Raw genomic sequence first — 144179 nt, 5'->3', positions numbered from 1 at the left:
TCAATATCTTTAAGTAACTACTTATTTTTGTTTTTTAGTCTTGGTTATATCTATATATCAGTTATTTTGCTAATTTGTTGCCCCAAGCTAATTGCTCTATATGGAATGTTGCACTCCAAAACATTCCAGCTGTGATACATTCTGTCCCAGTAAAGATGGGATAGTTAACTGGGGTGAATGCTAAGTATCTTCTCTTAAATGGCCTCTTTATTCCTGATTTTAAGCATGTGAAGTGAGTAACTCAGTCCTCCTGTTGTTGACCCCTAGAAACACGCTGCCCTGTTAACAGTAAACTGGGACGTCCTTTTCTTCCTGATGTGCTAATGTCCACAGTGTGGACAAGGTGGCATTTTTTATCCTTAACATCTGTGGTCAGAGTGACAAGAATTTCAAGATGTATTTGATGTTTAAATGCATTTCAAGAGCTTTATGATAGTTATGATGTATAAAGTGAAGCTGTGTGAACATAATCTTTACAAAAGTGTTTTTTGGGGCCCAGGTGGGAGTGGGTGGTGTGCATAAAGAACTTATTCATCATCTGTGGATCTGTTGAGTCATGTAAGAATGTGATAATTTAATAGTTTGCAGGGAGTGTGAAGGTGTAGGTGAAAAACTTACGTTTCTTTTTAAAATTACATGAACTAATATTGCGCTAAACACAAAAACAAACTGATATGCAAAGCACATCTGTAAATATATTTCTTGACTACAAGGAAATATTCAGTTTCACATTTGGATTTTATATCTTATATTTGTAATCTATGGTAAATGTTTTTAATTAGTCTTTAATTAGACTTTTCTCTTATATGCAGTTTATTAATTTGCTTTTCATATTGTGATGTTGTTCATTCAAACTTAGAAAAGAAAGATTGAAAAAAATGTTAATGTTATGGGGGAAATTTGACTATCAGCTTAAAAAACAAACATACATACAGTGATGTGTTAGTTTATGACATGAAGTTTTGCTTTTATGTGAAGGAACTTACAATTCTTTTATGCTTTGCAGATTTTTTGTCCTTTTAGGAGAATCTGCTGACACAGTAATGCTGTGGTCTGTGAAATGAATCAACTCATTGTTCCTTTTCTCCAAAACAGGTTTAGTGGAAACTACCATTATAAAATGTCATATTCAGTTAAATTATATTTGTTTACTTAGCAGAAATATTTTTAACCATTGACCCCTTCTCTGAAATAGACCAAGATTTTTTCTTGCTTGAGATGCATATGGCCCTCGGGAAAGAAATAAATGGTATTTGTTTTACTTTATGGTAATCAGCATCATGGTTAAAATCAGCATCTAGCAAGCCAAAGCCATTTACATAAATTAATAGTAATTGACTAGCCTGGTCATTGCCTTCCTTTGCATTCCACTGGAGTAAATTCTCACTTCCAGGACAGTCTGAACTTTCTCCTCTTGATTTGGATTTCCACCAGCAGAGTTTCTACCGGGCCAATCAGTGAATAGAAGGAGGAGTTGTGAATGATGACGTCAATTTTCTGTGCTGTTTTTGAATTGTAGCCTTCCTGTAGTTTTAGCAATGGCTGCGAAGGAAGTGAAATAAGTCATTCAGTCTGTGTTGGTCACACTTCCAAATATTAAATTAACATTAACAACAGCCTCGTTCAGATCAGCACTTCTCTTTGCAGTGGAGGACAGCTGTTTACAGCACAGACAATTTCCAATAAGCTTTTTGGCGCCAAATTGGCACTTTACATACATCTCTGGCAAAGGTTAGCGACTGGGTAAAATTTAAAACCTGAACACAGTCCACTCTTCCAGAAACCTATCATTTCTCAACAACCGAGACCCCAGAGCCTCTGGAGGAAGCAAAGTGTAGAACAAGGGATTGTTTTTTACCAGGCTAGTGATTGACATTATGTGCTAACTATAAATATTGTTATATATAAATTTATAAATATTTATATATTTATAAATTTACATTATATAAATATATATAATGTATATTTCTGTAATCAGGATAATTGTTGTCTGACTTGGTGACAGTGACACAGTTATGTGAGAAGGGGTTCAGTTTTCACTTCAGGTTTTCAGTTTTCTGAAGTGAAAACAAACCAAGACAAAAGCAGAAATGCAAATATGTGTGTGTATGTGGGGGGTGGGGATGTGTGTCTGTGAGTGTGTGTGTTTTTCATAATCTGTAGGATGCAGCTCATTTTTGTTTGGTTTGGTTTTTGTTTGGTTTTTGTTCTGGATAGAGCTAATCTGGTTTGAACAAGAAAACACTTATTGGATATGTTTTAATTTCTAACATAGGACACTGCCCTCAGGGAGACTGCATATAATTATGAATTATCATAGTGCAGCAGATTGCTCCTCTTAGCAATGCTAATTTTTTTCTACATATTCCTCTTAAGAGAGCAGCTTCATGAACTGCGTAATGTATTAAACTAGCAAGTTGACATAGAGTTCTTGCTGACATCAAAACAATTCCATTAACAGGCTTTATGCTATTAGCATGAAGGACATCAAAGTTCAGAGGAAGTGGCAGAGTCATACTGCACTTTCAATGGTATGTAAGAATAGCGAAACTGACACCTCAGTGATAAACCAAGAAATGCAGAGAAAATATCCATTAGTTTCACTGTGATTTAAGTTGTATACTGGAATAAGAACAGAATAAGGTTCTTTGAATGTCTGCAGAAGGTTTTGGTCAAAATATCTACATGATAGTACCCGCTGTGCATTAATCAGCTGCCATGCTCTCAGGAAGTTTGGATTTAGTAACTCAGATTGTTTATTTGAATGCAACCTGAATTTGACGTTGGATTAATGTTTCCTTTTGTACTTGACATTATTTGATATAGGCAGTATTGTGAAATTTATTTGACTCATATATAATTTAGGCTATGAACTTTACTATTAAATATTGTTTTAGTGATTGTGGATTTTTCAGTTGTCCTTTTGACTGAATAGCTGCTGTATTGTCCCTGCATGTATTATGCAAAATACATGCAGGCAAAACATCCAAGTTTTTATGTCTAAATTAGGTGAATTTATTACCAGATTAATTTTTTTATTTTGTCAGATCACAAAGTAACATTTATACCTAACGTAAAAAATGAACAAGCAATCCGGCAGTGATTGGACCTTATGGGTGATTGGAATCGGAATCGGCAGCAAAAAACCTGATCGGAGCATCCCTAATATGTATGTATGCATGTATGTGTGTGTGTGTGTGTGTGTGTATATATATATATATAAAATTCCCTTCTCACCCCGATGACCACAGGCACCACTGTGGTCTTCACCTTCCAGGCCTTCTCCAGTTCCTCTCTGAGGCCCTGGTATTTCTCCAGTTTCTCGTGCTCCTTTTTCCTGATGTTGTGGTCACTTGGTATTGCTACATCCACCACAACGGCTTTCCTCTGTTCTTTATCCACCACCACAATGTCTGGTTGGTTCGCCATTACCATCTTGTCTGTCTGGATCTGGAAGTCCCACAGGATCTTAGCTCGGTCATTCTCCACCACCTTTGGGGGTGTTCCCCACTTTGACCTCGGGGCTTCCAGTCCATATTCGGCACAGATGTTCCTGTACACTATGCCCGCCACTTGGTTATGTCGTTCCATGTACGCATTCCCTGCCAGCATCTTGCACCCTGCTGTTATGTGCTGGACTGTCTCAGAGGCCTCCTTGCACAACCTACACCTTGGGTCTTGTCTGGTGTGGTAGATCTGAGCCTCTATTGCTCTGGTGTTTAGGGCCTGTTCCTGGGCGGCCAGGATGAGGGCCTCTGTGCTGTCCTTGAGTCCAGCTTTCTCCAGCCATTGGTAGGATTTCCTGATATCAGCCACTTCAGTTATTTGTCGGTGGTACATCCCATGTAGGGGCTTGTCTTCCCATGATGGTTCCTCCAGCACCTCGTCCTCTGTTCCCCATTGCCTGAGACATTCGCTGAGTACATCGTCCGTTGAGGCTTTGTCCTTGATGTATTTATGTATCTTGGATGTTTCATCCTGGACAGTGGCTCTCACACTCACTAGTCCTCTGCCTCCTTCCTTACGGCTTGTGTACAGTCTCAGGGTGCTGGATTTGGGATGGAACCCTCCATGCATGGTTAGTAGCTTCCGAGTCTTAACATCCGTGGCCTTTATCTCTTCCATTGGCTCCTTTCCTTGTGACCTCATCGAGGTTGCCATTTGCTTGTGGTATTCCCAGGTACTTGTAACTGTCTTCTATGTCTGCTATTGTTCCTTCTGGGAGTGAGACCCCTTCTGTGCGGACGACCTTCCCTCTCTTTGTAACCATCCGGCCACACTTCTCTAGTGTGTCAGTGCTGTAGATCCTGGTGGTGTGGATCAGTGAGTCGATGTCTCGCTCGCTCTTGGCGTACAGCTTGATGTCATCCATGTATAGGAGGTGACTGATTGTGGCCCCATTCTTGAGTCGGTATCCGTAGCCAGTCTTGATGATTTGGCTGAGGGGGTTCAGGCCTATGCAGAACAGCAGTGGGGACAGAGCATCTCCTTGGTATATGCCACATTTGATGGACACTTGTGCAAGTGGTTTGCAGTTGGCTTCAAGGGTGGTTTTCCACAGCCCCATCGAGTTTGCAATGAAGGCTCTTAGAGTCCTATTGATGTTGTACATCTCCAAGCATTCAATGATCCAAGTGTGTGGCATTGAGTCATAGGCTTTCTTGTAATCAATCCAAGCGGTGCACAGGTTGGTGTGTCGGGTTTTGCAGTCTCGGGCGACTGTGTGGTCTACAAGGAGTTGGTGTTTGGCTTCTCTGCTATTTATATGGATCATGTCAGGCCCTGGTGCTGTCCAGTTTTTCATACCTGAGACTCTTTCTTGGACATCTGCCACAGTGATGGTTACCGGGGCTTGTTCAGGGAGGTTGCTGTGGTCCTCTTGTAGAGAGGTTAGCCACTGTGCATTGCTGTTGTGGGACGCCTCCTTTTCCCATATGCCTTTCCAGTATTGTTCAGTCTCCAGCCTTGGTGGGTCTGCTCTGTTGTTATTACCCTGCCATTGAGAGTACACTTTAGCTGGTTGGGTGGAGAAGAGCCGGTTAATCCTTCTGGCTTCATTCTCTCTTGTGTATCTCTTTAGGCGGCTGGCCAAGGCTTGGAGCCTTTGTTTGGCTCCAAGCCTTGGCCAGCTCGAGTGCTGTACTTCTTAGGTACTGGTCTTTTCATTGCACCTCTTTGGAGCTCTGACAGTTGGCTCACTTCCCTCCTTGTTATCTTGATCTTAGCCTCTAACCGTCTTTTCCATGATGGATATTGGGTCTCATGCTCATAGCCGAGCATTTCAAGGATCACTGATGCTGAGTTGTATATCAGCTCATTGGTTTCTGTTATGGTGTTGGTAGGGATTGTTCTCAATGCTGCATTCACATCTTCAATGAGACTTTCTGATGGTACTTCACTCAGCCGTTGTAATTGGCGTCGGGGTTGCCTGGTGTTCATTCGGGCCACAATTCTTTCTCTCAGGTCAGTTGCTGTCTCGTTCAGCTTTGATAGTTCGTTCATTACTGGGGCTGCATACCCAGTCTCGTGGTGGAGAGTTGTAGTTAACTCCCCCCTGACCTTACATCCGGGCTCCTTCCTCTTGCCGTAGCATTTGTGTTGTATCTCGTCAATCTCAAGTTGTGATAGCAGTTGCCGTTTGCGGATGTTGGAACACTGAGCTACTAGTTGTTTGGCAGTCATTGTAGACTGTGGGTGTCGAAGTAACCATTCCACCCTCAGTCTTTGCATGTAGCCCCTCTGACTAGGGTTACTTGAGTAGTAGCATTCCAACAGATCCATGTTTTCGTCTCTCGCCCATTTCCGTCTTGTTCCAGTAGCCCATTTTTCATCAAGGTGCTCTGGTTCCCCAGCACCTGACGCAGACCTTGTTTGGCCGGGCGACGTCTGAGCCGGCATGTTATGCATATCAATGTCTCTCATGGTATGAGGTAGGCTATATAGCTCCAAGGGTCTTGCCTAGGGACCCACACTGCATAGCTCAATTGCACTGTTGTAACTTGCCCCAACCTGGATTCGAACCCCGATCTCCCGGGTGGTAGACTGGTGTCCACTCAACTACATTTCTACGAAATTCTAGAAAAATATTTACATAATTATGGTTAAACTTTAACAACTTCAAAACTAAAACTGAAACTATCTATATCCATAACAAATCCAGGGGCCTCATGCATAAAGCGTGCCTGCGCACAAAAAATGTGCGGTCCTATATTTTACGCAAAAGTCAGCATGTATTAAAAATTAAAAGTCCTTATGCGACCACTGCCATAAGGACTAAGGCCTCAATACATGGGTTATGGTATTAACATGGGTTAATACTGTAAAATACTGGGAGTTTTGGTTTACAGCAGTGGCGGAGCTATGGGCGGCATAGCTCCCCTATATGCTGCCTCCCAGATGGGAGGCAGCATATGACTTCAGGGATCCAACTCTTTATCATGACTGATGAGAGCTGGAGAAGGCAGGACTTTTCCTGTTGAGTATGATGCATGTAGGATTATAATAAAAAAAAAAAAAGAAAAAAATGCCCCAGTAGATTATGTAGCTAATAGTGAAAATTCAACCTGGAAGACTCCATCACCTCCGTTCGCCCATCGGCGTTATGCTCATCTCCGACCTCAGCTGGCGTGTTAAATCATCAATCAAGCTCTGCATAAAAGGATCCACACCGAAGCCGTCAGCCGCATTCAACCCACCACCGCCCCTTCTCCACCCACATCCTTCGGCTCTCCAGGATGGCACCCTTTCCAGACCTCCACCACCAGTGTCGGGCCCTGGGGGAGAGCATCCCTAATCGGTTATCGGGATGTTCATCGAGTTCACATCAAATCTCAGATCAGCTGCCGGGGCCCGAGCGCCAAGGAACTGTTATTCATTGCAGTCATTAAATCTTTTAATTGTTCCTTTTTCTTCGTCTGAGTCTTTCCAGATTGAACTATAGTGGGCTGGCTCCAATCATTGTTGACTCATGGTTGCTAAAAACTTTACAAGACAAATTGATTTTAGTGACATAGTGGGTGTAAAATATTGAATAAAAATGTTGTCCTACATGACTGGCTTGATTTTCACTCTTACATTTAACTTTATGACACATTAAATTACAAGTGGATCGTCCTTATTGTCTCCAAGTGCATTCTGGGTAAAGCTTGTCACCAGCCAACTAAGTTAACGTGAGTTGAGCTCCATGAAGCAGCAAAGTGAAAAGGATGGAAAAAAGAGAGCAAAGAAAAGCCAAAAACTGGAAGCTTATTTTGTTCCTCGTCTTGGAGATGAACCGGACCGAATCAGCAAAGGAGCCGGACTAGTTACAGGTACACTGATTGTATTAATCGAGCCGCCTAGCTCACAACCCTTTTTCTCTCTGTCGGTGGACAGCGCAGTGGTGGAGAAAGTACTCAAAAAATGTACTTAAGTAAAAGTACAAATACACAGACAAAAATGTACTCAAGTAAAAGTAAAACTACCACATTAACATTTGTACTTAAGTAGAAGTAAAAAAGTACTGGTTTTTAAAAATACTTAAGTATTAAAAGTAAAAGTACTTGCTGAATGCATTACCTAATCGCTAATATCATTAAGTGAACCAATCGTATTTAATTCTAATACATTAGAAATGTGTCATTTTAATGAACAATGCCATAGAAAAAGCATGTTTTTATTATGTTTACTCTCTGTAACATAGTTTAGACTTAGACATGTGATTCTATGCATCATAATTTCAGGAATGGAAACATCTTGTCTCCTGTCCTAACATAACATGAACTTCACATTTTTTTGCCACTAGTGGCATTTATTTTTAAAGAAATCCAACAGAAAGGGGATGGAAAGAAGGTGGGTGGGGGAGGACATGCAACCAAGGAGCCAGTAGCAGAGTTGTAGTCAAGACCACCGACCCAAGACCAAGTCAAGACCAGCACCCCGCGCTACGTGACACAAAAAAATTAAGTTTTACCTATCAAAATTGCTTCTCAAATTTATCTGAAAGATCCACATTCCCATAAAACACCTAGATATTAAATACTTAGAGCTGAAATAAATTTAATCAGTAAAGATCCATCCAGAAGAATCGGATCGTTCCTGAATGTCATATCAACGCAGACTTTGGTCACAGCATTGTCCCATATTTGCGACACCTCAGTCAACACCTCCACACAATAATTCAGTGCATGAGTGACAACTTTTTTTCATCGCAGATGCAACATATGTGTCTCTGTACAGCTAGCTTTGCTAGCATCACGTCCACAGATCTTACCTTTCTTTAAGCTTTCCTTCGAAGTGACGCTAAAAGTTGGACAAAGTCCCCACCGTCTGTGAAAGAGAAGCGCTGCTTATTTTACATGTCACCATATCTTATGATTTATGCAGCGCTATTATATTACTGACGATCAGACAGACATCTTCTCCCACTCAGAGGAAACCACTGCGCATGTCTGGAGCTCCGCGTGCGAGTAAAGGTGGAGGTGATGGGTGACAACAGACACTAAGTCACATTATTGCTTGGATTTTACGGCGCCACTTTAAGTCCTTGAACTTCACATTTTAACGGAAAAAAGCGCAATGCGACTTGGATGTAACGAGTAACGCAACGGTTTTGTAGAAATGTAGTGAAGTAGAATGTACAGATACTTACTGTAAAATGTAGTGGAGTAAAAGTAGAAAGTACCCATTATTAAATCTACTTAATAAAGTACAGATACACAAAAAATGTACTTAAGTACACTGGTACAGCGGTGATGTCAGGGACTGAAGGCTGAGTTATTGTTGCGCTTTTGACAGTTCGGGTTGAGCGCGTTTTTGAGCCAAGACAGCAGTATGGCGTTTATAGTTAAGGGTTCACATTGTAGCCGCTTGGAAGACCATCTTCCAGATGGTCCAGGTTGTGTGAACGGCGGCGCGCACGATCCTCGCCGAGTTACAAACATCCAGAGGTGCATGAGGTGCTGCGACAGGCTGCACATGTGGCGTGCGTAATTTTTTTTTATGGTGGAATTCTGGGAACCCCACAATGTAAAAAGATGTAGATTTTACTGTAAAACGCTGGGAGCTGGGGTTTGGTAAAATACCACCGTAAATTAGTGTTGTTGGAATGGTTCCTTTTTGCTGCTTTCCCCCTCTTTTACCACCATAGGGTGCCTAGAGGCGGTTCCCTCCCGAGGGCGTTGCCGTTGATTCCTGGATTCCTGCAGAGCTGCAAATAATCAGATCATCTGTCGGAGTATATGAGGATGGAGCTGCCGACACTTCAGATCCAGAGTGTTAGCCAGTATTTGGTACTCCAGTCCTCCATGCTTCTCACTGTGATCTCCTGTTGTGGACTTCAAGTGATATCTCTTTGTGCTTCTTCCTCAGGTTATTCCTCGTGATGCTGTGGACCCACTGGCTGCCAGAGTTCCACTGATACCTCCGCAGTAAACCAACCCTATTTGGATTACCCTGTTGTCAGTCTTACTCGCTCCTCACCTTCTGTGATCCAAAGCTTACCTGTCCGCTCTCCACCGCAGCCTCTTCGTCAGTCAAGCAACAACCCTCCACCTGAACCAAACCCCGGTAGCCACAGTGATTTTTACCCCCGGACAAGACCTACCTCTACCCAAGACCAGTCCGTTTATTCTGACACTGCCATCTTCAACGACCCCTGAACTCAGCATCTCTCTTTTATTACCTCCCAGTGCTCCAGTGATCCAGATTGCAGACTTTCCCCAGAACCCAATTTTTGATCATTATTTTGTGTTTACAATAAACCTATTTAACTGATTTCTGTTCTCCACCTGGTTTTCTGCATGTGGGTTAAGAAATTAGACTCCATTCTGACATACAGGTAAAATCTGGTTTTTTCTTTTATTTTTTTTCGCTTTACGGTAAAACACTGGTTGCTGGTAAAACGCCAGCAGCCGGGGTTGCCGAAATTCAACCGTAAAAAAACAATTACGGGTAAATTCTTTTTTGTTTGTTTGTTTGTTTTACGGTAAAATGCCGGCAGCCGGGGTTGCCGAAATTCAACCGTGAAAAACAATTATGGGTAAAATTGTTTGTTTTTTTTGTTTGTTTGTTTTATGGTGGAATTTCGGCAACCCCAGCTGTCGGCGTTTTGCCGTAAAATCTACGTTTTAGTTTTTACAGTGTAAACGATTAAACTTGAACTGCATTCATCCTCAGACAATAAGCTAACACGCACACAAAATAAGTAAGATAAAAATAGAAGTATGTGAAAACCTCGCTCGAATTTAGTACTTTATCTCAGTTTTTGTCTCATAAAGGTGTAACGCATTGGTCCGTGAGCCAAAGGGCATGAATTGCATCTGCGGGGTAATTTCATTCTCACTAAAAACAGAAAACAGGGTTGGATCAGCAGGTTTGAGTTAATCTGCTCAAACCTCAAAATAATCAGCAGGTTTGATTATTTTTTAGGTTGTGTTGTGTATGCAATCACACGTATATAAGTAGCTGCGCAAAGGTGAGCCGTAATTGTGGAACTTTGGTTCTGATGGAGAACATCCCCAATGGAAGGATTCAGAGGCAGCGTTTGTTCAGAGATCTTATTGATCTTCTGGGAAATGATGATGGTTTGTTAGTGTTTAGATTGCTCAGATTGATCATCCTGGACAGGTTGCCACTCAAAATATCCCCATTCATTAAACACAAAGAAAGCAAAGTAATAATACTTACACCAGCACACACTCCTTTGTTTTTATTGATCTTACGACGGTTGAGCTGCAAATGCGGTCGTGCAGAAGCTTTGATCCAAGATAGGCATTTCGTATCAGATTTGGGAAATCTGTGAATTTTATTTCCACAAATACCATCAGGATACCTGACATCGCTTGTACAGATTCCCCACTGACAGTGGAGAACTATTCTTATTTGAGTTCTGTCGCAAAAACTTTGATTGTGTAGATTGTGGTCTGCTAGTCCACAATCTACATTAGCATGTGTATACTACTTTAGCTTTTGTTTGTGAGATGGTCAAGCACGTGGTAGCTGCGCATTGATGTCAAATGGGCATTAGCCAATGAAACGCGGACCCTGTGGTAAGGTCCATTGCAGTACTTTCACAATCAACATCTTGCTCCCAAAGCAGTATGCACATGAGGAGAATTTAATTACAGAGTATAGACTGCCCCCATCACACTCAAGCGCACTTGCGCACGCACACACACACGCACACAAAAAGGGTGCAGTGGCATTCCTGCACTCAGTGACCTTCTTTAGGTTCTTTTAAGAAAAGCGGGTGACTGAAGTTGGGTGGTGGAAAAAGGGGGGAAATAAGTTTGAGGGCTCATGAAAGAGTCCACAGAAGCAGTGCACTAGTCTTCCCACCCACTGCCCAAACTGCTGACATATGGTGGGTTCCTGTGGCATGAACTCTAGTAATGTTTCATTAAAATATGCCTTTGAAATGTTAGGCACCCTATGTGTCCTTTTGAGTAACTAAGGGTGCATTCACATCAACCCTGTCTTGTCCTGTTTGATTCAAACTCCAGTTTGATTAAACAAAGAAAGTCTGGTTCATTTGGGGAGATGTGAATGCTCAATGACACTGATACAGACCAAGAAAACAAACTCTGGTCTACCTACAAACCTAGAACTCAGTTCAGTTGAACCCTGTTGCAGTTCAAATCCATATGTGAATGAAAGCAGGCCAGAGACCACTCATAAAGCTGGAACTAAACTATAGTGCAAGGCATTCAGGGTAACCAAAACGTGATCCTATGCCAAAGACAAGAGAGAAATCCTACAACTGCTAAAATCTGACACCACTCCAGTTTTGTTTACATTATGTAAAGAAGGAATTTGCGCTCAATGTCATCTTGGGAGGTTTTTGTGTTGTTTCCTTCAGTGGTTTTTGGTGCAATGCCACCGCAGCTGAGGGGGGAATATGTTTTTTATATAAAGGGTTTGTGTCATGATTCGTGGTTGTGAGTGGTGAGGGAGACGCCGGTGAAACCAGGTAGTCATGATGAAAATAAACATATCCCCTGTGCTGCCAGTGATTTCGGATTTTGTTCATCCTCCTGGTTCTTCATTAAATCTTTATTTTCATCATGACTACCTGGTTTCACCGGCGTCTCCCTCACCACTCACAACCACGAATCATGACAGAAGGACCCGACCAGAGAAGAGGTGAGGACGCCAGCGTGTGGGGAAGCGATGCTTGGATCCAGCAGCAGCTGGAGTTGGCTCAATGGGATCTCTACAAGGACGTGGAGATCTTGCCTTCTCCGCTGCTCCTAGAGGAACTGGGTCTCGCCTCAGACCTTGACGCACCCAGGAGACGCAGGCCACGACGGAGGCAGCGGCGGGGATCGAGAACAGAGGAGTTCTGTGGCGATGCTCCAGTCAGCCATAATCCCTGGTTACTCACCTGGCGATCTGTCCGCCAGGAGTCGGACCCCGCCATTACTGCCGCCCTGAGCCTTGCATCTTAGCAACATGTGGTTTAATCTCATACTACATCCAGTTATCCAATAATACATATCATAGAAACCTGACTGCGTGACTATGTCTTTCTGTTTGTTCACATGCACTTTTGAAGCCTATATGAAATCTGAGAGACTGTTGTGAATGGTGGTGAGCAGCCTCCCTGAGGCCCCGCCAAGCTCACAGTAACTGATGTAATCAAACACACTTGGTTTAACGTCACATGCTGCCTTGTTGTTGACAATAACATTACATATAGGTCTTATCCTCTGCTTGGATTTGCCACACTCCTTAGCCAGCAGATTCATGGAAGTACTTGTTGACTGGGGTGGAGAGGGGAGGGTGTCTGGGCCCCTCATGAATCGCTGTGAGATGAGTCATTCCAGCTCTCGAGGCAATGACTCTTTGACCGATCTGTCTTTCGTTCTGAGCGGGGCTTTTTTATGTGTGTTGCTGGATTAGCTTTGAGCACTTTTCTTATGAGTCATAGCTTTGAGTGCAAGCAGGACTGTACTTGTATCAAGTTTGCACATGGTGTGAATCCAATGGATTTTTCTAGGTGTAAACTGTCATGAAAATCTCATGAAATTCTTAAATTGTTTGATACAGAAAAAACTTTAAGGTTTTCACACATTTAAAGTTTCATGGCTGCTTTAGCAATGACTAATAATGATCATTGCTCTGTAGAAATGGGCAATCTGTAGGAATTTTGCAGGCAAGATTATATGACTGATGTGACACATGGTTGTCAATACAGCAGTGGCCGGTGGTTTTACTTGACATGATCACCTAGGAAGATCTTTGATAAATGCAACACTAATGAACACATTCATTTCTATTTATCCTGGTGATCAAATGACACCAGTGTTGCAAATAAAGCATCCAAAACGATCAATTGACCACACTGATCTGATTGTTCAGCTACTGGCATGTTATTTATAATATTTGAAGTTTTACCTGTTTTCTTTAATGGAACAGTGTTTATAAATATTTGATCAGCACGTGCTGCTTTTTATTTTTCCATATTTCATCAGAGTAACTAATGGAGCATGATGAGGGGACAAGGCAGTAACCTGATGCCTTTGCAGTTGAATCCATAAGTTGCGTTGAGCTGTGAGTTGCGTCATGAACAGGCCTCCATGTTGGCTGAGAACCTGGCTGGTTTCCATAGATGATGGCTGTTGGATCTCTGTGAAGATTTGTTCTATTTTAGGGGCAGTATTTCCTGTCGAATGCAAACTAGTTGATTTTATGTGAGTAGATTGAATCAGAACATTTGATGGTCACTTGGATTCTGGTTGCTATGGTAATTAACTGTTGAGGGGAAGCTCATCTTCCTGCACATCAAACTTCACCAAAGTATGGTACACATCTGGTAATATATTATTATTACTGTATAATAACTTAGTTGCCATTTTGAACTTTATGGGCCCAATATTCTATGTCAGCATAAATATGTTAGAAAATGTAGTGTAATCAAAATGTTAGTTCAGATTTCTGTGAATCAATATTGATCTGCGATGTTTTAAATCGCAATTCACAACATGAGTGTGCCACTGCAAACACGCATATTGTAACACCCACTTCATTTTAGTCCTTGAAGCATTACTTGTATATGGCACTTATATGTCTGGAATGAATAAAGTTATTAGTTATTAGTTATCTGAAAATAATTATCACGGTTATTCACTGGCTAACTTTTGGACACACCATCTACTTCAGGATTCTTCTTCTTTTGGCGGTTTTCTTTTCTCACATGACTGAATAATTTCTAATGAAAATCACATCGCTATTCTGCAGCCTGTGAGCATCATTCAGTTCATGTACTGAACATTCCCATAGAATTCAAAATGACTGACTGGTGCTTCATGAGGTTTACTGCTTTCTGTCATTTCTTCCTCTTTTGCAGTCAGAATTTCAGTGGTTTGTGGCTCATTAAAGAGTTAGTGTCCTGGTTTTGTTAAAAATATATATTTTAATACAATAAAACATAAATGGGGAGAGCTGAACAGATCCAGGGTGAAAATGGCTGATGATGTAAAGAGGTGAAGGCTGTGTGAAGTTCACAGGTCATGTTGAGGGATGCAAACTCTGTACTTTAAAAGCAGGTTCTATTCTCACTGCATTATAATAACACCCCATTACAATGCAGATGATGCGCAGAGGTTCTAAACATGCAGATTAAAATAGTGTGATAAGCAAAACTGCAATTAATTCTGTCGCTATGTGTATGTAAATAATATTTAATCTTAATGGAAATAGTATTTATGAGGTGGAGGAATGATCACATTATTCTTTGTCATTTTGCTTCCATATATTTATCCCCTGAGGTCATTTTACTTTCAGACAGTCGTTAGGGGAGAGCATCTAAAAGTTTCTACAAAAGTTTTGGGACATGACTGGTTAAGAAATTAGACTCTAGTGACATGTTTCATACAAACATCCATCCATCCATTTTCTGTACACCCTTGTCCCTTGGTGGGGTCGGGAGGGTTGCTGGCGCCTATCTCTAGCTAACGTTCTGGGCAAGAGGCAGGGTACACCCTGGACAGGTCGACATCCTGTGTGTGTTGCAGGGCAACACACAGAGACAGACAGAACAAACAACCATACACACACACACACCTAAGGAGAATTTGGAGAGGCCAATTAACCTGACAGTCATGTTTTTGGACTGTGGGGGGAAGCCAGAGAGAACCCACACATGCACAGGGAGAACATGTATGCAAACTCCATGCAGAAAGAGCCCGGGCTGGGAATCGAACCCAGAACCTTCATGTTGCAAGGCAACAGCTCTAACCCAACTGCACTACTGTGCAGCCCCTCATACACACATATTTCAGGAATATTTTACATTTATGTTCCTTTTATCAACTTTTTCTATAATAAAGACCCCTATACAGATGTCTGCTTGCAGTGAGACATGTTCTGCTGAAGGCTTCTTTCTGAGATATAACTGTTTTTAACTTCCTACCGTTACCAAGTGCATGCATGATGTATTGTTGGCTAACTGCAGTCACTACAGATTGAAAACTTTGTCAGTAAGTGTTGTTAAGTGAATTTGACTGAATTAGAATAGATGTAAATCATTTTGCATCTGCTTGTGTTTGGATTCAGTGTTTCTGTGTGGATTTAGTCTGTTGATCTTATAAAGTACATTAAGACGACACTTATTAAGCACTATGGAATGGAATTTATTTTCCTGTTCATCCATATTTCTTTGGAAAAATTTCAACACTTTAAAATTGTTCAAACAATACCTGATTGCGTGAAAAATAAACAAACCAAAAGACACTTGGGCTGTGAATATCTGCTAGAGATATAAGAGCAGCTGCTAAACAAGAGAGGTGCAGGAAGACACCTTACTGAGGCTGTTCTTAGCAGTTCATGTTTGGGTTGGCAGAGTGGAAGAAGCTGCAGGGTCAATCCCTGCCTCCGGCTTAGCTCAGGATCCCTCAGATAGACTGAGCTGCTTGGAGCTCTCCGCATATCTCACATATTGAAAGGTAAAAAGCCTAAACCTCCATATTTGACAAGCTGTCATTGTGTGTTAGTCATGTGTGCAGTAGTGTACGTGCAAGCATGTATGTGGGCGGTGAGCTACAGAGTTCATACGGGAGGGAAGCCAGTTTCTTGCCACATAAACACAACCATCATAGTTTTCCACAAGCAGAAAAAAGCTGTACAAATCCGAGGGACAAGTGTCCAGAGAGGAAGCCTTTGTTTACTGGCTACTGGCTGCTGAGGTTTGGCAACTGCTCTGTAAATCTGAGCCCTAAGTTTAACCACAGCAGCAAATATAACAGTTAATGACCGAGTCTCACAAGTCAGATTGTGTTCACAGAATGGCTCTCTGGTCTGCAAAAACACAACATAAGTGATTATGGTGAACAACAAGTTAATGAGTAATTTATGGCTTTATTTATATAACAGTATTTTTGTGCAAATAATATTTAATCTAAATGAAAATAGTATTCATGGGGTGGAAGAATGATCAAACTTGAAAATCTTTTTCTCACCTCACATCATTCTTTTGTCATTTTGGTTCCACAAATTTCTCTCCTGTGGTCATTTTGCTTTCCAACAGCATCTAAAAGTTCCTTTAAAAGTTTGGGACATGACTGGTTAAGAAATCAGACTCTGGTGACATATTTCATACAAACAGACACAGAGGGTTAGATTATGTGAGAAATTCCAGGGACATTTTAAGAGCACAAAATGTATCCCACCTTTCTGTAATCATTAAGATGCTTCTTAAGATTAAATAAAATATTCAAAGATTGATGTTCTTTTCTCACTCTTATTTTTCATATGCTTAACTTCAATTGTGGTGCAGCCAAAAACCAACACATGACATACACAGGAATGTATTCAACCCCATCTTACCTGCACAAGGTCCATTTTACTGTTTCCAAATATGCCATTGAATCAAAATCTAGTTTTATTCAATGGAGATGAATTTATTTATTCTTTCTAAATCAATACACAAATTGATAAAACAAATAAAAGGCATGCCCTCTTCAGGTGAGTAAACAGACGTTTCCAGCCCACCGGTTCTGCAGGCTGTTTACACAGGGAAGAGACGAGGATCTAACTAAGCTGCTTGTCCTGAAGTCTAAACAGGTGAAATCCTTTAAGACGGCCCGATCACCAGGTGACAGTCGCCTGTCTGTCAGTGCTCTGACTCCGCTTAGCGATGGATTGGAAGTAAACAAACAGGAGTGAAAGGGGTGTGAGAGATGAGTCATCAATTCTGGGCTGCCTGTGCTGTCTGCATGCCTCAGTCTGCTCAACATCCGCTCCCCTGAAGGCCCTCATCACCACAGGCATACTTCAGCAATTACCTCCTCGCCCACACACTGTCAGTCACATGGGCTGTAATAACAGGCTGTCGCACTGTCCTACTCCAAACCCGCTCACCAGAACTCTGCAGCCACACACACATACACACACCCACGCCACACAGCGTACAAATTCTGATTGCCAAGGCGACACATGCTGCTATAAAAATGGTATTATTTCAAAAGGATTTCAGAAGTTTGAACATTATATTTTTTCTTCATATTCATAATATAAACAGTATGTTAATAAACATTAACAAGAATTCTGTAATCCTAAACATAAACTGATGGATGAAATTTTATTAAATCTAATTCTAAGTATAAATATTCAAAAAGTGATAAATCCATCATGCAGTACGATGCCAGATGGAAACTCCAGTTATGCCAAAAACAGAACAGTTTCCCTTGTGTTGATCCCAGGGGGATCAGGGGGGTTGACAGTTTATTGTCAACTGTTTATTGCCAATAAACAGTTCATTATTTCATTACTTTGGCTGAATCATGATAAACTGCCACCTTATGCCTTATGTAACCTGCACAAAATAATCATATTTTATTTTGGCGGGTCAAAGTGACGGCCCACTTTAAGTTCCGGGTCATAGGTTAATTCGGATCTCCATTGTTGTGTGCTGCTGTCGCTGTGGCTAGCTGCTCGTCTTGGCGTTTGGAAGAATACGACTGGATCGAGGCTTAACAACACAGCCGAAGGATTTAATTGGGTGTTTTCTATCTACCGCTCGACGGTGAGTGGTTTGTTTTAAGTACTTTAGGTTTTCTTTTTAATAGAAATGCGGTGGCGACACACCCACTCAATTTATGTGTTAATGGTTGAAAATTGGTGCTATTGACTAAAAGGTCATTCGTTTTTTGTTAATTTTGTGGCCGAATAGATTATATATTGTCAAAATATTAAATAGGCCCTTTGATTTTTGTAAATTTGTCCTTTTAGGATAGTTTTAGTTACTTCTCATTTATTTTGTTGACGGCCTATAGAAATCTGGGTTTGGTTAATTTTTTTTTGAGCTGCGCAACGAAACAAAAGAAAAATAGGAAAACAATTGTTTGAAATAATACAGAAGTCGATTAAGTTTAATTGACACTGCTGCCAATTAAACTTGGGTACAACTTGAAAGTGCACTTTAATTTGAATCCAACTTTAATTTGAATCTGTAAACTTGATCGCGATCTTTAATTTGAAATTCATTTCAAAGATTCATGAGAAATACTCTATGGAATATAGCTAATTTTTTTTTTTTTTGTAATTATTGAATGTTTAGTTATTTTGGATAATAGTTTAACCCTGTTTGAATGTGAAAGCTAATTTGTTTTATTTATATTTATGACCTTGTTTAGGTCAGGGTTTTTTTTCCACCCCCTGTGTCAACCCAGGATGGCGAGCTAAGGATCACCGCAGCTTTACTGTAGGAGTTAAATGAACCAAGCTACTTTCTCATTCTGGATCTATTTGCACTGGATCATGGACAAAAAAACAGTCAGATAATTGATTGATGGACCATTAATCACCCTGGACTCACAAATGGACTCAAAATAGAAAAAAACTCTTGGGTGTCATCAGGGTTTATTGTTTTTGTTGTCGTTTTGTTTTTTTCCTGGTTGTGTCTTTTGGTTATATTCATAGCAAATCACTGTTATTATAAATATCATTATTATTATTGCATATCTTCCTAAATATATGAAAAAAAACACAAGCTTGAATACAATAACTTCAATTTACTTTCTGTCTGTGTTTTATTCACACACACGGGCTCCATAGTCGAACCTATTTGAGTGCCTATTATTATATTTGGCTGTAGTCAGGCACCTAGCCTTAATTAGCGTTACACTTAGAAATCAAAACTAGCTTAACTGCTACATTGCTTTCATAGGCTTAGCTCTTTTTTCTGTTGAAGGTAGCCAATGTTTCAATTATATTTAGCTCTCTAACTCTTACTTTAATAAGAAGAGTTTGAAACGGGAGTGAGCTGAGCGTTAGTACGGAGCCGAGAGCAGAGGAACTATTGCAGCTGACAGTAAAAAAAAGAAATAAAGTATGCCTTTATTTCTTACCATCTTCAACGTAGAGCATTTGAAACCACAAAATAAAATATGAATATTTTTCTAGAAAACTCTGATGTTGACCTTTAAGTTTAAGTTATGATACTTCTCAAACATTCAATTCCTACATATTTATAGGTTTTAACATGCCCCCCCCTAAAAAGACAAACGTTTAAAGCAACTTAAGTTATAATTTAAATAACACATGAGAACATTGAGAACCACTGCAATAAATCAATATTTATGAGGAATTTTATTAAGTGGAGTTACTTATTAAAACTTGTTTTTATTTAGAGGCTTACGTTTTTGTAAAGGTATAGCAGAGATTAGATCTTTGACTCTGAACCAAACTCATCTAAGCAACATTTGAATCTTAGTTTGATTTCTATGGGTCTCAACAGGTTGTTTACTGAGAAAAACACTTTTGTCATTCATTGCTACTTGTCATTTTTGGTGGTGCAGCTTGACCACACAAAAAAAATTAAACCACATTTTATGTTACATTTTACTGTAACTTTGCTGAACCCCCCTCCCCAAAATTGCTCTTAAAATATTTCCCAGTTTATGGTCCCCCCCATAAATGAGATGGGATTTACGCCCTTGGTTTACAGGTGTCTAAATACTTGGGGCAGCTGTGCCTCCTTATGCCTCTGGCCACTGAGACATCTACCCACCGGCCAGAGTAGACATCTTGCAATTGCACAGTTGTTAGTTTGATTCCAGATTCCTCCTGTTGCAACCCGAAGAGTCCCTGAGCAAGGGACTTAACCCTGAGTTAAGAATAGGTGTCTGAATGTGAGTATGACTGGATAAATGTATTTCTAGTGTAAATATTTGACCATAAAGTTTTGATTTGAATTCAACTCATTTACCATCTATCAAAACATTTAGCCAGAATGTAAAAGTGGTGTGAGTGTCATACATCACTGCTGCTTCAACAGGACTAAAGAGGAAAGTTACCCACCTGCTGGCATTCCAATACACTAAACTAATTCACTATTGGCAGCATTACTACGCAAATAGGAGTTGAAACATTTTATAGTTCTGGAGCAGATGAATACTAAGCAGGAAAATCAAATATGAAAAGTATTTCATATTTGCCATCACCCTGTTCATGACCTTGTGAAGATGCTGACTTAAGCATCTTAACATGAAACGCATCCTGTAAAGGCATAGGCTAAAAGGAGGCTCAAGAAGAAGAAGTCATTACTCCTGAGCAACACAAAAAGTTAGTTTGGAAATGTAGTCAGACCTTAATGTCTGAGATGTTCTGTGGTCTGATGAAGCTAAAATTGAGGGGTTTGAATGTGAAGACTGATGTTACATTTGTAGATAAACAGAGGAATCTTACAAGCCTGATAACTCTATCCTAACATGTTGTACTGTTCTGTTGCAGCAGGGATGAGCGCACTTCATAAAATAAAACCATGAGGAAAGAACATTATGTGGAAAATATAGAAGCAACATCTCAGGACATGCGCCATAGTCTTCCAAACGGACAGCAACCTTGAAGATACCACACACTTCGATACAAACTGACAGCAAAATTAATGTTTCAGAGTTGCCATCACAAAGCCCTGGGCTTAATCTCCCACAACATTTTTAAGCAGAACTTAAAAATGTGTGAGCAAATGTCTAAAAGCCTGACTCGGTTCCATTAGTACTGTCAGGAGGAATGGGTAAGAACTCCAGAAAACTTTTGTAAGAACTGTGTGGAAGAATGTTCAGCACAAGGTCCAAGTCAGACAGTTCAAATGTAATTTTACTTCCAATCTAATGGTCTCTGCTAGACATGTAGATGGTTGATAGTGCCATCCCATCCCTCTGTCTCCACAAAAAAATGAAAAGAAAATCCTGAAAATGTTGGTCTATATCCTCATCCTGTCTCCTACAGTCAGTATCACCTGCTAAAGGAAAATACTTTGATAGCATAACCTCACAGTGGTGTGAGTAGAACTGACCCCAGGGAAATGGTGCTTATTAAAGGCCTCCATATGCTTGTGCATATATTATCATGTTTTTTTAACTGACGGTGTATAAAAAGCAAAAAGTGTCATATAGCAAATAGACTGTGGATAAGGCATTTTATTCTGTGCTATTAGCCTCATCACTTCCCAATGTCAGAGCATCAGGCAAACAAGGTCCTCATCTCACCATTAACACACACACATACTTCACCTCTTACTCATACAGTTTGTTAGCATGAGGCAGCAACAAGCTGGCAGCTGCTCAAAGGTCAACACAAGTGCATGTCACTTTGTCAGCAGAAACACAAATACATAACATGTGGGTGAGGGGAGGGCTGAGGTGGCGTGGTGGAATCTCACCTAAGTCAGGTGGTTTACGGTTAAGAGTGAAAACACAAAGCCCCCACGTTCCTCCTGAGATCCACATTGGAGTGAAACGAGAGTCAAAAGGTTTCTGTCTCTGTTTAGATTTTTTGCTTTTGTCACACATGAACAGGAATGCAGACACAGAAATGTACCGGTTGTCATGGTGCAGTGTCTGAACCCACCTGGCTCAGTGGAAGTGATGGACCATCCGGTCATCACTTCCATACAAGTGGTTGTTTTCAGAGAGAGAAGGTGGATGTGTCAAGTTGTGATATTGTCATGTTTGAAATAAACTCTTTTATTTCAAACTCTTTTATTTAAGCCCTGTTTCTATGGGTGTTTCCACACCTGACAGTCGGTTAGACCCAGTTCAATCAGGGGCTTAAACAGCAGCTGGTGCAGTTTGTTTCACAGAGCATTGTTTCAAACAGATCAAACTTTTAGAGAAACCTGCTTTCCATCTCACCTGTGGGGGCACTGCACTAAAAACCACCAAAGGAAACAACACAAAACCTCTGAAGAAGACAAATTCCTTCTGCATGAAATGCAAGAAAAAATGTAGCTAGCCATAGCTAGCTAGCATGTTTGTTTTGGTTGTACTTATGTCCAGCGCTGTAGTCCACTTCCTGCTTTTGGAGCAGTCTCCAGTTCACTTGGCGTTCAAGTATGCACTCAAACTACACCAGAGATCACTTCAGCTGAACCAAACCCTTTGGTTTGTAGGCAGACTGAGTTCGCTGCTTTGTTCATCAGAGTTTGATTACTCATTCACACCTCCACAACTGAACCAGACTTCCTAGGCAAATGGACTAAACAAGGTTGGTGTGTATTCAGCATACATTTCTCAGTGAGTAAGAGTCTTGTCAATCTGTTGGAAACATGCCACTTTGAATTCAACACTTTTGTTCTTCTAAATACCCTTTTCACTTTCTCATTATTATTAACTTGTATTTTCAAAAATGTCACTTTCAGCTGGTTTCAACATTTGTTTCGTAACTGACATTTTTGGGGTTTCAGCTAAACTCTGCCTACACCAGTGCACAGGTAAAACAGCCTCTCAACCTGCCTGTTTAAAACTGTCACATGGTTTTGTTCAGTGTGCTCAATGGTGGGTTTAAAGACAGACATCCAATCAAATCAGTATAAAGTAGTAATTTCATTGTAAAGCAAGGAACATTCAAAAAATGAGACCGTTTTCTCTATGAACATTTAACATAAAAAGTACATACATAAAATACAAAATAGGTAAAACAATAAATACACGTATTTATTGTTTTAACAGTACTTTAGTATTTGTGCTGTTAGTGGCAGCTGGATTATCACACTGAGACACAGTAGAGAAGGCCTGAAGTTGGAACACTTTTTGTTTTGGTTCTTCTAACTGATCACTGCAGCTGCTCAGACTTCTACATAGCAAAACCTACATGTGTTTACTGCAAGTGACACCAATACCTAACCGTGAAGGAACAACACAGACCTAATATGTTAATGTTAAATACAGGGTGTTCCTTTGTTATAACCTGCCTAATTAACTGTAGCAACTGGGGCAAATTGGGGCAATTGTGGCAGAGTGGGAAGATTAGTTGTTTTGCAATCTGAAAATTATAGGTCCGATTCCAACCTCCTGCTGTATCACGTTAATGTGCTCCAGGGAAAGGGATTAAATCTAGGCTGCTGACTGATCTGCATTCTGGCGTAAGCTCCTCCTCCTGCTGTCTCAACAGCTTGTACACATTGTTCTTTTAGAAAGTTCTGCCTGTCATTACATCTGATCTGATTCAAATGGTAAACTAAGTGTTTTTCTTCAGGCATTAAAAACAGAAGCTCTAAAACCAGTGACTAAAGACTGAACCATCTTCTCTTCAATGAAGATAGTATCTTAGTCCAGTTTCCATGCTGGTGCAGGTATTTTGGTCCCACAGTGCTGCAGTCGACTGTCGATCCTCTAATTCCATGACCGAGTCAGACTCTGGTATAGTATTTCCTGATTGGAGTCTTAGCTGAAGATCAGGGGCTTCTTTGTGTTTGTGAGGGTTCTACACAGGCCAGTCATAGAGACGCTGAATGGATTCCAAATATAATCTTAATTTATTACAAAAAAGTCCAAAAATAATTCAAAAATGCTGAATTGGGCACAAAACAGAGGTCAACATAACAAACTACAACTCAGGTAGTGACACAAAGAACTCAAGCACAAAAACTGACCTAACAAACAAGACATGAGGGGAACTTAAATAGTGGCTGATCAGACCACTGTTGACACACAAGGGGTAATTAAACATTCAAGAACTTAAACAAATACTGGTCAACACAATACTAAATCTTTAAATTAAATAAATACTATTAGAACTAAACTGCCAAAAAGAAGAAGCATTAAAGAAATAGTAAAATTAAACTAAAGAAAACTAAATTTCAAAACAAATGGAATTACCCGCTGAGGAAGTTTGCCAGCCATGTAAGGACAGCAATTAGCTGGAGCTCTTTTGAGTGACTCCAGCAGCAGCTCCAAAGGAAACTGGTTACTCAAAACAAATAAATTAATTTATTGCATTTAACAAAAATATAAAGAACTGACAGATAAAGTTAACTAAATGTGTGCACTGCAAATACTTAACTAAAGAGTTAACTAATGATAATTTTAAAAATACAAAATCTAAACTATTCACTAATCAATATGTAAACTAATGTTAAGGATGGACAGAAAACGATTGCCATTCAGATCTCTGTGTGACAGTAGGGTCAGCTGTCACAGTGTTAATAGGAAACGTTTCATCAGAAGTGACAAAAATCACATGTGGTGTTTACTCCAGGATTCCATCTTGGGGCCCCTCCTATTTAATATCTATATGCTCCCAGTAACTCATGTTATAACTACACAGATGATTTTTTTTGTCTACAAAATTAACATTTTGTAGCATGACCTCAGAGAGAATGCTTAATCTAAAAAACTATTTGAGGAGACTGAAATTAAACAATTTTGTAGAGAAGATTCGACACACTTCCTTCACCATGAAGGAAATTTTTCACACCGGTTAGTTGGGATGGCTTCCATTCTGTTAATAAATAAAATCATCATTGAAAATCCTTTTGTAAATACAAAAGGATTAACAAGTAAATACTTTTTAATTAACTAATTTGTCTATTTTCGTAGACAAATTATATTTTCTTTGACACAAAATATTGCAGATAGACAAAAAAGCTAAACTAGAAATCTGTCAGATGGTAAATCTTTTTTAGCAGGGTTAAATTCCTGGACTTTCCCTTTAAGGCTTCAGCAGCAGCCACAGCACTCAGTCACTCTCTTGTTTTATTTCATGTTAAGTTGTGTTACATTAGAGCTGGAGCAGTTGTTGATTGTCTCACCACTCTCTGTTTAACTAGTGCTTCTCTAAATGGACCTGCAGCAAAACTATGAATGGAGACTGACAGAGCTGATTGGCTTTCCAAATAGTAAATGAATACATGAGCCCAGTTAGCGTGCCCACTCTTATTGTTGCTAACTTGCAGTGTGTAATTACATAATACATGAAGTGGAGTAAACACAGAATCAGACGTGAAATCTAGAGACTGGTTTAAACAGTCAGCCTGTAAAGGGTCTGGCTCAGTTCTTAAATCACGGCTGGAGGCTCTGAGCATCAACCAGGGACTCACAGATTAATGGAATCCAAAGTGGCACAAGATGCAATTTATAGAACTAACATGCAAGATATAATGACCCAAATTCAGTCCATTATTAAAAACTACAACATCCCTTCCCCTCTGCTAGCCTATTTATGTCATCCAGTTTCCATGGCTACCATGCCATAGATAAAATCTAAAGCTCATGCAGTTTGCAACTGCAACATGAACTTTCCCTCCCAGAGACAGTAAAGAGGGATGACAGTCTGGCTTTGCTGTTCGTTAATGTAAAGCTGAGCAGGAAGCAGATCCTCATGTCTTCACTGTTCCTGGATCAGTTTAACGGAGCAACCTGATCCCAACAGGTTCCAGAACCCTCCGGATGTGATCCACTCTTCTGACACTTCTAGACTAAATGCTGCTGATGCAACGATTGAGATCATTTTTATGTAAATTACAGGAGTTCATCTGATTGGTCATAAAATGACAAACTGATCTTAAAGGTGTGTGTTCAGAAACACACATCAAACTATTTCAGGCCACAATAAGCTGTAATCACCAGTTCCATGTAAAGAAATAACTCACATATGCAAACACCTACAGTTAGAGGGCTGTTTTACTGAACGTTGAACCCAATATAGAACAGTTTCCTAGGAGCAAATTGTCTCCGTAGCAACAAGTAGAAAAAACAGCTAGGTGGAACATGAAATCTTCTTTCTACTTCTTGTACAATTTATGCATTTGTCACTTCTGTAATGAAGACTTCCTGAATGTTTGATTGTTTCTGACTCTCCGCAGCTCTCAGGTTTACCATGACAGGCCCAACTCCCACAGGTAGCCTGTGAGCAATCACAATATGCATGAAAGTGCCTGATATTGAATAATTAAAGAATGTTCTGGATAATCACCAGTAAGTGAGGATTTAGTACATTCTAAAGCCAACATAAACCACAGGTCTGTGGAAGGAAGCCTTGACAAAACCATATGGTTTCCCTTCAGCTTCCAGCGGACCAAACATCACAACCAAAGAGCCAGAGACAAAACTGGTATCACCACACACACACACACACACACAAACAATATCTTGCAGGAGAAGGAAGATGACTTCACTTCTCCACAATGAAGTGACTCATTGTTCCTCATTTAGCTGCTAAAACAACCAGTGGAAAGAAAGAAGCAAGCCTTTGTCAGCAGAACACAGAAAACCAAATGGAAATCAAAAGAGTGAGTCCAAACAGCAGAACAGTGAGAGCTGCTGGAGGATTCACTTTGATTCTACTGACTGATGCACTGAATATAGTCATAACTAATAAATTAGAATATTGAAAAAAATGATTTTATTTCAATAATTCTCAAAGAGTAACACAGCATACAGATTTATTCCACACAGAACAATGTTTCCAATAATTCATTTTTTAATTCTTATTTTCAACTAACAAGAACATAACATTAAAGATTAAATAATACATCAGATCAATAAAAACCGTTTTAATACAGAAATGTATATTTAATACCTGTTTAAAGTTTATTTTCAAAAGCTACTTTTGATCTGACAAACGAGCCTCAACAGAACCACAGTTCTGATTTATTGAATATGACTGCATGTGGTTCTTTGTGCAGCAGGAGCTCTGCAGCTTTAAGCTCCATTTCTTGATGTTTAGTGCCACCTGCTGGTTGAACTCCTGGTGTTTGCTGAGATCCTTGAAACCTCACTGCATGTGTAGGTTAAGGGTTTTACAACATCAACTTGGAGTTTTATTATAAAGGAGGAAGGAAAATCTTTTTTTCATAAAAGAGGAAAATTGGAGTTAAAGTGAGAAATTTTCTTTTATGTTTTTGTGGCTCTTATTCATAAATATCTGGTCAGGATGAGAGGAGAGAGATATGGGACAACTGCTTTGAAGACTGAAGCCTCTATATGGTGCTCTTGCTCTACCGCTGATCCACTTGGTCACACAATGCAAGAGTGTTTTTTTTTTTTTTTTTTTTATAAGTTTTAGCAGGTCATACTTGAGTACATTTACTATTTTCCTTCTGGTGTTAGAGTGGCATGGACAGATCAACTTGCAGACAGATTTCATGTGAAAATGTGAGTTTTCCACAAAGTCTCATCTTTCTCAAGCATTTCTTCAACATAAGCAGGTGATCTACTAATGAGGATGTGTTGAATATTTTTAAGCTCAAGTTGTGTGAAAATATTTTCAGGTTTCTTTTAATTTTATGAAATAATCATCTTGAACAAAATTATCCACAGATGTGCTGGATGTAGTTCAGCTTCAACAAAATACTGAATGTAAGTTTGAAAATGTCATTTACATCTTCATGACAGACTTGGGCACTGCAGCTCCTTAACTCCAGGTTGATTTTTATCCATTAATTTTTCCATTTCTGTTTAATAAAACACACAATGCAGTCAGTGGTCCATGCGTTGATGCTATAATGTTAGACTCTGGTAAACCCCAGAGCGGTTGGAACCATACACCTGACAGAGGGTGCATGTACTTTCTTACTGTTACTGTATTGAAATGATTCCAGTACACTGTGACATCAGGCCACATTTCCAACAAACTCAGAACTTCCTGCATAAGGTCTGCATTATCTTCAGCTATAGTGACAGAAAAAGCCTGTTGCAATGATGGTATTTTATAAGCATCAGGGAACAAAAATGTATAATTGTATGACTGAAGTTATTTTTACTAATGGAAGGTTTTTTTATTAAACTTCAACTCTACAGTACTTGTTTACAGCAGAGTGACAATAGGAAGCACGGCATCTTTTTCATTATTTTGACCATTTCTCATTTTCTGCAAATAAATACTAAATTTTTGCTTGGAATTTCAGAGACATGTCAGGAGTTCATAGAATAAAAGAATAATGTTCATTTTACTCAAACATATAACTATAAAGAGTAAAATCAGAGAAACTGATCATTTTAAGTGGTCTTAGTTTTTTCCAGAACTGTGTGTCAAACATGACTTCAGACTTCAGACTTTGTAATCTAACATGTTGAAAGTGGCCTCTGTCCCTTTAAGAAGCTCCTGCTCTTTCTGACATTCTGCTTCATTTTATCATCACTATGCGCCTCCATGATGCCGTTTACAATCATTACTCGGAGCGTTGCACTGAGGAGCAACTCATATGATGAGCTCAGCAGACTCTCAGTTCCACCAGGTGTTTGCAAACTGCTGCTAGTCTGTAGGAACTGAGTGGGGGAGGGTTGATCTGTGAGGCAGAGGATCTGCTTAGAGACTGGAGCTCTGAGGAGATTAAAGGATTTCTCAAACATGCATGAAACAATCAAGGCAACACTCCAGGCAGATTTCTGATGAGGGAATGAAGTCATAATATAATATAAAGCTAAAAAAAAAAAAGTTGCATTCACATGATGCTACCACTTTAAATAGCTCCCACTCCCAGAGCCGGATCATTGTTAGTTAACATTACCACCTGCAGCAACTACCAGTAAAACAGTTGATACACTGGTCAACAGCCAAAATATTGTCTGGGGTTTTTCATCTGTTTCAGGGTCATGTTGATTAATCAAAAAATCACATTGGTTTTGCTCAATCAGGTCAACTTTCTGAACTATGGAGTAACATGAGCATCAAAATGCAGGACTTGTTCTCATTTGATTGAGAACATTTGATTGATAGAGGGGTTTTCATGATATCATGATGCTCATCCGAAGAATGAAGGCCTGCTAAGAGAAAGGGCTGAAATAATACCAGCCAAGAGAGTGAAGGATAGTTGAAGCCGTGGAGCCAGGCAGGAGATTGGGATCAGTTCAGGGGACACAATCGCCTGGAGAAAGGCTGGAGGATAGGTGCCCGCTATAAGGGAGCCACGCTGAAAAGTATGAGGGAAGAACAAACAACTGAGACATGGGCCAACAATGAGAGAAAGGCTAGGACATGGGTCGGCTGCAGGGGCAGGGAACGATGGGACATGGGCTGGAAAACTCAAGACGTAGAAATGACTGATTAAAGATTTAATGACAAAATGAATAACAGTTCTTTGGTGCTCAGGCCCCGGCGGAAGATTTGAGCTGTGATTTGCTGTGAACTCGGGTGAACACACCCGATGCTGATTAGGGATGCTCTCCCCCCAAAAGGGGGCCGAGGCCCTAAGGTAAGATACCATAACAGCAAGATGCCAGGCTGGTGAGTAGGGGCCAGCTGAGGGATAAGCAGCTAGAATGGTACTGGGCAGGAGGATGCAGGACAGCTTAGCGGTTATTGTAATGGCGCGGAGCCGGGCAGGTGAATGAAGGCCAGCAGAAGGGATACTGGATGGCGCGGAGACGGGCAGGTGGAGAGGAAGAGCAGAAGGGATACAGAATAGCCTGAAGAAAGGCTGAAGGATAAGTGCAGGCTGGAGAGGAGCCTCACTGGATAGAAAGAGAGAACAGCTGGAGTATGAGCCAGCTGAGGGGCTACCGGGATGGCATGAAGTCGGGCTGGTGGGTACGGGTCCGCTGAGGGAATACAGAATAGCCTGGAGAAAGGCTGAAGGATAGGTGCAGGTTGGAGAGGAGCCTCGCTGGATAGAAAGAGAGAAACGCTGGGATATGAGCCAGCTGAGGTACTACTGGGATGACGTGGAGCCGGGCTGGAGGATGGAGGCCAGCCAAGGGGTTACCGGGATGGCACGGCACCAGGGTGGTGGATGAAGGCCAGCTGAGGGGTTACAGTCTGGAATGAAACCTGAAAATAAGGGTGTGAAGGACAAAGGGGAAAGATATGCATAACATAGACAGGATAAGAACATGCGCTTTGCATGAGGTTGACCAACCACCACCAAGGAATTGCACAGTGCTCGTCTGGCACTGGGGGAACAGCGGGCAGAGAAGAGATTCATAATAATGTGAAGGGAATGTTTAAAACGGACAAAGATATTAGCGTAAGGCCAAGAGAATACCTTGAAGACCAGTGAACATAGTCTAAAGCTGAATTATTTATACAATTTTTTTTATTTTTTCCAAGGTTGCATGCATGCAGGGCTTGGAACTACGATGAGCATGAAGAAAAAGCTGAAATTCAAAATGGGGATGAAAAACTGAGGAAATATGGAATAAGATACAGGCAGGATGAGATTAAGCTTTGATATGGTTGACTTGTCTAATAGCTGGACTGGACAGAGCACAAGCAGAGAGACTCAGCTTATCTGCAATAGTGTTAAAATGACTAGATCTGTAACGAGCAGGTATGCTGAAATTAAATGATGGCGATAGAAGACATGAGACAGATGGTGGAGGTTTGGCTTACGGGTAAACACAACTTATAGCAGAGAGTGATGATCTGGGATCGCTTGCAGAAATTAGCTCTCAGGAACGGGTTACGGCAGTGAAACGGGTTTAGTAAAATGCTGAGGACTCGAGGACTGCTGAAAATGGAGGTTAAAGCTGCACCAGCTTCACTGGAGTTTCCTCCCCCACTAAAAAGGGGCCATGCCCAACTGCTGAAGTAGAAAGGGTAAGATGGGAGATAACGGCATCAACCAAGAAGGGAAGGATGGCCAAGGAAATAATGGTATGCAGATTGCTGACGATTTTGTACAAGAGATGAAATTTGGAAACACCACATGGGCCATGAGCTTAAAATATCGGAATACGGGACAGTTTGCTTGTCCGCGGGGATGCAAGTAAAGCTTCCAAGAACCAGAATTACCTAGAAGGACAACTTAGAGAAGCCTTAAACTTGAGCTAAGACAGGGGAATACTTGTTAAACCCCAGAAAAATAGCAACTGCTTGACCATGTAGGCCTTCTAATTTGCTTTGTAATGCACATCCGGGATGAAGCAGCAATTAGCCTCTATGCAGTATAAAGCTGGAAGAAATTCCTACAAGTCAAACACGAAAACAATGTTAAAACTTGCAGCTAAACTACTTTCTATTTAGGGTTGCCTCTGATGGGTACTGAATAGGACACTGAACAAAATTTGATGTGAGAAGATAATGGATTATGTAAGCGAGAATTCATGGCTTGTTTAATTGATAAAGCTCTGAAATGATTGTACCAAGATTTGACATGGAGGGATTATTAGTCAACTTCACGTTCCGACAGCGCAACTGTACAGTGTGTGACGCCTTCACAACTGAGGCACAACTTTTAATTACTGGATAATTAATATGTTTCTCATGCACGAGTCAATTGGTAATATGACTTGTATTATCACACAGTCAAAGACAGTGTTAGCAGATGTTGGAGCAGAGATAAATGCTGTAACCGAGACAACCCGAGACAATAGGCTGCACGGCTCTCTGTAGCCAAGTGCGCATACTACGCTGCCCCGGATCCAGACAAAATTAACATGGAGGGCATCGGCTTATTGGGGGCAAAATTAACACATATTACTTAAGAAAATGAAAAGGTACAGTGCAGTAAAACTACTCATATGAGCACCTTTTCCAAAATACTCAATATCGAGAGTCCTACACAGTTTTGAACATATCAACAGGCTACAGGCTACTAGTCGACAAGTTTAAGGTGCTCCATTTGTATAATCTTTTCATCATTTATTTAACATTGCCTGCATCCAACAGCATTGCTCAACTCAGTTAACTGGGGAAAAACTGTGCGAAGCTCTAGCGTATTGCTGGTTGCTGCCATAATTCGAACACACACCTGTGCAGCTCGTACAGCCGCAGCAGGTCTCTTTTGCCGTCGCACGGGAGTAAACCCAGTGAGAGAATCTTAGAGCTCGTATTGCGTTTAACCCTCGTGTTATGTTCGTTTCTGATGTACAGCTATAATGTTCGCGGGTCAATTTGACCCGGGAACCTCTATAGTGTCAGAAAAAAAAAAATCCTCCAAATCTTTTTTGTGTCTGATTATTAACTCCTATACTAACCATTTCAATCAATATTTGTGCAATTATGTTTTTTATTCCTCACAAATAAAGGATCAATGACAACAATTTACTCATTCGGACATAAAAAAATGTGATTTACATATTTTTTATGGCCACTGAAAAACCTAAACACAAAATAACACTATCTTTGAAAGTGATTTTTTGTAAATTTTTTTATATTACATTTAGATTTTTTTTTGAAGGGGTCATCTTTATAATTGAACTTGAGACACTATTCTGCCCTGGGTCAAATTGACCCGCTGACTAAAATCAAGATAAATGAGTCCTGAAGATGATCCTCCAGGTGGATTTCCAGTTTAAACCTGCATGTCCAAAACATAACTGGGTTTTTCATCACATGCTGCCCAGATTTTTATATCACAGTTAGCTGGTGTGGAAGGTATATATAGTGTAAATGAGCAGCGACCTCTGAATGCCAGCGGTGATCTTTATGAATGCCACAAATCTTCCATCTACTGTGACATTGGAGCCTGTTTTATAGGACAGGAGAAGTTACAACCCACATGTTCCACACTGTTCTATTAGCTGCTAGTTTGTCTTGTCCATCGATTGTCAAATCAGATTACTCTGGAGAAAAGTCTCCAGAAACATTATGGCCCGAAATATTACCCTGCCTGTCTCTGCATCCCTTAGACTGGCTGTTGATTCATCCTTTGACTTGAAAACTCTGGTCAGAATGAGGACCTCCAAATATGCATCTAAATGCATCTGGTCCAGCTCCTTCCAGTTCTCTCCAAAAACTCGCCTTCCTTTTAGATTTGTCATTTCAACAATGATTTTCTGTATTGCACTAGGCACGAGTAGCTCAGACTGACTTGATGTTTGTGATGTGAGTTTCTGCCATCCTGGCATGATCAACAAGAAGTTCCAGATCTTCCAGGGTTGTCATCTTTTTATTTCCCTGCTGCTCATTTCCTGAGCTCCGACAGTGACAATATTACATGTACCTTCAGTGTGTAATGCGTTTAGGAATCCCTTGCAGAGAGTATTTATGTCCCCCCCCCCACTTCTGCTGAGGGTCCACTCAGTGTGGGTGGAGTTTGCCCACAGGAACAGAAAAGGTTCCTGTCAAAAGTTGCATGAACACCTGCTTTCTGGCAGCTTCCTAGTGAAGTAAAGAGAATAGTGAAAGAGTGGGTTTGTGTGCATGTTTAGGTGTGTGTGTGGTGTGTGTGTTCATGCATGTGTGGTGTGGTGTTTGTGTGTGTGTGGTGAAATATGTCTCATAGGTGCAAGGAAACAAATAGAATTGGACACTGTTTTAACCTTTTTACCCTTCAACTTGTATGGCGGGTCAAATTGACCCGAACAGTACGTCTGTAACAAATGGACCTAGGGGGGGCTGCAAGTGTGTAAAATGAACCATTTTCATTTTATACATAGAGTGCACCTATTAAGACAAATAGAAAAAGTTTCATGCAGAAAAAATACTTCTATTTTTTTTTTTTTTTAAACTTTGAAACGGGTCAAATTGACCCGGAACATAATAGGAGGGTTAAAGGCGCCACCCCAAACACGACGATTCAATTTATTCATCATTCAGTTAAAAGCCCTTAAGCATTTTGGGCGCAGCCTGAGTGGCCTACGAGTTCGGGAGAGGGTAGGCTAATTGAAATGCGTTTCGTAATTTTGGAGTGAAATCCGGAAGGTGCTGACTATGACGGCATACGGAAGTGAGAGAAGCTGTTGACGTGGCTGACCCATCGCGTGGCAACGGTGTGAAGACGATGCGAAGATGTTGTGGTGTGCTATGTTGAAATAGTGGAATAAGCAGGCATCACACGTAGCTCAGCTTCAGTTCTCTTTACTCTCTTCTTCATACCGCATATCTTATCTTATCCATAGTCAGAGCTCCCCCTGCTGTCCTTTACGTGCAATAACAAGACATAACAGAAGAGCGACGGTGGAGAAATGGAGGGATAATGGATGGTGAGCAGGAAGAAAACGGTGACGTGGATCGGTGCGGCGAGACCTTAGCGAGCGAAGGAAGACGCCCTGAGACGAAGGAAGACGGCCCGGGGTTGTAGACAGTGGGATCATGTGACCATTTACCGGAGGTGGATCGTGGAGTAAGTGAAACCCCAGACAGGTGAGAAATAGGCGGGAGAAGCTGCTTGAAATGATCGAGGCTGGGGCCTGGAGAAAAATCTCTTGCATCCGAGGAGAGTCTGAAGGGAAAAAGAAGGGGCCAACGGCTTTAATGAGCAGGATGAGGTAGAAGGACGGGGAATCACGATGCTGTGGCGTGCAGATGAATGAATTGAACGCAGCTGGGAACCGGCTGACTGCTTGTTTGTGGATTCTTTTATGCAGAGCTTGATTGATGATTGGACACGCCGGGTGAGGTCCAGCGCTGATGTCGGAGATGAGCATGAAGCAGGTGGGCGAACGGAGGGGGCGGAGTCTTCCAGCTTGAACTTTCGCTATTAGCTCCATATCAATGATGAGCAGGAGGAGAGATTCCATCAGGACAGAAAAGAGACGGAGAATTTTGCACAATGAAGACAAAATGTTCAATGTACATGTACTTACACGTATTAGCGTTTATTATTCAATTTACAGAAATCCAAGTTTGTAACATTTAATTAATACATTTTGTTAAACATTTTTTTCCTCCTAAAACCATTTTTGGATGAGAAATATTAAAGGAAATTAACTGATAATGTCACAAAAATGTCACTAATTTAGTCAGAACATCAGCTTTCTCTAAATCAAATTAGAAAAACCTGATTGAGAAAATTGGATAATTTTTGGATCTAGCAGTGCAAAATAATCCTAATTCAGTTGAAAAATATGGGTAACTTCCAAAAAATATTTTTTGTAACCCAGTGTACAAAAAAAATATGCATAGAGATCATTACCATAATCTCTATGCAAACATTAATATCAATCACTGCATACGAGGTTTTCCTCTGTCTCATGCTCCACATTGTAAACCATTAACAACAGAGGTGCTGCTTCCTGCAGAACTCCTGCATCTGCTTTCCAATTACAGCCAGAGATGTTTCCACAATGCCTCACAAACTGCAATCCATTTACACCCATCTGGAAGTATTCAGTAAATAAATGAGCAATAGTTCATGGTTTGGGTTACGTTAAGACAAGAGTAGTCGATCAGGATCCCGAGTCATTAACCCTTTAAAGGCCAACGAGTACAAAAAACAAAAAAAGCTAATTTTAAATCCAATAAATACAGGCGGAAAATAAGCAGTGGTATTAAATATGATGCTGCAGAATGTAAACTGGTAGAATCTGCAATCTCCATGCAGAGGCAGACCCCAGGCTGGGATTTGAATCCAGGACCCTGCACTGTTCCTGAAAGGCAGCAGTGCCTGTGAATATCCACAGGTGCTTTTTATGTAACTGCAACATAAAAATTGGATTTGTGGCTGGGATGAGGCCTGAATGCAGACTGTGTGCAGACTGAGGTGAAGAGCATGTTCATCCGTCAGCACGATCCCCCAACAGGACCACCATCCACTGTCACCTCCACAAATCTGACCTTCATGGAAGAAAAGCACAACATTGTTTCAGGTTTGCAACATGTGCAAACCTTAAATGTGCAAGAAGATGCTAAACCTTTTAGCTTACATCCAAAAGCAGCAGCGTGCATCATCCTCACCGCACCATGCCCTCAGAGGTGGCAGCAGTATGCTGTGGGGATGCTTGTCCTCAGGAACAGATCAGCTGGTCAGATGATTTGAAGATGAACAGGGTGAAATAAAAACTGATGAAAGCTGAAGAAGCTGGTTCACCTTCCAGCAGAGCAGCACAGCCCGGGTACAACGTTCCAGTCAAAGCTACAAGAAAACTGAAGGCCACTAACTATCCACACATCTTTGGGTGTAAAAGGGGCACCTTCAACATGTTCTTTTATTATTCACTGTCTTATTCTTTGAAGTCTTGGAGAACCATGAGTCATGTTTCTCCCATGGTTACTCTGTGTTGGCCGATCAGAACTGACAGTAAAGTTTTAGTTTGGAACATGATGACATGTTGGAACATGAAGGATCTAGATTTTTTCCTGCTAGTTACTTTATTTGAGCTGTTTGAACACAGATGTTCAGCTTTCTGAACATCTCTGAGCCGAACAGTTCCTTGACTGAAACAGAACGTCTTAAAACAATCAGTAACACTGAATCACTGCACAGATACCTGTTCACCATTCAGTTTATTGTAGAATGCCTTCTAGATCTCCTTTTCACAGGAAGTAGGAAACACCTGCAGGTTACATGTAGGATGAATCTACCTCAGGAGGGGCCTGGCCACTTTAAAAACACTTACTAAAAAAGGAAATAAAATGTCTGAGTAACCAGAGTAAAATCAGTGACTGTGCAAACATATCTGGAGGATGTGAGGCATAAAGTACATCAAGTGTTCCTGTAAAGCTCTTAGGAAACAGATTCACACATTCCTCTACTTTCTCACCAGAAAACATTCCCACCTCAGCCTTGACGTTAAAATCTGCTCCTTTTTTACTCTGTAATAGCTGTCCCATAAAACAAGCACTTAAATGCAGGCAACCTCTAAGGCAACATGTGAACTACAAGCAGACTGCGCTCAAACACAGCCTGGACAGCAAGGGCCTTCCCAGACCGGTTCTGATCCGCTCCAACGGGAAGATACCACAGAACCAATTCGCCAAATCCACTGCTGGATACAAAATACAAAAACATTACACACACAACAATACTGAGGTCAAACAATCAGGGAATCCACAGCTTAGTGTTGGCTCCAGAAGCTGCAGGAGGTGTAGGAGCTGCAGCAGCCAGACCTCCTGCTGCTGATGTGAGGCATGACCAGGAGGAAGGGTCCAGGAGGAGAACGGGGAAAAGTTGAAGAGATTCTGCTTTGTTCCAGGAGACCAGGTGTGTTTTGCATAAGCAGGATCCCATGCACACAGCAGGGCACATTTCAAACCCCCTGGTAGCTTCTGGTTGTTCTGCAGACGGTTAGCTAAATGAACTCCATCCCAGTTTCACATTCTGAGGAGTGTCATGATGATCCAAACACACAATCAGCCTGGAGTCCTGAGTGCAAACGCAAAAAACCCACACAAGCTCCCACTGCCTCAGCCTGTCCGTCCTGCAGCAGCTGCTTGTCAGTCAGTCAGTCAGTCAGTCAGTCACTCTCCCGCCCCTCCCCTCCTGCTGGGGCCGTGGTCACAGAAGATGCTCCAGCTGTTTGTCTTCTTATAGAGTCTATGATGCAACATGCAGGACATGCTGGATGGGGACATGTGCGTGTGTGTGTATGTGTGTGTGTGATGCAGTGAAGCAGAGACGATGCTGGGTAGTGTCCTCATGATGTGCCCTGTCTCTTCTGCTGCTGCACCCGGATCAGCTCCAGCTGCTTCTTGCACTTCTGGTAGTAGGTGGACAGACTCTTGTTCTCTTCCAGCAGCTTCTTGTGCTCCTGGACCAGACGGGACGTGTTCTGCTGGTCCTTCTCATCTTGGTCCAGTTCAGCGATCAGCTCCGTCCTGCACACACAGGTTATTTTAAACATACACTTGAAGTAATGCATTCCAAACCATTTCCAGGCTGTGCTGCCATTCCATAAAACCATGAAACAGTTTAAGTCCAGTAACCTGATGGGGTTTATCTGGAAGCAACTCAACAGTTCAGCAGACCTGTGGACAAACCTGGATCAGATTTCACAATGTAAGTAAAGTTGGTCTTAAATTAAATAAGATCTTTATATGATCTTTATACTTTACACTTGTATAGTCATTGTTTAACTGCTGATATCTGTTGCATCTCTGTTTGGTTTGTGAAAATTCCACAAAATGACAGTTTGAATGCTTCTAACATTGAATCAGACCAAGTCTAGGTTTGAGAGGATCTAGAAGCCAAAGAAATGGTTTACATTTTGAGACCAGGGTGCACAAAACCTACAGATCTGATGTGGTAAACCTAAGACAGGAAACTTAATTTACTGAAATGCCAATCCTTATCTTTTACTTAATGAAAAGAAAATCAAGTCTGGAAGTCACAATTTTAACAAACCATATTTTCCGTATTAATTAGGCCCGAGTAGCTAAGTACTGCGAAGGCCTATTGTAATTGTTTTGTAAATTATTATTATGCTTCTGTCAAATGAATTGGCTTTTAGGGAGCTTTATCATATTCAAAAACTCACCAAACTTGGCTGATTCGTCAAGACTGCGAAAAATTTACGTATTTTAAGGTTGTCGCAAAAATCGCACGAGAATCGGCTCAATAGCGTCATCTAGCAACTTTCAAAATACCCTCGGCATTGACCTTAGTTTATCATAGAAACATGAAATTTGGTACACTTGTACAGCTCCCTAAGACGCACAGAAAATACAATTACTGTCATAGTGCAAGTCAAACAGGAAGTCAGCCATTTTGGATTGAAGTTCCGATTTTGACCCCATTTTGGCCATTTACAGCCTTCGCATTTGATCGAACTCCTCCTAGGGATTTCGATTGATCGGCTTCAAACTTGGTAAATGGCCGATTAAAATTAATCAAAATGGTGAGTTTTTATGCATGCTGAAGGGGCGGTACCAGAGGTCAAAGTTCGCCTACTCGCCATGAAACACGAAACTGTTATGTCTCCTACACAAAAACTCAGACGCACCGAACTTTCAGTGATTGATCATCATCAGGTGACCTACAATAGCCAATGGTCAAATGATGACATCACTTAGGCCACGCCCCCTGAGAACAGGAAGTGTCATGTTTTACTTTGAACGGTCTCTATCTGACCCCTTTGACCTAATCAATATGAAACTGTGTCCAGAGACAGAAGACATGTTGGTGTGTTGTGGATTCCAACCCTGACCAGTTTCGATGGAGTAGGTGGGCATAGCGGCGTGGTGAATTGACCTGTAATGCCGTTGTAATACATTTGGCTATAAATTCCAGTTTTGAGCCGAGCTGCACCAAACTCCCTATGATGAATCCTTACCCACCTGCTGACAGGAATCTATAACAAACTTTGGTGGGCGTGGCCTAATTTTTATACAGCACCCCCTAGAACAGGGGTGTCCAAACTTTTTGCAAAGGGAGCCAGATTTGGTGTACTAGAAATGTAGGGGGGCCGACCTTGGCGGACGTCCTTTACATAGAACAGCAATATATTTAAACAAATTTCACATTTGCTTTATTTTAATTTCAGCGATCTTAACCATGTCTTTTGGTTCATTTGAAACATGCATATCATATGCAATTGAATATTTACTTAACTTCAATTTTTTAACACTAACTTTTCTAACGGTTAAACAGAAGTAATTGTACTCGAGTGCAAATTACATTTGAAACATAAAAAAATATCTCACCATGGCAGTTCAATATTTACAGAATTTTTAAATAAAATAACAGAGAAATGAGCAAGTAATAGTCATATCAACAAGTGCAGGGCTCATTTGAAATATGACATATTAGTAACTATAAATGTTAATTAAAGCTCCGCGGAGCCTCAAGCAGCCCTCGCAGCCAAGCGCCGCACAGGCCTATAGCCACCGCGGGGGTTCCAGCACCGCCTCCTGCCAGCCACCGCTGACGCTCGTGCGCCCGTCCACCAGGCGATCCGCTTTGATGCCTTCAGCAGCGCTCCCTGGTGATGCACCAAAAATCTGGAGCAGATTGGGCCATGTAGAGAGGAGATACAGCTGTTTGATTAACCTAGGGGGCGCAGTGGAGTCAAATTACAATTAAACTCTATTGGGCTCCTTAGAGGTTCACAAGTGTCACTCATAAAATGTCTGGTGCAAATCGGATGATGCGTGTGTGAATAAGAGACGATCGTATGCATATGACTGCCATTTTGCCACGCCCCCACGAGTCAGTAGGCATTGACAGAGTTCATCATCATGTCATTTTATGTCAGTCTGCACAGGATTAAACCCTTATGAATTAGAGAGTAAAAGTAAGACATACAGTAGAAAAAACAGGTGACTTCCTGTCGGAAGTGGGCGGGGCTAAGGTGATGTCATCAATCGACCACCTAAATGTGATCTATAATGAGATATAGAAAGTCTGATGCAGCTCTGACCTGGCATTTGGAAGTTATTTCACATTCATGTTTCATGGCGAATAGTCCAAGTTTGGGACTTAGCCACACCCACATGCTTTGACATATAAAAATTCCTGTGATAACTTCTGACCTTTAATGTCTCAACTCTGTGCCAAGTGAGTTTGAAGTCTGTATCTCAAAAGTGGTAGGAGGAGTTAGATCAGATGAGACATCTATGAAAAACAGTAAATGGCAGCATTTGATCCAAAATGGCCGACTTCCTGTTGGGTTTGCACAATGGCTCCAAGAGACTTTTGTAGGTCCTGACAATATACACATGTGTACCAAGTTTCATATTTCTAGGTTGAAGCATGGCTTGGGGCTAATTATTTAAAAAATTCTAGGGGGAGCTGTAGAGAAATTAGGCCACGCCCAACAACGACTGTTATGGATTCCTGTTCGGGGATGAATAAGGATGCATCCTAGTGAGTTTGGTGCAGCTGGGCTGAACGATGTGGAATCTAGAACCAAACGTATGGCGGTGGGGTGACCTCTGCTTCGCCGTGCTGCCACGGCCACGCCCTCTACAGAAACCTCTTGGCACTTTAAAGCAAGTGAGACCAACATGTTATCTGTCATCCAACACAGAATCATCTTGATTAGGTCGAGAGAGCCATAGATGGAGCATTCTAAGGAAAAAAAAGGCACTTCCTGTTCTGAGGGGGCGGGGCTTGGATGACGTCAGACTATGACGACACAGGATCGTCAGGCATCCCACCAGGATCAGTCATGTCAAGTTTGGTGCAACTGGGCTCCAAATTGTGGAATCTAGAGCCAAACGTATGAACACGGCGATACAGGTCACTTCGCCATGCCGCCACGCCCACCTGCTCCATCAAAACCAAACAGGGTTGGAATCCACGACACAACAACATGTTTTCTGTCTGTGGACACAGTTTCATCTTGATTAGATCAAAGGGGTCAGAAAGGGACCTTTCAGAGTAAAACATGACACTTCCTGTTCTCAGGGTGCGTGGCTTGAGTAATGTCATCATTTGACCATTTGATATTATAGGGGAGCCGATGATGATCAATCACTGAAAGTGTGGTGCCTCTGTGAGGTTTTGTGTAAAAGTTATAACAGTTTTGTGTTTCACGGCAAACAGGTGAACTTTGACCCCAGGTAACTCAGCTTAGAAAGAAAAAAAAAACGCAAAACTGTGATAACTTTGGATTGGCCATGACTTATGAACCGATCTGACCGAGTTTGAAGCCGATCGATCGAAATCCCTAGGAGGAGTTTGATCAAATGTGAACCCTGCAAACGGCCAAAATCGGAACTTCTATCGAAAATGGCCGACTTTCTGTGATACTTGCACTATGACATTAATTGTAAATTCTGAGTGTCTTGGGGAGCTCTACAAGTGTACCAAATTTCAAATCCCTACGATAAAGTAAGTGAATAGGAAAGGGTCCTTTGAAAGTTGCTTGGTGGCACCGTTGAGTCGTTTCTGTTGCAATTTTTCCGTGGACCTTAAAATACGTAAATTTTACACAGACAAATGACTTGTCTGCATTAAAGTGATGGGAGATACTAAGATCTGGACTGTAGCACATAGGCCAGGTCTGGCTCAAAGGCAGTGGTACTGACAGGCCCGGTGGCATGGGCGGGCATCGGGGGACATTGCCCGCCCAGAGTCAGCCATGTCCCCCCACCCCCCCTCCTTGACTGGAAGCTGTTTATTTTTTTTACCTTAGAATGGTGCTCCTCCTTGGGCTGCCACCTTATCGTGGTGGAGGGGTTTGAGTGTCTCACCGTTTCCGGTGAGAGTTGGACTCTGCCAAGGCTGCCCTTTGTCACCGATTCTGTTCATTACTTTCATGGACAGAATTTCTAGGCGCAGCCGAGGTGTTGAGGGGATCCGTTTTGGTGGCCTTAGGATTGCATCTCTACTTTTTGCTGATGATGTGGTCCTGTTGGCTTCATGAGAACGTGATCTGCAGCTCTCGCTGGAGCAGTTCGCGGCCGAGTGTGAAGCGGCCGGGATGAGGCTCAGTGCTTCCCAATCCGAGGCCATGGTCTTGAGCCGGAAAAGGGTAGCGTGCCTTCTCCGGGTCAGGGGGGGTTGTCCTGCCTCAAGTGGAGGAGTTTAAGTATCTGGGGATCTTATTCACGAATGGGGGAAGAAGGGAGCGGGAGATCGACAGGCGGATTGGGGCAGTGTCTGCCGTGAAGCGGGCGCTGTACTGATCCGTCGTGGTGAAGAGAGAGCTGAGTCAAAAAGCGAAGCTCTCGTTTTACTGGTCGATCTACGTTCCCACCCTCATCTATGGTCATGAGCTTTGGGTCATGACCGAAAGAACGAGATCACGGATACGAGCGGCCGAAATGGGTTTCCTCCGCAGGGTGGCTGGGCTCTCCCTTAGAGATAGGGTGAGAAGCTCGGCCATCCGGGAGGGACTCAGAGTAGAGCCGCTGCTCCTCCACGTCGAGAGGAGCCAGTTGAGGTGGCTCGGGCATCTGGTAAGGATGCCTCCTGGACGCCTCCCTGGTGAGGTGTTCCGGGCACGTACATTGGCCGATCTGAACCAGATTTTTTTTTGTCAAACTGACAAAAAAAGAGGGTGGATACTCTAAACAGTTTAGACAGAGTTGTTTTTGGTTTCACCACTATTTACCTACTATTTTTCTTGCTCTTCAAAGTATTCTTAAAAGATTGTCTGTTAGTCTGCAGCTCATGTGACCAAACCAACTGAGGAGATGAAAAGCTAAAGAACTCAACAGTTAAAACTTGAGATGACTCAAAACTTAAGTTAAATTTTTAGGTTTTAACATTTTAACTCATTGTTAAAATGTTAACATTACTTAACTAGAGGTAATGTTAGTTAATGTTACCTCTAACTAACTAGAAGTTTTGCACGAGTTGCACTTGTTAGGTAACCCCTAGATCACTGGGTTTTCTTAAAAGATAGAGTGACGTTTCTTAAAAATGTAGCCAGTGTTTTCAGCAAAATTGAGCTGACTGTCCAGGAATGATCCAAGGTATTTAAAATTTGCCATAGTTTCAACAGGTTGGCCAACAAGTGAAACTGCAACCACTTTCAGGTCTTGTTTATGTCATTTAATTAGCTCTACTTCCTTAAGAAAATTAAAAGGTATGGTGTTTTGTGAGGGACTTTATCTTTTGCGGTTCTAGTTATGCGAGAATTAATACAATATCCTCAGCGTTTGCATACGATCGTCTCTAAATCACACATGCATCATCCAATTTCCACCAAACTTGTTATGATTGACTCTTGTGAATCATAACAAGCCCAATAGCAGTACGTTGCATTACATTGTAATTTGACTCCACTCCGCCCCCTAAGTTCATCAGCCAGCTACATCTCCTCTCTACATTGACCGATCTGAACCAGATTTTTGGTGCTTCGTTGGGGAGCGCTGCCGAAAGCGTCGATTAGTATCATCTGGCGGACGGGTGGGGGAACTGCGCGAGAGCGTGTGCAGTGCGGGAACACCCGCGGTGGCCAATAGGCCGGAGCGGGGCTGAGATGCGATTGCTGTTCGAGGCTGCTTGTAGCTTTAATTTAGACTTGCAATCTTCTTCAGTTAAGTTCCAGATTTTTCCCACACTTGTTGACTACAAAACAAAACCCTGGTGATGTCCCACAGCATCCTAACATGCACAACAGGTGATACATGGTTTATCACCTGGATAAACTTTTCATCATTTCTGAAGTTAAACCATGAATACAAAACATCTACTAAAACATTTTGATGCATCTTGAATTGATAACTTTTTAATCACCAACATACTGCTGTTACTAGGGAAACTAAGGTTTTAACTGTTCAGTGTAAGCACAGTGTAACAATGTTCAGTCTGTTAAAACAACACATTTAAAGAATTTCTTTTTATTTTCTGCGTCGTTTCAAGGTGCAACGCTGCAATGAACCTGGTCAGTTCAGTTCAGAGAGAAGCAAGTTGTTAAAGGAGAAGTTGTTGTTGCTCAACAGAGATATCAGTAGATGTATTATGCAAGTAACACTAACTCACACACTTCCACACATGCCCATAGAAGGAAGATGAAGTTATTAGCTGTGTCCGAATTCAGGGTCTGCATCCTTCGAAGGACTGGTCTACGTAGGACGGGTCCTTCGAAGGCCGGGAATAAACTAAGACCGGAAGAAAAATATCTGTGGATTCGGACAGGTCTAGCCTTCACCAACTGTCCCCGCCCCCACCTCAGCGTAACTCATGTTGCCAAGCAACCGTGACAGCGTGAAGCAGAGAGCGGAGAAGAACAAAAAAACAACGGAGCCGAAGTTTGTTTTTCAGTCATGTATTACTGATTTCTATATTATTCTTCAACTTTTATAGTAAAGGATGTTCCATAGTAAAAAGGAAATCTCTTAGTTTGATTCTAAAATGTTCAAATGTGTACTGCACTTTTCTACAAGGAATACAAATTATTCATTTACAAATATAATACTCTCCACATCGCAGATAGGACATTACGGTTAAATAAACCTATTATGTTTGAAGGCTTAACTTTAATTAATAAATCAAACCGATGTGCTCTGCTTTGAAATACTTTGTAAACCAAACATTTTCAACCAGACCTGTCTGAATAATATCGGTGTTTAACTCCCACTCATTGGGGAAAGCTAGCGGGAGTTTTTATAACAATGTGCCAGGAGTTAGGCGTTTTCTCTCGGTGTACCGAACCTGGAGCGCCTGGCCGGCTGACAGCTGGAGGGGAGCTGGCTGTTAAAGCAGCGGTAGCAGACAGGTCCGAAAATGTTAGAGCAATATTGCAATTAGGTGATGTATTGATGAACCGAGCATATATTTAAGATTTACACACTTACATTCTCGCCTAAAAACGTTGAACCAAATCACGTTGTGTCATTTAAAGTGTTATATAGCTAAATAATTTGTCGCTATTCACCACCATTATCGCTCTGCCTGAATGCCCAGTTGGAACCCGCAATGAATTATGGGATATCGCGGGCCGTGAAGGATACACCGGACCCATCCTTCAAATCTGGGGAAAAGAAGGACGCATTTGAAGGATGCATTTGAAGGAGTCTTAGAATTCGGACAGGCCTTGTCGCCACGCTATGACGTAATCGGCCTACAAATCCGTCCTTCGAAGGATGCAGACCCTGAATTCGGACACAGCTATTGTTTCTATTTACTTCCTTCACTGATGTATTCTCTGATAGAACAGATGTTGACAACTTGCCATGAACAGCCAGAGCTGCAGCAGCAACACTTACTTCCGCTGAATCAGCAGGGCGATCTCAGTTTGGACTTTCAGATATTCTTGGGCCATTTTGCAGTGCTGCTCAAACACCGCCATGGACTCTTTGGAGTTCGGACAGGGAGCAAGAGGCTGGAAGACAGAGTATGTTGTCAGGAGTAATGGAAGCAGAAACTGAAAGCTGCTATAAACTACAGCTAATTAAACACAGCTAGCATAGACCTGGCAGCAGAGAGGATGAAGTACCTGCAGCTGGTGATCCAGGGTCAGATAAGCCATGGGAATGGAGTTGTCTGAGCCATTAGTGTCTGTGAACAGAGCAGACAGAGATAAGCTGATGGTTGCTGGGGCTGAAGTTCTTCTCCATCAGTGTATTCCACTTCAGATCACTGTGACAGCGCTTTGCAAGAGGCTTTAAAGACTTTCCCTCATATTGTTATGTTATCTCTACTTGTAATACAATATCTGAATGGGATTCAAATGATGAACCAACAAAGTAGTGCATGATTGTAAATAGGGCTGTGCAATAATATCGATTTTGCGATATATATCGATATTTTCTTTCCTAGAAAAAAATGTATATTCATCCGCAAGTATCGTAACATCCAACTGTCACCTTGCTCACTCACTGCTTGCTTCACCAAGAGAGTGATTAGGTCATCAGGCTTAGAGTGATTCCTTCAGATGTTAAGTGTCAAGGTTAAAAAGGTATCAAACTATTGAGAGCAGGGTACTTGGTGCACTTTATTTACCTTACAAATGCTTGTAAGCTACAGTTTGTACTGTTTCAATTAAAAGAAACATGTTTTCTCACCACTTCTTTGATTCATTTTGTCCAGCTGACAACTTTAAGTCTGTGTCCATGTCCAACCAGAGCCAGGTATTGTGTAGTTGGTGCTTTTAATCAGTTTTCAGTTAAATTAATTCAATCCAACTCTATAACAGTCACAAAATGTCACCAAAATCACTCTGTCCCTCTAAAATCTTTCAGAAAATCGCAAAAGTATTGAATTGTATCGTTTGCTGAATATCGCAATATATATCGTATCATCAGGGGCGGATCTACTGGGGAGGCATGGGGTGGCAGTTGCCACCCCAAACGAGAGCCATGCCACCCCTGTTGCCAACCCGGCTGGTGACTATGAATTCAATAAATTGTTACAGCAAATCGGACATTAAGTGTATGACACTCTTTCTTCCGACAACATTGAATGAAACACAATGGAACCTGACACCTACTGCTAAATAGCGGGAAGTGCGAGAGAAGGACAGAGCGTGAGGCAGCAGCATTGATGGATATATTCAAGTACACCTCGCTGCAGCAAACAGAAAGGGGCGGGGACGGACCACTGTCACTGGTCACTCCAGAAGTGAAGGGAGTGCTATTTCCTATATTATCCGCGTTCACCCGTTTAAATTTTCTTTTGAAATCTGTGATATAACTTCATCTGTAGGAAGGAGTTTCACTCTCAGCATGTATTTCAACTTCTCTTTTTTATTTACTTCAGGGCAGCTCACAGCTTTTAACAAATTCCGTAGCTTTCTGTGTACTTCTAAATCTGCTTCTTAGTCGCATCTTTTCGGGCCTGCTACTGCCTCTAGTGGCATGGGAGTGGTAACACAACTAATATAATTATGTCACTAAACGAGAATACCACAAAATCTTTATTATTTACTATTAATTTTGCAATTACTGGCAACGTAAAAGATAAATTATCTTCTATAATACTATATTTTTCTTCAGGATGTAAAGCTAATTAGGTGACATAAACAACACCTTTATACATTATAAATATGTATATATCTCCATCACTTATAGGAGAAAGAAAAGAAATAAGACATGAAAAAACATTATTAACAACAATAAAAATACCATATACAATGTATACATAAGAAATTTAATTGAGCAAATTTAATTGAGCAAAAGTCAATAACGAACAAATTAATTAGGTTCACAGACGAATAGCCAGGGTTGTTAAACAAGCAATAATCCACATTTTTGTTTTGTTGGTAGAGTCCTACATATAGGAAAAAATATGATTAAATTATTTAGTTTTCCAAGGCGGAAATTTTTCTTTGACTCTAAAACAATAAAATAAAACTCATTAATAGAATCACAATATCAACAATTTGTGCATCAAGTAAACACTTAGCATGCCACAGGTAAATGTTATAATTTAGTTTGGCTAAGAATAATTATTGCACTGTCAATGAATGACTTCTAATAGATGTTCTATAGTTACCAGAGGGACACAGTAACGCCTTCATGAGCTCAAACTGACGAAAAAAGAGGGTGGATGCTCTAAACAGTTTAGACAGAGTTGTTTTTGGTTTCACCACTATTTACCTACTATTTTTCCTGCTCTTCAAAGTATTCTTAAAAGATTGTCTGTTAGTCTGCAGCTCATGTGACCAAACCAGCTGAGGAGATGAAAATCTAAACAGTTAAAACTTGAGATGACTCAAAACTTAAGTTAAATTTTTAGGTTTTAACATTTTAACTCATTGTTAAAATGTTAACATTACTTAACTAGAGGTAATGTTAGTTAATGTTACCTCTAACTAACTAGAAGTTTTGCAAGAGTTGCACTTGTTAGGTAACCCCTAGATCACTGGGTTTTCTTAAAAGATAGAGTGACGTTTCTTAAAAATGTAGCCAGTGTTTTCAGCAAAATTGAGCTGACTGTCCTGGAATGATTCAAGGTATTTAAAATTTGCCATAGTTTCAACAGGTTGGCCAACAAGTGAAACTGCAACCACTTTCAGGTCTTGTTTATGTCATTTAATTAGCTCTACTTGCTTAAGAAAATTAAAAGGTATGGTGTTTTGTGAGGGACTTTATCTTTTGCGGTTCTAGTTATGAGAGAATTAATAATTAATAAAAACTTTGGTATTCTGATTTAGTAATGTATTTATATTAATTGCGCTACCACCCCCACGCCACCAGAGGCAGTAGTAGGCCCGGAAAGATGCAAAAAAGGAGCAGATTTAGAAGTACACAGAAATCAGCGGAAATTGTTAAACTCAGAGCTGCGCTGAAGTAAATAAAAGAGTGAAGTTCAAATACATGCTGAGAGAGAAACTCCTTCCTAAAGATAAAGCTATATCACAGATTTAAAAAGAAAATTAAAACGGGAGACCGCAGATAATATAGGAAATAGCGCCCCCTTCACTTCCGGAGTGCAATGGTCCCATTTCCAAATAATGTAAGAGACTGACAGTGGTCTGTCCCCGCCCCTTTCTGTTTGCTGCAGCGAGGTCCTTCTCGATATATTACTGGACTGGACATTACGTGACTTATCGCCATTGCTGTCCATTGAGTCAGGAATATCGGTCATCAGGAAAATACTACAATCACTCAAAGAATCTGAAAAAAAGACGCAATGTGTAGCGGTTAATTCCATGCTATGACAGCCATAGACAATAAGGGCTTCAGATTTAACAGGTGAGGAAAAAGTTTTAATTTAAAGAAAACATTGAACAAGTGAGCAGTGGGTCAGTTATAATAGCCTAACTGTTGCTGGCCTGGCATGGACTTTGATAACCTTAACAAATGCTGTGGAGTTCTGTGTGTTTTGGTTCCGTTAGGACTAAACTAAGACAACCCGCCCACCAAGTCATCAGTAAATCAGCTAATCAACCACCTGCGGTGGTCAGGTGAAAACTTATGAATAATGACAATATAGACATCAAGCCTGACAACAAAATGTAACAGACTGAATGTTGTATTTTGGTGTTTTTGATACTTTTTTGTGTGGAAATGTTTGGTTTCTTTTGGTGTTGATTCTTCTGAAAGGTAATCTCCGCTCTATCTGCTCGATGAGCTGTTGTTTGTCGGTTGCCATGGCAATGGGTCTGTGCGTAATGCAGACACACAGAGCGAGAAAAGGCGGAATAGAAGTGTAGGGTTGCCCCCAGTGTATTATAAGCCTGGCGGCCCGCCATGCTTTTACTAGCCCCGCCGCCAGGCTAAGTGTTGCTTGTTTACGTTTCTAGGAAAAAAATTAAAATTAAAAAAATAAAAGTTTTTTTTTTTTTTTTTTTAACCCTCTATGGCATACCGTTGCCCTCAGGCAACAAACCACAAATCTGTCCCTCACGTTGCTCCTTTGTGTTATTTTTGGGGTTTGATGATTTAAAATACCTCCAGACACATTTCTGTCCAAATAAAATAGGTATTGAGGTCCATGTGACCTTTTACTTAGAAGAGGAGCAGTCCTTTTTATGAAGCGGAGGTGCTTGCTACACCTTGCCTCCTACTTGTAAGTTATACATCACTTTTCTTCATGTTTAAATTTGGGACACTCTAACTAAAAATATTTTAATATCTGTGAGTATGTAAAGAAGCATTATAGATCATTTCAAGACAATTTTTTAAATTATTTATATGCAAAAACTGTGTTTTTTTGTTTGTTGCCTCAGGGCAACATTGTGCAGTTAGGGCCCTTCTGTGCAGACAATATTATTCTAATGTGATGATATTCAATTGATTACAAAATAATTATCAGAGCCAATTTTTTTACTTTATTATTGACTAACAGCAACAGGAGATGGATGCAAGATCATTTCATGGACAAAATGTGCATGGTTCAGAAGCTGGGGTCATTCCCAATGAAAACATGAGGATCCACTGTACAACCATTGTTTCATTGGTTGTTTATCCTCAAAACTGACTTCAGTCCCAAAGGGTGAAGAGCTGGTCATCAATGAACAAATGGCCCCATTCCAAGGCAGGCAAAGACTGAAGCAATACCCGCCAAACCCAAAAATATGGGTTTGCAGGGAACTTCATATGGCTGGTGCAGATGGTGTTCCTTACAACCTATACAGAGCGAGTTGTGCAACCACCAAATCTACCAGATATGGGAGCTGATGAAAATATTATCCTGTGCTTGGCTCAAATTCTAACAAAGAATCAGAACTACAAACTCTTATAAAAATAACCTGCAGCCCTAACTATAGTGACTGATGTGAATCTGGTCACTACAACCCATAGATAATCAGATAAACAGGTGGTGATTCCCAGGTACGCCAATAATCAAGTGTCAAAAATGTGATATACACTTTTTTCACATCAGCAAGCAATTCCTTCCTGATGTTTAACATATAATGGGGAAAAAGACTAATTTCAACATCCTTAGTGATTCTAACTCTGCCAACCATACCCATGTACAAACACACAAATGCGCGTTTTAGTAATTTGCTCAAATGTACCATTCATTAATGAAAGTTAGTCGTTTATTTTATATTTGGTGAGTTGGAACCATGTCTGATTTATTTTTGTCAAAAAAAGTGTTTTTATGAATATAGTTTTTGTTTGATTTGTATTTCATTTCTTATAATCACTGTAGAAAACTTGGCATTTTAGACCCCTTGTAGCACAATGTTGCCCTGAGGCAACAAACCCAAATCCGGTTCCGGGAGGCATCAGGGTCCAATTTTATGATTGATATGTAATTAGGGACCAACAAGCTCCCAAAAAATGCAGGAAAATATTTTTTCCCCAAAAAAACAAAAAGTCATGCCATAGAGGGTTAAAGCCAGGCTGTAAGCATCTCTTGCTCTGAGCATTTCACTAGCAGAGCAGATTTATTCCTAAATGATAGGCTCATAATCACGGGTGAAAGTAAGGGGGTACTGCAGGGTACTGCGTACCCTGCAGTAGAGGGGAGCAGCTGTCTGCTGTAAAAAAAATCAACGGGTTCACTGTTAGCCGTGACTGATTAGTTTTTCAAGAACAATCTAAAACACGACTTAATCAGTTAATAAATAACTTTTTTTCCCCCATTTCATATTGTTTCTGAACTGTTCGTGCTTTGCTAGAGTAGGGCTGCAATACGTCGATTGCAGAAGGTTTTGAGTCGATCTCGGCATTAGGTGACAAATTGAACGCTGCCAGGACGCTGAGACCAGCAAGTTTAAAATTAACTATTACCGCTGTGTTCAGGGGAGCGCAAAAATAAATATCAAGCCTGTAAACCTAATATCGTAATGTTATGTTTTCTCTGGTCAGCTTGCAGACCGCAGGAGGTTGCCATGGCAACGGGTGTGCTTAAATAACAGAGAGACGGAGAATAAAAATGTGCGAGTGGTTTAGAGTTGATCACCTGTTCAGGTTGTTTTACCTTTGTTTACCTTTGTCTTGGCTCATCACAGCCGCTGTAGTTTCTGAACATTCAATAAACAACAAACTTGGACTAATTACCTCGTTCTTTGTGAGTATACGTCATTTACAACAAACATCAAACACGGTAAATATGTTTAAGTATTTTACAAACAAATGGCTTCTACCGTGATAATTATGTGAAATTAAATTAATTGTCTAATAAAAAAATAGTTAGGTGCTATCGAGCTCAGAGTCTGAGAGGCTTTTCCTTTATCAAACTTATTTCTTTTTTTTGCCCCTTATTTAGCGGAAATATTGATGTTGATTAGATTTTCTCCAAAATAATAACCCTTTTCAACCTTTATAGCTCCTCTGTTGAAAATGAGGCTCTAACATTCACAAATGACAGTGAAATAAAATCCAGTCCAACATCTGATTTGAGGTGATTCCTCTGGATCCTGTTGGAGGAAAAATATCCCAACTTCAGAAGATGTGCTTTTAACCTAACAGAGCTCTGTGGTTCCTCCTGTCAGTATGAGAGTCAGGGTGAGGAGGCGCCATGTTAGGAAGACGAAGTGGAAGCTGCAGGATCTTCAGAACAAACAGGTCATGATGCTAGGCCTACTGATTACTCTGTCTGGACACAGGATCAATATAACCAGTTTAAAAGCTAAAATGCACATTTCATTAAAAAAACTAAACAAAAACATCTTATTGCTGTCTTACCTTTACGTATCAATGAAATCCATGCACCGCTAATTCTGCACAAAAATATCCGTTCATCCAAAGCCAAGTTTATCCTCGGCATGTCTTTTCTACTCCGTTTAAGAATCATAAAACTGTCTCAAAGCAAAACTTTCAGCTCCGGTGTTGCTCTTCCTTTAGTTATCTCCTGCTTCAATTGAAAATCCACTTTAGAAAACTGTTAAAGTGTAGAAATGTAGTCTATCATGTTGAAGTTGGAAGAGATGAGAAAACAAATATATTGCTGTACTTTACTTTTTTACTGTATGGCTAGCTTCATGGCTAGCTCACTTTGTCTTACTCTGCAGTTGTGCAGTCAAAATATCTGGGATCATGAGCGCCCCCAGCGATGAGGCAAGAGAACTGCCTGCCTCACCTCGAGTCTATTCTCTGCCGCTTCTGATCGCTCCTCCGCACACAAAACACGATACACACACAGTTAGTGACAAAAAAACACTGTACATTATATACATAAGCGAAATTATGGAAAATCAGTCCATATATTAAATGTTTCTAAGCCATTTTATTGCTGGTGTACAGACAGGACGAACATGCTCTCAAAGAACGGCAGCCAGTGCAATTGGTGACAGGTTGCGCAATCCCAGGTGAGGCTCAGCGATTTTTAAGAAAAACCTAATCAGAATTGGTTAAGCTAAGTACAAAATAGATACTTTATAGTACAAACCACAGGGTGAAAATAGCAATTTAAATGGTTTTATTATTATATATTATTTTTCCATGATGACAGGTGAGGCTCTGCCTCACCTGCCTCCCCTGACTGCATGCCACTGATATATATATATATATATAGAAATATATATATATATATATATATATATATATATATATATCTATATATATATATATATATTATTTATTTATTTATTTTTGGTCATAGTACCCCCAAGAATTTAAAACTACTTTCACCCCTGCTTATAATAGATAGCAGTGTTGTGGTACTCGAAGTTGGTCTTGGTCTTAAGACCGGTCTTAAGACCATTTTTTGATGGTCTCGGTCTCATCTCGGACTTGACCGTATTTGATCTCGGTCTTGTCTCGGTCTCGGGCGCTGAGGACTCGGCATTTTATTTCAAGACCAGTCAAGACCGCAACTGTGAAAATATCACTAAACGTACAGCATTCTGTCCACTTTGTTAACATCTTTGTTTTCAGTGGATGCAAAACGCACCGATTAAAATCCAAGCAACCACGTGTTTCTGTTACTCCCCCCTCCCCTCCCCACATCTTACTCTCGCGCGCTGCGCTCCAGGACACACGCAGTGGTTTCCTCTCAGCGGCAGAAAATGTTTGTCTAATCGTCAGTAATATAATAGTGCTGCATAAATAGTAAGAAATCCGATGGCCACAGCTAACTCAGCAGCGCTTCGCTTTCACAGACGGTGGGGACAACGTCTAACTTTTTTCGTCACTTAGAAAAGTAGCTGAAAGAAGGTAAGCTCCGTTAACGTGATGTTATCAAAGCTAGCTGTACAGAGACACATAAGCATTGTGATGAAAAATGTTATCACTCACTGTGCTGAATTATTGTGCGGAGGTGTTGACTGACTTGTCGCATATATGGGACAACGCTATGTCCAAAAGTCTGCAATATAGTGAGGTGACATTCAGAAACAGTCAATTCTTCTCCACGGCTCTTTACTTATTAGATAGGACTGGAGTGTCACTCACTGAGAGCCGTTGTTCTATCAGATAGCCATACGCTGTCAAGATAGCATACATGCATTAAGCATTAAGAAATCCGACCGTCAGAGGAGTTGTCAGTTCACCATACGCAGCAAGTTATGATGAACATAAGTCATTAAATTGTTTTCAATGATAACTATATAGATATACATGTGTTGTCATGGTTTCAAAGTGTATTTAAAGCAGGTCTGGCTGCAGCTGGAGTCAGCTACAACACACGCCCAACTCACATACAACTGTTAATAACAAAGTGTATGACGATCTACGTCATGATTCTATGTTGTTGACTAAATGAAATCTTATGGTAATGACGTGTCTGACAGATATAGCCGGTGTTCTATCACATAGCCATACGCTGTCAGAATAGCATACATGCAGTGAGTACCATGCCAGCGCATGCGCATTAAGTCCGACCGTCAGTGTAGTTGTTAGCATACGCAACAAGTTATGACGAAAATAAGTAATTAAATTGTTTCTAATATGACATAATGTGATAACTAGATGGATATACATGCGTTGTCGTGGTTTCAAAGTGTGTTTAAAGCAGGTCTGGCTGCAGCTGTATGCCATACAACTGTTAATAACCAAGTGTATGATGATCTACGTCATCATTCTATGTTGCTGATTAAATAAAATCATATGGTAATGACAGCGTATATCTGAGCTAAGCGTACGACTATCTGACAACGTATGCTGATCTGACAGAACACCGTGATCTGACCTGACAGAACACCCGTTCTTTGTTCTTGTAATGCTCCGTGTACACTGCATCATTATTTTATTTTATTATGTACGTTAATATTTAAATTAACAAATAACTAAAACACAAGAACGAAAGAGCACGCAGAGCATGCACATTGCTCTTTGACTGTTTTTGTTCAAAGTGGTAGCTGTAATGTCTGCCATGGTGTCAGACTACCTGGCTTCATGTACTGGGATAGAGAGTGAAAACAGTCACGATGAGCGCCTTCTGTTTGGTTACTTCTTGCTTGTTGCTCCTTGGTCAGAGTTCATGGTTGAGCGTTATTTACCATCAGGGCATTGCCTCAATTGCTATGTTTAATGGTGCAGACAGTGGTGGTTTCTTATATGAGCAATATGGGCAAATGCCCAGGGCGTTATGTTTTTAGGGATGGCACGAGACCATCACACCTTTTAGCACAGAAATGGAATATTTAATATTGGTAAAATGTATTAAGTATTTAATATCTAGGTGTTTTATGGTAATATGGATCTCTCAGATTATTTTGAGGAGCAATTTCGATCATATTTTACATTTTATTGTGTCATGTAGCGCGGGCCGCTGGTCTTGGTCTTGACTCGGTCTCGACTCCCCTCGGTCTTGGTCTTGACTTGGTCTCGGACCCCAAAAGTCTTGGTCTTGTCTCGGTCTCGATACACTCTGGTCTTGGTCTTGTCTTGGTCTCGGGTTAGGTGGTCTTGAACACAACACTGATAGATAGGTTTATAGTTTATGCATTTAAACCCGACAGCGCGCGGACCAATCACTCCGCTGGCGCCTCTGCGTTTTGCCTCGCGCGCTGCCGCTGCTTTACCTCAGCGGGATCGCGTGCGCCTCCTTTCACTCAAACTGGACACAGGCTGACCTGTATGGCTATTTACATCAACTTACTGTGAGGAATTATGATCCTTTGGAGAACTCTAAGGAAGAATTTAAAACCTGCCGCTTTAGCTCTGGTTACACAGCTCAATGTGAATCTGGATGTAGCGAATTCAGAGGTGCGCATTGTGGAGTGGTGAGAATGATTTATCTTTGTGAACAAACAATTATATGTGCCGTTTAAATCTCAACACGCTGCCCAGCGTGTGGCTCTGTGTCTGTCTTCCCTGTAAAGTTTATGTCTGTGGTCCCGGTTGGCCGGAGCGTTTGTGGATAACGAGCAGCGCTAACCTGATCATGCAGGTTCAGCCTGGTGAGGAGTCACGCATCACGCTGATTTTATATTATTTTATTATTATTTTTAGTATTATTTTTCCAGTTACACGATGCATCAAACCATATCAAATGCGTTGCCTGCTTAGAGTTAATGCGCGCGGTCGCACAGAGATCTGAGAAACTCGTACCATAAACTCGACCAACCAGAATAGTTTCTGTGACGCTTATTAAAAACTCTACAGACATGAAATGGAGGAGCTACTCAAGCCACATTAGCAGCATTCAATTAAATCTCCCGTTTGTTGCGCATCTCTGCATAGTGCAGCAGATTTAACTGATCATGCAGGGCTGGTCCAAGGCTTTGTGAGGCCTTGAGTAGAATCTGACTTAGGGGCCCCTTTTGTTGCTAAAAATATCAGCACCTTTAACAGCTTCTGTGTTAGATTTAGTGAAATATGGGAGAAGGGAGTAGTTTAATTGACCAGCCTAAAAAGCAATAAGTTATAATCGCAGTTTACTAATTTGTATTTGTAAATTCAAATATTAAACTCACAGCATAAGATTGTTGCTATGGTAACAAAACAATCTAACTATGAATATTGTTCTTTGAAGTTTTACAAAGTAAACTTGAAAGCTCCTTAAAATCTTGCATTTAAATGTTTAAATTTAAAATTTAACAGCATTGATAATCTCAATAAACATTTATGTATCTGTGGTCTGTTTTAAAATATTAGTGTTTATGGGGCCCCTGAAGCCCTTGGGGGCCTGATGGAGCCGCTGACTTAATTTGGATTAAACAGAAGTGCAAATTTGTTGTTTTTAGACTAGTTGTGGGTTAAATAGCATTTCATTGGAGATCTTTTCCCGTAACATATAATTAAACAGTAATACTTTTAAATTTCCTGTCCACTTAACATCTTTTAATACAAACACACGGTGGACAACCAGTGGGATGCCTCGACGCCCTGACCACCGGGCTTAGCAAGTTTTCTGGGGGAAACCCTGAAGTGGTTCTGTCTAGTTTGGTCCTTCACCTGTTTATCAGCTTTATTGCAACTTTATTGTGACGCACAGCAGCAGCTGCAATTCCTAAAAGTTAAACAAGCGACAAAAACTGAACTAATCCCCTCTGTTTGTAAAACGTGGTGACATTTATAACAGTTGTCAAACTACGGTTCCTACAGAATTTAAAATAAAACGATTGACCAACATAAGAAAAATCCTCCCCTTTTGCATCTTGACAGAACTAACAGAAATCAAACTGTTTATAGATTTGTATCATGGACAATTTATCAAACATCAATTTTCTCATCTTTATTTTAAGTCGTATTTAATAGTATACCTGATAACAAATGATAGCGCTACTAATATTTTTGAGACAGATTTCTGCTTGTCCTGCATTGGGATAAAATGGTTTTCTGGACACAATGAATCACATAGAGACTAGTCCAATCTAATATCAATTAGCAGCAGTATGAAATACATAAAAAATAATTAACTATACTATATTAAGAAATTATATTTAATCCTCAGTGCTACATGAAGCTCATTTTGAAACAATGCAAGTTAAAAACAATATTTTCCAACACGTAAATCAAGTAAATTAAGTCTAATGTTAGGTCTGTGTAAGCCAAATGTGAGAGTGAGACATATTATCATTAGATAGATAGATGGATGGATGGGTGGGTGGGTGGGTGGGTAGGTAGGTAGGTAGGTAGGTAGGTATCGATCGATCGATCGATAGATAATGGCATATGATCGATGCTGCCACCCCTGAAAAAAATCCCTGCCCCCCTCTTGCCACCCCATAAATATTTTGCTAGATCCGCCCCTGCATATCATGGGCAGAATATCGTGTATCGTATCGTGAGATTATTGTATCACTATAGCCCTAATTGTAAAGTGGAGTGAACCCGAAATATGTTTTTTAGAAGTTTTACAAGTACAAATATAAACGGTGATTCGCAAAGACAAAGTCCAGAATGTCTCCAATGGCTTTCAGAAGTCACTGAATAAGGAAATGGAGTGACCTGTGTGTGATTAATCTCTGTACAGTGCTGGAAGCACATGTGTTCCTTGAAGGTCTCAGACGGTAGTTGGAGAACATCCAGCATCATGCAGACCAGAGAGCTCAGCAGAGCTAGGTCATACCACAGTGGTAGAATCCAGGTTCTGGAGGGCCGGTCCTCCTGCAACTCATACATGTCTCCCTGGTTCAACATATTTCAATCAAATAGTTGAATCACCTCCAAAGTGCAGTCAAGTTCTCCAGTGTCCTGCTAATGACCTCATTCTTTGACTCAGGTGTGTTGAAGCAAAGACACATATAACGGTTTCAGGACTGCGGCTCTTGAGGCCTGGATTTGTCCACCCCTGTTCTACAACAACATCTCCCAGAGATCTGTCCAACCAATCAGCTCATGTGTAGAGTATGACATGGAGGCATGTTCTGCCGAGCAACACCTCAACTGACTGGCTAGGCAAGGAGAGAATTGCACAGCTCAAATGATAAAATTTGTTGTTAGGACAAGCATTAACTAATTAATCAATTAATAAGTGTGCACACTACAACTCTAACTCTTTTATAAAAGAGTTGCATAAAGAGGACCACAACTGAAAGAAAGCCATCCAAGATATTGTTTAAATTTCTCCAAAGGCCATGTACTGAACTCAACAATCATGTGGAAGATGGTGCTGGGGTCTAAACTTATTACCTTTAGTATCAATATAAAATGTGTGAAGAAAATGTACAAGGTAGTGAACAGGAGCAACAGTGCACAAGTAATGTCATGCAGAGGTTTTCATTAGAAATCTTAGGTAAGACAAGCTGATGTCCAGATGATGTTTGTGTTCCAAGTAGGGCTGTTGTAAACGAATATTTTAGTAATCGAGTAATCTATCGATTATTCTTACGATTAATCGAGTAATCGGATAAAAAAAATTATAAAATGAAATATTGGTAAATCTGGCATAATACCGGTGTTACTATCAGATATCAATATCAGTCCAATTTTTCATATTTGAGCATCCCTAACAGTTGCTTTTTTGTAGTTTAGAAAACTAACCTGTAACAATAATAGCTCACGTTCTAAGTTAACCAGAAGAAAAGTTATAGAAAAATCTGAAATTATATTGAATTGAATAACAAAGAGGCAGGCTCATAAATATGCTTATAAAAATGTCTACAATCCAGCTTTTAGTTTATGTATTCATCTTCAGTGAGTTTAATAGATTAATTAAACTCACCTTGCCACCTAACCTGTCACGCTTTGGGTTTGAAAATACGGGAAATGCCGCCTGGAGTGGGAGGAGAGGGCGAATGAACGAACGTAAGATGGGGAGGAGGGGAGGAAATAGACCAGCGGACCGACGGACCGTTAGACCGGGGGACGAACACGGGGGGAAGCAATACGGGATATTTACGACACCTTCACTGGTCACACTCAGAAACTCATCTACCAGCCATGTACGATGCGCTCCACCACCCGTTTCTTCAGACCGGGATATGAAATTTATTGTGCAGCCCTAGTTCCAAGTGTGGGATCACCTGTGGGGTCATCATGGGGGAAGTAGCTTCTGCTGTTCGACTTGTCAGGTGGCCTCACACTGGGACTGGAGGAGCGGCTGCTGCTCCTGCTCCCCTGAAACAGGAAAAACACACAGTAAACAGAGAACCCTCACACACACACACAGACTGCCTGAGGTAAAAATGAACTAAAACATGCAGTTCATCACGCATTAAAAAAAACACTAGAACTGTCAACATTTCAACATTAATGCAATATAAAGCTACCCATTTTGACCTAAAAGCCTCTCTCCCAGGAGGTTTCCCTAACTCACATCAGTGTGTTCTGGACTTGATACGTGGACTGTGATAAACAACAGTGAAAGAAAAATCTTCCCATGACAACAGCAACAAAAGTTGATCCTTTTCTACTTTCTTGTGAAGTATTGCCAACAAAGGTGTGAACATCTTTGTGGATGAGCTCAACATTTCTCATGTACAAATTATTCTGGTCGCAACAAATCAAACTCAGATTGATTTGCTGGTCTGATGAAACGGTAGTGACCCTCATAGACAGATGTATAATACATGATTGAGCACCACATCACTGACTCTACGATCCTGACAAATTTTCTCACTGTCATTTGTGAAAAAAAAACTTGACTAGATTTCAAAGCAGGATTACAAATATCACAATGAATTCCAATATCTGCCTCTTGGCAAGTTAATATCACACAACACATCAACAATCTGTATTGAAATTAGAAATATCAATTCCAGATGATGCTACTACTGCCTTACCTGACTGGACTCTGTGCCAATAGCTGGCAGATCCTGGACAGACCGGCGTCTTTGAGCCTCGCAGGTGGCTGTGGACAAGAGGACAAGGCAAGCAAAAACAAGGGACAGAATGAGACCCTGAGAGGATCAGGAAGCTGTGGTGGGAGCTGCATTCCCTGCTGTTGCTCCACATGGGACTAATTCATTGGTTTATGTTCAGGCCTCCCAAAATATACTATAGAGTTGGAGGTTTGTGAAGAGAGCTTTCATTGCTTCCAGTCCAGCACACGCATACAGGTGCATTCCAAAAGTATTCATACATCTGTGTTGGTCAAGCTTCCAAATATGATACAACCACAAACCTCAAGATCTTTCTTTGCTTTGACGTGAAAAATCAACAAAAAGCAGAATATGGTTGTAATGAGATAGGCAAAGAAAATATGGTTTCAGCTGTTTCTTGTAAATTCAAATCTGAGAAGTGTGGCATGCATATTTATCTCAAAAGAATCATGTTTTAGTGCAATTACAGTATTTCGGTGCCATTTTAGCTATTTTAACAACTGAATCTTGGAAACCTGCACACTCAGATACTGGTGAGTGTCTGTGGCCAGTCACTGTTTTGCCAAAGATTTTAGATTAGATTTACTTCTGGACTTTGATCCAGAACTAAATCTGGATCAATATAAGTAAGTAATCAGACTTACTTATATATGCAAGTCTGATTGCATGTTTAGCCTCACTGTCCTGCTGGAAGATGAATCCCAGTCTGAAGGCAGACTAAAATGTTTTCTCCAGTAATCACTTTAATCCACAACAGCTTCTATTAATGAGTGTGCACTGGCAGCCTGGGCTGAATTAAAGGCAAATGAACAAATGTTTGGCCAACATGGCTGAACAGAACTGAAAGGTACTGCTGGTGTCTGATATTTATTCATTTATGAATAAATATCAGATTGATACCATGTTTTAACCAGCCACAGAAGATATGCAGCATGTAAAAAGTATTAAAACGTCAACAGTTGTCCTCGCAAATATACTGTATTTTTATTAATATGAAATTCATGTCAGATTACAAAGATTTTCCATAGGACACAAGTTGAGAGGCTTCTTCAGATTTACTGTAATACAGACCGCTACAGGAGATCTTTCCTGCCAACAGCCATCACTCTCTGCATTAACTCTTTGAAGACTTTGAACTAATGAGTTACAACAAAATTTAATTTCTCTTTTGGATCAATAAAGTATTTTTTAATTTGAATTATAACCCACTAATGTGCTGTAACATTACATTTTATGTAAAAGTCTCTCTGCTTTTACCACTCATACCAATATGTGCAATACATATTGTCAAGGACAAATCTACTGCACGCACGCACACATTTTTTTTTTTTTTTTTTTTTTTTTACAAGTCATCGATTTAAACTGCTAATATTGATATGCTGAGCAGCAGAGATGCTTTTTACTGACAGACTTCAGCGGCTTCCTTGACTTTTTGCACATTTTCTTCATGCATTCAACACATCTTCCATCTAGTGCTGGCCAATATGGGGGGAAAAAAAATCACATATTACAATATGGACAATTTCATGTCACAATAACAATATATATCTCAATAGACCACAATTAAGTACATTTTCAGCTATTCTCTGAAAAATCTGACAAAATAACAGAAACAGGGCTTTGGGATTCTTCTAATCACAAGATTAAAAGAAATCAATTTGTATTCATTGTTCACATCTGAATCATAGTTCCAAATTTAAAGGTACATCTGCATAGAAGATGACATAATGTGTTGTTGTTGCAAGCTTATATAATAACCAGATTCTGCAGGTATTTTATTCTACACCAGATGTAAGGGTTCATCTAACTCTGGCTGATATTATGCTCTATGAAACACTTCAGCATGAAACATGAGGACACATGTAAACAAGGACACAGCACACAACACAAAACGCGTCAGAGCAGACTTCTGAATTTCTTTTTGCTAAACTAAACATTTACAATGTTGACATTTTAACAAGTTCATGTACTCAAAGTTTAACCCTGATCTAGGTAAAACTATGAGTTAAATAAGTTTAGATGTTACTGGCACTTGAATTCTTGAACCTCTTTGAATAGCTATGATGCACAAATGGCTCATAGGTGCTAAAAGATGTTCAAAATAATGTCCCTTTGTGCTGTGGGATGCAAATGTACATTTTTCAAATTAAACTTCACTTTTAGAATCTTTTCTATATAGTTTTATTATAAGGTAGACCTTCTATGTCAGATTTGAAAATCTTATGAATCCTTCAAGGTAGGATTCAGCTATCTAAGAAACAGTTACCAGAAAATAAGAGTGGAAAAACGATTAGTGTTTGTGTGTGTGTTTTGGAAAGAGATGCGGGCTGGCTATGAGATCATGACGAATATAAATGCACCGGTATATGAAATTGATACATCTTATTGGCCATAACAGCAATGTTAATATTGGATATTGCTATCAGAATGCATTTTGATAGTTCATATCTGATCTAAAGCAATGATTTTGATATCCCTTTACCAGATGAAGTTGGACTGCATCACAAAGATCAGCTAAAAAAACTGTTATGTTCTTTTTTTATTATTTTTATATCATTATCAAAAATAGATTCAAGTATCAAAATTAGTGGAGACTTCTTCTTGGTATTAAGTTCATAATTGTTATATTATAAAAAGTCTAAAAGTGACACTAAAGACACAATGACTTTCTTAACCTTTTATCTGGCCAAATTCAGTGTCTCTCATATGAGCTGTGAACGGAAGCCATTTCTGACACCCAGAGCTGTCCCCATTCCTACATATTCATATCTCTGCTGGTAATAATAGCTCTGACCCTCAAAGCAAAGGAAATTAATCAAAATGACTTTTGCAAAGTTAATGGATTTAAATAGAGAAAAAGAGGAAGAAAGAGTCATGCTTTCTCTTAGTCCTTTATGCATGAAAGTCAAGGACAAAGCCCAAAGAACTGGTGAGCCGATTTACTCTTTGTGCCCATGATTTATTGCAGTCAAGACAGGAAGACAACAGAACACAGAGCCATGAGTTAGCAAAATTGACTCATCTGCACACTTGCCTTGTAGTGATGTTCTCACTGATTTTCCAGTGAATTATTAAAAGTCACAGTCCACTAAAAACTGATTTTAGAAATTGCAAACTCAGATGAGAAAGTTTAATAGTAACTCATGTTCTGGTTTTGTCAACTAAAAAGTAAATCAGAAAGCAATGAGGAGAGAGACAACGTGTGGTTTCCCCGCGCCAGCACAAACACAACCGGAAATCAGAAAACTAAACAGCCAGGAAATTTAGTGGTGATAATCAAGTATAAACTGACACAAATGAGAGAACCATGTAAGCTGACAGCAACCCACAGGCTCAGTCAAGCAAGCTCTATCCAGTCACCAGGAAGCCCAGGGATCCAGTGATACCTGTGACGACGATCTTGGGGACATCCAGAATGGTCCCGAATGATGCAGTTTTGCGATGGCCTGGCTTATACTGGCTGCGTGCTGCAAAAACACACATACACACATACAGCTGCGTACACAACAAGCATGCAGACTGAGACAGACTTTGGGCTCACAACATGACTGCTAATATGGGTCATGTACATGCAGAGCAGAGAATGAACTTGTAAGAAAAACATGCACCCTGCTCATTCCAGGAGCAGTGCTGTGCAACACTTCTGAGCACAACATCAGCAGGCGCTCATCTGCAATGCTTGACATTGTGGAGAACATTACAGAAACAGTTTGTTAAAGCAGCATCAAAGCCTAGAAAATACAGCAAACGCTGAAGCATAAATGAAAGCAGTGGTGTGTCTGCTTTATTTCTCAGCCTGTAGAGGAAAACATGACTGACCACTGTTTCTTGCAAGCCTTTAAGCTTTAAAACAAACTTAACATATTGATATATGAAGCTTACAGAGTTGTGACAATATCCAGGTAAATTAAGAGAAAATGACTTCAGTCTGTGGAAAGAACTCTCTTAAAAGTCATCTCAAACAATAAAAACTGTAAATATCTCTTAATAATTCATACTCCCTGCATATTTTTGTGCAGTGTGATGTCTGCTTGTACCTGCAGGTGTAATCTGCATTGTAGGCTCCAACTCAGACAGGTCAGCACTCATTCGTTTGCTGTCGGAGGATGCAAAGCACTGTGTTCTTGCTGGCAGGCTCTCAACACTGCCCCCTCTGGACAAGGGTAAAGTTCTCAGTGGGTCTCCCTAAATAAAGAAAGAAAAAGAGATATTGGTGATAACAATAATTTCCTTCCAAAACAATTATTAAAAGGAAACCCATCAGGATATTAAACTGTATTACTTGCATAAACCAAAGACAAAGAGAGGTGGGAAAGGCGTTTAAGTTCCATAGTCAGGTCTTTTGTGAAGTGAGCTCCTAAAAGCCAGACTGAAGCCAAAACCAAAGAGCCTTGACCTTTACCTGGTAATTGTATCCCTGTAGAGTAGTGCTTCTCAATTCCGGTCCTCAGGCCCCCCCGCCCTGCATGTTTTAGATATTTCCCTACTGCCACACACCTGGATTGAATCTATGGGTGATTAACAAGCTTCTGCAGCACTTGATGCCTGCAGAAGAGGTAATGCAATCATTTAGATCAGCTGTTGTGAAATACAGGCACATCTAAAACATGCAGAGCAGGGGGGCCTGAGGACTGGAATTGAGAAGCACTGCTGTAGAGTCTCAGATCACAACCTTTACATCTCACAGGAGGAAACCACCTTATAAACCAACTGTACACAAACCAAGTGACCTGGGCAGTAGAAAGGTATGAGGAGATTGAAGCTCAGGTACACTGCCCTGTAAGCCAGGAACTCTGTGAACCTTAGAGAGAGTAAACCAAACTCAATGGAGAACATTGCTTCCAGAGTTCTCCAACAGGAGATGGGAGACAAAATGTATGCCAACCAAGTCACAGCTGAAGGACCATCTTTAAAATCATGCTAGACTGCGACTGCAGAGAGGAGTTCCTTCAGTAGCATCCTGATGTACTGCAGCTAGACAAGAAGCATTATCACAGAACGTGATCCGAGCAACCACTAAATTACACTCCACACGGACCATGTTCCACCTCTGATCCATGTTCCGTCACTGTTTTAAGAACAGAGCCTCTTCTTTTAGCTCCCTGGTTCTTATGCTGCTGCTCCAAAGATGACGGTAGAAAAGATGATGCTTTCAGCAACAGACTTATAGAATCTGCAGCATCTTGGGTGTGCTGTGGTGGCGCAGGGGTTAAGCACAACCCACATATAGAGGCCTTAGTCCTCGACGCAGCTGTTGCAGGTTCGATTCCCGGCCTTGGCGACCTTTTCCCCCTTCTCTCATTACCTGCTTTCCTGTCAATTAACTATCAAATAAAGGCCACTAGAGCCAAAAAAAAAAAAGCATCTTCAGCATTTCTGCAGCAACTTCCTGCAAACCTTATTGTTATATTAGTTAACAATGGTCTCAAAACACAGGGTTTCCCCCAATGTATTACAAGCCTGACAGCAGGCCATGCTTTACTAGCCCCCACGCCAGACTAAGCATTGCTTGTTTTCCAAAGCCAGATTGCAATCATCTCTGTTACTCTGAGCGTTTCACTTCCAAGTGAATCGCTATCTAAAAGATAGGTTTATAGAAGAAAGGTTATAGTTGATGCCTTTAAAGCCGGGAGAGCGGACCAATCACACTGCTGGCGCCTCTGCTCATTGCCTCGTGCTCTACCCCTGTTTGATCTCTTAAGTTTACCTCAGCGCAGATCGCGGGTGCCTCCTTTCACTTAAACTGGACACAGGCTGACCTGTGTGGATATTTACTTCAACCACCGGTGAGGAATTAAGTTTCTTTACAGAACTCTACGTCAAGGGAAGAGTTTAAACCCCACTGCGTTAGATCTGGTTGCGCAGTTGTATGTGAACTGCAGGAATAACTTGCAGTCATGCTTTCAGAGGTGTGTTGAGCGAGTGGTGAGAATGATTTATCTTTGTGAACAAAGAGGCGTTTACATCTCAACACGCTGCCCAGCGTGTGGCTCTGTCTTCAGAGTAAAGATTATGTATGTGGTTCTGGTTGGCCGGTGCATTAGTGGTTAATGAACCAGCGTTAACCTCATTATGCAGGGTCAGACCGGTGACGAGCTTTTGCGCTCACCTCGTAGTCATGCATCATGCTGGTTTTATATTTTTTTATTATTTTTTCTAGCATTATTTTTCCGGTTACACAATGCATCAAACCATTTGTCCACTTAGTCAACCAGAGCTAATGCACACAGCCGCGCAGAGATCTGAAACTCTTGTCCCTTAAACTCAAGCAACCAAAACAGTTTCTGTGGCGCTTATTAAAAACTCAACAAACATGAAATGGAAGAGTTACCAAAGCCACATTAGCAGTAGTAAATTAAATCTCCCATTTGTTGCACATCTCTATAGACAGTGGATTTAACTCATCTTGCAGGGCCGGTCCAAGACTGTATGAGGGCTTGAGCAGAATTTATCTTAGGGGCCCCTTTTGTTGCTAAAAACATCAGCACCTGTAACAGCTTCTATGTAAGATTTAATCTGGGAGAGGGGAAGTAGTTTAACTGGCCAACCTAATAAGCAGTAAATTATAATTGCAGTTTACTAATTTGTATTTGTGAACAAACAGAGCTCAAACTCCAAGATTAAACTTATACCATCAGATTGGAGCTGTGGTAACAAAACAATCCAATTATGACAATTGTTCTTTGAACTTTTACAAAGTAAACTTGCCAAGTCCTTAAAATATTATATTTAAATGTTAATTTAAAATCTTTTATTTTATGTATGCTGAAATCTCAATAAAATATTAGTATTTATGTGGCCCCTTATAAGCTGAGCGGTTTTATGGAGATACTGACTTAATTTGGATTAAACAGTGCAAATAATTAATATTCATTTTAATTGTTTTTTTTTTTATTTGATGTTTTTAAGACCAATTGTGGGTTTAAATATCGTTTCACTGGCGATGTTTTCCCGTAACATATAATTACCCAGTAATATTTTTACATTTCCTGTCTACTTAACATCTTTTAATACAAAAACACGGTGGACCGCTGGTGGACTGCCTCGGCGCCCCAACCACCGGGCTTAGCAAGTTTTCTGGGGGAAACCCTGAAAACAACAATATTACCAATAATTTCTGGGACAATTAATCGCCCAGCAAAATTTGTTATCATGACAGGCCTAACCAGAACCCAACAATAATATTGGCCTTACCTTCGGTTTGAAATGAGGTGCAAACTGAGGAGTGATCTTGATAGTGTCGTTGCTTCCTTGAGAATCACTGTGTTCCATGTTTACATCACTTCTGTTGCTTGTGCTGGTCCCAGTATAGTCCATATATAAAACTAAGATCCAATAAACAAGAAGGTATACAAGATTTTAAATTATATATATCTCCTTTGATTACTTTTACATCCCTCTGATTTAACAGAATGTTTACTGAGCTTAAAAAATAATTTCTGTCAAAATAAAAATACAGAGTTAAAAAGTCAGCCTATAACAAAGCATAGCAAATAAAGGTGTTGAGATGAAAAATTGTTTAGATATCAAAGGAAAAAACACAATGTTCCTTTAATCTCAAATGGCACTGCAGAATGTATTATCTGTAGAAGATGAAGCTAAATACATAATGAAGCCAGAACAGACACAGTCGTAGAAAATTGAAAAGATTCTTCGTTACCTGTACTGTTTGCAGAGTTGCTCTGTGCCTCATCTGAATACTGGTATGGATACTGAAGAGGTTCATCTGATCCTGGGAAGTACTGAGAGGAATTGCAAATAAACAGCCTGAATTTAGTTTTAATCCATGAAATGCACAAATAAGCATTAAAAAAAAACGGTAACACTTTATTTGAAATGGGGGGGTGAATAAGACTGACATGACACTGTCATAAACATGACATAACACCTGTCATGAACATGAAAAAGCCTTCATGAATATTTATGACTGTTGTCATAAAGTGTCATTCGGTAAATTATGACACTTTTAATACAAAGTTGACATTATTCAAAATGTCTTTGTTATGACAACTTGACATTAACCAAGAAATCATTACTGTTTAAACTTTACCTTTAATAACATAAAGTTACCTAATTTTTAAAGTGCAATCATTAATACTTTTATAACAAATTTATATCAGTAATGATTTCTTGGTTAATGTCAAGTTGTCATAACAAAGACATTTTGAATAATGTCAACTTTGTATTAAAAGTGTCATAATTTACCGAATGACGCTTTATGACAACAGTCATAAATATTCATGAAGGCTTATTCATGTTCATGACAGGTGTTTATGACAGTGTCATGTCAGTCTTATTCAACCCCCTTCAAATAAAGTGTTACCACCGTATTTTCCGCACTATAAGGTGCACCGGATTATAAGGCGCACCTTCAATGAATGGCCTATTTTAAAACTTTTTTCATATATAAGGCGCACCGCATTATAAGGCGCATAGAATAGACGCTACAGTAGAGGCTGGAGTTACGTTATGCATCCACTACTGCACTAAAGGGAATGTCAACAAAACAGTCCGACTCCGGTCGGCGAGGAGACCGCGACAGGGCCTGGGCGTGGTCGGACGATGGTCACCCTTCTCTGTTCGCGCACAGCATGTTCGTGGAGAACGTGGTGCTAAATGACCTGCAGACGACCTGATTCTAGACGGTCGGTAGGTAGATAGGTCAGTCAAACTTTATTAATAGATTGCAAACCAGTGTTCTGACAACTATCCCAGCATGCACCATGCGCTTCTTCTTCTACGGGAGAAAATGAAGTCAGCGGCTGCTTACCGTGGTTGCTAGACCTGTTGTGGCTCAATATTGGTCCATATATAAGGCGCACCGGATTATAAGGCGCACTGTCGGCTTTTGAGGAAATTGAAGGTTTTTAGGTGCGCTTTATAGTGCGGAAAATACGGTAATTGTGCAATTATGATCTGTGATCTGTATTATCTGGTAAAACAGTGTGTTGTAAGCTCATCATGGAATTTATTAAATTGTGTGAGTGAACAAACTGAAACTTTGCTGAATTTTTTTTTCATTTTGTCTCTCGTAGTTGAAGTGATTAAAATTAGCAATTATAAAAATTACAGACCTCTCGTCTTTCCAAGTTTTAAGGAGAACTTGCATAATCAGTGGCTGACTAAATACTTTTTTCCCTCTCTTGCATCAGACCACAGCAGTTCAGCCAACTAAGCTGAAACACTGCAGGTTTCTTTCTTTAATTTTTAATGAGGAACATTAGAACAGGAAGCTACTTGATATGAATTTTCCCACTTCTGTACACCATCTGTACATCAATAAAAAAGTGCAGATGGTGTGAGCAATAGGAGATGGCATACTACCTTCATTAGATGAGTCATAATCTTGACTATTTCTTCCATGGAAGGCCGCTGAGAGGGGTCTTTAGACCAGCAGCGTGTCATCAGGCTCTCAATGGGTTTAGGCAAATTCTTGATGAGTGGTGGTCTTGTACCTAAATACAAAAATATTAGGTTAAAAAAAAAAAATCTTGAAAGATAGAAAATTATTTACATCCTTAAACTTCAGAATGAGTTATTAAAGATCCACAGATACAAATTCAGTAATAAAAAATATTGGAGATATTCTCAAAAGTCCTATTGTGTATGCAAAAATAATGTGCAGTGCAACATTTTACAAACACTTTGGCCTATACAAAAATAAACAAAGCATAACGGTGTGTGGTAATCCAAACAAACTTTTAATCTGCCATGAAAATGTGCAGCAGCAACGTAAACTTTTTTTAAAATAAATTTTACTTCCTAATTTAACACCTTAAGCTCCAGGCTGTGTCTTTTTAAAACCTCTTGCTCTTTCTGAAGCTCCGCCTTCAGGAAACCAGCACAATATGGCTCCTCTATTAACCCTTTAACAATGTTGTTGACCAGCGATGCACTGAGAAGGAGCTTCTAAAATGAGTTCAACATTTTTGTAACAAATGAAGTTAACGTTTTACACAATACAATTATTTTATGATTTATAAAATGTGAAAAACACACAATTTGATTTTCATTTTATTTTCTGTATAGTAATAAAATAAATAAATTTAAAAGGTGTTCTGAAAGGCACCGTTTAAATAAAATCTATTATTATTAGTTGTAATTGAAAACAGATTCAAACAGAGATCGTTGTCATGGTTATTCAAACCAATAGTGGAAAATTTCTGTGTATTTACCAAATTGCATATGCATTTAGGTGTGGAGAAATGACATGTGCAGCTGCGCCCAATTCACAACAAATCTGGATTCATGAAGGCAACGTGTACGTAGGCTTGTCACAATAAAAAATTTTGCTGGGTGATTAATTGTCTCAAATATTATTGCGATAAACGATAATATTGTTCGAAATCCATTTTAAACTGATGTAATGGTAATGACATACATAGACATAATATAAGAGTAGACCCCGCATTGGCTGCTCCAGCGCAGGAAATACGGCGGCCATCTTGGAGCGGTCGTCCCTCCTACTTTGCTCAACCAAAACAGCAGAAGATGCCTCAGCACTGAGGGATATTGTTGTTCGGGTCGACGGATTATTGATGCGAGGGCTCCACAAACAAAATTTCACAAATAAGATGGACATATTATTGTGTCTATTTTGTGATTAGAATATTACTTTACTGTATTTATGTCCATCGGCGAGATACCAGCTAATATTAGCGTTAGTGCTTGGTGTAATACCGGGGTTCAGCCCCACTATGAAGGCTAACTGAGATTCCATAAATATATTTAAAAAAATTATTCTCTAACATTGACTTAGATTATCTGACACAAGACCCTACATTAGAAATGAAACAATGTAACATATATTATAAAGCTTATAATATGTGTAATAACATTGACCAGCAAAGTTTACACAGGTGGTAAAGACTATTATTTATATGTAATTATTTCACTCTGTCAAAGTAAGATACATCCCAAATCTTCCGTTTGTGTTTTGAAGGCTTCCTAAAGACATGATGTGGGGAAGAAGAGGGAGATATCTTTAAAGACAGACATTTATTTGCGTCATTATTAATCATTATTTATTTGTGTTTGTATAGTTATATAAATATGTATTGATATTACCGTTCATAATTTATTAAATAAATTATGAACGGGTGTGTGCTTTGTAATATGCTCATCATACATCAATATCAGAATATTCCATTCCTATTCTATTGTTATAGCCACTAAGCATATTTAAATATGATGAACTATGTATTAAAACATACTTAAAAAATACAATTGTTTATAAATGTAGCTTTGATAGATGTTTGAATAAGGTTTCCAGTAACAAAAAAGCATGTTATGATCGATTAAATGCGCCGATACATCATTGTGCCTGCTAAACACATAACTCTGAGTGGAGTGGTGGACCGCTCCAAGATGACCGCCCTAAATCTCGTCAGCGACAATTGGCGAGAGCGGTCCGAGAGACGTCTATTCGTATATTATGTCTATGATGACATAATAATGCAAGCACATCCTGCCAAAAAAAAAAACAACAACAACTTTATTTTCAAAAGAACACTAAACACTGGAACTGGTAAACAAAATAAAACAACCAAAAATAAAAATAAAATGGACTCTCAGTCTCCATTTACAAAAAACGCACTTGAATAAAAACTAAACACAGCATAAAACCAAAGTGGAAATAAAAACTACATTCAACCAAAAGAGTACAGATTGTGAAGTCTGTATTCTGTATTCTAAAAACTATGTTGCCCTTCGATTATAATTAGATAGAGAAGATGAGCATATTCGACTACTTGATGCAATAGTTCACTTCTCTCTTAAGCCCAGTTCACACTACACGATTTTTTTGCCCCAATTTTCCTGTCATGTATGTAATCAAATGTATGTAATCTGTACATACATTTGTATGTATGTACAAATGTATGTACATACATACAAGGTAATCTGTACATACATTTGTATATACAGATTACATACAAATCTGTACATGCAGCGTTCTAAGATTGAAGCTTGCGATAATCATAACCGATCATCCTGTATTGTGTGTTACGACTGATTGGGTCCAGTCAGTAGAGCCTCGTGGCCGCTCCCATCTAAATCAGGCATATTCAACATGTTGGATTGTCTTGGCCAGTTTATCACTGCAGCGTGTAGGGTTTTCCCCGACTGGGAGCGAGGATGCAGCCTGTTGAATGTGACAGGTAGCCAATCAGAAAGCGCAGATTCCCCTCTGTGCTTTCTGAGGGGAAAGCACGGAGGGGAATCCCAAACAGCTGAAGTCCAGCGGACATCGAAGATGATATGTGGCAACAACATTAACGTTCAACATTCAACATTTCGTGATGGGAATATCCACAGAAATGACAAGGAGAGGAGTTGGAGCAAAATTGCTACTGCAGTTGATAAATCCGGTAACTTTTCAGCTGTTCATCGTTAACATGACATAAATGGGTTATAATGATGAGGCTATTCATTCTGCTGCGTTTGTTTACTTTAAATTCACGTCTGATATAGTGGGTTTTTATGGGATTTTCTGTCTGAAATCTGAATGTCACTGAGAGAAATCGGTTCGTGTGTGGTCTGTAGCTCTTGCTGTGTGGCTGGATACCACACATGGCACAATTAAACCCGATCGAACCCATATACTTATGATTTTCTTGTCAGCTAGTGTGTCTCTCAGGTGTACGCCTACACACCATTTTATACATCAACATTTTTTTCTGTTCTGTAAGTTTCAGAATTTCTCCCAACAGCAAACTTTCAAACGCTGCACACTCTTTTATACATGTTTCCTTTAGTCATTGTGTGCAGGACAATAAACTGCAGGTGGTGCTGCATGTGTCAGTGGATGGGAGCCTTAAGGCACATGCACATCTGAGGCCTCTCAGTGGCCGACAGCTGGACTGTGGCCTCTGGATCCCACACACAGACACACAACATTTAAAAACACAGTGTGACTCACCGTTGTGAACAGCCCACATAATGCGAAAAGCTGGTCCACCAATTTCATCAAAGGGCTTCCTGCGAGTGATCACTTCCCAGAGAATGATGCCCCAGCTGAAAACATCACACTTCTCGCTATAATTGCTGCCTGCAAATACAGAGGGAGCCACAAAAACACTGAGCACATTTTCAGACAGAGAAAACTCAAACTCTCATACTGATGACTTATAAAATCAATTCTCTGTGGAAAATTTAAGATGAGAGAGAAAGATGTGCCCGAGAAAACAGAGCAGCAGAAGAGCAGTTTTTATTTCCTCGTTGCTTTCAGAAGGGAGAAGGATGAAAATATGCAAGCAATTTTTACTGATGAACAGCTCCTGTGTTGCTTAATTACAAGGCCTCTGTTGAAGAATAAATGTGCACATCACACACCTATTTTAAACTTGCTGTGCTGGTGTGTTTTGATTGCTCTTTACACCGATGCAAATTAGTTGTGAAGAGTTCATGGAGAGGCCAGTAGAAAGTTGTTTAATTGCATTTGAGTCATGTATCTCGCCTCCAAAAACAAGGTAATGACTAGATGTTATTTCAGCTTTTCTCCTGACCCTCTCGCCAAGAACACGTCTCATCATTTACTGATACATTAGGCTGCTGGCTGAATGAGAACACAAATTCTACACTGTAGTGTCCCCAGGGAAATAAAGGCACAAGTATCAAACCATCCATCTTTTTGCCTTCCTCTAGTGACTACCATCAATAAAGCAGAGTGTACAACGGCTGAGGATGAATCAACGATTAATGTATCCATGCTGGCAGCACCAAGATGCAATTAAAGTGAAAAGTGCCTGCGCAAAGTGAACTGCAAGAAGGAAAACAAAGAAATGCTTGAACAGGTTTGTGGCAATTCAGAGAGAATGTCCAGAAATAAATAAAAAGAAACGTATCAGGACGCATTCTGTTCCAATAAAACCAGGAGGGTAGCAGGAATGCCACTTCTACTTGCCTTCAAATACCTCTGGGGCCATCCATGCTGCACTTCCTTTGTTGTTGGTCATGTGGGTCTGGATATCACAGGCTGTTCCAAAGTCACAGATCTTCAGCACTGTGCCACCTGCCACTAGAAGCAGACTGGAACAAACAATTGAGCAAATAAAAGCAATTAGAAAAAAAGAACTACAGGGATGTGTTGAAATGACTGCACTAATAAGAGCTCTCACAGACAGAGGTTTCTTTCAAGAACTGTTTTTTCTACCTTTTGTAAAAAAAATACCAGTTTGGCTAATTCTACAAACAAAAGTAAGTAAAACCATCAATTAGCCACATTTTTATTGCAACAAGTGGTACCCACGAACTCATTAAGTGAATGCATATAACATATCCCCTTAGGTTAGATGCATTCATCTAACCTAGCAGTTCTCGATGTGGGTGGTACCGCCCCCCAGGGGGCGTTCAGAGGACGGCAGGGGGCGCTGACGGAAATTTTTACAAAAGGGGGGCGCTGGGATTCCTTTGGGGGGCGTTTGGTCAAAGGTAAACGTTACACCTTAAATGCACAACAATACCAGTTTAGACTTTGAGCAACTTGGTAAAACTGTATTGTGTAACATTAAATTATGCCTGGCTGCAACGGTATCGATGGCAGCTCTTCTTCTTCTTCTTCTTCTTCTTCAATTCAGTATTTGTAGCTTCTTGGCGCAGCTCCATTCTCCTGCTACTGGTAGCGTCACCGCATCAGTTCAGCGTTACACCGGCTGATGACACTGCTGTGATTCACTTTGTCTGGTATTTTTGTACATATGTTTTGGCAGTGCTGTGATCATCTGAAAGCAGCAACTTATATTAAAAATTGTTTTATTTCCGTTTGAAAGCTGCCCGCTTCCATGGAAGGACAACAGAAAATCGCTCTTATAAACATGTAATTACTAAAATCACGATACCCTCACTTTGTATCCCTGTTACGTCCACCAAGGGCACAACATACTTGAGGACACGAGACAAAAGATGAGGGTTCAACAAAATATTTTATTCATAAATTATCTTCACTTTGTTTCTCTTAATTCAGGTTCTTCTGATTTTCTGTGAAGAAAATGGCATTCAAACCCTCAAATCCCGTGTCCCAAAGAAAAATAAAGAAAACAAAACCCCGAAAGTAGTAACAGAAAGTTGGACCTGGTGAGCCGATCAAACATAACAAAACGGTACAGCAGGGGGCCAACCCTATACAGGGCCGTCGAAGCCCCTAATCGTACCGTACTAAAACAAAAATAACCTAATGCAAAAGAAAGATCAAAAACAGGACAACCGGTCCCACCAGGCCAAAATCACAACGAAAAAACAAACAAACAAACAAAGGTTAACAAAGATACCGCATGGCTGGCTGGAACCCTCAGCTGCGGCCCACAGCAGCTGGTGGTGGTGGAGCGAGCGGGAGCGAGCGAGAGCGAGCGGAAGCAAGCGGAGAGGCGGAGCCCAGGCGGGAATGGAGGGGAGGCTCCCTACATGCCGAAAGCCAGCCTATTTATAGGCGGACCAACAGCACCACAAATTAACGTAATTAAATATCCAAAAAGAAATTATCCAAACTCCAAAAAATATTTACAAAATGTCATTTAATCAAGGTCTATAAGAAAACAACAAAAAAGAAATAGACAAAAATCATAATGTGCCCGAAGCACATAACAATCCCTCTGAAAAATGAACCCATTTAAATAAAGAAATCCCTCCATGGGTGATGCCACGATAGAGAGCGTTGATTTTATAGAGTTAACACCGGTGCTGTAAGTGGTCCGGTATGAAACGGGTGTGATAGAACAAAGGTACCACAGTACTTTTAAATTTCAATAATCAGAATACCGAAATTGTTTCCGTTGTTTTAAAAGGTTTATGTTAGTCTGCCTTTTCCCCATCGATACGCTTCCCGACCGCCCTGCACTTTAGGGGGTTAAAAAAAAAAAAAAAAAAAAACGACGCACACATTGCGTAAAACTCTGAAACAGGAGAAGCTGGACATAAAACGGAGCGACAAACTAGATGTGAATTATGGCATAAAAACAGAGAATCCGACGCTGAACAGTGAAAAATCAACACACGAAGTGAAACACTTGACGATTAGGCGGCGCAGCAGGTGATTAGTGAAGATTACTGGTGGTGAGCGTCAATAAATGATAAAATAAACCTAACAACAGGAAAGAAACTAAAGTGGACATAGCAATAAACCGAGAGGATGATACTAATCAAAGGAAACTAAATGGAAATGAATGAATAACAAAATGCAAGAATAAACTAAGAAACTAAAGTAAATACAGAGGAATAAACTGGTATGGCAAGACCTTTCGAGAAATAATTAATACAAGGACTGTATGGCAAGAATAAACGGTCACTATTTCCAGATAAAAGGTAAAATAATATTGTGGAAGTGCCATGGGTTTGTTGAGACCACATCTAGTACTGAGAATAAATATATCTTACAGACCATAACAGTAAAGAACTTATCACTTATTTATGTTTTTAATTAGATTTGATATATTTATTTCTTCAATGTTATTTTTCATGTCTGTTAATGTCATGAGGCTGATGACTCCATGACACTTTCAATTTGACTCATTAGGATTTGATTAAGAACCAGATTTGTTTGTAATTTCTGTCCAGTAAAACTATTAATCTATAAATCAATAGACAGGTCTATATAAAGATATAATCCATGTTTCTGTCTCATATTTGTATGGCATTAAAAGGATCTGGAACTTTTGTTTTTCCACTGAAAGCTCTGGTTTGCACAATAAATGCCATGTGGGTGAAATTTTATGGATGATACTCTGATGTCCCATTCTCCTCAAGGCAGCACAGAGCTGCATCACCAGAAACTCACAGAAACACTGAAGAGAAGAAGAGTTATGATTAATGTCGTTACAGTTCTATCCATGTTTTAATGTTGCAGAGCTCAGTCATTTTGCAAATAGATCAAAGTTTAAACTGGCATTGTTGTACATCTTTTATCTGATCATTTTGTGTAATATTTAACTAGAACATGGCAAAGAATAAGAATATTTTTTCCACTCTGATTGGCTGCTGTTTGGCCTACTGATTTTAAGTTGAAGGCCCATTGCATTTTTCGTAGACACCCGTGAAAATAATTTCTATTCACATGGCTTTTTTGTTCTCTGGGAAATTATTTTTTGATGATAAATACAGAAACTAGCATAAAAATCAAAACATGAACAATAGTGATAGTAATATTAATAATAAAATAATAGTCAGTGTAAAGTAGCCTACAAATTCTTTGGTTGGGGGCGGTGAGGGACCTGGATGAAGGATCGGGGGCGCTGGCCCAAAAAAGGTTGAGAAACACTGATCTAACCTAAGGAGAGAAACACATGTTTCTCCCCTTAGATTAATGGGGAGAACCATGTGTTGTATGTATTCACATCTCCTTCTGCGCCAGCCGATGTGTGACGACTTCTAATCATCCCAACAGCTTCAAAACAGAAACACTGACCAAATGCTGATCTTCTTAGCTGGAATTAGTTGGATATTTTAGGATTGTTTATGATTAACATTTTCTATTTATGGAACTGGGTACTGACCCAAACAAGCACAAATTCAGGACTATTGAATTCCTTTTCAAGAACGTGCAGCATTTCCATTCATCACTAACACAACCAGTCAATCCAGAAAAAAAAAAGTTTTCTCTTACTCATGTTTTATTGATAAGTGATACAACTATTAATCTTTTAAAAAAATTGGAGTCAAGTGCATCTTTAAAAGCATACTATTTTTAAATTGGTTATTCTAAAAATTGATTTAACTGAGTGCGAGATTAAGATATTATTTTATTGACATTTTTTACATACAAAAAGAAACGTGTTACCTGTAGTAAATAGAGCTACAATAGACAGAATGATTATTAGGTCATTGGGATTCTTTCCTTAAATCAACTTTATCTTTATATATGCTCTAAAGAGTCTATTTTTATATATCTTAAAGAAAATATTTTGCTAAACTTTCATTTTTTGAACAAGTAAATTCTGATTGAGCAGTTTTATTACAATTATTATTGCCCGTTTTATGTTTCAGTGAATATGTTGAACAAATTGTTCAGACAACTAACGTCTAAATATATAATTTGGTTTCTTTGCACTACTTTCATTTTGCCAGTAAGTTTACTGGTGGACATCCTGAGGAGCAGCCATAGCTAAAGTCCAGGGTCCTCATGCATAAAGCGTGCCTGCGCACAAAAAATCTGCGTTCCCATATTTTACGCAAAAAATCGGCATGTATAAAAATTTTTACTTTGCGTCAAGGTTTGTGTAAATATACGCACACTATTTCGCTGGCGTGAAAATGTGCGGCAGCCACACAAACTTTTTCTGTGGACAATATCAAACTACAAAGCGTCAAAACTCACCTAAATACACTGAAATCTGACTACATTCGGTGTTATTTAGACTAAGAAGCACCAAACAATGTTTATGATTTTAATATTTTATTGCTTAAACCTTAACGATGAAACTGAACCGCATTTATCCTCAGACAATAAACTAACACGCACACAAAATAAAGAAAATAAAAATAAAAGTATGTGAAAACCTCGCTCGAATGTAAGTAGTACTTTTTTTCAGTTTTTGTCTCATAAAGATGTAATGCATTGGTAATTTCATTCTCACTAAAAAACAAAAAAAACAAAAAACAAAACAGATTAACTCAAACCTGCTGATTAAAAATAATAAACAGGTTTGATTATTTTTAAGGTGACCAAGATGTGTATACAATCACACGTATATAAGTAGCTGCGCAAAGGTGAGCCGCGTAATTGTGGAGCTTTGGCTCTGATGGAGAACATCGCTAAGGGAAGTATTCAGACGGAGCGTTTGTTCAGAGATCATATTGATCTGCTGTGAAATGTTGATGGTTCATTAGCGTTTAGATTAAGCCAGACTGATTATCCTGGATCTCTGAGCAAAACTTAAAGAAGGAGCAGTACCGGTACCAGTCCAGCTGCAGCCATCCTTCAGTCGAGCCGCCCGCTTTGTGAATGCACCTTATGGACATAAAGCATCTTTATTCTGTAAATGTACAACTTCACATGATTCTACTATTTAGAATAAACGTCCACTTTCCCCACTCAAAGGACCCTCTTACTCCCTGTCTGTCTTTAAATCCTAGCTGAACGCGCCACTGTTCAGACAGGGATTTGCACGATCTCTTTATTTTTTATTTTGGATTTTTTTTTTCTTTAAAATGTATTATTTTGTGAGGTGGCATTATGTGCCCTCAAAGTACCTTTTAAATAAAATATAGAATAATTATTATTGTAAATACTTATACTGCTTCAAACAAGGACGTTGCCATGGTTATTGCTTCACATGATGGCAGACTTCCGGGTATTTATACGAATTTACATAAGTATTTGTTGTGGGTGGCAACAGGCGGACCAGCATCTGCGCGCCATTTTCCACAAATTAGGATTTATAAAGGAAAGGTGCACGGCTACGTGCGTGCGCACAGCTTTATGCATCCAATTTTTTTTTTGTGCCTGCGCTTTTCTAAATTTTTCCGTACACCAAGTTTTAGTATCAAAACTGCGCAGTCTTTTATGCATGAGGCCCCAGATGTGCTCAGCAATGCTACAGCAAGTCTGTTCTTCCTGAGACTGTCAGACCTTTAAATACACACATAGTTGTGCATTTTAAATGAATACATTTTTAGCAATGTCTATTTTTCCCAAACAAGTGAAAAAGATAAAAGAAATACAAGACATTGTGAATTATTTTTTTTTGGCCTGAAAACAAACTCAAATTGCACTGAAAATTCAGTGCAATTTCAAATTCAGTGAAAAATAGGGGAAAAGTCTTGTTCCCCTAAAAGGAACTTAAGAAGTTTGAAAACCACAGTTTAAAAGAAATTTGTTGCTGAATAAAGTCAGGTTATCTTGAATTAACATGTTTCAAGCGCGTTAAGCACTTTAGATCTCAAAGATGTGATTCAATAACGAATGACTTGCTGTTAAACAGTTTATATGTAGCAAAGCAGTAAATAATGAACAGCACAATTTTTTAGAACTTTTACTTCTGCTTCCTTGGGACTTTTTGAGGTTGTCTTTATGTTCGTATCATGCTTACCTACTCGACACAACTGAGGGACAACTTTCAAACCTCTGACCTCGCAAACTCTATTCAGCAACTTGACATTTTCTAAGCAGCCCCATCTCTGAACTAAACTAAATCACTTCTGCATTACATTACACATTCTTAATGTTTTTTTATTAATCAATCAATCAATCAATCAAATTTTATTTGTATAGCACATTTCAGCAGCAAGGCAATTCAAAGTGCTTTGCATCATTAAAAACAAAAACACAGTCATGTGACATTGAATAAACAATCAAAAAATTAATAAAAATAAATAAATGAAATAAAAATAAAAAAAAACATTAAAACCTGCACCGCTTTTCTAACCCTTTAGAACTTTAGTTAAAACGCCGTTTAACTGGGACTCTAACACTACTTCAGCCATAGGCAACTCTAAACAGGTGGGTTTTAAGTCGAGATTTAAAAGCACTCATTCAGCTGTTTTACAGTTTTCTGGAAGTTTGTTCCAAATTTGTGGTGCATAGAAGCTGAATGCTGCTTCTCCTCGTTTGGTTCTGGTTCTGGGGATGCAGAGCAGACCAGAACCAGAAGACCTGAGGGGTCTAGACGGTTGGTACAACAACAGATCTTTAATGTATTGTGGTGCTAAACCGTTTAGTGATTTATAAACTAACAAAAGTATTTTAAAGTCTATTTTCTGAGCTACAGGGAGCCAGTGTAGTGACTTTAAAACTGGTGTTATGTGCTTTTATGACATTCTTATTTTGATGCAGGAGGTGTAGAGGTTTATGACCTGGAAAGTAAACAGTTTTTGCCTTGCTGCGTTTGTGAGCTAGCAAGATCAGAGAGTGAAGTCAAGGCACTTCAGTGATAGTGACACAAGAGGCAGCAGTGTATGTATAGTGAGGAGAAGGAGCATACTTGGGTGGTTTGAGGTCCCTGTGAATGAGAGCCTTTGGTTTCATGCCATGGAGATAGGCCACGCCCTGGGAACACTGATAACACCAGCTCATGGCATGGGAAGCAGTGTAATAAGGGAGGGGTTCAGCACCATGCAGCACTGTAAACAAGAGAACACAGTCACAAACACTCCAAGAACAAAAAACTTAAAAAAAAAAAAAACAACAGACAGCAAACTGTCTCTTGGCTATAGCTGCTTCAACAATTAGACAAGCTAAAACTGAGACCTTACAGTTATAAACATCATTCACATGAGATCCCAAAAACATTAAAGATATGGTTTAAAAAATATTACGCTTGGACTAAAGGAGTGTAGAGAATGGAAACCACAAACAAGCTGATATCACTAGTCTGTGCTAAATACTGTCAGCTCTACATACAATAACACCTCACAGCTTCATTAACCATTTATATTCAAATCATAATTATTTTGCAAATAAGAAGTCCACAAGTTAATGGACAAATAACATTTCATTCAGTGTGACTTGAGTCACAATTCTCTAAATGTTGGGGAATAATTTTTATATGCTTAAGAAAAAGCCTCAGGAGACAACAGTCCAACGCTCTGCTCCAGAATCCAGCTATGCTGCAGTGCAACAGGATCAAGCTACAGAAAAAATGCTGAATTTACCCAAGTCAACTTCAGTTAGGCAGACCTTCACATAAAGATAACATTCATTCTTAATTCAGAAAAAAACCACATACACGCAAAATAAAACATAAGGACATCTTGTTCTTGATGTGCAAGTCTAAATCTTCAGTGAGAAAAATAAGGTAAAAGGCTTCAAGTTTATTTTTCTCATTTATATCTTCCCAAGCCTTCAAATCTCCATTTGGATAAATACAACAGTCACAACCACTACAAACACTGAAAGTCACTGTGCAATGACGAGTTGTCAATAAAATCCAACAAGCTTCCCATCAATCATGCAACAGTAAAAAGGTCAACTGAAACAGGGTTGTTCCTCATCTCAATGCTGTGGTCTTTAAAGAGTGTAACAGCAGCATCTGGACTCACCATTGTATAACGATCCACCTTCAGCATATTCCATCACCAGGCAGACCTAAAGGAGGAAAGGAGCAGAGAAACCCTCTTCAAGGAACCAAGACAGAAAATTCATGGCATGTACTCACTCTTAAGTTAACTTACCGGACTTTTACAAGAGCCATACAACTTCACAATATTGGGGTGGTTGACACGTGAAAGCTGCCTGAGCTGGTGATAAAGACAAAACATTATACAGCATTCAGTCTGCACAGCTCAGCAAGAACATTTTAACTGTTTACAGACCAAAACACATATTGTCTGGTTAAAATGGCCACCAGAGATGAGTGGAAAACATCAGTGTTACACAACTAATGCAAGTGGGCAACAAATACAGCCCTAAAAGATGGCAGAAGAGCTTAAACAGGTATTTATACAATTGAATCAGATTAATCACATGCTTAACTTTATAAGCTTTAAAAATAAAAATGCAGGTTCTCAAAGAAATGCTTAAGAAAACGTTCCGTTGTCTCAAACTAAATATCTCAGTCTTCCAAGTTTTCAGGAAGGTTTAAAAAAAGTCCAGATTGTTCCTAAAGTGGACCAAAGATTTTCTCAAAAATAGTTTCAGATTCATAAAAAATTTCAATTAGTTGTATAAAAAAAAATACATAAATAAATTAAAAACAACAACTGGAACACATTATGGATAAAATATTATTATCGCATGTTGAAAAAATAGTTTTTGATCTTTGATGCTCTTGTTCAATTTGTGAAAAACAAAACTAATTGTTTTTAGTTTTTTGCAAAAATATTGTCTCATCTTTTTGATATAAAGCTACTATTGTATATTCTCTAATTAGCTGAAAGCATTATTACTCCCCAAGCAATAGGGTAAAAGGTAATAAAGTATTCAAATATATATGTTGTTTTAATTACAGTTACAGAATTAAAACTTCTGCAAATTTAATGTTGCTGCTGCTATTCACTGTGTATTCACTGTTTAGAAATGTGACAGCAGTGAGTGTAATTCTATGACATCATTCCATGGTGAACACACTCAGATACTAATGTATTAATACATTTGGGCATTATTTTTTCATTTTCAGAAGGATAAAAAGACTTAAAAGTGTTAAAGATTTACAAACACATTACCTGTAAAATACATAAGCAGAGTTTATAAAGAAGATAATTTTCCTACAACTGTAATTCTTGTAAAGTTATTTTAGTGGCTGTCAGGAACTAAAAAGTGGATAAAAGCACCACAAGATAAAACTCTTTGAACATGAGGCATTTTCTTGACAGTAATAATGAGGCTGAGGGCACATGAGGAAAAAGCAACACTGAGGTGATATAAAAGAACCTGTGATTCACTGAAAGCAAAAGTAACAGCTGTTTCCTTATTTTTAAGCCCCAAACACACCTCTGAAACTGATATGGTGAAGAGGAGAAGGATGCTGCAAAAGCAACAACCTAGCTAGAGAAAGGAATTTGCACAGCAGTAGCAGTGTATGATGTAACAAAAGAAAACAAAGAGCTGACTGCAGGTTCTGTAATTTGTGGAGAAAACATTTATAACATTGTTTTTTTCAGTGCTACTTGCACAAGTTTGGTTCAGGTATCAGATGGAAAGTTATTACTAAAATTAGAAAGAAATAAAATGATCCTGATTAAATGATAAGTGATACAATATAAAAAGGTATGCAGATCATCTGAGACGACAGATGATCCGTTTACCTTTGTAAAGGCCTGTCATGGTATTTTGCTGGATGATAAATTGTCCCAGAAGTTATTGTGATATACGTAATGTAATGCAATGCTAATGGTATAATAATTCAGGAACACATTGTCAAAGATCAATAAACTTTAAATTGTAATGAACATTTAAACACTGGAACTGGAAAAGATTTTAAATATCCCAAAAAATAAATAAACAAAACAAAAAATAAATGACATATAAAATGAAGTCTCTGTCTTTCAAAAAAAGGGCAGGTTGAGACCAAAACACCAAAGTTTTGTCATCCAGTTTTTGGTAGAGAGAGAAAAAAGGGAAAATAGATAAATCATGAAAATGGAAATTATTGAGTTTGTTTCAATTTATCATGTGATTAATTGTTTACTGCTTATTACGACAGGCCTTTTTTTGTATTTTCAATTAAGCCTGACAGTGCTACAAGGTGGAAATGCCTCAGCCCTAATGGTGCACTCTATCTGTACTGCCAAGTTGGAGATCCCATCTGGAAATACTGGTCAGAAACCCAAGAGGTTTCTAAGTCACATGTTGTACTGTCAAATGTCTAAAGCTGAAATACAATCCTTTTGTGTTTGAAAACATAAAAACCTGAACTACACTATTTTAGAACTACAACAATAAAAAATTTCACCAGTGGCAACAATAAAACGCTCTACTCAGTTTTGAAGTCATTTGCTGAATGTATTTCACCTTTCAAGATATTTCATTCCCATATCCTTCAAAAATTAAAGAATGTTTTACTGATGGATAAGAAATAGACACCACATCAGACCTTCAAAGGTCGACCAGAGTTCAGGGACATCAGTGTTGTCAGTGGCAACCAAGTGATACTTTGGATGCTGCTCTGATCACTACTATAACTTTCAACAATATAAAACACTATATGCATAAAATATTATGCTCATCTATGTTTTACATCTTAAATAAACAAAATGAAACGATCAAAATTCTGAATTTCTAACTTGACAGTGCTGCTACTGCATGTAATATAGCAATAAAGACAAGAACTGTAATAAAGGTAAACAGTACTTTATTGTCAAGGTACGTACCTCAACAATAAATGCCTTCCTCTCTGATTCACTCTCAATTGTCTTTATTGCAACATCTTTGCCTTTCCACTTGGCTTTGCAGACAACTCCAAAAGCTCCTCTTCCCACCACCTACACAGGTAACAAATATGATAGCATTCAAGATCATGAGTAATTACCATACTGTGCAAGTTTCATACTCTCTTGGTGCAACCCACCTCTTCAACTTCAATATCCTCATAGTTTATTTCTTCAAACGGATATCCAGGTGGTGTTTCCAGCATGTCAGAGGGCGGCAACGTTTGAGACATTACTAGCTAAAATAAGCTAGTAACTTACTGGAAAAAAAGAGACATTTGTAAGATATGAAACAATAACAACTCGTAATTACCATTACTTACAACATTAAACAGAATATATAGCTAAATTAATGTGAACACGGACAAAAAAAGTGGCAATTTTATGATTGTAAAGTTATTATCAAAGGGCATGTCTAATTCACTGAATAAATTGGTGAACAGTGTTTCTAATGTTCGGTTGCAAGTTGTCAAAACGGCATAACCACAGCCTTCTCCCAGATGGCTACTCAGCACGGGTAACAGCAACAACCATTTAAAAACCGCCCAATTACAGACTAAGAACAACTTTGGCTTTTTTGTCGGTAAATTAGACAATGCAACTTACAATATCAAAGCAGAGCGGAACGAACTACGACTTTGCATCCGACACACTACAGAACCAAGTGAAACGGGTTATTCTAGAAAGGCCTAGAGCTTAATGCTAGCCATCTTACGTTAGCCTTGTAGCCTGATAGCTGCTGTTAGCTACGGGGACTTGAACAATCCTACCCTTCGTCGTAGATGTGTCAGCAGTGCCAAGACGTAGACATAGGGATGTTATCCACTACTCCTGTTCTGGAAGCCGAAGGATAAAGTCCATCTTTAGAAAAAGCTTCTCCCCGTTCACTGGACACCCAAACATAACTTCTTCTCAACTCGTCAAGCTGTCTTGCTCGGTATTATTCTTCGCTGATACTTAGCAGCTCCATCAGGAAGTGTGTGCACACTACAATTCGGTCCCCTGAGCACTAAAAAAACCGCTGACATTTTTTTATTCTCTTTCTGAAAATTACAGCACCGCCTATAATAATAATAATAATAATAAATAATAATAATAATAATAATAATAATAATAATAATAATAATCCCAAGCTATTTCAAAGAAAAACATTTTTAAACAGCAGCATTATTAAACTTAGCAAACAGCTTTAGTTTTCGTAAGAAGCTAAACTAATCATAGTTTAAAATGGTTGTAGAAAATTACTTTTTAAATTCCTTCGGCACTATGCCTCCCAATTATCTTTCCTCAGATAATATAACATTACTTAGAAGGTCAAATTCAATTCAATTGAATTTAAAAACTGCTTTATTAATCCCAAAAGGAAATTAAACGTTGTAACTTATTTTTCTTTTTTTGAGGACGCCTTTGCACAATGATCACAATAAGGTTTGATTTAACACTGTTTCTTTTGAAATCTGCAATCACCTCTTTTGTTTGTTTGCATTCAAGATAAGATTTTTGTTTCCACACCACAAAGCGGTGTACCAGCTCTCCGTACTGACCTTCTTGTCTACCTCTGATCCACTTGCAGAGTTAAATGTTTCTGTAGATGAACTCTCTGCTGGAGAATTCATCCGCAGAAAAAGATATAGTGAAAAGGAATGGTGAGAACAGTCCTCAGTGGTGCTCCAGTGGTGTTGACCACCTTCACTGTAAAATCTAATTAGTTCACCTTACTTAACAATATTATGCAAACTAATTGCCTCAAAAAATGCAGCAAAGTAAGCTTAAGATTAGTAAGTAAATCTAATTTATTTTTAAATAAGCAGTACTAAATCAAGTAGTACAACTAACGGGGGAAAAAAAATTAAGTTCATATAACTCAAATTAAACAAACCAATTTTTTTTAATTGAGTCACTGGCTTTGCTCTTTTTTTCTTTAAATTAAGGTTTTATTGGCTCTTGGGCCTTTATTTAAAAGTGGTCAGACAGAAAGGAGGGCAATGACAGAGAAGAAAGACATGCGTCACCAGACCGGGACTCAAACCTGTGACAGCCACGGCGAAGTCTAAGGCCTCTATACATGGGTTGTGTTTTACCTCTGTGCCAACAGCAACCCTCTCTCCAACTTCAAAGAATTACTAACTGCATAAAATATTTGAAAAACATAATATAGAAAATAAATATTCTGTCTGATAAAATATACAATAAAGATGAATTCACTCTCACTCTCAACCATCCCTGGCGAAAGTTGAGAGTGAGAGTGATGGTTTGCAGGTGTCACTTGTGTGTCAGATTTATAGGAATACCAAAAACACAAAACAAAGGTTTCCAATTGGGACATTTGCATGTAGAAAAAAATGCAATTAACAACAACAACAACAACAACAACAACAACAAAACATTTAGCCCAGCTTAAGTTAAAATAATACATGGAGACTTGTTCTGATCTTCTGCTGTGTGAATGCATTCCTGTTCATAATAACGTCGGGATTAGTCTTTCCTTGAGTCAGATGAGACAAATTGGTGGTTCTAGAATAGAAAAACAAAACATCAAGTAAAGTATTTGTACTATGTACATGTAGTATTGAGTCAAAGTACTTTCCAATGCAGGAAAAAAAATCACAATTATCACAAACTTACTTTTTATAAATTAATCCATCTACAGTAGTAAGTTGAAGAACCACATATTCCAAGAAACTTAGTAAAAGTGAGTGTTGATAGCAAATTGATGAAAACTTATTTAAATTAACTTACTGTATTCTATTAAATACCATTTTGAATTTAATAAAATCAATCTCACAAACTGTGGTCTGTTTGTCAGGTAGTCATAGATCCAGGCAGTTGTTGAGGCCTCCACCACTGAAACCATTGGACACTCTTTCAATGGTGTCCTCTTTCTGGTAAAAGCTCCTGGTCTTTTACCAGCTGCTTAAAGACAAAGGCATTAGTCTCACATTAGAAATGTGAGACTAATGCTGGTTAGCTCCGATTTTATTGATTTCAATCACATTCTGGAATCTGATGTTCCACTGTGAGTAAAGCTGGGACCCCAGATTACTCCTACAAGAGGAGGAGATGCTCAGCATCTGCCTAATTGGTCTGGTATATTGCAAACGCAGACAGAAAACTACCCAGGTTGATGAAAAGTTTCCATGAAATTAAGTTTCAGAGAAAAAAAACTTTTCAGGAACAAGTTGTATGTGAATGTTTTCAGGGTCATATTTTGAGAATGTTTTATCCATCCCTGCTTTCCCACTGCAGAATCCAAGTCTAAATGAGCTAATTACAATAATTATTCCGTTATTAATGTCAGATAGCCTATTTATATATTCAGTATTCTGTTGAGATACTGAATATGAAGAAATTATCAGTCTGTGTCAAAATTTACCCAGACCTACCATGAAGGTATCAAATATGAACAGTGTGTTAGGGTTGAAGTGCAACAACTGCATCAAATACTTTTTTGTACTTTCACATTTTGCTCATTGTTCTCTATGTAGGATGACTTGTATTAAACCACAGGAGCATCTCTTATACCCTCAGGGGGTATAAATAAATTTAAACTTAACATTTTGGGCAAAATCTTTATGCGGAATAGTTTTTGAAAGATCAAAGCCTCTTTTAGCGGATAATAAAAAATAAAAAAAAATTTAAAGGCACGTGAAGCCTTTGTTTACAGAGCGAGCCGAGGTCGTGGCAGCTGGACCCACCGGTGGGTCCGTCGGGTTCTAGGGGTTTAAACCACTTTTACTACAACTTGTGAGTTAACTTTTCAACACTCTCATTTCCTCTCTCAAACCCCTCCAAGCTGCTGATACACTTATGTAACAGCAACGTTACATTTATGGGGTTGGGGTGGTTGCTTCATAAACATAGCAGTTGATGAATGTTAATTACATGCTCCTCACAAAGGAAGTAATAAAGCAAGTTCCCATTGGAGGTTTTCCAAACCACTAGGCAAGCACAACTCATACAAATGAGCATGAACTAATTTGTTGTGATATTGAACAGAGGGTTGTTAATAGCAAGAGCCATCCCTCTCTCATGGAATAATTATTCTAATCGCTCATTTCAGAGGTGATTAAAATACTTTCACCTGGCAGCTTTTTTGTTACTACCTGCACTGCCATGTGGTTGAGACTGGTGGTCAAAAAGACAATACATACTGCCAGAAACCTGAACATTAGACCATATGGACCGCTCTCTTTCAGGTAGTTTCACCTTTGGTTGTGAGGAAACTCTCTTAACCACATTTTAACTGAACTGGAGAAGGTAAGGCAGCTACATGCAGCTGTCACTGAATCTGCAAAATGAAAATGAAGAGACCTGAATGACATAGAACTGTCCTGGTTACCACAACAATGAAGCAGATCATCTCAACACCGATAAGCTTATTCTAGCAAAAATACATTTTGTAATGTAAAGAGGTAGATTTCATGGCATGCTTTGTTATTGGTGGATAAACCCAGAATGTGAATTGAACAAGCATTCAGTTTTTTCTGAAAAAGCCTTCTAAAGGCATTTAGATAGCGCTTTTCAATAATGGTTTTTAACTTTAATCTTCCATTAATCCTACAGTTGGATTAAAAGCAATCCATTATTGCATGTGATATAAAACATACTGAATGCAAAAAAGATGTAGAGTGCATACACATAATTTGTTTTTGAGTTAGTTCAATTTAGTTAGCTTAGTTCAATCCAGCATCTGGTATGGGAGTCTGTCCATGCGACATGTTTTGGTTAGGAAATGTTTTTCTATACTACTTTTTAAAAATTCCTCCAAATATCTCAGCTTGTGAGTTTTGACCCCCTTTAGCAGGCACGTGCAGAGGGGGGTTCTGGGGCTGCTTGAGCACCTGGCCCTTTTGCTCCTTGCCCCCAAGTGCCCCCCCTTTTTTTTTTTTTTTTTGGTATTATTATTTCCTTAGCCCTCTTTTGACACATAATACCATTTACTAATATTATTTGGGTTTTTTTGTTTTGTTTTTTTGTACAACATAATAAGCCCTCCGGTCACCTTGTTACCTTTGACCTTTTGCCCATGAGGCATGACGCAATTGCCTCTCGCACAGTGAGATAAGGCGGATAACTGCGGAGCTCAACATAGAGAACGTTCCCGATTACAGAACAGTTTTTGGTGAATTTAAAAAAAAAAAAACGTTTTTGGTGAATAAAGTGGAGTAGACTTGCTACTTGTCAGATATGGGGTTCCATTTGTGTCAAAAATAAGTAGAAGTCATATGTGTAGATGTGTCGTTGCTATGTGTCGTTGGTCTATGTCGTTGGTCTATGTTGCATGTAGATGATGCATATGTAGATGTTGCATATGTCTATGTTGCATATGCGTTCGCTGCATATGTGTTTGCTGAATATGTAGATATTGCATATGTCTATATGCATCTACATATGCAACATATGTAGATGTTGCATATGTAGATAGATGTGTCTATCTACATATGTCTATGTAGATAGACACATCTACATATGTCTATCTATATAGACATATGTAGATGTTGCATATGTCTATGTTTTATATGTAGATGTTGCATATGTCTATGTTGCATATGCGTTTGCTGCATATGTTTGCTGCACATGTCTATGTTGCATATGTCTACGTTGCATATGCGTTTGCTGCATATGTGTTTGCTGCACATGTCTATGTTGCATATGTCTACGTTGCATATGCGTTCGCTGCATATGTGGTTCATGTCTTTTTTTTTTTTCAAAGAATTTTATTTAAATGAAATTAGTATACATCAAAACAACATAATGAAGTACACAATACAACAGCCAAGCAACACAGCCAGGGATGATTAGATAAGAACATTGTTGTGTTGTGTAATACTACTCCATGCCACTAGGTGGAGCCGCTGGTAGGCGTGGGTGAGAAACGGTAGGATGAGTAAGTGAGATATTGTTAAGAAGGATAATGGCGTTGTGCTCGTTCGGTTAGTTGGACTTGATGTGCTGCGTTAAATAAAGACACAGGTATTCAAGAACGTCTCTTGTCTCTACACCATTACAAACATGCAAAGACGTACATATTGAGATTGTCCTTTGAGCCTTTTCATTTGTAGAGTCTGTTATTGATTTGATATATAGTCCCATATCTTTAATGAAAAAAGAGAAACAAGGCGTTTTATTAGCAAATTTGCATTTATTAATATAAAATTTAGCAAAGAGTATTAGTAAGTTTATTATAAAGAAATGATTAGCATCCTATCTATGAAATCTATAGAAACAAAATAAAAAAAATTTCCAGCATAAGGAAAAATTCTTTAAAATATGGTCATTAATAAAACTGCTAAATTCTGACCAAAACCTTTATGTAAAAGGGCAGAGCCAAAAGAGATGCGTCAAGGTTTCTGGATGACCCTCACAGAAACTGCAATTAGTGTTTATGTCGCTTTTAAATTTTACCATATAGTGCTTAGCAGGGTAAATTTTATGGAGAATTTTAAATGACACTTCCTTCACCTTGTTTACAATGAAATATTTATGGGGGATCATCCAAACTGTTTTCCAGTGAATATCTGGGATATAACGGCTCCAGTAAAATGTTATAGCTGGACGAGAAACAATAATTTCTTGGAACAACCTGCGTATTCTCTCATTGCTTTTCCTAAACTCCAGTGAAAAACAGATTTTTCCCACAGATGATTCGGCTGGATCAGGGATACTAGGTGGAACAGACAGAGTATAATTAGTGTTTTTAAACAACATTAAAGTACCCAAAAGTATAGCATTAACCACCATGGAGAATTCCTGGATACTAACTGGAAAATTATATATTGAGCAGAATTCATTGTAATTGATTAATTGTCCTTCTTTATTAATCAGCTGAGCCACCAGTGAAATTCCATTTTGAACCCAAGTTTCAAGATAGAGTGACCTATTTTTAAACAAAATATCACTGTTGTTCCAGATGAGGTATTTGTGAGGTGAGAAGTTATGTTTATATATGAGTGTCCACGCAAAGAGCACCTGCTTATGGAAAGATGAGAGTTTTACAGGAAGTTTCTCAACACTGTAATTACAATGTAAAATGAAGTTGAAGCCACCAAAGCGCGAGAAAATGTGTTCCGGTATAAGGTTCCAGATAGAGGCTGGATTCTTAAGGAAGTGTTTAGCCCATTTAGTTTTAAATGTGTTATTTAGGGTAGAGAAATCCAGAAAGTTAAGTCCACCTGATTCATAATTATTCATAATAACAGTTTTTTTGATATAGTGAGTATGATTTTTCCATATAACATTAAGAAGCATACGATCAATATCTCTATAGATTTTGCTGTCTAAATGTAAGGGGAAAGCAGCATAAGTCAGTCGGGATAATCCTTCAGCTTTAGTAATCAATACTCTTCCTCTTAGAGATAAATCCCTCTGAAGCCACTGGTTCAGTTTATTTTTGGTTTTCTGTATAATTGGTATTAAATTAAAGGAGCATCTTAACTTCTGGTCTTTAGAGATTAAAATTCCTAAATAAGAAACTTCTTGTTTAACAGGAATACTGCAAATATCATTAGCATGACAATCCTTAATCGGTAGCAATTCACATTTTTTTAAATGTAAAAATAAGCCGGAGGCCTTGGAAAAAGAATTAATCACCTCTAAGGCCAGAGGGATCTGGTTTGCATTCCTTAAAAATAGTGTGGTGTCATCTGCCAGCTGGCTGATTATGAGCTCTTTATTAGCTATGCTGATTCCTTGTACGGTACTATTGGAGATATGAGTTGTAAGGATTTGAGAGCAAAGTAAGAATAAATATGGTGAAACGGGACATCCTTGACGAATGCCACGTTTTAGGTCAAATCTAGGGGTGGTGCCGTTTGGCAATTTAATAGCACTATTGCAATTGGAGTATAATGTTTTGACTGCGTTACAAAAAAAGGGGCCAAAACCAAATTTTTTTAAAGATTGAAAAATGAATTGATGTTCACTTGTGTCAAAGGCCTTACAGAAATCCAGGAAAAGAATAAAACTCTCATCAAGCACCAAATATGAATAATCAAGTAAGTCTAGAACAAGTCTAATGTTGTTAGAGATGTGTCTGTTCCTCATAAAGCCTGATTGTGTCTCATCAATAACTGTGTCAAAACCTCTTTAACTCTGTTAGCAAGTATTGAAGCCAAAATTTTATAATCATTATTGAGTAGACTTATAGGTCTCCAATTATCAATAAAGAGTGGGTCTTTGTTTGGTTTTGGAATGAGTGTTATTAGGCCTTGAGTCAGGGTTGTTAGGATTCGGGTCAGTGTGAGTGGTCTTTTCTATAGAGGATCTCGGAAGAGAGCTCTGACAGGCTGACGCACCGGCAGCTGATTCCAGATGATTGACTGGCAGATCTTTAAGAAGCTAAGAAGCGGAGGAACAGTCACTCATCGCTCGATGGTCCCATTTTGTTGGTCAGAGTCAACCCTGAACCCATGCTTTAGATGTTTTTTTTGAGAGGACTCAAGTAATTTTGTGTCTGCTTTCAGGAAACGGTGAGCCGCCGGGAACAAGCCAAGAACCACGCCTGGACATTAAGATCCCTCCTGCCGAAGCCAAACATCTCCCGGATCCTAGCCCTCCCCTTCAAGCTACGGCCACACGAAAGACAGTAAGCCCGATAAGTCAAACCCGTCAAGATCCCTCGACTCCGGCCCCTAATAACCTCTCCCCCTCTCCTACAGAACCCAAGCAGAACCCCCTACCATCCTGTGGGACTTAATTTGTACGAACCATCTACAATTAAAAAAACCTTTTCACTAAACCGGTGTTGAGAGTACTTGCATGTGGGTCAGGAAACTTAAATCCAACATGACAAGGGTAGGAGGGAAAGTGTTGTTCTCTATGCTTTCTAGAAATACCTGTAAGAGAAATGGAGCTATATGATTAGAGAATGATTGATAAAACTCAGCAGATACATCTGTGCCGGGGGATTTATTGGCCTTCAGTGCATTGATGCACTTAGAAATTTCCTCCACAGTAAATGGGCTGTCACAGTAGTTTTTATCTTCTACATCAATAGTTTGTAAATTTTTAATATTAAGAAATGATACTGAAATCTCTTTATTATATTTTGAGCTGTATAAATTAGAGTAAAATTTGGCACAAAAAGTTGCAATTTCTTTAGGATTGTTTGAGATAATGTCATTGATATTTAGTTGCCAAATAGAGTTTATTTTTGATCTGTATTTTTCAGGCCTAAAAAAGTAAGCAGAATTTTGTTCTCCTTCTTCCAGCCATCGTTTCCTGGATCTGATGAAGGCGCCTTCAGCCTTGTGTTTATGCAAGGCATCCAGTTTGTTCTGATTGTCTATTAAACTTAATGTATCTTCCTCTGAAACTTCTTCTGGGCATTTTAGGTAATAGGAGGTGATCTTGCTTATGACTTTTTCCTCTTCAGCTTTCTTTAATTTAGAAATCTGACTTCCATAATGTCTTAAAAATTTGCCAATTTCAAATTTGAAAAGTTCCCAATTGTTGCATAAAGACCCTTCCTTGTTAGCCTTATTCCAATAAAATATAATTAATTTATTAATATGAGTTTTAACTACTTCATGCTTTAGCAAGGAGTTATTTAGTTTCCAGTAAGCACATTTGTAAGGTGTATTATCTGGAGTATAAATTTGGATGCTAATGCGAATAGCTCTATGATCAGTAAGAGTGGTGGCAAGTATGTTAACAGCGATATTGTCTTTATTAATACATTTGGAAATAAGCCAAAAATCTATCCGGGATTGTCTGGAACCTATTTTATTGCTCCATTTAAAGATTTTGTCATCTGGGAATTTTTCTCTCCTTATATCAACAACATTAAATTTCTCCATAAAATTTTTTAAATTGGCACTGAATGAGGTCTGCTGCTTAGGAGGCCATCTGTCGATCGTATTGTCTAAGGCAATGTTAAAGTCCCCACCAATTAAAATGATTGAGTCTGGGTATTTGGAAAGCCAAAAAGTAATTCTGTCTTCTAATGATTCGAATAGTTTGTTGTTTTCCGTTATATTATTATAACTGTGTATATTAACTACAATAAAGGTATTGTTAAGCCATTCAATTACTGAGCAGATGTAGTGACCTAGAGTGTCGCAATCAGTATGTAATATAGATCCAGAAAAATTATTTTTAAGTGTGGCGACACCAGCGGAGTGCTCAGATCCATGAGATAACCACATTTCATTTCCCCACTAGGATTTCCAGAAATTACCACCAGAAAATGTAGAATGACTCTCTTGAAAAAAACAAAAATCTGTTTTAAATTGTTTGGCAAATAAGAATAATGCTTTGCGTTTACCTGTTTGTCTCAACCCCCTGGCATTGAGAGATACAAATGAAACGGACAAAGTTATTTAAAAAGAATAACAAAGAATAAAGAACAAGATCTAAACTTTTAAAGATAAAGTTGTGTTCACAAAGACAGGGGACCGATGGATGCACGCTTTAAGTAGTAAAGCAGTAAGTAGCCTGACTAAATATTTACAATACAAGAGAAACAAAGGAAATGTAGCACTTTGCTATCTATTTTGGTTTAACTATAGTATTTTAGGATCTTGCAACAAGAACAAGGTAAGTCTTCATAACTAAATTATATAACTAAAGGAGAATATATAATGTTTAAAAGGAACGAGAAGTGAAAGCAGAGTGTAGACCAAGAAGAGCCTTATCGCTAAACAGATTTCAAAACCGTTTCAAAACTAGCTGAAGTCCATCAAAAAAAAAAAAAAAAAGTTATTTCTCATGAGACAACCATAAAGTTCCCTGCACTAACATATTCTAGTAGTCTCTCTTACCTAAAGGGCAGGGCCGTGCAGAGACCACTAAAGGGGCAGGTGCTCTAAAAAAAAGGGCACATCTAACCGCATTCTAGGACAGAATATTAAAGTCACACAGCTTTCAGAGTTTAATAAACAATGATAAATTACAAAATTGTGACATATACAATCAAAGCTAAGGAAAATTTCTATATAGAGCATACAACTATGCATATATAAGATATTTTAAGCTAGATAACTGAAAAGCTTCTTCCCTGTATCGTTAATGATAACAGTCATTCTTCAGTATTGCTTATGCAATAAGGACACATCGCCCGTCCAAAACCGATCATCTCCATAATGGATATATGTCCGATCTTCTAATTTCCTTTGCTGCATAATGTACATTGCATTTATTCTAGCGTTAGGTAAATGTATCTTGAAGGAGAATAGCACTTAAATACAAGACCAACAAGGATATTAATTTAGAATTAAAAATAACTCACCCTGAATTACCATGATAGATAAAATGTATGTAATAAAAGCATGTTATTAATGAAAGGGGAACAACTCAATCCAGACTTTAAGTTTAGGGTCTGGTTCACAGAGTATGAAGTTAAATTTTTGCCCCAATTATTCAATGAAAAAAAATAACTATTGTAATCAAAACTTTTGGAATTGTAATGATTTCTTTTTTTTTCAAACAAAAAGTTTAGTTTAAAAAGCTCTTTTTTAAATTAAATAACAAATTTTTGTCTCGTGAACTTAAAAAGTTATTTGCCAAACAAACTTTTATTTGCACATATCAGAAATCTTTTGTTGCCATTTTGGGCCCTGCCCCTGACATCATGCGAGAATCACAAGCAAAACTTTGAGTCACAAAAAAAAACTTTGAATAGCAAGAAAAGATTTCTGATATGCACAAATAAGTTTGTTTTGCAAAAAAAAAAATAATAAAAAAAATCACTTCATGAGGCAAAAATGTGAGATATTAATTTTAAAAAAAGTTTTTAAGCAAAATTTAGTAGGCTTTTCCCATAGTGACATGCATTAACAATTCAATTTTTACTTTTGTTTTTTTTTCTTTTTTCTGCAGTTCCACATTAAAGTTTGATGCAGCTCTGCTTTCCTGAATGGACCATCTTCATCTCCATTGCAAGTGTAGCAAACAGGCAGCTCTTTTTTTATAGATTACAGACCACTAAAAGGTTGCATTGTGCCCTTGTTTATATTTTTAGTAGTGTAATTCTGTAAAGACAAAATATGTCTGGTGGTCTAGCTCTGATTTACATATCTTGCTAAATTGTGGGTTTGAATATTGCAATACTTTGCTATAACAAAATTGACTTACAGAAATTAATTTCTAATAAAATATCTTATATATGCATGTCAAGTTAAAACAGCAAATGGTGTATTTGTGTGAGTGCAATACCATCTCCACCCAGTTGGCACGTGCCTCACAGAAAATCAAGCACACCGGTCTCGCTCACTCAGGCCTTCAGGAGCCTATAAGGCAACTCAGCACACCTGTGTTTGGAATAATCTCTACAAACAAAGACCTCATCTTCAAGCTCCTGCAGAAACACCACTGGTAGGAACTGAACTTTAAACCTGCATTCGGAGGACCTAGCTGGCTTTACAAAAATGGATTTATGAAAGTAGTTTATTTTGTTTATTTTTTGATGACTTAAAAGTAATTTGTAATTTGTTTGTAGGTTTTCAACCTGCTTGGTTGTCATGTATTGGAAAGTACGGTGATTCAAAGAAAAAAAAGAGAAAAGATGACACTGATGACACTTGAAATAAAAAGATGACACTGAGAAGAGTTGGTCCTGGATTTCTTTGATGGGAGAAAGCCCTTTTTCAAGTTTGGGCAGAAGCTAAGGTGATTTGTAGAGGCCAAAAAACTTGACAATGCATAGTTGTATGCTCTATATAGAGATTTTCCTTAGCTTTGATTGTATATGTCACAATTTTGTAATTTATCATTGTTAAACTCTGAAAGCTGTGTGGCTTTAATATTCTGTCCTAGAATGTGGTTAGATGTGCCCTTTTTTTTAGAGCACCTGCCCCTTTAGTGGTCTCTGCACGGCCCTGCCCTTTAGGTAAGAGAGACTACAACCCCTGGCAAAAAGTATGGAATCACCAGTGTTGGATGAGCAGTCATTCAGACATTTCATGCTGTAAAACAAACTCGGATCAAAAACATGACACAATATTAAGGTCATTCCAAAGTGCAACTTGTTGGCTTTCAGGAACACTCAAAGAAATGAAGAGAAAACATTGTGGAAGTCAGTGAATGATACTTTTATTGACCAAACACAGGGAAATAAATATGGAATCACTCAATTCTGAGGAAAAAAGTATGGAATCATGAAAAACACATAAACAAAAGACCATTCAAAATACATCACTAGTATTTAGTTGCACCATCTTTGGCTTTTATAACAGCTTTTAGTCTCTGAGGCATGGACTTGATGAGGGACAAACAGTATTTGGTGCCTACTCTCTTTGATAGCAGTTGCCAGATCAGCTTTGCAGGTTGGAGCCTTCTTGTGGAACATTTTTTTCAATCTCCACCACAGGTTTTCTATTGGGTTGAGATCTGGACTATTTGCAGGCCATGACATCGACTGAATGTGTCTTTCTTCAAGGAATGCCTTCACTGTTTTTGCCCTATGGCACGATGCATTGTCATCTTGGAAAATTATTTCATCATCTCCAAACATCTGTTCAATTGAAGGGATGAGAAAACTGTCCAAAATGTCAATGTAAACTTGTGCATTGATAGAAGAATTAACCACAGTCATCTCCCCAGTGCCTTTGCCTGACATGCAGCCCCATATCATCAAGGACTGTGGAAATTTGGTTGTTTTCTTCAGGCAGGCCTCTTCATAAATCTCACTGGAACGGCACCAAACAAAAGTTCCAGCATCATCACCTTGTCCAATGCAGATTCTTGACTCATCACTGAAGACAACTTTCATCCAGTCATCCACAGTCCATGATTGCCTCTCCTTAGCCCATCGGAATCTTGTTCTTTTATGGTTAGGTGTCAATGCTGGTTTTCATTTAGCTTTCCTGTATTGAAATCCCACCTCCTTTAGGCGATTTCTTACGGTTCGGTCACATACATTGACTCCAGCTTCCTCCCATTTATGCTTCATCTGTTTAGTTGTACTTTTTTGGTTTTCAAGACAAATGACCTTTAGTTGTTTGTCTTGACGCTTTAATGTCTTTCTTGGTCTACCAGTACGCTTGGCTTTAACAACCATTCCATGCTGTTTGTGTTTGGACCATATCTTGGATACAGCTGACTGTGAACAGCCCACATCTTTAGCAACCATGCGTGAAGGGTTACCTTCTTCAAGAAGTTTCACAATCCTCTCTTTTGTTTCAAGGGACATTTCTCTTGTTGGAGTCATGGTTCTCGCCACTCCACTTCGTCCAGCAGCCCTCCAAGGTGTCATGACTGCAGGTGTTTTGAACTGCACACTAACGGGCACATCTAATCTGGGGCAGGTGTCCATTTAGGGAAAGGAAATAGACTGGGTGTGTCCTTTTTTCTACCTCCAATTTGAGTGATTCCATACTTTTTTCCTCAGAATTGAGTGATTCCATATTTATTTCCCTGTGTTTGGTCAATAAAAGTATCATTCACTGACTTCCACAATGTTTTCTCTTCATTTCTTTGAGTGTTCCTGAAAGCCAACAAGTTGCACTTTGGAATGACCTTAATATTGTATCATGTTTTTGATCCGAGTTTGTTTTACAGCATGAAATGTCTGAATGACTGCTCATCCAACACTGGTGATTCCATACTTTTTGCCAGGGGTTGTACTAGAATATGTTAGTGCAGGGAACTTTATGGTTGTCTCATGAGAAATAACTTTTTTTTTTTTTTTGATGGACTTCTCTAGTTTTAAAACGGTTTTGAAATCCGTTTAGCGACAAGGCTCTTCTTTAAAATCAAGCACAAAGACTTTCCTCCTCGACTTGTTCTAATCTTCACCTGAAAGCTCCAGAACAGCAAACTGCCCACTTACTAAAAGAGGCAACAAGGGAATGCTTTTTGCTTTAAGATTAGAATAAAAGTGGAGATGAATGAAATTAGAACCTGGATATATCCACATGTTTTACCTCCTTACCTGTTAAACCCTGAGCAGAAACAATGTGCTCTTTCTCTGGACTATGATATGTTTCTTGTGTCATGAAATCTTTCAGAAACTGCTTGAAGAGAGCTCTTCTGAACCTGCCTTTGTACATACAGGTTCTACCCGATGAATTCTTCAGGGCTGGAGGTGTTGTGTTTCATGGCCACATGGTGTTGCTGTTGTACTTCCAATAGCTCCATTCTCTCTAGTAGATCTGCTGCTGATCCATCACAATTCCTTCTCCCTTTCCTCTTAGATGAGGCCAGTATATTTCATCTGTTTGTGTGCTTCTGCGAAGGGAAATTTCTTACAATTAGCATGCATTCATTTATATCCTTATGTCAGCATCAGCACTCTCCTGCACAGAAAATAATCTTTCCTCAGTCACATGATTGATTACTGTTCACTTGTGCAGCTGATGAACATTTGTCTTGTGTTTATGGCTTTTAAGTGCTGAAGGTTGGCATTATGGATATACTGCCCCTTACAAGACTTAGTGTTTAATTATATTGGAGAGGAAAAGGCTCCACAACTACACACTTAAATAATAATTCTCTTTAAAGTAAATACTACACCTGGAAAAGCTGAAATTTATTTGCATTTTTATTTTCCATAACATGAAAAATTACACTTAGTGTTAGTGGTTAGAGAAACCAGAGCTTCATACAGCATGAGTGCGACTTAATCAAGATGTCTGAGCCTGTTGGAATAGAGAAAGGCTTGATCCAAACATATGAATTGTCTCCTGGACACCTCCCTGTTGAGGTGTGCCAGACACGTCCCACCAGGAGGAGACCCATAGGAAGACCCAGGACACGCTGGAGGGACGATGTTTGTCAGCTGGCCTTGGAACCTTGAGATTTCCTGGAAGGAGCTGACCCAGGTGGGGAAAGGGACATCTGGGCCACTCCGTTAAAGGCTGCTGCCCTCCTGACTTGACCCTGTGTTAAACGGAAGATAATGGATGCATGGATGAATTTCTTTTTCTCTTGAAAAGCTGATTAAACAAACTACCAATGTGCTAATTTTTTACTGCATTTTCCTATCCCGACACAGAAAGCTGTGACCAACCAGTCAGCTCGGGATGCACTGTTCCATGGGGCTGGGTGAGAGTGACCTTTCCACAATTTTCCACCAATCCAGCACACTTAAGTGGTAAAGGGAAGGTGAAGCGTGACCTCATTGTTGGAGCTCAGCTTTGTCATTTGGGACAATGAACCTAATCACAATAATCCAAGAGTGGCTGACCTTTTTGAGTGATTTCTAATGGTACTGTGTTGGTCAACTTTCTCATCTGGAAGGCTTCAAGCACAAGAAACCTAGGTAGGTTGTAAGTTGGTTGGGAAAGTTCTGAATGTTTTTATCATGCTTTAAGGAACTAAACAATTGAACTGGTCTGACATACTGAGAAATGCACCAGTTGTGTAACAACATTTTTTTGAATCAACCATGAGAACAAAGAAAGTGAGTAACTTCACATCCCTGTATGCATACAATTTCACTCCTGGGTGTGAATTATCATTGGCTGAGGCCAGGTGCTACCAGAACAGAGGATCCACCATGACATCATAGAGCTAAAAACAAGCACTAGAGATAAGAACTAAAAATTCCAGTCATATGTTTTACATCTATGATTGGTTAGAAATCTAGACAGATAAAATGTCTGGCTAGGTGTCACTGGCCAGGTGAAAGAAGTCCCCTTCTCTGAAGAAACAGAACTTGATAAAGCCCTACACAAATACAGGTCAATGACCAGTTTTTTTTTGTTTTGTTTTTACCATGTCACAGCTGCCATAAACAAAAGGTTTGAAAGAAAAGGAGCAAATTGAAGAAACAAATCTTGTATAATCTACCCCATGTCTTAGAGGTACAGAGTGATTAATTCCATGCTCCATCAAACCTCATACAGGCTGATGCTTACACAATAATCTACACAGAGTGAAAGTGTTTGAATATTGATTCGTGATGCTCCATCATGGTAATTCAATCAAAAATCACTGTTTTATTAATAATTCCCCTTGAGTATTTATTAGCAAATACTGATGGCCAAGCAAAGTGATTAATTCCCAACACGTGGAAATATAAGATAATAAAACCGTTGTGTAAGATTTAGAACAGTTCTGCAAGCAGGTGTAAAAAAAAAAAAATACTGTTTAATTTGTGCAAAGAAACCTGTTAAATTTTAACAATATATTAAGTGCCGTTTATATTTTTCTTACATATTTAGACAAGTGACATGTAAAAAATATTTCATTACTCTTTCACAGCTGTATTGTGAATGTTTCATTCCACTTTGGGGATATCCAGATGTTGCACATGCTGGTTCTCTGTTGTGGTTTCCAGGAACATTTAATTCTTGATCATTTGCTTTAATCAGTTGTTTCCCTGCGTGTCAGATGTTTTTCTTTGAAAAAGAGACAAAAACTTGAAACAGATGAATAATTTTTCCTGGCTTCAGCTTCACAATAAGTTCTCCTCCACAGCATGTAAAACAATACACATAAATAAAATGATTCTGACATGCTTTTCTTGGAGAGCTATTATCTTAATATCACAAGTTATTCTGTCCATCATTACTTTGTGTTTTAGGTTCTTTGTTCAATTCATTTGTTCCTGTTTGTTTCACTCATTTAGCTTTTTTCTTTAAAAAAAAAAAGATTTCATCAGTTCTACTGGCCTCATCACTCTCTGCCTGGCCATAGAGTGGTCAGGCAGGAAAGCTGGTTGTGAGAGAGGGGGAAGACATGCAGCAAAAGGTCAACAGGCCGCGACCTTAACCTGTCACAGCCACACTGAGGACTGAGGCCTCTGCACATAGGTAGCTCACTCTGCCCTGCACCACCGCAGCACCCCAGATTTAGCTTTAGCAAAGAGAGAAGGGCTGATCTGAATGAAGAGGCTGTTAATGTTAATTTAATATTTAGAAGTGTGACCGACATGAACTGAACGGCTTCCTTCACTTCTTCCACTGCCACTGCTAAAACTACAGGCAGACTACAATGTGAAAACAGAGCATAAAATCAATATTATAGTTCACTCCTGCTTGCTGACTGGCCCAGTAGAAATTGTGCTGGAGTAATCCAAGTCAATGGGAGAAAGCCCAGACTGATTAGGAGTGAATGGTGCTGGAAAGCCATGATGGCCAGGCTAATTTTTAGTAGATATCAGAGCAAGTCCAGAGTCAATCATCAAAAATCATATTGTTCCAACAGAATAATGTACAAGGACATCTTTATTTTCAAAAATAATTAACCAAGACAGATAGCATTCACTTGAAATACTTGCTATATTATGAATATATGGGTAGCCTATATTTATGAATATTTTCAGCATGTATCATTTATGACTATTTGAACACACAAAGTGTGTATCTGAAATCTATAAAATCTAGTTCTCTTTGTCGAGTTGCAGTAGTACCACCAGTGAAGGCAGACGATGTGAGAGAGCAATTCATTACAGAATTTGTGTACTACAGGATTTTATATGAGACCTCTCATTCTTTTTGTAACCACCTTTCTTGCTCGATTTCTCTTTTTCCCATTATGGCCACCCCTTAGCAACATCTCTCTTGCTCATCACAGTCTTTCATTCTGTTGTGCCTGTGTGAAAAATCACAGATCGTTTTCTATGTTCTTTCTAGAGATTGCTGCAGTCCAGACAGCCAGTGGGCTGTCTGGACTGCAAGAATGTTTGTAATTTCTGACATTGGTATCAATCCAAAAGTAGAGCAAGGTTCTACAGAATTTTAACTTGAAATGAAAACATGAAATTGTCATGATGTGGTTTCGGTGGTGAGAGAGAACGCAGGAGGACCCAGGATGAAGATAAATGATGATGAATTTAATGAATAGAATAGCTCAAACAGTCCAGATCTCAGGCAGCACGGTAGAGCGGAAAACACAGAGGCTCTGCACCAGTAGCAACTGAAAACAACAAAAACTGACACGACGAGCTAATGGACTTCCCAGTTCGACTGTGACGGCTGACTGACAAACGAGATACAATACTCTGTACAACAAGGACAACTGGTGGACTTAAATACACGGAGGGTAATCAACGAGATGAGACACTCCTAGGAAACAATCAGGGAGTAGACAGGAAGACACAGGGACTCACAAGAAACGCAGATCTAAATAAACAGAAAACCAAACATAAGCACACAGAAAACTCAAATCCCAACAGAAATGTCTTGTTTCAGTAGTGTCACTTCATGCAGCACCTTTCTCTACATGTAGTTCAAAATAAATAATAAGGAATACATCTGTGTTAAAAATACTCCCCTATCACTATTTTTTTTAATTAAATAAAACATAGTGTGTGTTATATAATAAACTAAGTGTCTAAGGTCAAGACACTTAGACGGGGCCTAAGTGTCTTGACCTTTGAGGCCTGTTTTGATTCATTTTGGGTTCATTGATATGAAGTCAAAACAGTTTCACCTCTTAGCCTAACCTAAGAAGTTGACAAAAATGGTGTCAAACATTTGTGATGATTGGTGCTGCAAAAAGTGCAGTTTGCATTGTTATATTTTCAAGGTATTCCTGAAAGTATGAAGATCAGTAAAAGTTCAACCACTCTAACACATTACCTGAAGCCAGGATCAAACCATGTGATCATTGGCTGCTGTAGACAAAATTTTTTGTTGTGATAAAGAAACCTTCATTAATCTGAAGCAACCTAGGACAAATATAAAGCGGTCTCTTCTGGGGAAATTGTACTTTTTGACGGCTAGTGTTCGATTCTTGTCCTCTTTGCATAGCCAAGAGCAGTTACTGTTGTCTTCTTCCCTCCTCCTCTTCTCCTGCTTTTCACTGCCCCCCTCTAATGATAGTACATTAACATCCACAACTTGTGGTCAATTTGTAAAAGGACTGATATATCAGTTAGACCTGTCTGATGAAATTGTGATGCAGCAGCTAGTCATGCAGACTGGTATCATCCATTGAGCAATGTGGCATATTGCTCTCCCAAAGTGTGAATTATTCAGGTTCTGTTTGATTTTTGAAATCGCAGTGTGTCGGGTTTAAACAGACAAAATTGGTGTCAATCAGTTGTGCTACTTTATGCTGTTAAACCTTTTATCTTTGGTGTTTCTGTTTTAAAAATATGAATGAAAGTTTGAAGATCAAAAGGTGAAATCACCTGTTTCCATTTTGTCCCTTTCTCAAAGTATTGCATATAAGTTAATTGATTATTTAATATTTACTTCCATCCATCCATTATCTAACACGTTTATCCTTACAAGATCGCCACAGGGGCTGGAGCCCATCTTCAGTAATCATTGAGTGAGAGGCGGGCTGCACCCTGGACAGGTCACCAATCCATCGCATTACTTATTTTATGGCATTTCAGACAGACATTTTCCTAAAATTCTTAAATGTCAAGCATTGCAGTTAAATTTTAAAATATTTCTTTAAAGCCTATGCACTATATATTTTCCCCATTCATATTGGTGCTTGTCCCTGCTTTGACTAGTAGACTCATGTGAGACAGATTGGCAAGAAATCTGTTGAATAATTAATAAAGAAATAGCAAGATTATTGTAAAAATTGTTTCTTTTTGGGACAATATAACCTTTTGTACCTTTATGAAATTTCTTCCAAAAAGGCCAGAAAAGTGTTTCTGGTATATAAAAACCAATCTTAACTTATCAAAGACAAAGTATGAGCTCACCATCACCTAATATTGAACTAATCTAACTTCTCTTCTTTGCAGAGTAATATTAATTTAGCGACATTGGATGGCTTTCAGACACAGGATTCTATAGTTGCTTTTAATGATGGATCAAGGAACTTAGTTCAGAAAGATTCAGTGTTAAACTATGAATATGAATTCAATTTTTATTCATCTTAACCTGGTTGAACCAAACGTAGACCCAGATCTGGCACAACACTGCAGGGCTTCCACCAGAAGGCAAGGTGGGAGTCAGAGGACACAACGACAGAGGTGGGTGGACCAAACCAGTACGAACTACTACCACCAGCACCACCTTCGCCCCAGAAGTCTGCTCTTCTGGTCTGATTCAGACACAGGGCATATAAGCACCTTTTCACCCACATCTTTGGTGCATTATCCAATATCTAATGAGGTTCAAATGCATGCTTTACTGTGAGACCATTAATCCCTCATTAAGTCTCATCAGAGAAGTTTACACCTGACATAAGTCAGGTGTAAGCATGACATAACACCTGTTATGAACTTGACAGGGTCTTCATGAATGTTTATGGCTTTTGTCATGAAGTGTCATTCTGTAAAATTAATAATGACACTTTTAATGCAAAGTTGAGACATTTTGACACATTTAATTCAAGTTTTGATGGAATGATGCATTGAAAGTGTCAGTATTTACTAACATTTTTAAATAACTTTTAATGCAATTTTTAGTGAAAAGTGTCAATACTTACCAAATGACACTTCATGACACCAGTCATAAACATTTATGAAGAGTCCTTCACGTTCATGGCATGTGTTATGTTAATGAAGTGTCATGTCAGTTGTTAAGGAAGAATTTCCTAAAATAGGTTAACTTTAGAAAAAAATTTGGCTCTCTCTCTTCCTTTAGATCCCAGGTCCTCTCGGCAGGCCACATGTAGGCACAAGGAAACAACAATGCGTGTTGACATCACAGAATTACAGAGTTTAATCCAATATAAGACAATGCATAACTTAAAAGTAAGACAATGCACAAACTTACACCAGAAACTGCAGAACAACGGAGACATACATTCATTTACCTGACATAAAAGGAAAGAAGGAAAGAAAGAAAAGCAAAGACGTGCAAAGACATCTTTGGAGAATTGCAAGAGCAAATCTGATTTGTTACTTCTGTGTAGAAAATTTTATCCTCTTGTATTTAATTTATTCAAATAAGGCGTACCTTTGCTCCTCCAACCAGGAGCTATCTCTGACCCTCTATCTGAAGCCTAAACCCCTGCCGTGTTTACGGCCTTTCACAGATGAGTGTGAAAAGCTACAACTTCCACTGTATTGTTTTCTCACACAGACAAAAGGCAGTTCAAACGATCCTAGCAAACCATCTGCTGTAACTACAGTTAAAATAAAGGTCAATAGGCCAGAATAAGTTACTGATTTAAAACCACAATTTAGGCCATTTGAATCAAGACATATTAAGTTTTAAAACTAGCTTATTTTAAATTTATTTTCTCAACACAGTCTTATGCACACCCCTTCAAATAAAGTGTTACTGATCTTTCTTTAGCCAGTTTTCATGCTCACATTACCATGGCAACACTTATTTCTGGTGCCTTTACTTTTTTTCAACCTACTAATTGGAAATTAACTATCTAATAAACTGCTGTAAATCCCGATGGAGAGCCTGGCTTAATAATAGAGGCATTAGTATTAGTATTGCTGAAGCTATGGAGCGACTCCAGAGCTCTGTGGCCCAGCATTTATCTCCACATGGCTCCTTTGCAGCAGAGGTGACTTTTGGCAGCTGCTTATAATGCCACCACCTGGGCATGGCTGATGAACTGTGACATCTGATGTCTCAACAACCAGTCAAAAAAACTACCTGTAATGAGGAATGTGCTGCTTGAGAGACAGGTGGCATCCAATTTCTAATACAGTTATTCCCCTTTGCTGCTGGGGCCACACTGACCCTGACAGGCTCGGATTACCAACAATGAACAGTTAGTATGGGTTATTCTGACATCAGCTGTTGCTTCTTTTTCTGAAGGGGGAATGGAAAAGCAGAAGTACTGGCCTGAACATGTTTGGTTTTAAAAGTAAGGCTTTGATGAAAATGCTTTGGCTAGGAGCCTGTGAATGGAACAGGACAATGTATAACTCAAATCTACACTGTGCTGATGGAGGACATAAAAGGGATAATTGTTGGCTTGGAAAATGAACCTGTACTCCAGAAATACATACATAAATATTACATAAAACCTCCTGTAAACTATGGAGGACCAAAACCAACATAATAAAAAATAAAAGAATAAATATATAAATAAAAGAATAAATATGTATCCGACATATATAAATAAAAGAATAAATGTATAAATAAAAGAATATATAAATAAATGAAGAATTAAAAGAATTAAAAGCATAAATATATATGTAGTTTTTCCTTTTCCTTACACATGAGTTTCCATCAAGAAAAATATATTTTGCTTTGCCTTTTTTGATTCTCTTTTCTGTCCGCTGTATTTCTGCTTGCTGTTTTTCCGTTTGCTGTTTTTCTGCTGCATCATTATGTTAATGTGTTAATTATGTTAATGTTTTTAAATTACCGTGCTCGGTATCACTCCGACTGCATGTTAAATGTATTTTATATAATTGTCACATAAACAAAAACTAAGGAGTTGCCTAAAAATAATTTCATACTCCATATAACATAAACGCACATCAACACACACGTATTGACTTACCTTGTGCCGAATCGCTGCCTCTGTTCTCAGCCTGTTCCCGTTGCAGTGGATTTCCTCCGGCATTATTGTCCTCCAACAAATTATTCCACTAAACGAACCACGTACAACTCCCTTTATATCCCCCATCTTCCCATTTCTGACGCTGGATCTTCAATATCCTCAAGCTTTGAAATAGCAGGCAGCTACAAACCGCGTGTTAGCTGTAGTGGCTAAGTTTTGGCTACAGTCTGCTGTCGCCTTGATATCAGCTGGAAAATGAAAAAACCAAGCACTGGATGGTACCGACTAATTACTGGAAACAACGGCACACCACAAAACTCAGTCGTTGTACCAGCAGCTCACAGATATTTTAAGTTTTGCGTCTTTTTCATGGTACAGATCTTGCAGCTTCGGCCAAGAACAATAGGAGCAAGCAGGACCCGGAACCAACCTATGTGGAATAAATTCAAACGGAAATACGTCACCACCTCTTGTGGCATATACCCCATTGGCCAATGGACCTTACCCCAGGGTCCACGTTTCATTGGCTAATGCCCATTTGACGTCACTGCGCAGCTACCAGTGCTTGACCATCTCACAAACAAAAGCTAAAGTAGTATACACAATGCTAATGTAGATTGTGGACTAGCAGACCACAATCAGCACAATCAGATTTTGCGACAGAACTCAAATAAGAATGGTTCTCCACTGTCAGTGGGGAATCTGTACAGGCGATGTCAGGTATCCTGATCATATTTGTGGAAATAAAATTCACAGAATTCCCAAATCTGATACGGAATGCCTAGCTTGGCTCAAAGCTTGTGTACGACCGCATTTGCAGCTCAACCGTCGTAGGATCAATAAAAACAAAGGAGTGTGTGCTGGTGTAAGTATTATAACTTTGCTTTATTTGTGTTTAGTGAAAGGGGATATTTTGAGTGGCCCTGCGACAGACTGGCGACCTGTCCCGGGTGTACCCCGCCTCTCGCCCGGAACGTTAGCTAGAGATAGGCACCAGCACCTCCCGATCCCTTTTGAATTTTGAAGCTTGAAATATTGTAAGGTCTTAAGGAGGCCTATAATGTGTGAACAATGACCCCCAAGTCTGAGAAAAGTCAATAATAAACACATTCATTATGAAAACCTTTTACCTAAGTACAGCATAATGGCAGTACCGATACAACTTCTACACCTTGAAGCCTGTCTGTTACAGTCTTACGTTAGCTGAACAGATCTATATGCAATGTGTACCGTATCTGACATACATTAAAGATGTGTACCGTATCTGACATACATTAAAGATTTTATTTTACCTGAAAAGGCTTTTTACGAAACTGTAATCATGTTAGCCACGAGTAACAGGCCTAGGCACACTCAAACATTTGCCAACAACAGAAATCACTGATTTCAAAAGTAACCCTCAAAACCATGAATGCCCGACTTACCCAGCCTTGCAAGAACAATAGGCAAGTGATCTTGTCCACAGCTATGTTTATGCCGAGGGTGTGAGGATCTGCTGTTTTCCTCATCCACCGGTAGCATTTAGCTGCGACGCAATGTTGGAGGCATCGTGTGGCTCAAACACCTTGATTTCGTCCAAAAAAGATGATATGAACTTGTTTGTTCCCCTGTCCATTGTCGTGGCTGATATTTTCTGAAAATCCGGCAGAAAGGCTACACTAATCGACTCAGAAATACTTTGTAGAGAGTCAGTTGAAACGAAAGACGCCATGTTTACACATAGAAACTAAGCCTTGTGAGGCTTTGTTTGTGAGACTTGCAGCCACGTGGGACTGTCGAGGGGCGTTTCTAGGTGCAGTCACTCGGTGCTATCTTTGCAGGCCACAGACCAAAACAAACTTTATCCAGGTGGTTTTCTTGTGTTACCGACTGCAGTGAAGTTAATTTCGAGTTGGAATTGGATTTTCCAATATCCGCCGAGCAAGCGGCGTTTAGCTCAAGGTTGATCCGATTTATGAACGCTAATATCGGCCAGCCATTCTCTAGCTCCCTCCTCAAGAACTCGAGGTTCATTTCACTGCAGTCGGTTCCAAAGCTCTATTGGCCAATAGTAGGCAGCTCTCCTCATTAACATAACGATGCAGCAGAAAAACAGCAAACGGAAAAACAGTGAGCAGAAATACAGCGAGCAGAAAAGGGAGAAGCAAAAAAAGGCAAAGCAAAATATCTATTTTTCTTGACAGAAACTCATGTATAAGGAAAAGTAAAAAATAAATATATATTTATGCTTTTATTTATTTATTTATATATTTATTCTTTTTTTTCTTGTTATGACGGATATATATATATTCTGTTATTTATATATTGATACTTTTATTTATATATATCGGATACATATTTATTCTTTTATTTATATTATTATTTTATTTCTTATTATGTCGGTTTTGGTCCTCCATAGAAAACACTCCCATGTAAGCTAATTCTGAAACACTTTACTCTAAAATGATTGATAATTGTGTATACATGTACAGGTTCAGTTCATATTGCCATCATCAGAATCATCAATGGTCATCAAATATTTTGGTCAATGTTCCTTTTATTTCAGCCACTGCTGACAAAATTTCTCCATATGCACAACCAAATTACCTACAACAACCCATAAAGCAGCACACACATTGCATTTATATTTTGAAAACTAGTACACAAAATGAAGCAGTCAGGTATCCCATGTAATGCGAGGCATCGTTTGTTAACAGTCACGTGACGTCGAAGCAGGCTTCACCTGACAGGCCTACTTTTTACTCGGTACACCCCTCGAAGCCTGGCTTCAAATGTCCCATCTCTACCTGTCTGCCCTCCAATGTAATCATCATCCAGCAACCTCCATTTGTTTGCTTCTTAGATTTCCTGGCTCCAGTGTTACATTCCTCCAGACCAATACCCAGACAAGCACCCAAGCTCCAGAACCCAACCACTTTCCCCCTGGCAGACCCATCTCCATCCAACCAGTAAGAGCTTCCATCAGTTACTCATTCATCTTTAATCACGTCATTACTCACCTGTCATCTGCTACCAGTGTTCCTACTTACCTTCACCACCTGGCTCCCAGACCAAGACATACATTCATTACTCATTGATTGTTCAATATAAGTTATTCATCATGTTTTCTCCATCTCCTGAGAGTGGGTCAGAAAATTAGCACATAACATGACAGAAAATGGGACCAGGACTTTAATTAATTTTGACTAAGTAATTACATCAGTTTTTTTTGTTTGTTTGTTTTTTTTTGTTTTTTTTTTACATACAAAACTCCTGAACCAGACCCTTTGTTTCTGGAACACCGGTAACTATGACACACAAGCAACATCTGCATACAGCAATGGACCACAAAGCTGCTTCTCAGTCCAGAAACATGACTGTCAAGTTGAGTGGTGTCTCTAAATTCTCCTAGGAGTGAATGTGTGCATGCGTGGCTGTTTGTCCTCTCTTTCTCTGTGTTCCCCTGTGATGGACTGGTGACCTGTCCAGGGTTGTACCCTGCCTATTGCCCATTGACTGATAGAGATAGGCACCAGTATCTCTGAAGACCCCACTAGGGATAAGCATGTAAGATAATGGATGGATCTTTCACTAGTAATTTTTGTTGCCCCCTGGGCACTTTGTGCAGCGCTTTGTATGATGCAGCTATGTCTTTGTGGTTTGCATACGAGATCAATGAGGCAAAGAAGTACTATAACAAATTACCAGAGTGAAGGAACAATTCACTTTCTCTGAAAGCCAAAAAGATTTATTGTGAAAAACAAGTTTAACTTTCTCAAAGATTACCATCAGTCAAAAGAACTTGTACGTAGAAGCCAAAGCAGACATACAGTAATCTTCACACAGTGATATCTCTTTCCGAGGTTTCACCTTTTTCACGCCCTTCACATCTGCACCATTCTCAACACTGGTCTGAGGGAATATCCTTACTAAAGATTCAATGTCATGCTCAAAATCAGTGTGGGAGTCTCTTCTTCATGTGTGGTTGTGAAACAAGCACACTAGGTTGGGTCTTCTGAGAGGCAAATTTATAGTGACATCTAAAATTAATAAAGGAAATTGAGATTCATTTATACATGGCAGCCTCAGCAGGCACGTCAGCAAAACTGTCAACCAGAGGTCAAATATATCCATGTTTTCTGCAGAGAAGGCCTTGAGCCAAATAAAAAAAAGATGACCCTTTTTAAGTACCAGAGGGTATACCTCCGTCTTGTGCCAGAGGGAGAGATAAGCACTTTCAGGAAGTTGTCAGTTCTCAGATTATATCCACCAGTGAATATGTTTCAGCAAAACATATCCACTAAAATTTGTGTTATAATGCACAGAACGTATTGCTTGCTAATTATCTGTGAATATATTTGACTGTTTTTATAATCGATCAACTGTTTACAGTGACTATTAACCACTTTTTACCCTACAGGGTCACTCAACAGGCACAAACTTATCTGACAGTGAAAATAAAGTGACTTTATGATGAAGGTGACCAGCCTATTGTTAATATGTTTCAGTTTGATAGTTTGAGTTCTGGTAAATAAAAGGTTGTCCAGCCCTGACATGAAAGATGCTATGCAGGCTACAATGGATTGGAAAGCTGTCACTATGTCTGTCTTCCAAACCCAAGTCGTTTGTTACAGATGGCCATTTGTACTGAACCAGGTTCTAGTTTTGCTTGAGTTTTCTTCCTATTAAAGGGTTTTTGTCCCCTGTCCCTGTCCTTGCTACATGTATCCTCATTATAGCTGTAGAGTTAGCGAAATAATGCAAGCGATTCTCTGCTGTCGCTATGTGCTCTTCCAGGGGGCGTAACTGATATTTGTAGCATCATAAGTGTCAGGATACTACATCTACGCAGCCTCCTGATCAACCACAGTCCTGACACACCTGCAGCATTCTGCAGGTGTGACAGGGCTGTGGGTAGTGCAATGGAGCGCACAGTTCCATCTATTAACTGCTTCTGATGATAAACAATTTAACAACAGTTTTAGTGGGTAGGACAATGTCTGTGCAGCACCTTTGTGTTTAATTGAATTTGCATTTTTCCAGTCATCATTCTTTTATAAATGGTTTGTAATTTTTGTGATTTATCACAAAAATTACAAACCATTGTTTATAACAACCATAATTGGTTGCTATGTGTTTTTGTAGCCAATTTACAGATTTTGTTACAATTTTCCTTTACGTTTTGACTTAACATCAGCAGTACTGGTACATTCATTAGATGCTTGGTATTGAATTTGCCATTTAAAATATCTTTTTGAGGTCTTCATATTGGTTCATAAACAATTTATATTTTTAATGTAATTTTGCTTGTATTGTAAACTTGTTGCTCTTTTCTGTTTCTTTGGTTTCTTTGTTATACTCTGATTACCATGACTCTGTGTCGTTCACCTCAAGCCCACTAAAGAACATAGACCTCCAATCTTATTCTTATGCCATCAATAATCTTGCTTCTCTGTCAGCTTTAAGAGTGGAGCAGTACCAGAAAAAACACACATTTTACAGCAGCATTTTAGATATTGTTGAAAACCAAATGCTCCAGTGATGCAATGAACATATTTGCACACCATCGAGGTCAGGGTCACAGCTATCTGGGTCCAATTCCTTCCAGCCTGCAGCTCAGGCTGGATGGCACCCTCTCGGGCCACTTAGCTTACCCAGGCTACTTTCCAGTCGTCACTGGGCCAAAAACACACTTATGAAGTGAGGGTAGATGTATACCAAAAAGTTTATTCTAATTATTTCTGAATTTGTGAGGAGGAATTAATGGCACACTGTCAGTGTGTCGGTCTCCTGACTAACATGTATGTGTAAGCTGACATTAATTGGATTTGTGTTGATAGATTTGTTTTCTCTGGGCATAAAGTGAGTTCTGTTTGAATTACAAGATACCAGTAGGCCGTCTGTTGCCAGGGTCACAAATGGATGTTGGGGTATGCATTTACTTGACAACATGATCAAAGAATATTTGATATTTCTGCATGAAATGTTTTATACACAACATCAACAAGATCAGTATGTCTATTGTAATGAAAATGTGTACAAAACACTGATGAGTTTGAGCAAGAGTCTGTATTCAAATTTTGAACTACCGAGTGTCATTCATTTGCTTTGCTGCTTCACTATGCAAGAGTATTCTACACATGTTAAAATAAATTATGTTTATAGATAGAATTTAACTGCGTAGTCCCATACTGAGAAATGTATAATGCATGTAATAACACTGAATGACTCAGTGTGGACTTAATGTCATGCCATCATTAAATAGGTTACTCATACACAATGACATCTTTAAATAGTTTAGCAAATGTTGTTAAATAGGAATGCTGCCCTGCTTTTAAACAGGAAATAATAGATTTTCTGGATACAAGATGAGTATATATGTATGTGAAAAAAGTGCTTTCTTGTAGTCAACAAATTCACAAACAGGAGTAAACACAAAAACTATGTATTTTCAAAAACGGAAACCCATACTTTGTCCTGCCTTTCAACAGGCATACAACCTGCCAAGAAAGGAGAAGTGTCGACTTTGTGTGCAACGTTTCAAATTTCAGTTTGAAGAGACTTTTATCATACAACTACAAAGGCTGTTCAAAGGGAATCGGCAAAGATGGAGACAGAAGGTGCTAAACACTCTGAAAAAGAACATTAAAGGAACAAAACACTGATAGTTATCAGAAACGGTCCAAAGCTGTGTTTATACATAGTCTTCCACAAAATTAATTTTGATTTTAACTGGGATCATTTATCTTGTCATCAAGGATCAAACATCAAATAGATAATTTGTTCCTGTTACATGCTTATCTGCAATGTAAAGAAATTGGATATAAAATAAACTGTGAAATACACTGTAAAACAAACAAACAAAAAACATCCTTCACCCCCCACACACAAAATATATTTCTTCTACATTGCTTCTGTCAGTGTTCTAGTACACCACAGGAGCTCATTAACGACAGCTTGGTAATAAGATCTGTTGAGACGCTTTACCAGGTCGAGAAAGAGTCACATGCTGTTTGACAAAAGGTCCATTGTAAAGAATTACATTTTTGATTCTGTTGGACACTAAGGCTCATTCCTCAGAGAAACAGAAACGTATCAGGGACACAGAGACATGGTGTGATTTCAGGGAGTGTCTTCAGTCCATATAATCAGCTAGCTTCCTCCTTCTCCTCAGACGCTGCACAGACTTGTTTTTAGAAACTCTTCTCGAATGTAAAGGTAAAAGCGTCTCCTTTCAGCGCTGAAAGTGAATAAAATAAGTAAAGTCTGAATGCTTTTCTTGGCTGATTTTATGCTCCGTGTGTCAATACAAATTATGATTCATCGATCAGGATTTTCATTCACAACAGATCTTTCTGTCCTTGATGAGCTTTTCTAACATTTATCAAATGAGCTTAGATTTTGAGCCCTGATCAACATCTAAACCAAATATTTATGATTTGTTTTCATTCCAAACAGACTAGAGATTGAAAATGAAGGCAGTAACTTAACATCTGAACATGAGATTTTCATGCCTTTTTAATGAATGAAATGTTCTTAAGTATACCTGGTTGTATTGCCAGTTTCCTTAATGCTCTGCATGTTTTAAACAACCCATGTTCCAACAAGGTATATTGGACTATAAAGTTCCTCTCAATATTTTTTAGGTATTTCTTGAGATAAAAATAATTATAAAAATTGTTTGAGAATAGATATTGGTGTTAAACTGCACACAGTGGCATTCAAAGGCGCCATCACGAATATTGCTGTAGAATGGCTACAGCAGACTAGAATAGACAACAAAAACAAGTTGACAAAACTTTACCAGATTATAAAATCAGCATGTATTTTTTCACAAACATAACATCCAGTTTCACTGCTATGCAGATGACACCCAACTATGTTTCAACTGAACCTAGTTCCAAGCTTCCATTTTCCTCCCTCACTGATTGTCTTCTTGAAATAAAACAATGGTTTACTCTCAACTTCCTCAAATTAAATTCCAGTAAAACTGAACTGAATTTGATAATTTCTCCATTTCAGTTGATAACTCCTCCATTTCTCCCTCCCCTCAGGTTAAGAGTTTGGGTGTCATCCTCGATAGCACCCTCTCTTTTGCCTCCCATGTCAATAATATCACTCGGTCAGCTTATTTTCATCTTTAAGTATTTGCCGTCTCCGTCCTTCTCTCATTCCGCACTCCACTGCTGTTCTGGTCCACAGTTTGTTCACATCTTGTTTAGACTAATGTAATTCTCTACTTTTTGGTCTGCCACAGAAAACTCTGCATAAACTACAATTGGTTCAAAATTCAGCTGCTCGTATTATTACTCAGACCCCCTTAATTCATCACATCACACCTATTTTACGACAGCTCCATTAGCTTCCAATCACATATCGCATCAACTATAAAATACTTCTTCTAACTTTTAAAGTAGTTCACAACCTCACACCTTCATATCCCTCGGACCTCCATCACATTGCCACAAAATTGTTAATGATCCTTAAATAGTTCCTATGCTGCTTAAATCCTCACAGCCTTGAATTTTATGACTGCTCAGCCATAAAATTCTACATAATAATAATAATAATAATAATAATAATACATTTTATTTATAGGCGCCAGTGTTGTGTTCAAGACCACCTAACCCGAGACCAAGACAAGACCAAGACCAGAGCGTATCGAGACCGAGACAAGACCAAGACTTTTAGGGTCCGAGACCAAGTCAAGACCAAGACCGAGGGAAGTCGAGACCAAGTCAAGACCAAGACCAGCGCCCCACGCTACATGATACTATAAAATGTGAAATATGATCAAAATTACTTCTCAAATTGATCTGAAAGATCCATATTCACATAAAAACACCTAGATATTAAATACTTAATAAAATTAATCAATATTAATTTTGCTTCCATCTCTGTGCTACAATCCGCGGTGGTCTCGTGCCATCCTTAAAAAGATAACGCCCTGGGTGTTTGTCCATGTTGCTCATGTCAGAAACCACCACTGTCTGCACCATTAAGCATAGCAATTGAGGCAATGCCCTGACGGTAAATAACGCTCAACTATGAACACTGACCAAGGAGCAACAAGCAAGAAGTAACCAATCACAAGACGCTCACCGTGACTGTTTTCACTCTCTATCCCACTACATGAAACCAGGTAGTCTGACACCATGGCAGACTACCATTACAGCTGCCACTTTGACCGAAAACAATCAAAGAGCAATGTGCATGCTCTGTGTGCTCTTTCGTTCTTGTTTTATTTATTTGTTAATTAAAAAATATCAATGTACATAATTAAATAAAATAATGATAGCTGCTGCAGTGTACGCAGGGGATTACAATAACAAAGAAGAGTATTCTGTCAGGTCAGCATATGCTGTCAGATCATCATACGCTTAGCACAAACCCACGGCTATATCGGTCAGACACGTCTTTACTATATAATTTTATTTAATTAGCAACATAGAATCATGACGTAGATCATTATACACTTTATTAACAGTTGTATGACATCTTGACTTAGCGGTTAAGTAGGTTAATGAGTTTTACACGGGCGTGTGTTGTAGCTGACTCCAGCTGCAGCCAGACCCTGCTTTAAATACAAATTGAAAAAACAATGCATGTATATCTACATAGTTATCATGGAAAACAATTTAATTACTTATTTTCATCATAACTTGTTGTGTATGGTGAGCTGACAACTCCTCTGACTGTCGGACTTCTTAATGCGCAGGCATGGTACTCACTGCATGTATGCTATTCTGACAGCGTATGGTAATCTAATGGGCTCTTTGCACCTACGGTGTTGACGTTACATCTCCAGGAGCTAATGCGGCTCACTTGTTTCCGTTTTGAGTTACCATGACTGGTAGAAAAGACTAAGTCGTATTTCAGATGCAAAAAACGCAATACTATGAACGTTGTTGTCTTCCTAATATAATGGGCTTTTAAGTTTTCATTAATTTCCAAGCAATCCTGAATTAAGAAGATGGTGGCTTGTAAATATTTGTCACTAACAGTTAAAGCTAACGCTGCACAACACAAAGTTTGCAGCCTTCACTCCGGATCAGCCTAAAAATACGAGGGATACGGATGATAAATAAAGGAGCCTCCCTGAGTTATTTCCATGGAATCACTTCTGTATTCAGCCTGAAAAAGTGAGTATATGGGAACGAGAGAGCAGACCAGAACCAGACAGCCGAGCAACTGATCCGCCTGTACATACTGCTGTAAACACCGTCCTGAGCTCTTCACAAGAAACATGCAAAGGTAATAAAACGAAATAACACGGAGACATGAAGCAACACGGTCATATTTTTCTAAAAGCAGCAACTTTGAACCTGATGAACAGCTGAACCAGATCTCTGACACCAGAGCTGCGCTATTGTTAAGCTACAAGGCTTGTTGTGCTTCGTCGTGCTTCGGAAGTAAAAAGCCCGAACCGTAACCGAACCCCTTTAGTCTGACACTAACGACAATAAACACACAATATACTTGAAAATTAGGTAAAAACATTGTCCGTTAGAATGTTTAGATACTTAAATAGCACATTTTTACAAGAACAATGTCCGAGAATATTGCCTACTCGCATAAGCTAAGGTTAATGTTAGCCACAAAGTTTAAGTAAAACTCACCTTAGTATCACTAAATGTATAACGAGGCATACATCTTAAAACCTTTCTCCAGCTTACTTGTTGGGGCTTCAGATCGATGTACAAACCTTGGCCAAGCCCTGAAAGCACCTATTGTAAAAGGCCATTTTCAATAGATCGGAAACAATCGAGCTGCTTTTCCACAAACGCGGAAGCTGAGGTGCAAAGAGTCCATAGAACGACTCTCAGTGACACTCCAGTCCTATCCAATAAGTACAGAGACGAGCAGATGAATTGTACTGTTCCTGAATGTCACATCACTATATTGGTGACTTTTGGACACAGCGTTGTCCCATATATGCGACAAGTCAGTCAACACCTCCGCACAATAATTCAGCGCAGTGAGTGACAACTTTTTTCATCACAAATGCTTATGTGTCTCTGTACAGCTAGCTTTGCTAACATCACGTCAACGGAGCTTACCTTCTTTGAGCTACTTTTCTAAGTGACGAGAAAAGTAAGACGTTGTCCCACCGTCTGTGAAACTGCCTGGATGTTGAGTTAGCTGTGGCCATCGGATTTCTTATTATTTATGCAGCGCTAATGTATTACTGACGATTAAACATCTTATGCCGCTGAGAGGAAACCACTGCGCCTGTCTCAGAGCGCCGCGTGCGAGTGAAAGGTGGGGAAGGGGAGGGGAGAGAAACAGAAACACGCATTTGGCAAGTCACGTTATTGGTTGGATTTTAATCGGTGCATTTTGCATCCACTGAAAACAAAGATGTTAACAAATAAACTAGATAGTGTGCTGTATGTTTAGTGATATTTTAACAGTTGCGGTCTCGACTGGTCTTGAAATAAAATGCCGAGTCCTCAGCGTCCGAGACCGAGACAAGACCGAGACCAAATGCGGTCGAGTCCGAGACGAGACCGAGACCATCAATAAATGGTCTCGAGACCGGTATCGAGACCAAGACCGTTCTCGAGTACTACAACACTGGTTTATGTCAAGCTTAACACTTATCTGAACTGCTGACTCTGTGTTCTGAATGTAGTTAGGTAGTTTTTCCTTGTATTTCTATGTATATATTAACAGTAAGTGGTGTATCTATTTCTGAAGGAAATCATTAGCAGATTGGGGAAAGTTTTAGAAATTAGAGCAACAGTAACCCTTTTTTATATTCTCCCAATGACAAAAAATGTGCAGCTAAGCTTCAGCTTTATCAATTTAAAACCATCCAGTTCACAACAGTTGTTGAACTTTAATTAAATCTATGTCGAGTTTTCTTGGAGGTGATGATGCCCCTGTAATAACACAAACATTGCAGCTCCTTCTTGTTCTAACAACATAGAACATATATTGTTCAATGAAAGGAGAAGTTGTGAACGATGACATCAGTTTCTGTTTTAGTTTCAGTTTCTGTAGTCTTCCTGTAGTTTTAGCAACGGCAGCAGAGGAAGTGAAGGAAGCTGATCAGTCCATGTTGGCCACGCTTCTATGTTGAATTAACATGAATAGCCACCTCACTTGGATCGGCACTTCTCTCTTTGCAGTGAAAGGTAGTTGTTTACAGCGCAGGCAGTTTCCGGTAAGCTTCATAACATGGAACTGGTGCAGTACATAAGTCATGAACAAACATTAGTGACTTGGTAAAATTTAAAACTTAAACTCAGTCCACACCTCCAAGAAACAATTGTTTCTCAATAGCAGAGAGCCCAGATATGCACAATATGCACTTCCTCTGGAGGAAGTGCGTATTCTACTACAAGTTTGTACCAGGCTGTCAATGCGCCCCTACATGACTCACTATTCACACATTTTGTTCAAAACCAATGCTAGTTTCCTACATTTTAAAAAATTTTCTTCTTTGCATACACAATGTTACAAAGATTTTAAAGCATATATCATAAATATAAATGTTAGACATAAAACACATACTATTCCTAAATAGTACATACTTGGAGACATTTTCTTCTTGCTTGAGGCTGTTTACAACACAAGTGTTCTTAACCAATCATTTATTATTTATAAAAGACACACACTGTATATTTACAAGTTGTTTAAAAAATAAAGAAATAAGAAAGGATTTTATTTCATCTCTGCATTTCTACTGCTTGAGTGCTTTAAATATGCTTATTAGCTGCAACACCCAATGTGTACAGGTCAGCAAATATGAATAGTAGCAGAAACCAAAATCAGTTAGCTATTTGAAGAACATTCAAGTCATTTTCACATTTTGAAAACACTTTATGAATGTAGGGGTAATAAAGGAATTGAACGTTGAGTGTTCTGTTGATGTTTTGCAGGGCAAAGTGGACATTAGCTAAACATGCAATGTTGAGTACAAATTGGAGTAATTGTTTTTTGATATGTGTTTGTTTAATAATATAGAGTTTACTAAGGTACTCAGGCTGACTGGTTCACTGTCAGCCTGAGCTGAAAACAGCTGTTTTTAAGGAGTATTCCATTAATCTGGTTTCACCTTCAGTTTGGTAAAGCTCAGCATAGAAAATATGATTTTAGTTACATTGTAAATGTTGCATAGACTCTCAAGAATAAATATTTTTTTTAATCAGAAATTTTAAAGAATGTCACCTAAACTTTGCTTTAATTTTATTGATTTATTTCAATCAAGCTTTTGCTCATGTCCAGATATGTATTGTAGTAAATGTCAGGATTCTAGTGACTGCTGAGCAGATGAAACTTGTCAGTAAATGTGTTCATCTTATTTTTTCCTCAGTACACGTAGCCATGACTCATCAAGCACCCATTCTCCCACTGCTTACATCTTCATACTTTCTGCCAACTTTAGACTTGGATGTGAAAACCTACAGATACCAGAAATACATGTATATATTTGTGGCCTGAAAAAAAGTTACAGTACAAAGTTTACTTTTTTTTTTTTGAAAGGGGCATATCAGGCTGGAAAATAGAGAATGAGTTGGAGAGTAGGCAGAAATGTGCTTCATCTCCTCATAGGTGGTCAGTCATAAGAGGCCTTGAACCAGCGAATTCCGGATCATCCTGATTCCAAGAGCTCATTTGAGGAGACATGATTGGACCCTGCTGTGTTTGAGTATTCCCACTAAGCCCTTTGACACAGCCATCAAACTGAGAACTAGCACTCTCCTTCAGCACTGCAGAAAGATGAGCTTGTGTGGAGATGTGAGACACACAAGAGAGAAGAAATTGTGAGTCTCAGCTTGCCAGTTCTGCCAGTGTGGCTCAAACTGGAACAACTTTGGAGTAAATAATACCATTTCCTCCCCCCAGGCAATCAAAACACTATCTCTGTGAAAAATATCATGGCCACACACCAAATGATTGCTCACTTTTTTTTCGTACAAATATCTGCTCATCCAGCTTCTGTAGTGGGGGTAAACAAAGCTTCTCCCCACATCGGTTTCAAACAAAAGATAAGGAAAGGAAATCCTTTGCTTTACTAACACAGTTGGTTTTTAAGGTGGATGTTTTGTGGCACATTTGTTTTGCAATTTAAATTAAGCTTACCATTGCTATAGTTCCACACACAAAAAAAAAACATGAGTGGAGCTTTTTGGTGCAGGGAATACATGTGCTGAATGCAGTGATGGCACATTAATTTTAAAAAATGTGGTTGATGTTCTTATAGTGTCGAAGTGCAAGAACAAAATGTATATTACTGTTTTGAAGTAACCAAATATGTTTGACTATGATTAATCTGATAAGGTTCTAATGAAGTTAATAAAGATGTGCTCCTTCTAATCTATACTTCTAATTTTAATCAAACTTCTCGTGTTTTTAAATATTTCAGAACGGATTGTTTGTGACTTAAAACTGTTTAAACTCAACATATTATTCATAGAACAAAGCTAACAAAAATAGGATTCAGTAATGATTGAACGTTTTGGACCCATTTTCTCAGTTTTTCGATTTATCTTACAGTGAAGATGAAACAAACAAGACAGGTAAACAGTGAGGGAATAGAAGTATAGTAGAAATTAACAAACATGACATGTTTTGGGTTCTTGTTAATAGCAACCCTAACAGTTATTTCAAATTGTTTGGTTTATTGAATAATGCATGTGTTCACATATGGATGCCTTCATTTGGAAATCTACAATGTGAAAGAGTTAATGAAATATTTTAAACCTCTCAATCCTGCTGTGTGAGTTGGAATATTCCCTCACTGTGGAGTGAGCCAGCAACTGATGGAACCACCTAATTTTAAAAAAGCTGTCTGCTTTCAGGTCAGGGTGACATATTCCTTTATTAACATTTTAGTATTAAAATCAATGTATCGTTGAATTTTAATGAAAATTATCCAATAATATCTGCAATAACCTAAGAAATTAGATATATTTTTGTTTATTCTGAAACATATTTTTACTTTAAGTGCCCTTCATGCTAACTATTATAGAATACCAAATGCTAAAAGAAAAGGATAGCAACAGTAAAAGGAGAAAACCGAAAATGTCCTTTGTGCCGACATTCAGCAGTAAAACCCATAAGTGGACTTGACCCTGCGTTTTCCTGCTTTCTAAGGTTCAGACTTCTGCTCTTTGCACATCATTAAAAGGATTATTTATGGTGCTAATTGTTTAGTTTTACAAGGTATTAACAGAGCAGCTGGGACTTGAAAGACAGAGATAAACATGAGTCGTTTCTCTAAGATGGGCAACCTAAACATTATCATGCTCTGACAGGAAAAAAGGCTTGTTGTGCCTTGATGGGATCGGGGATTGATGCTTTAGAAAGTGCCATCTTTTATGCAGCTGGAACAGATGCTGCTATTGTGAACAGAACAAGATCCATGAGTGTCTCTTCAAGACTGATTAGACTTCCTCTATGCTCCACAAATGAATTCATGGTGATTGAGGAGGAGGTGACAGCACTCACATCCCTTTTCATTCTTTTTGCTGAAACTTCCATAATCCTGTTAAGCTTGAAAAGCCTCAACTGCATAATGCAAATATTACTGTTAAGAAGATGCTCTTTTTCTCATTTGTCAGGGGCACTGTCACTTTCAAGTGAACTGTAGTGTTATTGTAATTAGATGTATTTTTAAAAATAACACTGTCCTGTGTACCAATTGATATTTACAGTAATGTGAGGTAATGTTTAACTGTTAAACGTAATGTTTTAAAGCCTATTTAGTTGTTCAACAACATCATTCTGCACATTAGCAAATACTGAATGTAGAAAAAATATGTTTTCTTGGTTCCTTACAATGAACAACAATTCATCCAGCTATGTTCTATAGCTCCAGCAGTCATTGGTTGAGAAGCAGGATACGCCTCACATGTCCCAAATAACAAACTATTTAACCTGAGTTTACCTGTAGGATGAAGCCAGACTACCTGGACACAACATGCATGTACAGGGAATTCCTCTATGTGACTGTGCAGCTCACAAGCTTGAAACTCAATAGAATCTCCAACTTAATGGGGCGAATGGGTTTGAGTGTTCCTATGATACCTGTTGATATGTTGATAGTGTTCCTATGAGTGCTGTGTTGCATGAGGCTTCAGTCTGCAGTGCCAATCTGATCTCAGCAGAAAAATCAGACTAAGTGCAGAACCATTTTGTTGGTCTACATTGCCTTATAGACACTGGAAATCTTTTTTAAAATGTTTTGAATCGCTTTTCAATTTATTTGTAAAAAAAATGTTTTGAGTCAGATGTTCTTTCTACTTCAAAATTGTATTCCACTTCCACATCTTTCACATTAAATTCAAATGAAATATATGTATGTTTGTGGTTGTAAAGTGACAAAATATGGAAATATTCAAAAATCATGAATACTTTTGCAAGTCACTGTACATCCAGTTTTTTAAAGATCATTCTGCTTATGAAGATATTGTGTAATTATCAATTTAGGTTGTATCAGAATACTCTATTTGTGTGTGATAGTGTTTGCAGGAAGAAATTCAGCTTTCTAAAAGAGTAACAATCATGTTTTATCTCTGGCTTGTCGGTCAAACCTTGAAACCATGTTCCAGAGAGTCACACCTAAAAGCTACACACTAATGCCCATTTTAATTAGTCGTGATGCAGAACTCTCCTTGATGAAAGTTCAAAAAATGTGTACATCCAAAGAGAAGAAAAAAATCTTGGCTCATTATTTTTATCACTTCTGCGGTGAGACTTAATACAATTCCAGACCTCGGTGGATTTCATCAGTCCAAGGCCTACAACTTGTTCAACTATTACAATCAAATTACTTCAGCCTGGGCTCATTTGATGATTCCCCCAGTGATTCATTGTGGCTACACCATCATTTTGGCTGTCTACAGTATTGTCTGTGTCCCCAATGTCTCCCCTTGTTCTCCTGTGAAGTTCACTCTCCTCTCTCTGAATTAAATCGTTTCTAGTGAACAGCTGCCAGCTGCTATTTAATCTGTGTGTCTTCTCTTCCTTTTCAATATATCCTAACAAAACACAGAGGTGACCTCTAAAACTTGTGTATTCTGCTAATCAAAAAGAAGCCTGAACAGAAACTGTCAAGGACTTCCACAGATGTTTCAAGAATAATTTGTTTTTCTTTAAACCCCCAACCCTCAAAAAAATGATGTTTTCTGTTCAGCAATTTTGAATGCAGTATGACATCTGTTTTTTCAAATAAACTTACATTTAAACTTTTCCAGTTTTCAAATGTAAAGGTCTAAAATATTGTTACAAAATGTTTGATACCTTTTTCTTTTATGGCTTTTAGCCTAAATATTTCTTGCCTTAAGCATATAACATAAAGATTGCAATTATTCCCTAAACTCCACATTTTATTTTACTTTTGTGAGGTTTCTTCAACAAAAGTAATGGAAATGGTTATTTAAATGTGCAAAGCTATTTGCACATTTTTTTTTTCTGTAGAACTCTAGTATTTTATAGTTTTCTGCAGAAAACTATAGTTTTCATTTCAGTTTTCTGTAAATTTTTATTGATATTGAATAAATATTGAATAATTAGAATAAACTCGCAATGTGGTGTTGTTGAGCAACACCTCCTCCCCTCTCCCTCCTGCTTCCCCTTCTGAGAGGAGGGAGATGTGCTACCAGCTCTCCAACTAATGGGTGAATTGAGTTTCCTAAATCTGCTGAGATTTTACCCTGTCCAGAATTGAAGTAAACTATGTTTAAGCTGGCGTCGAGAAAGACTAGCCTGGTTTCTGATGACCTCCATCCAGATGTCCCTTCTTCCCCCTTGTGAATTAGCCAGACTGAGCAGCCAGCAGCCAACTAGTTCCACAGAGCACACCTGTTAATGGTCGCTCTTTCTCTTTATTACAACTTGCACTTGTTACTGAACCAGGTTGGTTTTAGTGACTCGGGCGAGTCCCAAGGATGTTGTTTACATATAGTTTTTGGCTAAAAGCAACCTATAAAACATTTTCCACTTTTTCCTCCCCAGAATCAAACTTCATAGCTATTTTGTGACCATCAAAGAACTTTAAGGTGACTTATTAATTGAATGTCCACAACATCTTTTAGATTTTCTTAATGCTAATTATTTTATTAGTAAGGCAATTTTGCAAGGGCCAGTACAGCTTAATTCAGTATCAGAAATAATCAATTAAGTAAAATCAATCATCTAGCCTATCTTTTCCTAACTGAGAACTGAGAAAAGGAAACCTTTGAGAGAGACAGATGGAGTTTGGTATTTTGAACCCCAGAACTGGCCTGATGATGAAGAAAGTGTCGACAAAGGCAGGGTCTCCGCAGGTCTGATGAGCTTTTGTCTCTGCTTTGATGGTGAGGTCACACAGGACCTCACTGTGTAAGAGTAAGTCAATACTCTTCACCATCAGGAAGAGTATTGACTTAGAGCGGCAGGTCTCGGGTCTTAGGGTGGCTTCCTCTTGTGCGTAGCGGTTCTCAGCTTCTTGTCTTGCGGCTCTGTAGTTCCTTTCTCCTCGTCTCACGATCTTTCAGGTCCATTGAGATGTAGACGAGCTGGTCTCACTGGAGGAACGCACCAGTTCTTCCTCTTTGCCTTTGTTCTTCATCCTTGCCTTGGTATTTTGTCTTTGTGGTCTGAACCCAGCTGATGAGAGAAGTGCAATTTGAAGCCACATGGTGCGGGGCTGACGGGTTGGTCCCCATGCGCAAAACAGTCTTTGGCTCTGTGGCCCCGGCTCTTCTTCAGCTGCGGAGTTCTTTGTCCATCTCAGTCTTGGCTTGAAGCTGCCTGAAGGATCCAACCAATGGTTCCTCTTTTGCACCCACCTTATAAAGGGTTTATCCCTTTAGGGATAAACCCTTATAAACACACCAAAAGGGTTTTTGGTGTGTTTGCATTTTCTAGCACTGTTGCTGTGCCCGTCTCATTGGCTGACTGCTTGAGCAGATGATCTCATATCCATCACTGTCTTGGAAACATTATGACCTGATGTCTGTTCTAATGACCCCAGGTTGCTCAACAATCCTCCTACGTCTGTTGCCTGCCCAACCTTTTCTTTGGAAAGTTTAAGTTCAACAATAAGGCCTTGGTCATCTCTGCTCTCCCGTCAGTTCCTCTTTTCCCCTAACCTTTCACCTATCATCTACCTCCAACACAACTTCAGTGATCTTTAATTACAGTTATACATTTTACACCATTTCAAGTTCAATGTCAAAATCTCATTTATAACCTTATAGTTTTTTCTGATTTAGCATTCATTTATAATATAATAACCATAACTTATTAGTTACTCTTATAATCATAATGTGAGTTATTACAGACATTTCTGAAAAGAAACCAAAAATAATTCATTATTCTAATTATTTGATACCAAAGTTACAGTTACTTGTCTCACCTGTAAGTACTTCCACAAGTGTAAGAGTAAGTGTAAGTATTCTTATATTCAAACCAATATCAACCATTGATTGGTTAAACCAATATTAATGATTGGCTTAATTATAAGTTATTAATTTAAGTATTTCTCTCTGGGTCTTACCCAATTACTCAAAATGTTTAGATTTTATCAGGGGTTAAAGTAGTTTTAAATTCATATATACATATATATATATATAGTAATTTATTTTTTTGAGAAGCCATAAAAGCTGGCTTCAACTGCTATAAAATAAAGCTGTATTTCCCTCAGCCCACTGGCTGCAATGTTGACACCCCAAGATGCCATGAGACCTAAATTCTGAACATCATGGCATGGCATCCTCGTCTTCCATGTCTGGCATATAACCATTCAGTTTATCTTTAAAACTGGTTGTATTGATTCTGTGTCCAGACAGAGTAATCAGTAGGCCTAGCATCATGACCTGTTTGTTCTGAAGATCCTGCAGCTTCCACTTCATCATGTGGCACCTCCTCACCCTGACTACTGACAGTAGGAACCTCAGAGCTCTGTTAAGTTAAAAGCACATCTTCTGAAGTTGGGATATTTTTCCTCCAACAGGTTCCAGAAGAATCACCTCAAACCAGATGTTGAACTAGAATTTATTTCAATGTCATTTGTGAATGTTAGAGCCTCATTTTCAACAGTGGAGCTATACAGGTTGAAAAAGGTTATTATTTTGGAGAAAATCTAATCAACATCTATATTTCCACTAAATAAGAGGCAAAAAAAAAAGTGTGTTTGATAAAGGAAAAGCCTCTCAGACTCTGAGCTCAACAGCACCAAACTATTTTTTATATTAGACAATTTAATTTCACATAATTATCACGGTAGAAGCCATTTGTTTGTTAAATAATTAATCAAACATATTTACCGTGTTTGATGTTTGTTGTAAATGACATATACTCACAAAGAACGAGGTAATTAATCCAAGTTTATCGTTTATTGAACGTTCAGAAACTACAGCGGCTGTAAAGAGCCACAGCAAAGGTAAAACAACCCGAACAGGAGATCTACTCAAAACCACTCGCACCTTTTTACTCTCTCTCCTTGTCATTTAAGCACACCCATTGCCGTGGCAACTGCCTGCGCTCCGCAAGCCGAGCAGAAATTACTTTAAAAACATAACATTCAGTCCCTTAAGATATCAGGTTTTCAAGCTTGATATTTATTTTGCGATTATTAATAAGCCTCCCCTGAACACAGCTGTGGTTGATTAGTTAATTTTAAACTCCTGCTCTGCTAGTTATTTTGGTAATGGAACCGAAACGCACAGATTTGCGCAACACCTTGTTGAAACAATAATTACTGAGATTATTACTTTTGTTGGGTCATTAATTTGAACAAGTTTTGTTGATTTTTTTTCTGTTGTTCTTTAATAAAGTTATGAACGTTTTGATAAGGATTCAGAGGAGGACATGCTGGTCTCAGCGTGCTGGAGGCTTTCAGTTTGTCTCCTGATGCCGAGATCGACTCAAAACCTTCCGCGATCGACGTATTGCACCCCTGCTCTGGTAAAGCACAAACAATACAAAATGGGGGGGAAAAAAAAAACAATTTATTAACTGATTAAGTCGTGTTTTAGATTGTTCTTGAAAAACTAATCAATCACGGCTGATTAGTGGATGAACTCACGGCTGCACAGTGAACCTATTGATTCTTCACAGCAGACAGCCGCTCCCCTCTCTTGCAAGTACGGCGTACCCCCGCTAAATCTTTTAGGGGTACGCAGTACCCTGCAGTACCCCCCTTCTTTCACCCCTGGATTTTATTCTTTAAGCCTTTAATGCTTTGAAATAAAGAGTAGTCTGAACTATTTTTATACATATGCAGGCTGGAAACTTACTTCATCTTTCAGGAAATCTGCTGTTCCTGTTTCATGACTCTCTTTCTGCCCGACTATGATTTTTTATGATTAAATACTGGATTTCAGGGACATACGGTAGCTTGCAAAAATATTCATAACTGTTGACCTTTTCCGTATTTTGTCACATTACAACCAGAAACATAAATATATTTAATTGAAATGTAATGTGAAAGACCAACACAAAGTGGTAAACAACTGTGAAGTAGTATATGTGATTCAAAAAACTTTTTACAAATGAAAAACTGAAAGGTGTGGTGTGCAAAAGTATTCATACTCCTTGAGTCAATACTTTGTGGAGCCACCTTTAGCAGTAGTTCCAGCTGCTAGTCTTTAGGGTTTTGTCTCTATCAGCTTAGCTCATCTAATGGCTGAAATTTTTGCTCATTTTTATTTTCAAAACAAACTCAGTCAGATTAGATGCTGAGCGTTTATGAACAGCAGTTTTCACATCTTGCCACAGATTCTGGATTGGGAATAGGCCTGGACCATTCTAACACATGAATATGTTTTGTTTTAAATCCCCTTATGTGTAGGGTGTTTGTCCTGCTGGAAGCCAAACCTCTGCCCCATCTCAATTGTTTTCAGAATCTGTAACAAAAAGCAAAATCAGTCAGAACCCAAAATGCAGCCAACACCTTTATTTTTGTCTTTATTACAAAAATAAAGGTAAGAAGGGGCTAAGAAAGTGGTCACGCTGGTGGGTCAGGAAGGGGGAAGTCCACTGGGGTCTGGGATCCAGCCAGGGAGGGGTAAGGTGGATGGGCAAAGGGAGGACTAGAGGGCTCAGGGGACAAACGGATGACAGGGACAAATTCCACCAACCAGAGGCTGAGTCAAGGGACAATCCAGATTCATTCACAGGAGGGCCACAGGCAATGAAGATCCAGAAATCAGAAAAACTTGAGGCAAGGTCAGAGTCAGGCAGGGTTCATCAACAGTAGGTCAGAAATCCTCCAGCAGCCAAGGGACAAAGCAAAATCTGTGATCAAAAACAGGCAAGACCAGAAAACTTTGAAACATGAGACAAGGCTTGACAGCTTTGACTGAGGCAACAGACAATCTCACACTGAGCTGGTGATGAGCAGCTGTTTAAATAGGGCGCAGCACAGCACAGGTGAGGGTAATGAGTAATCAGTACAGTCAAGGTGGAGCTGAGGGGCTGAGATCATGACAGAATCAGAACCAGAATTCCTTTATTGTCAGTGTGTAAGAAAGCACAACTGATTTAAAAAAAAAAGCAAATCTCGGAGGCAGTTCTAATAAATAAATAATAATAAATAAGTTTGTTTCAATAAATATAATAATATAGTGGAAACAGAATTTGCCAGAACCATGAATACTCTTGTGTTATATCAGCCATGTTTTGTAAAAAACTGAAAAATGTACATTCTTTTTGTCAGGGTCTGCTGTTTTATTTTGTTTTTCTTTTGGGTTTGAGTTTTTACTGCCATTGGAACCGGCATCCCTCATGACATCCACCAGATGTCGCCAACATGCAGAGCCCCTGAGAAGCTGCTGAGTTCAACCCGTTTACACACCTGCAGCTTGTTTTGGAGGGCGTGGATTATGGATTTAAGCAGCAGCTCCTCTTTTTCTCATCGCCTGAGTGTTTGCTTACTTCGGTAATTACTCGTTCCAGAGATGGGCCCTCTGTGGTCTGCTCCGCTCTAACTCTTCGTTGTCTTCCTCGTCAGATATCCTGCTGTCCTCTCGCGGTTCTGGTGAAGAACAGTCCTCCCCGGATTCCAAGTGAGTCTGTGTTCCCCTTGTTGTGGATAACCTACCTACTGTGTCCTCCCTCGACGCTGTCGGTGTCACCGGTCAGACGCCACTCCTCGTGTGCTCACCTTTCCCCCTCGTCGGTCCCTCTCCGGTGGATTCCCCTTCGGAAGCGTCCGGGTCAGGTGGCCCAAGCCCGAACCCAGCCGGAGAAAGAATACCATCGAACCACAGTCTTAAGCCGTCCCGCCAGCGGTAACAAACCTGTCTGCTCTCCAACGAAACCTACCGCCGAGGTCGCGGCTCAAGTTTCATCTCCTTCCTTCCAAGTAAGAAAGACCCTGGATTATTTCCTGAAAGAATCTCACCTTGCTATTCTAACCCTGCTTCTCCTGTTGGCAGTAAGACGACTGCCAACATCAGCTCCAGTACTCGCTTCCTGACTCCTCCCCTGACTTCAATAAAACTTATTATTGTACACTTTATCGATCTCTTCTGCTTGTGTTCTTGCATGTGGGTTCGTAAACTGAAAACCGCCATGACAGAACACTCAGGCCAAGCTACGACCTCCGCAGATGCGATCAGAAGAGCGATATCAGACCAACACGCCCTCATTCAGTCCCACGACGCAGCTCTGAGAGAGCTGGGAAATCGCCAAGCCGAAACTAACCGACGATTAACTGAACTCTCCAATTTCCTACAGAACTCAGTACCACAGGGCGCTAACCAATCTTCTGCTTCCCCATCTGCTCCGTCAGTAGTCCCGGATCTGCCCGTCCGCTCCGGGTTCTCTGAAGTCCGCCCGGCAACTCCAGATAAGTTTTCTGGTGACATCAAGAAGGTAAAAGGATTTGTCCTCAATCAAGGGCGTAGGTTCGGTCTAAGTTTTGGTGGGGACCTTGACACCCCCCCCCCCCGCCCTGCCCCCCCCGGCAGCACAGTGAAATGCCCAAGAGCACCGAACATTTTTGAGAAGGGGGGGAAACCACATTGGCTTAATAACCCCCTCCCCCCAACCATAACCATATCATACATCTTGTGTATACAACCAGATACAGTCATACTCAGCAGATCAGTTCAAGAACACTTTACTTTTTCCTTTACAAAATTCAGCAAACGTTACAAGTAAGATCAAAAGAAATATCCTCTGGATACAGCAAACACAATTGCAGATAAGAAGAAATCAATAATAAAATAAAAAAGAAAAAATATTACATAATTGACCTATTCTACCTCACATTAAGTGAGGTAGAATAGGTCTGTTCTACCTCACTTTAAGTGAGGTAGAATAGGTCTGTAATAGTAATAGTAATAGGTTAGTAATAGGTCTTACTAAACACCGGACTTTACAACAAATGCGTTGCGTGATAGATATCTAACTTATGGGTCCACTCACTGTACTTACAGCCGACGTAGCGAAATAACTTCTAATGTCTGTCCTTTTCTTTTTTTGGTGGCGACATGGTCTCGGAGACTCAGAAGGAGACGCGTGTGCCCAGCTAGCCGCCGCCTTTTGCAGCTAATCAAAGAACGTCCGACGATTCAACTGACTCCCCCCACCCCCCCGACAGCACCGTTCCGACACGGTCTCGGAGGCTCATAATAAATGTCAAACTAAGAAGCTTCCGTTCCGCGCACCGCCTGTTGCTGCTAATCAAAGATCGTAGATCCACGTTCTTTGAGCCAATATGGCAAAAATTGGTCGGGACTTTTTCATATCCCGTGAATATTGGTCGGGACCATGTCCCTACCGTCCCTACCCAAACCTACGCCCATGCCTCCAATGCACCATTGTCTTTAACCATTCGCCACAGTTTTCCCAATGATGACAGTAAAATTTCTTATGTATTATCCTTGTTGACGGGGCGAGCCTTAGAGTGGGCCGAAGCCCGGTTTACCACAGCAGCTAATTATGGATGTACCTACCCCGAGTTTCTAACTGAATTAAAACAGGTTTTCTGTCAAGAAACTGAAGGAACATCCTCCTCCAGAGACTTGCAGGGTCAGAAAAGTGTTTCTGATTTCGCCATAGACTTTAGAATCAAAGCGGCCGCATCTGGCTGGAACGTTGTAGCTCTTAAGAGCGCCTTTTTTCATGGTCTAAATGAGCAGATAAAAGACGAACTAGCCACGCTGGATGAACCAGAATCCTTGAACGAATTCATAAACCTAGCTATAAGATTGGACAACCGAATCCGTGCTAGAGCCAGAGAACGCACCCGTCGAGTCTCTTCTCCATGCGCCTTGTTAACCAGTAGTCGTTCTTCTGCTCAGTATTCACTTCCTTCTCCCCCAGCCCCAGATGTTGAACCCATGCAAATAGGAAACACGAGGCTCACACCCGAAGAGCGCCAAAGGAGGCTACGCTCCCGGCTCTGTATTTACTGCGGAGAGCCGAACCATGTGATCGGTAACTGTCCTGTACCCACAGGTCCAGCAGTGAAAGCGGGGAGACTGCCGGCACCGTCCACCGCAAAACCCCGTCTCACCGTTCCTGTCACCCTATTCACCAACAATGACTCACTTTCCGTGTCAGTTCTCATTGACTCCGGTTGTGAACAAAATCTCATCAGTTCCAACATAGTTCACCAGCTCTCTGTGCCTACTGAACCTCTACCAGTTCCTCTCCGTGTCGCTGCCCTGGACGGGACGGGTCTACCCCAGATAACCCACCGGACCAAGCCACAACACCTGCTAATTTCTGGTAACCACACTGAAGAGATCATTTTCTATGTTTTTCCCACAACCAGTTCCCACATAGTTCTAGGGTTCAACTGGCTATTCACTCATAACCCCCAGATCGATTGGGTTGAGGGAAAGATTGGTTCCTGGTCTTCCAAATGCCACTCCACCTGTCTCCGTTCCGCTGTTCCTTTGCAGTCCACACGTTCTACGATGGCTGAGGTTGATCCGCCCGACATCACTTCCGTTCCTAGTGAGTACCATGACCTCTTTACTGTTTTCAGTAAAGACAAAGCCCTCTCTCTACCGCCTCACAGACCGTATGATTGTGCAATCGACCTCCTGCCTGGGGCCCCTCTACCTAACAGTAGACTGTACAACATCTCCAGGGCCGAACGCCAGGCCATGGAGGAATACATAAGTCCCTCGCTGCAGGTATTATCCGTACCTCATCTTCCCCTTTAGGTGCTGGTTTCTTCTTTGTGGGGAAGAAGGATGGTTCGCTTAGGCCCTGCATCGACTATAGAGGCCTAAATCAAATTACCATAACGAACAAGTATCCTTTGCCCCTGCTCTCCTCTGCCTTCGAGCCTGTTCAGGGTGCTACCATCTTTTCTAAACTGGATCTTAGAAACGCCTATCATTTACTCCGTATCAGGGAGGGTGACGAATGGAAGACCGCACTTAAAACCCCTATGGGGCACTACGAGTATCTGGTCATGCCCTTTGGTTTGTCTAACGCCCCCTCCTTCTTCCAGGCCCTTGTGAACGACGTCCTCCGAGATTTCATTAATGTGTTTGTCTTTGTCTACTTAGATGACATCCTCATCTACTCAAGGACCCTTGTTGAGCACCAAAGACACGTCCGTCTAGTTCTCCAGAGGTTACTGGAGAACAAATTGTATGTGAAAGCCGAAAAATGTGAGTTCCACCGCCCATCAGTAACCTTTCTGGGGTACGTCCTTGAGAGCGGACAGGTCAGAGCGGCAGAGGACAAGATCAAAGCAGTTCTGGACTGGCCCCAGCCTGAAACGCGTAAACGACTCCGTTTCCTAGGCTTTGCCAACTTTTACAGAAGGTTCATCCGGAACTATAGCCAGATAGCCTCCCCCCTCACAGCTCTCACCTCCACTAAAAGGGTGTTTAGTTGGACTCCGCAAGCCGAGGCCACCTTCACTGAACTCAAGTCGCGGTTCTCCAAGGCCCCTGTCCTTGTTCAACCCGACCCAAGTAAGCAGATTGTAGTGGAGGTTGATGCCTCCGATACTGGGGTTGGGGCTGTCCTGTCCCAGATTACCGAGCATGATCAGAAATTACACCTGTGTGCTTTCTTTTCCCGCAGACTCTCTCCAGCTGAGAAATTATAATGTGGGAGACAGAGAATTGCTGGCCATAAAACTGGCTTTAGAAGAGTGGCGTCACTGGCTGGAGGGAGCAGAACACCCCGTTCTAGTTTGGACCGATCACAAAAACCTGTCCTACCTCCAATCAGCTAAAAGATCCAACCCACGCCAGTCTCGCTGGTCTCTGTTCTTCCCACGCTTTAACCTCTCCATTTCCTATCGTCCAGGTTCTAAGAACGTAAAGCCAGATGCTCTGTCCAGGATACATTCCCCTGACGATTCGGAGGAAAGCCTGGCTCCCATTCTCCCGCCTAGTTGCACGGTCGGAGTAGTAACGTGGGAGATGGAGGACATCATCCGCCAAGCGCACCAAACCGAGCCTCCTCCTGAATCCTGCCCTCCAGGTAAACTGTACGTTCCCTCCGCTGTCCGTGCCCGCTTCCTACAATGGATTCATGCCTCTAAGTTCTCTGCTCACCCTGGAGTCAGTCGCACCATAGGGTTGGTCAATCGCAGGTTTTGGTGGGGATCGATACACAAGGACGTTAAGGAGTCTGTCTCCGCCTGCTCAGTCTGTGCACGCAACAAGTCGTCCAACTGACCCCCTGCGGGCCTCCTGCAGCCGTTACCCATCCCAAAACGACCATGGTCCCACATCGCTGTCGACTTCGTTACCGGACTCCCAGTGTCCAAAGGTATGACCACCATTCTCACCATCATTGACCGTTTTTCCAAAGCCTGTCATCTCGTTCCCCTGCGCAAACTACCCACCGCTGCTCAGACAGCTAAGCTACTTATTAAGCATGTTTTCAAGCTGCATGGGATACCCTGATGATTGGGCCCCAACACCTTCCGTGGGTAGAGTATGCGCATAACTGCCACACTTCTGCAGCTACTGGTCTCTCTCCTTTTGAAATAGTCCTGGGATACCAACCTCCTCTCCTCTCGTCTGACGAAAGCGACATCTCGGTCACGTCAGTCCAGCATCACATCCGCAGAAGTCACAAGGGCTGGAATGACACAATCTCCGCCCTCAACAACTCATCCGCTATTAATAAACGACTCGCTGACCGACGTCGGATCCCTGCCCCGACCTACTCCGTTGGTCAGAAGGTATGGTTATCGACACGTGACGTTCCCCTCAAATCTATGTCCAAGAAGTTGTCCCCCAGGTTCATCGGTCCATTTGAGATACTGGCGCGATCCTGGGTCCCTGGATCGTTTATTATGGATAACACCCTCATTAGGGATTTTTGGGACTCTCAGCCCTCGTCCTCTGCTCGGCCGCCAGGTGGCGTCCGTTGAGGGGGGGGGTATTGTCAGGGTCTGCGTTCTTCCCTATTTTATTTTGTTTTTCTTTTGGGTTTGAGTTTTTACTGCCATTGGAACCGGCATCCCTCATGACATCCACCAGATGTCTCCAACATGCAGAGCCCCTGAGAAGCTGCTGAGTTCAACACGTTTACACACCTGCTGCTTGTTTTGGAGGGCGTGGATTATGGATTTGAGCAGCAGCTCCTCTTTTTCTCATCGCCTGAGTGTTTGCTTACTTCGGTAATTACTCGTTCCAGAGATGGGCCCTCTGTGGTCTGCTCCGCTCTAACTCTTCGTTGTCTTCCTCGTCAGATATCCTGCTGTCCTCTCGCGGTTCTGGTGAAGAACAGTCCTCCCCGGATTCCGAGTGAGTCTGTGTTCCCCTTGTTGTGGATTACCTACCTCCTGTGTCCTCCCTCGACGCTGTCGGTGTCACCAGTCAGACGCCACTCCTCGTGTGCTCACCTTTTCCCCTCGTCGGTCCCTCTCCGGTGGATTCCCCTTCGGAAGCGTCCGGGTCAGGTGGCCCAAGCCTGAATCCAGCCGGAGAAAGAATACCATCGAACCACAGTCTAAGCCGTCCTGCCAGCGGTAACAAACCTGTCCGCTCTCCAACGAAACCTACCGCCGAGGTCGCGGCTCATGTTTCATCTCCTTCCTTCCAAGTAAGAAAGACCCTGGATTATTTCCTGAAAGAATCTCACCTTGCTATTCTAACCCTGCTTCTCCTGTTGGCAGTAAGACGACCCAGTCATCAGCTCCAGTACTCGCTTCCTGACTCCTCCCCTGACTTCAATAAAACTTATTATTGTACACTTTATCGATCTCTTCTGCTTGTGTTCTTGCATGTGGGTTCGTAAACTGAAAACCGACATGACACTTTTTGGTTTAATATTCTTTTCAAATTTGACCTAAACAACGATTTTGACTCATGTGAATAGCACTTAGTATCTTAAGACTTTTTGTAGCATTTCCACTTTACAGTGAAAATAATCATAGGTTGCAGCTTTTAGAGCATTTGCTTTCACATCTGTTCAGATAAAGTTCTTTAGGCTGATTAATTGGGGTGCTGAATAAAAGTTGTTAAAGGGAATTGAAGTTCTGAGGTGAGGAAAGATGTAAAGCAAGTCATTTAATTGAATATTGAATAGTCTCAGATGGATGTCTTATGTTGGTGACCATCCTGTAAGCAACACTAATTAAAAATGTTTTTTTGTCTGGGGACCCGTTGCAGCTCCTTTTAAGCCAAGCTCCTCTATTGAAAGTGGAAGTTTCACTAAACATTTAAAACCTCATTAGAATGCAGTCGGTTCACTCTGTCCTGAGGACCGAAAACTTTTCAGCATTTTTCATAAAAGAACACAACTTTTCCCTTTAAATTTTATTAGTACTACAGTACTCATAATCATTCTAAATTATGAGTACCTTAGGTGTTTCAAATGAAACTCAATTTGATTTCAGTTTAATAATACACTGCACGGACAATTTCACTGACAAATTCATAATACTTTGCTGCTATTAGTTGTAATTTGTCACATTTCAGTTTTAAAGCATTAAGAATCAGATTTAAAATATAATTTTAAAATGATAATTCGGAAGATGTAAAGGAAAGACAACCAACAGACTGCATCAAAAGATGAATTCAGTTGAGCCTCTAGAATATTGTCCCAAAATCAAGAGATTTCTGTGCAACAGCAGCAAAGTGACAGACCAATAGATTGAAGCATAAGGTCAAATATAAAATATATGAAAACAGAATGAGAAATTTGAAATTATAAGCAATAATTTTAAAATCAGTTCTACAAAGTTATTAAAAATAGCTGCTCTGATCCAAAGAAATGTGCTGGTCCAAATATGAATATGCATGTCTATCTGATCATTAAAGACAATTTACAATAAGTTATAACCTTTAGGAGACATGACATTAGTTTTTATAGCCGGTCTGATGACCCTGTTCTATTTTGCTCTTTCTCCTAATTACTCCAAACCATTGTTTTACTGTTTATCTGTACTTTAGACATAGGCACAGAATTTCCTTTTGTTCAGACATTGAAGTTTTGCTAACTGGTGAAGACAACCGGAGAGAGAAACTTAACGTTTGGGATCTCTGAGCACTGGCAATGAAACCTTAAGGTCAAAATAGTTAACCAAACAACATGAAAATATACAAAACATGCATTTTATCATCTGACAAACATTACCAGAGACTGGGATTCTCTCCAGTCTCTGGAGAGACTGGGAGAGAACTTAACTCTTTATGTTAGCTGGAATAAACTTAGCTCTTTATGTTAGCCCAACATAAAGAGCTAAGTTTATGTTGTCCTGTCTTGTAGAATACCTTAAAGGCTTAGTAATCTTAGTGAACATTAACTTGTGTGTTTGAAGAGAGTAAAAAAAATATTTGCAAACAATTTTTCCTATTGCTCTGGCATTTAAAAAACAGAAACAATTTAGGTTATCTTTACAGTCCTAAACTAGGAAAGATTTTGTCTGATTTTATTTAATACGCTGAGGAAACACTGAATACTTCTATACCACTTATATATCTAGTTACAACTGCTGACTCTTGGGTATCCTGAGCAATGCAACTCTAATGTTCCTATTAGGTTAACAAAATTAACCAAACAAGTTTCCTGTTTAAAGCATTTAACTATTTATTCTGTAATTTTTTTAAATAAACCCTTTGTAATTATTGAGCATAAATAAATGTCTATGGATAACAAAGCCTGATCTTCATCTGAAATGTAGCTGACAATTTTGTGCTATGAATCTTGACATCTTAGACTCACAGTCTAAGTTTCTTTTTCTTTCAGCCCTGACAAAAGAACAAAGATATATTTCTGCTGTCAAAAGCAAGAACACTGCCTGGGGCACAGCAACCCCTCCTGGCAAGGAAATAAAGATGTTTACTGTTGGGCCAAACTGGAGAATCTGGAGGAAAGAGCCTAGAATTTTATTTTTGACTGCACAGAGCCAAAGTGTCAACCTGTACCCTGACCGAAACAAAACTTTAATGAGCTTGGAGTGTTCACTCATCACCCCAGCTGTGTCTCCTTTCAGTCAGACAGGAGAAGAGTCTGGCCATAGCTACACTTCACTCTTCACACAACTGTTGTTTCTGAAGAACTCAGAAAGTTGCTCAGTTAATGTTCACCTATGGGAGAGCAGTCAGGTATTTTCACCTTATGTACACTCGGATGAAGCAGTCACTTACTGTCTGAATGCATCTGCAGAAAACCTGAGCAACATACAGCTGGATAAAAGGAATAACGAGATAGACTTTCTGTCATGGTTAGAAGTCAGTGGCTCTGACCTCTGTGTAATGATTTGCAGAAGTTTTTTCACTTTTCTCACTTTCCTGTGTGTAAATACCGAAGAGTTAAAAAAAAGAAAAAAAAAGAAAACAGTTCTTAAGATAGATTTACTTGTGAGTTTTCTTATTTTGGATGAGAACACAGCACCTTTATGACAAGTAAACTAAATGATATGAGCTCTTCTTTTGCCGAAGGCACAATATTTTTATTGGATCTTAAGAACAGACATGATTTGAAATCCTCCTCCCAGATAATGCTAGAAAGCAAACTTTTCCAGCTGAAGCAAATTAAGATGTTAGTGAAAATAAACTAACTCTTTTCGGAAAAGACTATTCTAGACAGAAATCTAAAAATAAATTGGTAACACTTTATTTGAAGGGGGTTGAATAAGACTGTCATGACACTGTCATAAACACCTGTCATGAACATGAATAAGCCTTCATGAATATTTATGACTGTTGTCATAAAGCGTCATTCAGTAAATTATGACACTTTTAATACAAAGTTGACATTATTCAAAATGTCGTTGTTATGACATCTTGACATTAACCAAGAAATCATTACTGATATAAATTTGTTCTAAAAGTATTACTGATTGCACTTTAAAAATTAGGTATCTTTATGTTACTAAAGTAAAATTTATAACAGTAATGATTTCTTGGTTAATGTCAAGATGTCATAACAAAGACATTTTGAATAATGTCAACTTTGTATTAAAAGTGTCATAATTTACCGAATGACGCTTTATGACAACGGTCATAAATATTCATGAAGGCTTATTCATGTTCCTGACAGGTGTTATGTCATGTTTATGACAGTGTCATGACAGTCTTATTCAACCCCCTTCAAATAAAGTGTTACCAATAAATTATTACGTTTGGTTTTTAAATAGCTAAAATCTCTCTTCCATCTCTTTGATTGCAGAAATGTTAATGTCTTAATAAAATAGTAAAGAAGGTTTTTTCAGTGCATTAATCTGCTCTGTGCCTCTGGTTAATGAGGTTTTATAGATCTGAGCTGGCATCAGTATCTTCAGTGTCATATCAGAACCCGCATGATGCTCAGATGACTGTAGAACAACAGCAGGAGGAGTCCAGAAATAAAGTTTGCTCTTTTTATTGACAGTTGAGAAATTTACCAGAATGTACATGTGTGGTCTCTGTAGACAAATCAGAATAATACAAACTAATTAGAACCCATGTTACATCATAAACAAAATAAATAAGTTGGCATATTACTTCAGACCGGTTGTTTAACCTTAACATCAGATATTATGAATTAACACACAGCATGCAGCTTTACAACAAAGACACATTCACACTCTATCATTATACAGGATGATAGCTTTACAACGATAATCATCATTGCATAGAAGCAGCAACACAATAACAGACGTACCTGCTAAACACTAGTCAGAAATTAAATCTTTTATTCTAGCCAATAGCCAACAGCTTCATTTAAATAGAACCATTTAAAGTTAGATAAAATCCTAATAACTAAATACACTCATGTCTTTGTACAGCTTACAGTTGTACAAACGCATATCTTAGAATTGTCATGACAGGTGAGTTTGTGGATGACAATGATAATGAGCTGGGAGGATGGATCATTTTAGACGGTTTTTTAACATAAAACTGAAAACTTACAAAAAGCAGGAAAAATGCAGTAAGCCAGGAAGAGAGAGCAGTGGGGAACTGGGAACTAGGAAAAACCAGGGAGTTTGCAGGAGGAATGAGCAAAGACTGAAAGCAGGTCTTTGCTGTCAGCTGACCTGAGTGCAATCGACCGTATTTAGGAGTGTTTGCAAAGACTCATTAAATAGACATTATTGTACTAATTTCTCCAAATCCTGTGGCTTATGTTGTCACAGAGAAAGTGTTTGAAAACAAAGCTGTGGAAGAATGTCACTGCTGGAGAGAGTGCACTCCTTCAAGGTTTCCAACATACACTGAAATATTCTAAGCATCAAATGTCTACATTCAGTCCCTCACTAAATCCCTACTCAAAGATTTAACTCACTATTAAACGGAAAACCTCTCATGAATTATTCAGGGATCGTTTCTAAAGCTTACCCCACACTGAACTAGAAGAGTAAGATCATTCACTTTAAGAAATACTTCGATCTGTTCACAATCATTCAAAATAAAGAATTTCTTATTACAGCATCTGGGTCAAAACACTGCATGTTCTGACAGTCTCAAAATAAATGGAGCAATAGATTAGACCTCAATGTAATGTCAAGCACCAGTCTCTTTCATCCTTAATGTCCTATAAGTGCTTTTTGAGTTTTTTTTTATTTAATATTTTTTTTATTTAATATATTTTGTGTATTTTTATTTTGCTATGTGTGTATCATGAGGTCTGCCTGTGCCCCTCAGCAATAATATTCAACTAACAATAACAATTTAGATAAATAAACTGATCTGGCTGCCTTCAAAGGATATGAATAGATTCTCACCTTGATGTGCCTCTGCCTCAGTTGTTCTGAAGCCCTGGCAAATTAATGCCACGGATATTTTTTTGAACATAGACTTGTTTGTGAAGAATATTGTTGAAGTTACACAAAAAACAATTTTATTTACTTTCATAACTGTCCTTCCAGTAGTGGGAAAAGCCTCTCCCCACCCCCTACCAGGTCCAACTGCAGAAAAAAACTCATGACTTTGAGTTTATCTGGCTGTCTAAATGCTGATCCTGTGGCGTATCAGACTAAATCCCAATACGCCACAGAAAATCTGCAGGTGGATCAGGAACCTGAACTGTTACCGTGACACACCTCAAAACTGTCTTAAGTTGTGGTTTGTGGTGGTGAGGTAGATGTGCTCGGACACAGGATGAGGTGCAAATGATGGTATTTAATGGCGGTCATCAGACAGAACACAAAGTCCAAGCAGCACAGATGAACAGCGGCAAAAGCTCTGAGTCTGGTTGCAACTGGTAATCATCAATGGTGGGAGTAACGAAGTACAAATACTTCGTATATATGGATGTGATGCTCTGAGCGTACAAGCACTTCGTTTCTTTACTTAAGTACAATTTTCGTGTATCTGTACTTTAATAATGGGTACTTTCTACTTTTATTCCACTACATTTTACAGTAAGTATCTGTACTTTCTACTTCACTACATTTCTACAAAACTGTCGCGTTACTCGTTACATCCAAGTCGCATTGCGCTTTTTTTCTGTTAAAATGTGAAGTTCAGGGACTTAAGGTGGTGCCGTAAAATCCAAACAATAACATGACTTGTCACCCATCGCCTTCCCCTTTACTGGCACGTGGAGCTCCAAGAAATGTGCAGTGGTTTCCTCTGAGCGGGAGAAAATGTCTGTCTAATTGTCAGTAATAGAATTCCGCTGCATAAATCGACATGTAAATTCAGCAGCCCTTCGCTTTCACAGACAGTGGGGACTTCGTCCAACTTTTAGCGTCACTTGGAAGGAAAGCATAAAGAAAGGTAAGCTATGTGGACGTGATGCTAGCAAAGCTAGCTGTACAGAGACACATGTTGCATCTGCGATGAAAAAAAGTTGTCACTCATGCGCTGAATTATTGTGTGGAGGTGTTGACTGAGGTGTCGCATATATGGGACAACACTGTGACCAAAGTGCAATATAGGAATATGACATTCAGGAACGATCCGATTGTTCTGGACGGATCTTTACTAAGGTTGATAGGACTGAAGCCTCACTGAGAGCTGTTCTTTGTTCTTGTAATGCTCTGCGTACACTGCAGTAGCAATTATTTTATTTTATTATTATTATTTATTATTATTATTTATTATTTTATTTATATATATATATATATATATATATATATATATATATATATATATATATATATATATATATATATTAGAGATGTGCCGATCAGGTTTTTTCCTGCCGATACCGATACCAATCACCCATGAGGGCCGATCACCGATACTGATCACCGATACCGATCACAAAATTACTTTTTATTTATTTTTTATCATAAACCCTACCGGTTACATTATGTGGAAAAAGGAAAGCTTGATACCTACCTGGATAGGTCAGCTCGAACGAGATAATGTAATATCTTCCAAATATCATATCATATCATAAAATTAAGTTCAAGGCAGGAAGAATTATAATTGAACCAAGAAACATAAATGACTCATTTAAGGAATATTATGAACAACTATACATGTCCAAAGCAAAAGGAAATATCTCAAACTGGCTTAAAGATCTAAATCTCCCGAAGATGAGTGAAGCCTCAACGCAGACATCACTGTGGAAGAGATTGTTGATGTAATCAAATCATTTCCCAATGCCAAAGCCCCAGGACCAGATGGTTTTGGAACTGAGCTCTATAAA

The 144179-nt window shown here is 39.4% G+C and overlaps 1 protein-coding gene and 3 long non-coding RNA genes across 5 annotated transcripts; 3 read left to right on the top strand and 1 right to left on the bottom strand.

Annotated features, from left to right (window-relative positions):
- Positions 1–33737: 33737 nt before the first annotated feature.
- Positions 33738–34809, top strand: LOC148152891 (uncharacterized). The gene is made up of 2 exons (XR_015761828.1): positions 33738–34224; positions 34449–34809. It is a non-coding gene; the product is annotated as an uncharacterized LOC148152891 (long non-coding RNA).
- Positions 34810–36287: 1478 nt separating this feature from the next.
- map3k7 (mitogen-activated protein kinase kinase kinase 7) lies at positions 36288–85962 on the bottom strand. 2 transcript variants are annotated; one of them, XM_088002114.1, is made up of 18 exons: positions 85742–85962; positions 85112–85231; positions 84915–85025; positions 82278–82343; positions 82146–82191; positions 81089–81227; positions 74079–74207; positions 73099–73223; positions 69504–69634; positions 67840–67921; positions 67374–67504; positions 64217–64364; positions 63566–63646; positions 60141–60208; positions 59382–59475; positions 45630–45691; positions 45400–45515; positions 36288–37617 (listed from the first exon to the last, which is right to left on the bottom strand). In XM_088002114.1, the coding sequence occupies exons 2-18, from the start codon at positions 85202–85204 to the stop codon at positions 37437–37439; spliced, it is 1803 nt and encodes a 600-aa protein (XP_087858240.1). In that variant the 5' UTR covers positions 85205–85231; positions 85742–85962; the 3' UTR covers positions 36288–37436. The 2 variants fall into 2 exon arrangements, with proteins under 2 accessions (XP_087858240.1, XP_087858242.1); XM_088002116.1 differs by lacking the exon at positions 63566–63646.
- Positions 85963–93316: 7354 nt separating this feature from the next.
- LOC148152890 (uncharacterized) lies at positions 93317–93708 on the top strand. The gene is made up of 2 exons (XR_015761763.1): positions 93317–93555; positions 93629–93708. It is a non-coding gene; the product is annotated as an uncharacterized LOC148152890 (long non-coding RNA).
- A 42861-nt stretch (positions 93709–136569) lies between these two features.
- LOC148152889 (uncharacterized) lies at positions 136570–137350 on the top strand. The gene is made up of 2 exons (XR_015761754.1): positions 136570–136770; positions 136843–137350. It is a non-coding gene; the product is annotated as an uncharacterized LOC148152889 (long non-coding RNA).
- The last annotated feature ends 6829 nt before the right edge of the window (positions 137351–144179 follow it).

This window comes from Poecilia mexicana, unplaced genomic scaffold (genome assembly GCF_051168715.1).
Source record: "Poecilia mexicana isolate PSO_F unplaced genomic scaffold, ASM5116871v1 scaffold_21, whole genome shotgun sequence".
Classification (NCBI taxonomy): Eukaryota; Metazoa; Chordata; class Actinopteri; order Cyprinodontiformes; family Poeciliidae; genus Poecilia; species Poecilia mexicana.
The sequence above is the reverse complement of the archived record's forward strand: the minus strand, read 5'-3'. Positions and strand labels throughout refer to the sequence as shown.

What these genes read in the sequence shown, in the direction of transcription:
- map3k7 (XM_088002114.1), bottom strand. Translation starts at nt 85,204, where the DNA reads ATGTCTCAAACGTTGCCGCCCTCTGACATGCTGGAAACACCACCTGGA. An exon ending in AGGTGGATCGTTATACAATG is followed by an intron (nt 81,228 to 82,145) that starts GTGAGTCCAGAT and finishes TCTTGTTTACAG; the next exon opens with TGCTGCATGGTGCTGAACCC. An exon ending in CCCCCATGATGACCCCACAG is followed by an intron (nt 45,692 to 59,381) that starts GTGATCCCACAC and finishes CTCTGTTCACAG; the next exon opens with ACACTAATGGCTCAGACAAC.